General features: G+C 37.7%; 1 protein-coding gene across 11 annotated transcripts; it reads left to right on the plus strand.

Annotated features, from left to right (window-relative positions):
• Positions 1-16422: 16422 nt before the first annotated feature.
• ETV1 (ETS variant transcription factor 1) lies at positions 16423-103948 on the plus strand. 11 transcript variants are annotated; one of them, XM_045578235.1, is made up of 13 exons: positions 16423-16560; positions 18167-18298; positions 19086-19173; positions 20531-20578; positions 29790-29843; positions 61159-61288; positions 63879-64067; positions 68674-68921; positions 85753-85821; positions 87412-87480; positions 90483-90652; positions 96489-96590; positions 101214-103948. In XM_045578235.1, the coding sequence occupies exons 2-13, from the start codon at positions 18254-18256 to the stop codon at positions 101433-101435; spliced, it is 1434 nt and encodes a 477-aa protein (XP_045434191.1). In that variant the 5' UTR covers positions 16423-16560; positions 18167-18253; the 3' UTR covers positions 101436-103948. The 11 variants fall into 11 exon arrangements, with proteins under 11 accessions (XP_045434191.1, XP_036285192.1, XP_036285191.1 ...); XM_036429290.2 differs by lacking the exon at positions 16423-16560 and adding an exon at positions 17413-17715 and having other exon boundaries at positions 18140-18298; XM_036429289.2 differs by lacking the exon at positions 16423-16560 and adding an exon at positions 17413-17715.
• Positions 103949-144179: the final 40231 nt, after the last annotated feature.

Raw genomic sequence — 144179 nt, forward strand, 5'->3', positions numbered from 1 at the left:
ATGGTATTCTTTAAAGGGTAATAAGTTCCTTGAGGACATAAGAGGATATACAGCAAGGTGTATTCATATGGAAAGAAAAGCAGAGAAATCAGTACCTACTGGTGCCCTGCATATATTGTAGTTTAGCATAGTGTCTGGGATGCAGTTCAGCTCTGAATAAACTTGAAATAAAAGCCACTTCATAACAGCCTAGAAAATAATAATTAAAGCTTTGAAAATTGGCTTTGACTATGAATTCTGAAATTAAAAGGAATTTTTTCTAACATTATCATCTTCCAGGAGCAAAGGAGAAAAGTTACTATGTGAAAGAATGTCACTGATTAAAAAAAGCAAATAAAATCTCTGCTATCAGTTTCAAGGGACAGCATAATACCATCACCTTTTGCTCTGTCTACATCTTCAAAAACAAATAACAATAAACAGAGTTTAAAACTAGAAACCTGCAACTGATGACATATGAATTGCTGCTCCAACTCTAGAAGTTTTTTGTTTGTTTTGCATTTGTCCTTAAGGAGAAAAAAACAACCTATTAATTGTTCCCTCCTTAGGCCTTTTTCTCAAAGTGGGGAGGATTAATGTCTGTGCTGGGATAATTGGACTTTGAATATGGCCCATAACATATTTAACTCGTTTCCTTTTCTTGATGCAACATAAGCTACCCTGTCACATTGTCATTGGAAATGTAAACAAGTGACTAGTCCTTCAATCTAAAAAATAAAGTAGCTTGAACTAAAAGATAGTTAAGAGGAGTAAAGTTAAATATGGTCTTCATGTTTGTTATTATAAACTGGTCCTTTAAACAATTAATGCTTAGCCTTTAAGATCATAATTTATTTTGAAATTTCAATTTAAGATAGGGAAAAATGTTCAAGGCATTGATACTGTCCCACTTTAAGGTTCTTGTAAGTCTACTTAAACAGTTATAATAACACATGCTGTAGAAATTTTCTATATTTATTTTAAAATTACTGCTATGTGCATATGTATTATTCTTGGTAGGATGGGCATCTTCATATCTAGGGCATCCCACTGTGATGACTGATTATGTTCCAGCTGGTCTTTCTCTACTTAGGAATGAAATTTTTTACTGGCATAAATTTAATCAGACAATCTTGTTAAATGTGGCACTGGTCCCAATTCAATGAAAGTTTTGAAAAGGGAAAGTAAAGGAATAAAGACAAAAGCAATAGCCTTTAATATCATAAACCTCTCCAATATGATTTCTAAAATAAGATGGTCTTTGATTTATATTCTGAATTCATCACGCACTGGCTCTATGATTTTCAAAGTGCTGTGGAACCCCTCTGATACTTAGCTTTCTGTAAGTTGGAGAATAATAATAATAGTAATATTTTAGGCTTACGATGAGTGTGAAGCCCCTCATTTTAACCCCGGTATGCATGCATTTAGCCAAGTGTCTCACCTAGGGAAATGGGCAATAAATATTTCCTTCTATTGTTGCTGTTTTTCAACCCTAATCCTAATGATAACCTCAACCCCGTCCCTAAAACTAAAGCTCACCCTAACTCTTATCCTAAACTAAAACTAACAATAATTCCAATTAAAAACTATTTTCCAACCAGTGTCAAAGAATGATTTGCAAGCACCCATATCAAGATCACTGAAGCACTTACTGAAACACAAATTCTGGGTCTCTCTCAGCACCCACTGTTTCAAGTTCTATAGGATTAAAGCCGAGAAACCTGTGTGTTTCACAAGAACTTTAGGTGATGTTTATACACTTTGAAAATTTCAAAACATTCCTTAAATATTTAAATTTCATTTTTTTAAAAAAGGCTACTTTCTTATCATCCAGCAGCAAGTTCAGTCAGTCTTCACTGGATCATTTTTTCCTATCAGTATGCTCAAAATGAATGCACACTGCTGGGTTTGTATTTAAAACGCCATACCCTCTCCCACCCAACTTAGCTCAGGCCCCTTCAACACTGCCTCCAGCTTCCTTGGAATCTTCTTTAACTCTTTTCTCCCTTGAGCATTACCAGTGGGTTCTTTCTAAAGCTCATTAGACACTCTGTTTTCAATTTTTTTATTTTATTTTTTAATCATTCTCTACAAAATAATACATTCTAAGTTCCTGAACATAGAAACCAAAATCTCCAAAAATAGGCCCCTAATTCTTTTTAGCCTTGTCTCCGTTCTGTCCCTGACACAGTCAACTCCATAGAAAGAGCAAAATTCACCATTTCAAATGCCTAGTTCTGCCCTGCTTCTGTGTCCTTCCTTTAGTCAACAAATGACTTTAAGTTTCTTCCATGATCCAGTTTGAAGGCCACTTCCTCCCAAGAGCTTTTCCTAATCTCTCCAGCTGGAAGAGATTACCATCTTAAAGCCCTTGGTCACACTTTTACATCACTTAGATTTTTCTTTTTGTATTATGACCCCTACTAGGTTTCTCATTTCCTACAAAATACCATCTCATCTTCATCCCTTATAGGGCTTGGCATAAAATCTGGACTCAAGATTATTATTTTATAGTAACCCCTACATGAGTAAATGATAGTAACATGTAAGTTGTAATAATGGTTTTTAGAGACACTCGGCATATGGACTATTTCTCTTTTGGCCCTTGTAATTGCTCTTGGAATGCAAACGAGTTCTTAGTTTATGGAATGTATTTGGATCTTAGAAATCATCCCATCCAACATTAGCACTATAGTTGGCTAATCTGAGAATCACAATGACTTGCCCAACTCATACTGTTAAGGATGACATAGGTCCAGAAGTATGCTGGACTAATTCTCTGTCCAAATGATTACTACATTTATTTCATTATAAATTAAGTGTGTTTATTTCTCACATTTGGATAAGCATACTATAAAATAAAAAGGTAATATGGAAATAGACCAAACAGCAGAACAACTGAACAACCAATCAAATTGTAATATGCTAATGATATGCTAAAGTTGTTCAAATACTCGCTATGACACGCACTGACACCAGGGAGCAGATGTGCCACCCAGTAGGTTAACTTGCTGCTAGGGTCTAGCTGATCAGGTCTGAGCAAGATGGGCCGGGAATGACCTGGTGCCCTCCTGGGTTCATCCCCAGCTCGGTGGTGCACCAGTGGGGTCCCTAGGCCTGGCCTGCGCTCTCTCAAAATCCAGGACCCCTCGGGAGGGTGCCAGAAGCAGGGCTCATGGATGTTTCTCATCATTGATGTTTTGTTTTTCTCTCCCTCTTCCTTCTTCTCTGAAATTTAAAAAAAAAAAAAAAAGTTCACTATTCACCATGATTCTTAATAAAATCTATAACTATACATTTATCTCTACTTGTTAATAACACTAGAAGGGTCAAATCCTTAAATTCCTTTCAATCCCTTCATATACAAGATGGAACAATCTTAGGAAGTTCAAAGTAAAAAGCAAAATTTAGAGCTTAACTCTTTCTTTGCTTTTCTTTCTTTCTTGAAAGTGAATATGCAACTAGTCACTGTTGTAAAAAGGTTATACAAGAGCTCATGTCTGAAAATTCAAAATAAAGAGTATGTTAAAGTGTATTATTGCAGTAAATTGCATTCAATTTACTCTTGAATTATCTCTGTTATTGTACATCTATTTGTATTAGCTATCAAAATCTTTAGCCCACTTTGTGACTTTGTTTTTCTTTTGTCTGATAACCGCTGGTTCTCTCTTTATTCCAGAAGTTCTGAAACTGGTGACCCATGAAGTATGTTATTTGCCTGTAGTTGCCATGGGTAGAGCATAGGTAAGAGAGAGATCCAATAGGGAAATGGGCTGCCAAAACTGTCATTATATCATTCAAGAAGAAATACAAATGGTCATTTCTTCCTGTTTTAACATTTTTATTTTTTGCTGTCTCTATTAAGTGAGGTGGAAAGGTGAGAATAATATTCTAATTTAAAATAATTTGCAATGAAAATAAGTGGTTTATATACTTACTCAATGTTTTATTGATTGATTTTAACTAGGATTCAGGTCTATATCATACAAGAGTTGCGTGCAAATTACTCTGAAACCGTTGTCAACTTTGGTGATATTAATACTTTAAAAAAATCATTGGCTTTCCTTAGAATTATTCATTCCTATTTACAAGGAAAAGTATTTGAATTTAACATCCTACAGAAGGAGGAATGGTACTGCATTGGTTTCCAGGTCCCCTTTGGTAATAGGATATCATAGTAATAAAGGATTGTACTTAGTCATTATTTTTATATACCAGTATTCAGAATGATGAAAATACAGAGTAAATTCATGACAGTCTTAAGTATAGAGCAGGGGTCAGGATGTTTATTGAGATGTTAATTTATGTTTTGTTTTCATTGCAATGAAAGAATTAGAAAAATAAGAGCTACTTACTTTGCCATCTCTATCTCACTGCCTTCCTCAGTCCAAAAAGTAGTCAGGATTTGTATTCCTTTGGTTACCTCAAGCTAAAATCTCTTCCTAGATTTTGTTTTTATAAAAGCCTCAGTTTATTGAGGGGTTTTGCTGGAGGCTGGAGAGAAAGGCAGAGGAATGCAGAAAATTCAGGGTGCAGAAGCCTTGAAGTAAAGAGAGATTGTCTTAAGTAGGAGGGGATGAAGGGCTGGCTGAACCCATGATTAACAGGAATCCATGCCTCAGTCCTCACTGAACCCCCAAGAGTAGGGAAAAACCTGGAGGAGGATGGTTGAGTCCATGGCTCTTCTAGGAAGGCTGATCTAGCAGGACTTGACAAAGATCACTTTGACTGGCACTACCTATATTCAAGATTGACTTAGGGCTATTGAGCATATCATCAGGGTCATACTTGGCTGAAGAACTGAGGCTTTCCACCATTTTGCAGGCATCCTGCAAAACTTCTGGCTTCCTGTGTGGTCCTAGAGAGGCAGATGAATGTTGCCAAAATGACCAAAGTTGAATTTCTTAATCAGCCAAGCAAGAAGAAGCTTGGAGTTAGATTCAGTTGAATTTGATGACAGGAAAGATAATGTGACATTTCTTGCTTGTGTGTTTAGGAACAGGCAATTATAATGGCAGCACATATTGAGCAATAAAAATTCTTCTGCAAATGAACTATGAACAGAATTTTGAACAATTTAGTTAGAATTATTTTCTTCTATAAACATCTTTGGATGTGTAGTTCAAATTATGTGTGTCAAATGTACGTATATGTTGCAATACAGTGAAAATAGTGTGATAGCGTGCTAGAATGCATAATGGTAGATAAAAATTCTCAGAATTTTTCAATGCACAAAAAAAAAAAAAAATAAAGCTCTCAAATTTGCTTTGATAAACAAAAAAGTGTAAAACCTAAATCCAAAAAAAAGTACAGCATTCTTTGCCTCTCATTTCTGTATATCACTACACATTCCAGAGACATGCCTCTATAAAGCTTCCTTATTTCAAGAGACAGCCCAGTGAACGTGCCACCATTTATGACATAGTGGTGGGAAAACATTGTATTGTGTGTTAAGTATCCTGACTGGAGTCCCGATTTCTGACCTTCTCCATTCTGTGCACTGGGTTAAATTGATTAACTTCTTAGTTTCTCAATGCCATCGTTTATAAACTTTAAAGGTTGTAAGAAGAGAGTCTAAAGTTTCAGCCAACTTGAATTCTCTATTATAATAATAACAAGAGGCCTGGTGCACAAAAGTCATGCACCCGGGAGAGCGGGGAGAGGTCCCTCAGCACAGCCTGTGTCGTCTTGCAATCCAGGACACCTAGGGGGATGTCGGGCCTAAATGGCAGTCAGACATCCCTCTCAAAATCCAGGCTGCTGCATGTACTCGTGAACATACTTTCTCATACAGGTGAAAGGAATCTTGCTGCTGTTGTATGGGCAGCTACATTTTTTTTTGTCCTGACTATAAAAAGCAGTATGTAACATGATCCTTTTCTCCATCTTATGGGTGGAAAAACTGAAGCAGAGAGAAGTTAAGTAATTGGCTTTGTCACACAGTTATAAGTGTCAGAATCAGGGCTGACCACAAAATGTGCAAGCCAGAATCCACGCATGTCATCGCTGCATCATCCTGTTTTTCCAGTGTTAGAGTAGCCTTGCCAGGCTTTAATTTTTAAATCTAAGAGACTCTTCCCAATATATAGGGCAGGGTCCCTAGGCATAGCTGGCGATCAGGGCCATCTATGGGTTAACCATAGGGCGGGCGATGGAGTGGCCCCCACTGGCACCCCCCTTGGCTAGCGACCTGGCGCCACCCACTGGCCAGCCCTGCCACACTCCCTCTGCGGCCCCCCCCCCCCTGCTTCCTGCCGCTACCCACCGTCAGTCACCTCCCTCTCAGGGGCAGGGGGCAGATGCTCAATGCAGAAGCTGCCCCCAACCAAGGTAAGCTCCTGCATTGAGTGTCTGCCCCCTGGTGGTCAGTGTGCATTATAGCAATTAGTTGTTCCACCTTTTAGTGGATTTGCATATTAGGATTTTATTATATAGGATTTTCCAAATACTTTATTTCCCTGGGCTTTAGCCAAATAGCCTATGAAACTGCCATCTTTATTGTCATTCATGTACTTAGATGACAGAGGAGTCAGTATAATGATTTCCTGTTTTTATTGTCTTCAGAGTCTATTTGAATTACACAACAAAGTAAGTTCAATACTACTACATTAAACTTACACCAGTATTTGAACAAAGACAACATTAACTATCTTGTTTTATTCACAAGATGCTCTCCAAATGGTTTGTTTCAAAGAAAATCCACAAAGACACCCTTATATTAAAATTATTCAATAAAAATATGCTGCCAGCATTGATGCCAACTACAAAGGATGAGATTAGAAAGTGTTTCACACAATGGCAATGTCTTTGAAATAAGCATCATCCTTTAGTCTATATATTGTATTCAATTCACTAAACACAGGGAATGTATGTTTGTCTTATTTGTGATTTTCTTAAAGAAGATTCCTTTTTTAGAGACATCTGTTAGACATGTGCTCACTGCTAACCAGAGACCCAGAATATCAAAGTGCCAGCATGCTTTTGAATTTAAAGATCTGGAATGTTTGTTGGAAATCAGTTCAATAACTGTACAATTATAGCGTGCATAGAAATGTTTTGTACAATAGCCTTCATCAATAGGAATTATTTGCAATATTTTAATGGGACTAAAACAGGCATTCATTTGGTGTTGGAATACTTGGACTTTTTTTCAGGATTTGAGGACAGGAATGAAAGAGAAAGGTAGTAATTTCACTTTATATTTAAGAAAACTGAAGCAGGAATATCATTAACTGACTTCCACAAAGTCATGAGTAGTAATGTTAAGTCTAGAACATAAAGAATCTGAAGCCAATTATCTTTCATTCCATGAAAATAGGTAAAATCAGATAAATTAATTATCTCAGTAAAATGTCTCTTGGTGTTTTGTACTTAAGGGCAAGAATATTTAACCAATAAAGCAAGTTCATGCACAACTTCTAAAGAAATAATACAAAATAACAGACACAAATAGATAATATCATGGGGGTGGGAATGTAGCCTGTCTTATGAAATATCTATGAAGTTTTTGTATCTAATCATCAAAGAAATCATGTATTTGGTTTTCTTAACCATATAAAATAAGCTAAGCAGTCAAACTGTAGGAAAATATTATATGAGCAAATATGTCAAACATATTTTTCTCTCGCACTCTATATTTAATTTTTTTCATATTTATATGTATGCACACACCCTAAAGTAATCATGTTTTTAAATTCTCAACTCTTTCCTTTATAGACCCCCAAATTAAGACCATTTATAGAACTTCAGTTGGAAAGCAAATATTTTGTAATATATAACCCACCTGCTGATAATATTAGCGGCCACTTACTAAATTCCATACGTTGTATTCACTTTACCAACCAGAACATGCAAGCCCCCTTCTTTGTTGTTCTTCCATTAGAGATAAGCTGCTGCATTCAACTAGGAATTTTTTTGTGAACAAAACCACCCATTAGAATAGGTATAGATTCATGTCCTTTATTCTCAAAAGTGTGGGTGAATAGAAGGGAATAAGTGAGGGTGAAAAGCTTTTGGGTGGGCTAAGAAATTTCCCCCTATGCCTCTAGTTCTTAGGGTTGACTTATTCAAACAACATACAAGCACATTTACAATAGAAAGTCAAATTTTACTTGGTAAGCACAGGGAATTCACATAAGCATGAACATTCCAAAGACAGTGAGGCAAAATGAGGTACATTTGTCATCCTGAATTAAGAAGGGGGCGGTAGGCAATTCATAAGCAGATGACTCCTCTATATGTGGCGTTCCCATTATATCCCTCTGATATAATGGGAACAACCTCGCCTACTGCCCCCCCCACTTTTTGTTGTTTTGTGTTCTTATTTGGCAAAATAAAGAGCTATTAGCTTTATGGTGAGCCTTAAATAGGTGTTTTTGGTTTTGTTTTGTTTTTATCATTTCAAAATCTGAGGAGCTACTCAAGAACTATCCAATCTTGGCGGCAAGGGCAGCGGGGAGCAGTTGATTACAGTGTTGTCCTGATACACCAAGGTTGTGTGTGGGTCAATATCTGGTCAGGAACAAGCAAGAGTCAACCAATGAATGAATAAATAAGTGTAACAATCAATATTTCTCTCTCTCTCCTCTCCTTTCCTTCACTTCCTCTCCAAAAATCAATAAATTAAACACACACACACATCAATCTCTATAAAGGACATTCCCCCATATTTTAACACATTGTGGACCAGTAGTTTTATTGCTAGCTTTACCCAGTGGCCAGAGGAGTTTCTATTGAATGAGTACAAAAAACATTTTACATAAATGTTAAAGGCATACCTGCAAATTAAAAACCCATTGCATTTTGAAGTTATTTATTACATGTTCTTACAAGGTAATATCTTTTTAAAGTATGATACCTTGTAAAGCACTGTAATATTTAAACAGGGGAATTCTCGAGATCCATCCACCATGTTTAAGTGAGAAACAATGAAACAATTTCCCTTGGTGGGCTCAACAAGGCTATAGATAGATGCCTGTTAGACTTAGGGCAGCACAGAAGAAAAACAAAAATGGAGATGGGGAAAAGGGAGGGGGTGGGGCCCTCCAACTATGACTTTAGATAATAATAATTGATACCATTTTCTACTGTCCTTATTACAACATTTTCTTAGGGAAGAACATCTTTTATGTCCACAGTAGAGGCCCAATGCACAAAAATTCATGCACTGGGGGTGAGGGGAGGAGTCTCTCAGTCCAGCCTGCCCCCTCTCACAGTCTGGGGGCCCTCAGAGATGTCCTACTGACAGCTTAGGTCCCCTCCCCATGGGGAGGGGGCCTAAGCCAAAGTCTGGCCTCCCTCTGCGGGAGGCGATCAGGCTGATCAGGGGATGGCGCCACCCCCATCACCCCACTGCTGCTGCCACTGCTGGCTGCCACAGTTGCCAAGTTGTTTTCATCAACATGGAGTCCAGTCCTTTAAAAAAAAATGACAATTTTCATTAGGCATTTTCAAGATGTCTCTTTCATAGGGTATGGCATTTCTTTTTTTATTTCTTTTTTATTTTTTATCCTCACCTGAGAATATTTTTCCATTGATTTTTGAGAGAGCATAGAAGAGAGGGAAAGACAGAAACATCAATGTGAGAGGGACAATTTGGTTGGTTGCCTCCTGCATGAGCCCTGACCTGGGTCCCAGCCAGGGAGGAACCTGCAACCTAGGTACATGCCCTTGACCAGAATCGAATCCTGGACCCTGCAGTTGGCAGGCTGAGGCTCTACCTACTGAGCCAAACTGGCTAGGGCAGGATATGACATTTCTTAGCCCTTCCAACAGCAGACCTTCATTTTCTCCTCCAGGAGTGAGGTGGAAAAACCCTAGCTCACCTTCTTGGATTCTTATTACCCAAATTACCAAGAACACTGCAAGTGGCATACCAGGAACTTAGCCAATGAGCAGTCAGAAAAGGTGTTTCCTCTGCAGCTCACACACAGAGGTGGGACTGCTGGCACACCACGGCTGGCAGGACCTGTTCTCTCTGGGCTTCCCTGCAGCTGCTATGGATGGCAGGCCCTTTCTGAGCCTGTGCCATCCGTGGTTTGCCTCACCGTGCACGCAGTCCCCTCCTGCCCATCTGTGCATGCAGCCTCCTCCTGGGTGGTCATGATGTTATGGCATCCCGGACAATTTGCATATTACCCGGGTAATATTGAGTAAGAATTATTAACAGCCCTAGTAATAAACTGCTTCAAATTGCTATTTTGATTTTGCTCTAATAATTTTCAAATATATTTCACAACCTATAATCCATAGAGTTTTACTATTACAAAATGCTCTACCTGCAAGGGGGTGGGGGAAGTTAGATGATCACATATTATTGGAAAGTTTAGTATATTCTCTCAGCAACCCTCTCATTATCCCCATTCTAGGAGGCACTACACCACCTCCACCTAGACTAAACTGTTAGGGAACATCAGCACACGAAAGCCTCTGATAACAGCCAACAGTTATTCTTTTTGTTTTGTTTTGAATTGATTTGATTGGGTTCAGTTCAACTCGGCATTTCTCAAACTTTCAAGCCTGCCCTGGTAACTTTTTCTATTTCTTTTCCAGGATAACACCTCTTAGTATTCCAACACATGTCCTTCCACCAAGACTAACTTTGGGAAACTGTTTTTGCTGTTTGTTTTTTTTTATTGTTATGCAACCACCATTGTTCAGACTACACATCAGAATGTGCTTAAAATCAGACTTGAGCGATTAGCAATTGCTCATGGTAGTGGAGTCAAATGCAGTGAGGTTTTTGGCTGTCCCTCCGCTCACTGGCTCTCTGACTTTGGGTGAAGGTGAATCCTTCCTATTTCTTGGGTATCTGTTTCCCCCATGCTAGCATTGCTGTTGCAGTGCTGTTTCAAGGATCCAAATGAGAGCACCCAGGCTGCTTAAGGGCCTGGGGCACAGCTTAGCACAGAACACTCAATAAATGTTTTTTTTGTTTGTTTGTTTGTTTGTTTTTTCTCAGCTGTTCCTCCCCTCCACGTTATAAGTAAACAGTTAAATATTTTTTAAAATCTAATTAAATTTTTTTCCATTCAAATTTTTATAAATCTGGAGGAAATTATCTATTTTACTCGTCTTGGGATTGTGGGATACCTGTGATGTCCGTGGCTACTGAAAGATAACTTTCCGTGAGTCTAATTGCAAAGCAGATCAATTTTTAGAGTAAATGTCCTTGACAATGTCTCTTTAATTCCCATTTAATTTGAACAGATGCGCTTGCAGTCCTTATTCATGCATAACTCCCATTTTTATTAAAATGTTTGTTACATACTATGTCTTACATATTGACTGGGCCGCAAGTTTGACATGCTTGCTCTAGAACTAGATCCTGAACTAAAAACACCTAAGTTACTCTTAGGTTCTCTCACTCTGTCTTTTTTAATCCTTACTTTTCCATTGATTTTTAGAAAGAGAGAGTGGAAGGGAGGAAAGAGAGGGAGAGAGGGAAAAAGAAACATGAACAAATGAGAGTCACATCACTTGGTTGTCTCCTGCATGAACCCCAACTGGAGGGGGATCAAACCCCCAACTGAGGTATATGCCCTTGACCAGGAATCTAACCCACGTTCCTTTGGTCTGTAGGCCAACATACTAACCACTGAGAAAAAAAGGCCAGGGTGCTCCCAGATTCTTGATTGACTGAAACTGTGAGATAATAAAAGTGGAATGATTTAAGCTGTTCCATTACATTGTTCACTGCAGATAGTTTGAGAAACAGTGATCAAGAGTAGTCTTGACCTATGGTCAGATATTTGAAGGCTTAATTAAGAATTGACAAGCTCTTATTAAGTATGGCTCCATGTGGTAGAAAATAAGAAGAGTAGTTAAGGCATTGATAACAGAGTAGATGAGCTATTGATGCCTCTTCCTGCTGTCAGATGAAGTTATCCGGAATCTAAGCACTGATATCTCCCATGACATCATGAATGATTCAAATAACAAGCTATTTATAATGAATGCCATGGCCTTTTCCTCTATTTTAACTGATAATGCTTATTATTTTAGGAATTCTGAGGAGATTTCAGTAGGAGTGGGTGTGAGAATATGGGTGCACAAACAGGAAAGGATATCTTTGTTTTAACTCTAAATGCTAAGATTATTTTAGGTCTCAGTCCTACACATATCTGAAGCAATGGAGTTGTTCCTGAATGCCTTCCTTGTCAGGAGTGTGAGACACAATGCTTTCATAACAGGTCAAAACGCATTCATAAATAATTTATTTTCTGGTCAGACTGTGTTGCTCCCAAATATATTTGACAAACCAATGATCATCAATATTATTTGATGCAATAGAAACAGGGAGAGATTTTTAATTTAGAATACAAAAGGGGACCAAAGATGAAAACCTGAGTTTTATTTAGGATGTGTCATGCAGACACAAAGATTTGTAGCTTTCTTTGATGTGCTCACATGAAATGCTTGTAGTCAAATGGTTATTTTTAAAGTTAAGAAGAAATTCTGGACAAAAGGGACATTTTAAATATAAAAGGAACCTCAGGAAGATCACAAAGAAGTGAAATCACTATCACAAAGTTCAAAGACATATTTTTCTTCAAATACCAAGAAACTGACTTAAGTAGCTTTGGTGACCCTCATTCAGGGGAGACTCTCTAGCTCTTATGGAAGTGATGGATGTGAGGGCATTTCCCCCCCACCCCCTTTTCAGAAACTGCTGTTTTGGACCATTATTCTATTTTACTTTCTTGAGACTAATTCATTGTTGGGCATTCTCATCAAACACCGTTTTGTCTTCTCCTTGAATTGCTAAGTTCAACTTTTTTTTGTTTCTTTTTAGCTTTATTAACTTATTTTTTAAAAATAAATTTATTGGGGTGACATTGATTAATAAGATTATATGAGTTTATGTAGATTTATATGATGCATGGTCGGTCTGTCACATTGTGTGCCTGCTACCTAAAGTAAAATCATCTTCTGTCACCATACATTTGGCTCTCTTTTTACTGCCTCCCACCCCATTCCCTCTGGTAACTTTTTGAAATCAGTAGGGAGATGTTAACTGCAAGATAAATTGGCTGGTTATGTCAGGCATCAAGCCAGTTGACCACCAGTGTCAGTCCCCTGCCTGAGGAGGGGAGGTCTTGGAGACCAGGAATTGACTCCCATCTAGTTGGAAAGCTAGGGAATTTGTTTTAATTATGGACAAGAAATCAAGCTGATATTGTAAACTTACTTTAACAGGTAGCAGAAAGTCACATTCTAACCAGCAGTTTATGAGTGTCCTTAACACAGCACTGACAATCCTGGGTATTAAAAATGCTTTTCCAACTTGATGCTATAAAAATGTGTTTTTTTTTAATGTATATCTTGACTTCTAGTGCAGTTAAGAATTATATATATATTTTTTTAATCACATGTTTGCATTTTCTCTTCTTGGGAATTTGTGGGTATTCTCCAGCTGACAATGGCAGGCTTGCAAGTGGGACCCACATTATGTCATTTCCTTGTTATCCTTACCTTTTTCTTAAGCTCTATCCTCCTTTCAAATCTCTGCTTCCCTCCCCGAAGGGAACTAAGGAAACCATTAATTATTCCTTACCATTCTGGCAGGCCTCTAACGTCTCCTTTGGAATTATAGGCACCTGTTCATTTTCTTTTCCCATTTGGCTATTTCATAGTCTACCTTTTCCCTATCTATTTGATGTAGTTTAGTGCAAACTAGGCCATTTGCAATTTGCTTTATATAGTATTTGTTAAAAATATAGTCTATAAAAGTTACTTCTTTATTTAATAATCCAATTTGAATGAATTTTAAATTTTAATCATATTAACTATTTAAACAAATAATGCTATTTTAACTTTAGGTTTCTTCCTTTTTTTGCAGCTTTTAGAAATTTGATCTGTTTAACACATGCATTTTTAATGTTTCAATATAAGTTAACTGCAGAAAACTCACTAATGAATTTGATTTGATTTGATTACATAACAGCAAAGGAACTATAAAGAGTTAAATAACTTTGCCCTAGTTGGTTTGGCTCAGTGGACAGAGTGTAGGCCTGTGGACCAAAGGGTCTTAGGTTTGATTCTTGTCAAGGGCACATGCCTGGGGTTGCCAACTCGATCCCCAATAGGGGGCCTACAGGAGGCAGCCAATCAATGATTCTCTCTCCTCATTGATGTTCCTATCTCTCTCCTTTTCCTTTCCTCTCTGAAATCAACAACAACAACAAAATATATTTTAAAAGAGGAGTTAAATAGTTTTATATGCAAGGTTAAAACTTTCCCAACTCAGAAATGATATATATATATTTTTTTATGGAGGGTGGGGGGAGGCTTTCTCTTGAGTTTTATTTCAAAACCCAAATGGGATTTCAAAATACAAGTAAATAAATGTCAAAGCCTCTTGGCCTTTGCTCTGCCATTCTATGCCTGAACACCTGCCAACACGAAATTTTCCACTCAAGATGGCATTTGCTAAGCTGCTTTTTCAGGGACTCACTTTCTAAAGTAGTGGAAACTTTGTACAACTTCTGATGTCCCGCTGAGTGGACAGACTCTTCTGTAGACTCCCCCCCCCCCCCCCCCCCCCCCCACACACACACATTGGCAACATTTTCTGGAAAATGAACTTTCAGCCCATCCAGTGTCTTCAGCCTCTAGATCTCTTGGCTTTCCCAGTGCCAAGCCTAGAAGATAACCAACAACTAAACTAAAAGTTGGTGTCTCATTAAGTATCACGGTACAAACAGGACAAAAAGAGGACAGACAGAAGAGAAAGGGAGAAGAGAGAGGAGGGCTTGGTCCAACCGGTTCCCTTGCGGGAAGGGCGCATTCGTCTCACAATTTCACGCTGTTTGAACAAACCTGAGCTGTAGTGAGGCTGGCTGGCTGGTAATTCATATAACATACTTTTCTGTTACTGTTAAGATCAATTAGTTAAAGGCTGAGTGGGTCCAAGGGGGAACAGGGAGCCCCTGCAATACGTACCTAGTAAATGGGGGTTTGGTGCACTGCTGCAGGCTGCCAGTGGGTGGGGAGGAGGAGTGCTCTGAGAGGCCTGTGTGCGCGTGGGTTTGGGAAATGGAAACTAAAACTGTCAGCCAGCAAACCTGCAGGATTCCTCAAAGCTTTGAAAAGTTAACAGTAAATCGAAGGCAGAACTGAAAACTACACAACATTAAACGAGGAAAATAGAAACCCATCTCCTATTGGCACTTCCCAAAGCATGAATCAGAAGTTAACTGGTTTGTGCTTAAGGCTTTCACCCTGCTCTCCTCAATGCTCTCCCTGTCTCCTTTCGCAGCTTTTCTCGTAGTATGCAGTGCACCCTGGAATTATCCCCCTTTTGTGAGCTTTCCTTTCGTTTCGATGTTTCTTCCCCTTCTTGCTGCTCCCAGACTTAAGGCTCCTTTTTTTCCTCCTCTTCTAGCGTTTGTTTTGGGACAGGACGGAGAAAAGGTTGCAAATCAGAAAAAGAAAAAAAAAAAGTTTTGTGGTTGGGGAAACTTGGGCCTTTGTTGTGTCATTTCCCCCCCAGCCAGCCACTCCCCCCGACCACGTGACCAGGCGAGGCCGGAATTTTGTGAATGGAGCTGAGAGAGGGGCCGTGGGGGCGGGGGAGGCCCCGCCTCCTTCCTTAAAGTGGCCAATCCCTGAGCGGAGCGCTGCGGGGTCAGCAACAAACAACAATGGGCTGGGAACCGCGGCGTGCCATTGGCTGGGGCGAGGGCCCCAGGGGGGGAGCGCTGGCTGAAGCCTAAGCTCCGCCCCCTCCCCGTTACCCTGGATACCTGTGAGGCTCCAGCTGCAGAGAAGGTCTTTGGAAACTGTTGCTCAGATTACAGAGGCTGGGTTCTCCCCGGGAGTGCTGGGCGGCGGGACACCCCTTGCTATGGGCCCTCTGCCTGATTGCACCCTCAGACAGTACCCAGGAGCCCCCCTATCCCAGCCTCCAGGTCTGGCTGCACCCCGAAGCCCTCCCTGGCTGGGGTTCAAGTGCAGTTCCCGCTCAAAATGCTTGTAGGTGGTGCGCCTTAGCCCCGGCTGCTCTGACGGACTCCTTTCAGACTGCACTTATGTCCTTGCTGCCCCCATTTATTTCTCTAGCAATACGTCTTTCTAAAACTTAGTAAGAAAAAAAAAATTAAGCAGGAACCTCTCTCCTTCTGGTTGCTGTGGAGCCTTGAGGGCTCACACTCCATTTTCAATGCGTCCCCATACCGTTCCATGTAAGGAAGGAAACTTTCCAATAGAAAATTGAGAACTGAAGTAACAGCTGCAGGAGGCGTCCTTGGGTTTCTAGCTCTCTGGTCCCCAGTAAGGATCACAAGTGAGTTTCAGCGCTCCTGAGTGCCTGGTCCCATCCCCACGGCCTCCCCCCTGTCCTGTGGGGCCGCGGCTTCTTAAGCGATTCTGCAGCTCCCAGCCCTACACGAGGGTCAGGGCAAGTGGTTTCCGAGCTTTTTTTTTTTTTTTTTAGCCCTCACTTTTTTTTTTTTTTTTTTTTTTTTTAAAGCCTTAGTCATTGCCCTTGAAACTCGAGCATCCTCCCGGCTCGCTCCCCAACTCTCCAGGCTGTGTGGCTGGGTAAAAGCAGAAGAGGAAGTGGAAGCACCAAGTACAGTAAGTGACACCCTCTGTCTCCGTGTACACATAACAAAAGCGCAGGAAACGTGTGCGGGTCCCTGGGACATCCGAGCCAGCACGCCCCTCCCTCCCGGCGCCTCCCCACCTGCCAGGTGGACTGGAAGCTCCCTGTCCCGTGGGTACACGTGGGTGTGTTTGACTTGGAGACTTCTTCTCACCTGGATGGCTCCGTGGTCTCCCCAGTTCCCCTCCCAACGCAACCCCTCCCAACAAGCAACGTCTCTGCTTTCCCCAGGCACGGACCCCATCGATTCCTTCTTGTGCTGTCCCGTGAAGGACTTGGATCTTGCCTTCCTTGAGCAAGGCCGTTAAAAAATGTCTTTAATCAACCATAATGATGGTGGTGGGTGTTATAAGACCAACACAACAACACACATACACAACAACAGGGCAAACGATCTCGGGCCAAAAACTTAGCGGGAACGCAGCTCTAGAGCTAGTGGGCTCCCCATCAGGTTAAAGGGGGGAGGGGGGGGGCCCCCCGGGAAGGGTTAGGGGGCAGGAGACTGGCGATCTGGGGAGAGCGGAGGGAGGGGGAAGCGCGAGTTGAAGGAGGCAAGGGGTGAGTGGATCCCGCTTCCAGGTATGCACCTGGACCGAAAAAAACAAACAAACACGTGCATTAGCAAATCAGCCCAAGAATGGACCAGGCTCGCTAGGAAGGGGAGCTGGCGGCCGGGCACACATGGATTCCGGGTCCCCGGGCGCCTTCACCCTGCGAGGCGGGCTGGGGCTGGGAAGGCGGCCGGTTTCCTGCGTGGCGTTTGCAGGCGGGGGACCCTGCGCCCGCCCTCCGAGCGCCGCCGACCGCCGACCGCCCGACCGCCCCACCGCCCGCTCGGGCCGAGGGGCGCGGGGGAGCCGGGAGGAGCGGGGGCGCCAGCCGCCTGATTGACAGCCCGAAACCCGATCTTGGGAAAGAGACGCGGAGCCAATGGGAGGCAGCGATCCATCAGTTTGGCTTGGAGGCCCCTGGAGGAGAAGTAGAGGAAAAACCACCGAATTGAGCTCTTGTCAGAGGCGCTTTCGGCTTCCAAGGGGGGAAGTAGCGGGGCCATAATTAATGTGTGTTTTTTTTAAATTAAATTTGGAGGGGACTGTGTGCAGCGGTTCGCCCAGCGTGGCCTTCAGGTGGGTCTTTCCGGCAACTTTTTATGTCTCTCCCGGCGATTGCATGGCTGGTGGGTTGCAAAAACTGTCCTGATGGAAAGAGGTGTCTCCGTCTCTCTCTGGTCCCGTTAGGTGCAAAGCCAGTCTCTCTCGTGGATCGCCATTGCTAGTTTTGCACACGTTTGCGAATCAGAGCAACCGACCGCGGAGGGAAACACCGAGAGTGTAAATAAATACATCTCCTCTAGTTCGGATGTTTGCTACAGCCGAAAATATGTAAATTGTGAACTCTCTAGCCTTTCTCTCTCTCTCTCTTTTTTATCCAGGTGAAGGAGGCTGGTGTACTGAGGGTTATTTTTTTGTGAATGGGACAGTCGGAGGGTAATTAGCTATGCAAATTCAAGAGCTTCATTCATGGTTTTGTGTCCCCCCCCCTTCCTTTCAGCCTAAAAGCCATTTTGTTCCCCTCTAGGTTGATAGAAGTCCAGATCCCGAGGAAATCTGCAGCTAAATGCTCCAAATATAAAACACTGGGCTGAGATCTGCGAAGAGCAGCAGGATGGATGGATTTTATGACCAGCAAGTGCCTTACATGGTCACCAATGTGAGTGATCAGTTCCAGAGTTGCTGTTTATAAACTTGATGGGGGGGGGGAGGAAAAGGAGGGGGCAAGGAGGTTGGGATTGCAGATACTTTATCTGCTTTGTTGCCACTGTAGGGCGACTCTGCTTCTAGAAGCCCAGTCTTCACAATGAGCTTACCTTTCAGTGATTTGGATAAGGCATAGTTTTGTTTTTAAGACCTTCCCTTTTCTGATTAAAGGGCCCAAGATGAGTGGAAGAGGAGATGGAGGGCAGCAGCAGCTGCTGCACTCAAAGTTTTTGGCTGGGTTTGTCTGCCACATTGAAAAGAATGAAGTTGAGACAAATGCTGACACTTTCTGTTTACATGGGCTGTTTTTGTTTCTCTCTCTCCCCCTCTCTCATTTTCTCTTATATATATATATATTTTATTTCATCACTCTTCTTTTGTTTCCGATGGGGAGTATCAGAATAAAATCCATTGTATTTTAATCTAGTTTTGATCCGGTCTAAAATCATCGACTTTATCATTGCTTAATGCTGTTTTAATGCTGAGATACCATGGATATATGACTAGCAAATAGTACGTTAGGATCGACACTGGGAAGCTACTAACCTGGCTGTGAATTTTCAGTATAAGCTTTCCCTGTGAAATGAACATAGAAAATGAATACTAGAATCGATACCATAGACTTTGATTTTTATTTAGAGAGAGGATCCTCTAGACAAGTGTATGCATGCATGTGTATTTTTGTGTGTGACTTCTGAGGTTTACGTTCTTTTAAAGGATTTTTATCTTTCCCTTTGTAGAGTCAGCGTGGGAGAAATTGTCACGAGAAACCAACCAATGTCAGGAAAAGAAAATTCATTAACAGAGATCTGGCTCATGATTCAGAAGGTGAGGTTTGATTGGGGGGCAAATCCCTTCCCGTCTTTACAGATTATTGAGATCTGTAAGTCATAAAGAACAGCAGCAGTTCAACCTTAGCTTAGAAATAATAAAAGTTCAAATGACTGAATTTAACTAAGACTTTTACTTCGAGCAATTAACATCGAGTGACAGTTTGCACTGGGGGATCTCTTAAGGCCCTGTCACAAACTAGTGAAAGAAGAAAATAAAAAGTTAACAGAGGCATCCTTCTTTTATATGTAAAAACTCTTGTGCATATGGCATATAAGTAACCCCACACACTAAAGCAACAATTTTAAAAATCCAACCCAGTGGGAGCAATTAAGCAACTATGCAAAGTGCTTAATTGCTACTTTCTTCATTAGAAGTTAAACAATATAGATGATTATTTAATTTTTCCATCTCCTTTACACGAAAACCATATAAAGTTATAAAACTTTTCATGGATGATTTTGAAGACTCCATGGTGAGGTCCTATATCTTGTTTTATAGGTCTTCAAGTGTTCACTGCATTATAATTAAGGCCTAATTAATAATTGTAATACTTATTTGGAAAATTAGGTTCCAGATTCTTTTTATGAACTGTTCATAGGAAGTCAATCTATTATAAATTATTCCAGCCATATGGAAGCATTATTAATAAACTTAGATTTTAGTATAAAAATTCAGTTGGCTATTTAGATAAAGTAGTATATTGAATTCTGAAACTTCCTCAAATCCTCATAATTATAGGATACCTCTCTCCCTACTATGACAGAATGCAAAATTTTAGACTTGAAATACATAGGTGCAGGGAATTATCTTTCTTTGACTTTTGTAATCCTATTAATAGAGAAATTTTCCTCTAAACACTTGCATTTAAAAGTTGTTCCTTTTTTTCTTTGAGGCATTGAACCTGAAAAACATAGTACTTTGAGATTTATACCATGTATTATTATATCTCTGATATAAATACAATACCTTTCAGTCTTTCTAAACTTATCTCTATTTTACAAGAGTTGAATATATTTAGAAAAAGTTTTCCATGAACATACCTAAGCTTTTTTTGGAATCCTATTGTATATATGCTATTTGGTTTCCTGAGCTTTTTATTAAAAAAAAAAGGGGGGGGGGAGGGGGAGATATTGACTTTATTATGTAGTTGACCAGAAGAATTTCTTAAAGAAGTATTGCCTCATAACCACCAAAATGAGCAGGATTATTGAGATCTGTAAGTCATGAATTATGTTTTCTTATTGGACCCCCCCAAATTAAGTTGATATATGCAAGTTTTATGACAAACATTTCCATGTAATGAAACCTAAAGATTTGCAAATCTTTTATTCCTTTGACTTGTTTTTTTTAGAACTCTTTCAAGACCTAAGTCAATTACAGGAAACATGGCTTGCAGAAGGTAAGTTTTTTGTTTTGTTTTTAAATGCTTTAAAAGGAGGGGGAAAGCAACTCTAGAAGGGGGGGGGGGGAGTCCTGAACTTGCTGTCTTAATGTTCAGCCCAATTAATTGAGCTCTAAAAGAGCCACCTCATGTGTCATGCATACATTAGAGCCTCTGATGAGTTTGTCTTTGGGGAATCTGGGGCTGCACTACCCAGTGTCATCACAAATTACCAGGAGAAATTGCTTCCAGCTCACAATCACATCTGCTTTTGGCAAGAACTAATGCACCAAGACTTCAAGTTCTCAGCCTCTGTTCAGATTTTAATTGCAATTGATCAGGTTTATATTATTGTACCTCCAGAGACCTCCTAGAGCCAGAACCCGGCTAGCTGTTTCCTTTAGAGCAGCGCATATCATTATTTGGTGTTCTGGTGGAGGAGTTTTCTGATGGCAGAAATTAGTTTCTCTGGGCTCATCGGGACGGGATGCTTCAGGATTTAAGTGCCAGCGTCTTCTTCCCACCTTGCTCACAGCACAGAACCATAGGTGTGTATCCAATGCTTAGGAAATCTATGGCTTGAGGAGAAATCTTTGTGGCTCTGAGGAATTTTAAGCTGTTTTCTGTTTGTTACTGTTATGTGATGTTTGTTGAAACTGACCTTGGTTATGATGTTACTTTTATGAGGGATTTATTTAAGATAGCAAGGAGACGTTTAAAGGCATGGCTTTTATCTTTTTATTACTTTTCTAAAAAAAAAAAAATCTGTGTTGCAATCTATTGTACCTTGCATTGTGGAAACTTTACAGGCACAGTGAGATAGTGCTTCAGTACAGCTTGATACAACTTGGGAAATGCCTAATGGTGAGGGATTTTTGTCGGAATTCATAATTTGAAATTTTTCTTTTGGCTTTGTGAAATACGAAGTTTATCCTATGATGTATTTGGTGGAAAACAAAGACAATTATAGGTACTTAAGTACTGTGTATAATTGCTTTTTTCTCTTTTTTTTTTTTCTTTTTTCTGTCTTTACATTATATGGGATACATGCACTTTTTGGAACATATTTTTAAGATGGTTAAAAGAGGAGAGAGGATCTCTTTAAATGGAAGCTGAGTCTTTCTGTTGCTATTTGGGGCTGACTGCTGTGTTTTATCAGTGGTCTTGCTTTCAGTTGATCAAGTTGCTGTTAGCATGTAAAATAAGTTTCTTTGTTTTGCTGATATTCTAGTTCTCCAAAAAGCTTTTGCAATATTTTTTAACCTTTTAAGTTAAATAGCTTTCCTGGTAGCCCTTCCAAAAGGGTGATTGTGTTTGTATATTAATGAACGGTAAGTATTAATAAAAGTTTTAGTTATATTTAAAGGTCATTCTGCTTGTCTCTGTAAATGAAACTTTTTGCAATAGACTACTTATTATTACAACATAAGCCATATATTTTAACGTAACTTTTTCAAGGAAAAATTGCACAGAGGTTCTTGTATTAACTTTTTATTGTTAGTTTGCAAAATTGAAGCTTTTGAGACCATTATATTTATGAAGGAATTTATTCACTTTATCCAAAATAATTAAAAATATCCATTTAAATTGTCCTGGAAGCTGGGTTTGTTCTTTAAGATGTTTTAAGTCTCCTTGATTCCAAGTCAGTGAACTTGTTGGCTGATATTGAATGTGCATAGCAACTCTGTTCCTGGAATTTTAAAATGTGGAATCTGTGACAGACTCTTACCATTTTATAATCAGTTTTAGTACTTTTTTTTTTTTTTTTTTTTACTTTCAACTTGTTTGTTTGTCGCTCGGATAAGTAATTTGCATAATGTATCTGAGTTTACCTTTTTAAACTCCGCACTGACTATTCTCAGTTATTCACATACCTGTAAATCAAATCTGAAGAGTTAGCTTTATATAAAATAAACCCAGAAAATGACTCAGATATTTGAAGGAACATGGACTTTCACTTAGAAAAGAATTCATAAGGTTAAGTAAGTTTGAGAATTAGTCCTCAGACTGTTGTATTGAATACCAAGGTGGGCTTCTATGAACACATTATGGATACAGTTTTTTCAAAGTAGTTTACATTCATTTCTCCTATCATGCTATAAGCAAAAAAGTGGTTAACCTGATTTATTGAATACAATAGTGAGGAGAGATATTTGTTAGTAGACTGCATATTTTTATTTTTAGCAAATACATATATAAAATTATATTTGTGTTAGCTATTTAACTTGATTTATTGGTATCTTGAACAATATTAGCTAAGAAGAGATTCTCAAAATTACACTAGTTTTTTTTCATAGCTGGATTTGTCCATTTATGTCCCTCTGGACATCCAGAAATGAAACCATTGCCAAATTGGCTGACATGAACCGTTTACATATTTCTTTTTATAATGCTTTGTAGCCAAGAAACTGACCATGGAATTTTAAAGTATCTTGACCCTTTTAAAAAAGATCATTGGCAATTAACCAGTTTCTTCCATGAGTTAGAATCCCACTGAGAAGTTAAACAGGTCCAAAAATCTTATTGGACCTGAGAGTCAAGTTAGTTGTCATGTGTCCTATGAAAATAGTGTTAAGAAATTATCAAAGCCCTTATGTACTTGAAAGATGATATATCCTAGCATGTTTGTTTTTCTCTATAGGAAAATTTTAAGTTAGACCCAAAGTGCCACATATGGGTTAATCTTAGGTAAATTATTATGGAGTAAGAAATGTGTTTTATGTCTAAGGAGAAATTGGGATAAGGCAGGACTATTAGAGGGTGGGGTTGGAACTAGTTGTTTCTCAATTCACTAAAGTTATCTCTAAAAATAGAATTCCATTCTGAAAGAAATTCATTTCCTGAGATCAAAAATATGTTTGTGAATACTATAACCTTATATTAGTATAACTTTCAAAGTACTGACACCGCAGTTAACACTATAGTTGAAAGATTTTTAACATAGATCCCACAATTTAAAATAATCACATTTCATTCCGAAAAAAACTGAAAAGGCAGTGTTTCCAGTGACACAGTAACAAAAAAAGAATGTGCCTATTTTTAAATTTTGCTATAGCTGCTTTATATTGTAATTGTAACTATGTACAATTCTTTATTGATTCTTTGTCTTTTGAATTAGATTGCTACTGACAGAAAGGCAATTTCAATTATTTGATCCCATGAAATAATGAGTTCAAATATCAATCCTGTCAACATCATAGTCATGTCTTATTCTTAACAACCTGTTTTAAGTGGTGCTTCAGCGAATGGTGTCCTAGAAATTCACAGTTAAATGGACCTTTTGTGTGTATGGGGCGAGGAGGGGTGGGGAGAAGTGGAGGGTTGACAGAAAGAGAAGGATGTATCACTGAGTTTTAAAAGGATTGCATTCTTCTAAAGTTTGTTATTAAAGCTTACCTACTAACACACTGGAAAAGACAAGTCATACATTTCATGCAGATTAAATGTAAATACGTAGCAACTTTTGAATGTTGTTTTTGCTGGGGCTCTAGATGTTCTTGCGATTCCCTTTCATGAGTAACCTTAGGGAAAAAAGTCAACAGCGACTCGCTGCCATCAGGGCACAGTTTTCCAGTGGTATTGTCCTAAGTCAGGACTCATCCTACCACCACACTTGAGGCAGAGTTTCATCTTCAAGAACCTCCTTTCCACACCAGAGGCCCTTACAGCAGGCAGATAAGGCTGTTTTTCTTTTTCTTTCCATCTCTTTTCTTTTGATTCCCACTTGACCTTCAAATAATTAGGTTGACGTAAAAGTAGAGACATTTATAATGATGAAGTTTCTTAAATAGTATCTTATACATACTGCCACCCAACAGTAGTCCATCACAATGTACTCATTTTAATTTTTTAAAAAGTATGCTGTAACTTTTTAAAAAGGAACAAATTGGATGTGCTCTTGAATGCTTTTTTTGTTTGTTTTCAGGTGAGGCAGTAGGAAATAAAAGCTTTAAAATGGCATTATTTTTATGAGGTTTACAAAAAAAAGGAATTGAGAATTTAAGCATGGAAGTCTATGTTATTTATTAGAATTGAACAAGAGTGTTTTTTGTTGTTGTTGTTGTTGTTTTTTTGAGGGCTACCACTCCTCTGCATTGTACCAGGAAATTCTCTGAAATGTGGTCTATCTTTTGTACTTGATTAAAAGAGAGCAGATAGAGCAGGTAGATAATAATGGATTATATTTTAAAGTATTCTTTGAAATCGTATAAATACCTTTCATCTAAGGTCTACTTGCAAAATAATGTTTTTCAAGAGTAGAATTTGGATAGGTTGTAGCTTATAATATAGTTTTCCCAGAGGGCCATAATAAATGTTTATGAAATATAGCTAAGCTTTTCCAGTTCCATTTCTGAAAATGTGTAATTTCTTAGAGTTTATAATATAACTTGATTCCATTTGACCTGTGTATAAACTTGCAGTTAAGAAAATCATCACCATCATCATCATCATCATCTTCACCACCATCAAACCTCTGTAGAGAAAATAGTTGGCAAGAAACAGCTCTGAGCGATCCTTATGAGTTTTTCAGTCACTACAGGTCAATTTGGAGTTAGAAATTGAAGCCAGTTTTAGACTAAAAGACAACTAAAACTTACTGTTTTCTTTCTTTTAGAACATACAGGATATCTTGAGCGAGTCTGAATGATGTTTCTATGATGGGGAAGTAACCCCTTTATCTGCTTGGATATGTTTATACTTCTGCATTAATTAATGCTTACACACTGGAGCAATCATTTTAATGTTAAAAGCGGATGTGGTGTAAGCCCAGGCTTAGTGGCCTCATGATTATTTTATTCCATGGCCTGAAGCTTCATTTTAGCATTAAACAGAATACCACTGTGCAAAGGTTGATTTTCTTGTTTTAATTTTACTTAGAATTTTTCCTTTCTTCGGAGAAAGTTGTTTTTAACCCTCCGTTCAGAGTGAAATGCTACCAAGTTAGCAGCACTCTTAAAATCTTGGGATAGAGAAACTTTGAATAACAGGCAAAAAAAAAAAAGGCATTTTTCAAAATGCTTTTTCTCTCCCCTTCCCTCCTTCCTTCTTTTTTCTTTACCTCTTTCCTTCCTTGCTTTTTAGTTTTGTACATTTATGGATCTGTGGCACGTTCCCTACGAAGTAGGGAGAATAAATCTATGGAATTCATTTTTTTAAGCCTGTCACTTCTTTAAACGTGCACCTTCCTGGATCTGAACTGTATCGGAGATAGAGCGAGAAAGCAGTGTTTATACTGTAAGTTCAAGTTGACTAGCTTTCGCTCCGCAGAAGGGTGTGACATGAAAAGATTGTGGTTGGGCCGCATGGCTCATGCTGGACTGTGTTTTTGTGAATGGAGGCAGAACTCCAGCTCTGCCTGCTCGTCTGGAGGAATTGCTGAGGAGATCAGCTGTCTCATTCACGGGCAGAAAGAATGACTCATACATCTTCCGCCTTGTTTGGCTCCGGGTCATTGTTACAGTGGATAGAACTGGTTTTAATTAAAGATTAACCCCTTTGATACGTGAGGTTTGTTTCATTTGTAATTTTTCCACTTTTCTCTCTGGCTTTCAGAGAAACCCAACAGGCTCCTAGTTTGTAAGAAAAAGGTGTGGCTTTTTTTTTTCTTTTTTCTTTCTTTTTTTTTTTCTTCTGGTTTGTTTTTCCCTTGCCTGCAGCCAACCTTGGAAAATATGTAAATGCTCACCTTTTCTTAAGTAATGATTATTATTCCATTTGCAAGGTTAAACTATGCATAAAATAAAAGCAAACTAAAAACTGCCCTGCCCCCATCCTCCCTGGGGAAATGTTAAGAAAATATATTAAAATGAAGCATGAGGGTTAGTAATTCTGTGGCATCATGACTGTTTTCATCAGTTTCTTTATCATGATATATGTTGCTGTGTAGTAGAAGGAGAAAGAGAGAAGAGAGAAGAGAGACAGACAGACAAGACATATGCAACTTTGGATAATAATCTAGGTGAAGCCAATAGCAGGATGCAGATACCCTCCTTTGAAAGCAGAAGTCCTGAGACTTGATGGCAACTTATCTATTAACGTGCAATGATCCCATAGAGCCGCTCCAGCTATTACCAATAACATCCACATGCTTCATCTTCTTGAAAGCCTTTTATTGGTCTTTGGGCATATACTTCCCCCTTCTTTCCTCCTCTGCCCCTTCCTCTTTAATTATGGAGCCTGTGCAAACATTTTCATTCCTCGAAGGTGATTATTCCAAGCGTAGTTATCATCGATAGTTGGGAAAAAATACCCCTTCTTAAGATCTTTTTTCCTTTAGGTTGGCCTCTATTGTTAACTTTCCACTTTGGCATTAGTATGACATGTCACGAATTTTCAGGCAGCTCTATAGTGTGCTGCTTCACAGAATTCCCATGCATTGAGGGGAAGAAAGGAAATGTATTCTATGAGTGTGGCAATACTTTGTCATATTTTCCTTGTCCGGATCCAACTTGTGCTTTTCGTTAGCTGCTTTCCTTTTACTCTAACTTTATATGAGAGGTAGAGGTAAGTAAGCCTCTGTCTATTTAAGTGGCCTGCTGTTTCACTGGGCCCATTCAGTTTCCGAAGATCAGCTTCTGTGAAATATGTGAGTCATGTGTTTTTTGTTAAAATTCTGTAATATGTTCAAGCACAAGTGTGAAGTGTTTATTCAGCATGTTAAAGAGTTAGAGCAGAAATAGCAAGTTTCATTCTTTTTACAAATTACTAGTCTGCAGCTCTTTTCTGTAGACTACTAGTTTTCTTCTGCTCCTCAAGTTGTGCCATTTCTTTGCATACATTTCCCATCACACAGCTCACATTCATCAGAGATTTGTGCACCCTTTCTGGAAGTGATCCTTATCATGGAATTTCGACTTTCTCTTCTCATAGTAAAACAATAAATAAATAAAAAGTCTGGCCTTTAGGACATTCATGCCAGCATATTCAGTTACCAATATACTTTCGTTACTCAGGGGCTGTTTTTAACTAGTATTCCTGTAAAGCGATATTACATTTTTATTAGGTTCTTGTAAGTATTTGGCTTTTTTAACAGCATAATAATTGTTGTGGTTGATATTAATAATTTTTGTGTCTCAATAGTTATGTCTATTTAGCTGTTAATTGAAAAGGATAACCAAAACATGTGGATATGATTGGAAAAATATGTAGGATTTGATCCTGTCTACCTGCTGTTAGTTATTAAATAGATATTAAAAACATTCTTGTAATTTTTTTGGTGTGGAGGCTTATTTTAAAGGGCACTCTTGTCATTATAATTTGTGCATCTATAAGAAAACCCATGCTCCCTGCAACGCAAGAGAGATGTTTGTAGCTAAGAGCATGCCAAGGTACAAATTTCAGCTGTTAATTTTTTCCATGCCTAATGTAATTCATTAGAAGTCAAGATATTAAACCTGCCTTGTAATGATTGAAGCAGTTTTGTTGTTGAGGGGGGGGAAAATGAGTGGATGGTGGCAAGTTGAAAACAACATTTCTTGAGTAGCTGGCATTGTCTGGCATTTTATTCAGACTATTTCATTTAATCCTCACCAGAAATCTCTATTACCGATATGGAGCTGGTGAGTAAAAGGGAGTTCACTGAGGTTAAATGTTACACAGTTTACGTAGCCAGCAAGTCACAAAACCGTGATTTCAAGTTTGCATGACTTTTGTTAGTTAGATATCAGATAGTAATGGACTATGAATAGAATACCCTTCTTCAAACATAGACTGAAGAAACAGGCTTCCGTTCCTATCTGGAAAACGCCCTTACTTGGTTTGGTTTCGTTTTGTGGCCAAGAATGAGATTTGTCTTTAATAGGTTTAAATATTAGTGGCCAGAAGAATATTTTTATAAAATGGGTGTCAGACTCCGTATATTTTGATAATAGGCAAGATTACCATTGGTTCTGTTCTTAATATCATAAATTTTACTTAACCAAATAATCCTGTTTCTAAAAATACTATTAAATAAGCTGGTAAACAGAGCCTTTAATTATATGTATGTGGTAAACCTCTCTTATTAGGCTTTTTAAATATAGAATTTATTTTTCATGTTCAATTTTTTCTTAATTGAATTACCAAAACAAAACATTTCTCAACAGAATGATTACGTTAGTACTCATCCCCCATACAGAATAGGCTCTTAAAAAAAATCAGTTGACATTTGTTTAAATATGACTTGATTGAATAAAAAGGTTCACTATCACATACTATCAGTAAAGTAATACTAGCTAATACAACTGACATTAATTAGGATGATAGTTCATTAGATTTTTACCAAATTAAAAGTAACCTCACTTCTATTTTATGTGGTTATATATGTGTGAGTGTGCACATTAGTGTCATGTGAAAACTTGTTTTTGTAATATTCTGTCAATTTGGAGCAGGCTTTTTTGATGTCTCAGTCAACCATGATGAAAATATTATAGAAGTGAAAAGGTTTACTTGTGTTTTAATTGCTGCAAGTCCTTGCTATTCGGTAATTCTTCCCCTGCTAAAAATAGGGAAGTTGTTTGACATTAAAGACTGATGAAATAATGATGTTTCTTTGTGTTAATTCTAACTAGTAACAGGAAAATATTTTGCATGAAAAGATGGAGTTTGTTTGCATTGTTATAACCATAGTCATTGAATTATAACACTGTATAATGTAGGACCAAAATAGATGACAATAATTTAAGAAACTTGGTTGCATATTTTGGCCAAATTTGGGGCAAACATTTTTAATTGTGGTAGTCTAATTTGCAATAGATAGAACTTGCCAAAATCAGACAATTTCTAGAAAGCAGAATCCCTGAGAGATGTAATAACTGCACATTATTTGAAAGAATTATATGGTTACTTCAAATGGCTGCTTAAGCCCTGGCAGTGGGTAAATTGAAATACTCTTTATTCCAAAAGCATATATTTTATTCGCATAAAGAAACACTGCAGCTGATAGAAATGCTATGGCTTCTTTTACTTTATATATCTCTCTTATTTCCGTCTGGCAGGTGAGATTCAGAGGGACTGCCACCATTGTATTTCTGATAGACATGTTTTCTAGTTGACAACAATGTTGCTGCTGAAATTTCCCCTCTTCAGTATTGCTGCCAATCCCACTTTAAATAGAGGCTAATTGGCAAATAACCATAAATTTTATCCCAGCCTAAAAATATCTGGCATGGAAGATCTTACTTGACATTCCTTAAGTCTTGGCAGTTTTTCTCTTAATTATTATTTTTTTAATTTTCTTTTTTCCCTTCAGCTCAGGTACCTGACAATGATGAGCAGTTTGTGCCAGACTATCAGGCTGAAAGTTGTAAGTATAGTTTGACTCATCTCTTACATTTTTTCTCTGTCTTCCTTCCTTCTCCCATTCTTTCTCTTTGGTTTGTTTCCACTTCCAGTGTCTGTTCTTGCAGTGTGTCAATGCCTTTTTATCTCGCAGTCACAAGGTGATGTGATTTGTCACACTGTGGCATCAAGCAGAATCCCCCTGTGATTTGAGCAAAGCTCCAGATAGTAGCTCAGGAGAACTGATTGGATTTAAAGATAGCCCTATTCTCTGTGTTTGGTCGGTATCCTTGGAGAAGAAATGGGGAGATCCAGAACATACAAGTGTTTACTTCCAGTCTTTCAATATCTTCACAAAGACAAGTCTGGATGCTGATGGAAGACAGTCCATCATTAACATCCATGAGATTATTGTTATATAACTTATAGAAATGCCAGGCCCAGCATTCATTGGCTTACTGTAGTTTTTGCATTCATGAACGTTTACCTGCTTTGGTTGAATTTTAGCCTGACTGTCTGTTCCTGGTTGCAGCAACAGAAATGGGAGCGCCCAGTAGCCCCTCTTAGGGTCCCTTCAGTGTTTCTCTCGGGGAGTCTTGCTGGTCAGAGGCTGTGTGGGGAGGGATTCTTGGTTCCTCTCCCTCCTGTGACTGCAGAGTGAGCTTTTCACCTGTGCAAACATGGTTGCCTTGGGATTTACCTCTGATATTTATGCTTTGCCTTGACCTGAGGTGCAAACAGTAAAGAAAGGGGTATAAATGCCATCTTGCTTATGAACCTGACCTAATACATTGTTATTTTGTTAGCACCATGGAAAGCCCCAACCTCCTTCTTCCAGACCATTGACCTTTTCACAGTCAGGAGGCTGCATCATCCACAGGAACAACGTGTGCTTAATACCTTACAACCTATAAACCCATGTTTCCCCCACCGAATATCATAAATCTAACAGCAATACCCACGCTACTTCAAGTAACAGGTGTTTGCGAGCAATTGTTTTCAGCTTTTATGTTTGGTATCTTCACTGTCCCATGTGCCAAGATTCGTAAGAGGTTTCTTTCAGGTTCTCTCCCAGATTACGTTTTAGTTTAGCTTCACTGAAAATATTTTTCCTGTTGTGGTAAAGTCTATGTAACAGACAGTTTGCCATTTTAACCATTGTGCAGTGTGCTGTTCAGTGGCACTCCCATTGCGGTGCAAACATCATCACTATCCGTCTCCAGAACTTTCTCACCATCCCTTATAGAAACTCCATACTCACTAAAAAATAACTTCATAGAGAAAAGTCTGCCCTCAGCCCCTGGTAACTGCTGCTTTATCAGCTTGGTTTTTGATAGGAAAAGAGAATAGAGTTGCTTGATGTCTGAGTATAATTATTAGATATTCTATTTCAAGAAACCTATACAGCAATGTTGTAGACCTTAATTAGAGACTTTTAGAAACTCCCAGAAGGATGATAGCTGGATGATGGCTAAGCAAGGAAAGCCTCCCCTTCATTAAAGTGTGGGAAGAGAATGGTCATATTTCCAACATTTCCCTTCCTCTGGGGTTCTGTGTTTTTTTTTTTTGTTTGTTTGTTTGTTTTTGCTAAAAGATAAACGTGTCATCTGAGTGGGAGAATTCCTCTCATTGAGTCATTTTACATCTGAAAAATTGGTAATGATTCCAACACTATGCCAAATGCCAGGGTAAAATAACTACCCTAAAGTAAATTTTTTTTACTCCTTTTCTTAATTGATCTCTTTTTAGTTTTTCTTATTCTTCACCATTTGTCTCCTTGACATATCTTCTCTTGGTCACAGTGGCATGATTTTCCTTTGTCTTTATACGCCTTTGATTCCTCCCTCTCACTCCTCTCATCTTCTCGCTTTCTCTTTCCTGAGGTCTTGTCCCCAAACCTTTCCTCTTATCTTCCACAATCCCATAGAACGTTCCGTGATGAAGGGAAAAATCTGTATGTACCATTTGATATAGTAGTGGCTGATCACATTGGTTACTGAGCACATAACTGTGGCTACTGAAATGGATTTTTAAATTTAATTATTGTGACTTTATATAGACATGTAGCTATTGGCTACTGTGGTGGCTAGCACAGTTCTGTATAGCTAGGTCTCCAACATTCTGATCTCTAGCCGGGGTCTCCCCTCTACCTTGTCTACCAGACATCTTCCCTAAAACACCACTGGGCCCTTTTGCAATTAGAAAAATGCAGCCCCTCTGGACTCACCCCCTCAGCCCTCAGCTGATTGTCCTCTTTAAATGGCATTTACACGGCAACCCCAGTCTTCACTGTGATGGCCCACAGACAGTTGACGTTCTATAAGACCAGTGTTGACACCATTGTTTTTCTCTTTCACTCCTCTTGCCTTTCTAAGTTGATGGCATCATCACCCGAGTGGAAAAATGTTTGATTTATCCTCAGTCCTCCCAGTTCTTTACCATTAACTTCAAATTGCTTACCAAGTTGCCAGTTCTATCTTTTAAAATTACCTTGATTTCGTGGCTTTGTTCATCTCTCTTTACTTCCTTAGTTCACACCCAGTTTCTCAAAGGAACTGGTGAACCAGCCCTTTGATGGGCATCCTTGCCTTCAGTTTCCCCTCCGTTCAGTCCACTCCCTGCAGAGGCATCAACACACAGCCATCTGACCTTGCTACTTTCCCCCTGCAACTTCCTTCAGTACAAAGTCCTAATCCTTTAGCTGTCATGAACATCCTTCTTTAATCTAAACCCTGGACTACGGACTATTTTAGTTTAACTCCTGCCACCCCAGCACCTTGTCGCTCCCCATTCTCTGAGCTTGAGCCCTTTCAATCTTTCAGTTCTCCAGAGTGAGCTCTTGTATGTCTTTTTGCCTTTGTACATGCTCATTTTGCTTTAGCCATTTTTACTTTTGCTTTGCAGTCTACTTCCGACTTGGTTTAGACTTCATCTCATTGAAATCTTTCTTGACCACTTCTTTGCCATCTTTACCCTGCTGAGTTAGACTCTAACATCTTGTCTCTTGTGTTTGTTATATTATATTTTAGATACTTGTCTTTCTTCAATACGATTGTGAACTCTTCAGATCAGTAGTGTGTCGTAGTCATGCCTTTCTTTTTCTAAAAGCACAATAAGTAAAATTGTCATCATAATCACAATCAGCCTCTCCAAGGTATTTTCAAAATCCTAATTCCCTTCTTAAGGTAGAAACATATGACCATTCTTTAAAGCATTATATATATCGTTCTGGAAAAAACATGCTAAAACCATGAATGTTTAGCCAAACATTTTCAGAGTGCTGAAATTTTATTTTATTTCAATTAGTGGATATTTACAGTTTAACAAATATAGCTCTGGGACTGTGAATAAAACATCTCAATTTAATGGCAACTTATAAACAAAGGTAAAAAGAAATCTCAAATAGTTTAATAAAAAGAAAGTGGAGGTGTGTTTTATTTCAAGTTTTTGCTGACATAAAGGACTATTGTTCTGATGATGGTGAGCAGCAGTTTCAACCTTCATTCTGCACGGAACAAGAGGGAAATGGTTTAAAAAGAGGAATAGGGTATATGGATTAGATTCTAAGGAGGATTTCTGGATAGAGAAGGTTATCAAATATTGGAACTGAAAGCTTATATTGTCTCCTAAATGCCCTTCACAAATGTTTGATTCTTGTCTGGGAATGCTTAGTGGGGCAGAGGGATCCTGTCTCTAGGAATAGAAAGAAACTTCATCCCCGCTGTGCGGCCTGTCTATAAATTCTATGGGGCTATCTTTGCAAACCCGAATAATCAGATTTCCTTACATACCTCAATCAAATAAAATGCTTCTGTTTAGGCTTTTATTGCTTTAGCCCTTTGGTAAAATGTAGGTTAGGAGAATGAACTGCAAAATTCTGTTCAATACTGGATTAGAGAGCACCCATTTGACTTGAACATGGATAAATATGTGTAGCAAAGGAGAGAAGAGAGCATTTAGAAATTGTGAAAGTGAGATTAAGCCACAAGCGTTGAATACCCTCTAAAAACATTCCCAAGCATTCTTCATTTTCTATTGAAAAAAAAAATCAATTGGAAATCTAGAATTTAAGGATGTATGCTATAGCTTGCTAACCTTTGAAAGATGTGGACTTTTAAAGCACATACCGAGGCTTGAAAACAAGCAAACAAAAAACTCCCTATAAGTGTATCCTAGGATATGAGTGAAGGTTAAGAGAGACAGTAACGTGGCTGTGGCAAATAGTTCTTGACAAACAAAGCTTTTCAGAACTCAGACACGCTGCTGAAAAATAAAGAATTACTTCAGGATATGCTTTAGTCCAGAGGAAGTAAAGTTAAGTATTTGAACCTACAGGAGCATTGTTTTTCCTAAGTCGATACAGATTTATACACAAACTGATTTTTTTTTTTGTAAATCTTGTTTTAAATTTAATACATGAATAAGCTTACCTATTAAATGATATACTTCAAATTTAGTTATATCACTACTGTTTTTCAATTTCCCACCTCTCATTTCCTCATTACAAAGTTATGTGTTATGATTTTTCTAACTAGTTTGTGCCCATTTGTACTTTTCGATGTTGACGGTGCATCTCTCCAGAGCAGTCCCAGAGGTAGAACCAGGGTTTTGCAAAATACCCAGCAGGATAGATCCTTGTCACTTCTCTACTTTCTCTTAAAATCAAGATAGAACACGGGAAATGCAAGTCAATGAGAATGTCATTCAAGGAATCATAACCTTGACTCTGATATATTTATGAAATTAAATATTTAAAAAGTTGACAAATTTCTGTCCTTGAACTGAACTTTGTAATAAAATCCTAGTGACCCATCTGAAAATAATCGATACAAATCGGGGTGTGGGGGCTCACATGTTTAAAGCCACTATTACTCGGTGACACTTTGTCTAAGCAACTGTGTGTTATTTCTATGCCTTATTTTATTAGGCATTAAGTTGTACAAAAGAATAGTGTTTTGGGTCTTTTTTTTTGCAGTGAAGTGGGGGAAAATATGTCAGGTTATTGTTGCAAAAGCTGAAAATGAGACCAGGTCTGTGCGGACCTTGACTGAATGATTTCTGTTACAGTAACATGTACTTGCCCGAGAGAGAAAAGTGCCATTTCTGATGTGTTCTTAGTTCTCTGCCTGTCTACTAACCCACCTTCCCGCACTCTGCTCCTTTCTGCCCATCTGAGTACTTTATACAAGTTTACTTTTCAATACTAATTTGGAAACCTTTCTGGCCTGATTACATTTTTAGGTAGGACTGGCTAGAAAGACACTGTCTTTTATTCCTCTGATTGTGTTTACCAGAAGTTAAGCACACATTTGAAAGAAGAATTCCATTTCTGGGATCTGAGAACATAAATTTGTTACTGTGTTTTGATTCCTTTATTTTAAAAAAAATTGCGTATTTCAATGTCAATGTGGTCAGATTCAAATTTATTCAAGGATGAATTGTCTGCCGCCTTCATCATTTGAGATAGTACACCTGAGATTCAAGCAATAGTTAGCTCTTGAAGGTACTGTGTAAGTTTATATGCTTTTTTTTTTTTATGGCTTTGGCGGTTTTTGGTTTATTTGATGCTTTGTGTATTTTTTTGTTTTTGCATTTTCAGTAATTTATTAAAGCAATATATTCATAGAATCAGAAAACACACAGATAAGAGATAAGATCACTCTCAGTCTATACAGTCCTGTTCTCTAGACACACCCACTTTTTCTCCTTTTTATCTCTTAAACTAAATAATACGTTTGTGCTACAACTTCTTGGTTTATCGGTTTGAGATGTTACCGGTTGCTCTATTCAGAGAGGGTTGCATTTTGGAAAAGTTTTAATTATTTTTCTGAAAGTAATCAGCTGTGTCATTGTCCTCTTACTCACACTTAGGTATGAATGAAAAGCATTAGGGAGGCTTGTTCAAATGCAGCTTCATGTTCCTGATCCTGGGAGAGCTGGACTCTCTGGTCTGGAGTTGGGCCTCGGAATGTCTAAGGCGCTGTTAGGTGGCTGTGCTGCTGGCCCTCTGTGGAGCTCAAGGCTAGACATTTTGCCTCCTAGCCTGTTATTTATTCATTTGAAGAATAAAGATGGCACAGTTACTCTTTTGCGATGAATTGGTATGATGGATGCTGTTCTTTACAATTCATTAGGCTAAAGACTTTCTGAAATTTTTATAGAAGTAATATGTTGTCATTTTGTTATTTAAATATACCAGAGAATTAAAAATGAAGTACATATAAAAATAGTTTATTTTTGGCACCTCTGCTAGAATTTTTTGTATTTTCCACTTCCACAGACTGTAGTCCTGCTTGTGTTCTCTGTCAAGTAGCTACGAGAAGTACTTCAGCCTGTTGAGTCTGTCTAGCTAGAGTCCATTCTGGTTCAGACTGACACCTAGGACATTGTGACTTTTGTCAATGTTGGTTAGACTCAAGCCCTGGGTGCCCCACCCTGTTCCAGGTGCTTCCAGCAGGGATTGTTTGCTCTGCTGTGGTGGGTTTACACCTGCTTTGGGCCTGTCACTGAGTCCAGTGGCCACCTTTTCAACAAAACAGAGATTTTAGGTTGTGCTTGCTTGTTTCACGAGCACCATATTTTTCAAATCAAAATAGAAGCTCCGTGGGAGGAAGAGCTACATCGGGCAGGAAATGTAGTTGTAGGTCACCTCTCTGAAATCGATCTCGGATAAATAGAAGAAACAAAGTCTAACTCCCACACCTTGGGCATGCCAGTTATTCCTCATTTATTTATGACAAAGAAATCATCTCTTAGGCCCAAGACACATTATCATTTCCCAGGACACTTTTTCAACACTCTGGAAAGAAAAAAAGGATAACCTCTAATTATGGTGAATTTTTTTTTCACTCGAATTTAAAAGTGGACTTTAGAAAGAAAAAAAAAACATAATGGGGAACTAGAAATGATTATAAATGACAAGATACAGCGAGAAAATTACATCAGTTTTAAGGTAGTCTGCTTTTGTAGATCTTGTCAAATTTTTTGGTTTTACTAGTTCGTTCTTCCTCAGATAGATAGTTCAGACTTAATTGCCCAGTGAAAACCAAAACAAATACACAAACAACAAAACAGCAAAGCTAAACAAAACCTTCCTGCAAAACTGGGCTTTGTTGTTCCATTTAAAGATGAAAGCTAAAATGATATATAGCTCACCTAAGTTTTTAGCTTATCCTTTCCTATTTTGTTTTACCCTCTTTAATGCTGCCTTTAGCAAAACAAATAATCCCACAAATTGACTCCAGAAACATGCTCAACGGAAGTAAGTCAACAAATACTTTCCACTCACCCTGCCTATAATTAGTAACAAATTATTTTGAGAAAAGTGATCTGTGCCATCTTTGGTTGAACTTTACTCAATAATAAATAAGCATGCTGTTATTCAGTAACTGGACTTATTAGTCTAATAGCCAAACATGTTTGTTGGAAAATTTGCTAAGGGATGAAGGTGGAACATTATTTGCAGAACCAAGTATTCTTCTATAATAGTATTTTGAATATATACACATACACTTACGTATAGTGATGAATAAAAGAAGCAAACAACATCTGTTAGTTTTTGTAAATAAAGCCAAAGCAGTTATGAAAATAAGTACCTTTTGGGGCCACCATTTCATAGAATATGTAAATTTCATGAAATCACATGTAAAGAAGAAAAAAAAATTCGAGCTAAACTGAATCTTTATGTCATGATTGTATGTTCAGTGTTTTTAGGAGTTTTTATATCAGTCTTTTCCCATTTTTCCTTTTATAACATCGAACATGTACTGAATATGGACAGGACATATTTGCTTCTGTCTGTTATTGAATTTTCTCCTAATGAGAGCTTATGCTGTGTCTTACTAAATAAAAATAGTTGGTTTAATGTGGTTCTTTTTTAAATCTAATAAATTATTCCTCAACAATTACTAGCATTTGACAATAGCCGAGGGCGATGTTACCTTAAGAACTCAATTATTAACAATTTACCTTGGAATAAATTGTCAATAATTGAGTTTAATGTCTCACTAAAACTTAAAAATAAGTTTGTGTAATCATTTTGTATACAATCTTCTTTGAATGTTATTTAAATCTAAGGCTTAGCAAAGAAATCCATTTTGGTATAAATGCCACATTGTTAAACCATTGAGAAATTTATTTCACAATTACTCCTAGTTTTTGGCTTTATAGTCCTCTTGGGAGTGATTTTTAGATCCAGGAAGAAAGGCTTATCTTATGTTTGTTCTTTTATTTATGTCTTATTGTAGGGAAACCTTATATTTACTAGTATATTTCTGTTTGCAAAATGGCTAGGTAGCTCAGCTGGTTAGAGTGTTATCCAAACAAAAGGTTGCAGGTTCAATCTCTGTTCAGGGCAGGTAGGGGAGGCAACTGATCATGTTTCTCACATTGATCTCTCACCCCCCCCCCCCCCCCCCCATCTACCCTCCTTTCCCCCTTCTCTTTTCCTTCCTTCCCCTCACTCCCCCACTTTTGTTTTCTCTCTCTAATCAATAAACCTATCCTCAGGTGAGGATTAAAACAAACAAACACAAAAAAACCCTGAAATGCTTGTGAGCTGTGTCATTACTCCTTGATTATTTTGGTCAGAATTAATTTTACGTAATTCTTAGTGCACCCATAAGTGCTTTATACACATCTCAAATTTATTTCTATTTCAATTGGCTTAGAGAGGATGGATCATGTCCTACTGATGCTTGTATAATTGACATGTTGTAGGTATTCAGTGAATATTGAGTTAAATGAATAGTTTATTGGGTTTTTAGAATATTTAAAAAAAAATAACACTATTCTTGCACACGTGGTTTAAATTGTTTGAAATCTAACTCACATATCTGCTTTTATTTTCCCATGTTTCATTTTTTTTTAAGGGTAATGGAAAACTGTTTGCATTTATGTAACATTAGAGCTTCGTATCAGTTATCAGATTAGGGCTCTCCAATAAATATTGAGATTCACAGTACATTTCTTGGCAATCTCTATTTAATACAAGTACTCTGAGATAACTTGGTATTGTTCCTATTTACATAGAGAGAAATCTGGGACATAAAATAATCAGATAACTAAGGGTTTGACTGAAAAGAGATGTTCTGTGGACTTGTTCAAGCCTAGTAGTTGTAGAAAAGCAAAAGGGGAAAACTTGGGAACTATGCCAATTCTCATCTAGGCTACATCATCTCAAATCTTTTATCTTATCTGGAATTTGAGAGATTTATGACAACACTGATATTTGCATGTTGTTTATGTGCAGATTTTGACTTCAGAAATGTTTCAGGCATGGCACATTTTCCTCACTGGGGGGGAAAGATCTGTTTGGGTGGTAAAGACAGCAATAGTTGTAGCAGCAGGAGTTAGTAGAATAGTAGCTGCTCTTTAAAGCAGTAGTGCCATGGAATTCCTCAGTAGTAATAAGTATTCGTGGAAATCCCAAAGCTGCAGTTGGAAGAGACATTGTAGATTAATACACCAAAACTTATTTTAAAGATGAAAAAGTTAAATTCATAATGGTTATTGGGCTCTGATTTTCAAAGAAAGATTGTTATGTTCTTACTTGTGTGCTGGGAAAATAGCAAATAAGAACGATATGAACCTACATAATTGCACTTCCTAGTGACCTTTTATCTAATCTCTATGTGTAACACTAGAATAAGAAATATTTTCAACCATTTTCTCATTAAAGAGGTGCTTTTAAACTTTGCTGCCTCACTAGCACACATGCATATTTGTTGAGTTCAGTTCGATACATCTTTATGCCAGGCTTTTGTTTATCTACTTTACTAATTTTAGTGTAGCTCTGCATAATTCTTAGCGTACTGTTATTTCAGTTTTTCAGATTAAATATGATCCAGTTTTATAAGTCAGTACAAAGTTCTGTAGACATTTTGATCAGAGAGAAATGTTTGGCTATGTCTCCCCCTGAACTTTTCAACACTGACATTAGTCTTTAACCATACGATGCTCTGAGATTTTCTTCCAGCCACAGAGTTGTCAGCAAAAGTTCTGTCAGATGCAATCAAGGCCACCGGCCGTGGTTAAAAGTGACTCATTCCTATCAAGATGTATGGATAATATTGACGTAAACCCTTAAGTAGTGTTAGCTTTTCCTTTGAAATGACAGTCATGCTGTGAAATGAACTTCTACTGCTGTTGCAGGTTGTTTTTCTTCGTCTTCCTGGATACAACAGCCTTATTATGCTGATTTGATTTGACTCTCTAGTCCTTGGCACTGGGGCCAGAATGTCAGGTGACAGTTATCTCAACTCGCGGGGCTGCAGGGAAAGCCAAGTAACTGGATGTCACTGCTCAGGTTTTCTGGATGTTTTTGCTTTCCTGAGTCTCTCTCTGTGTTCTTATTTTCTTCTAGGATAATCAAGCCCCTTTTGCCTTTCTGAAAGCTCTGCTTTCACTCACCGTCCTATTGTAGATTAAAGGCTGGTGCATTAGAAGGTTATCAGCTAATCAATAAACTTCAGTCATCCCATCTTGTGATAAAGCTGTTGCATTGATCAAAGTGGAAATTTAGGCCCTTAGCTTTCAAATGGCAGTTTCTGAAGGTCTGGATGATGTGCTTATGGAATGTATAGACCTACCCTCTAATGTACATTTCGAGGTAGTCATATGAATTTATGTGTGTGATGTATACAGAAGCAGATTCCTATTTACAAATGGCTTCATCTCTATTTTATATAAAATAATGTTTTCTCATTTAACATTTTGCCAGTTTCTAATCATCAGCAAACCCCCCTCTCTCTAAATACCTGAACCTTTTTTGTTAGGACTTGTATTAAAATGACTCCTAAATGGCTAATATAAAATTTCAATAATTGTACACATAGTGAGAAATAAGCACAAATGCTGTGATTATGAAATCAGAAAAAAAACTGCTCTTATTTTCATATTAACTTTAAAGTAAAATACATAATAGTTTTAGACTCGGAAAATTGGCATTTTTATTTTGAAAAAACATTGTTTGCTCTTTTGGCTAGATGCTTACAATGAATTTTTTCCCCATAATGAAAAATAAGTTTAGTTAACAAACATGCATAGTGCCAGGCATTATGCTAGATACCATGGAATGAAAGATAAAAATGATATTTATGATAATACTAATCTCTTATATTTGTTTAGCAATTTAGGATTCTGAGTTCATTTTCAAGTCCCACATCTCATTTACTTCTCATAGTGGCCCTGGCATGAAGGTAGGACAAACAAGGCTCCTAGAGGTTTATTGAGATTCTCAAAGTTTCACAGATAGGTAGTGAATGGCAGAATCAAGATTCAGCTCATAGCATTTCCTCTTATTTGCACCCCAGCAAAATGTGCTCATTAGTCAAATTAAGACTAACATTTAAGTATTTTGGCCACCTGCCTGTACACATACAAAAGTTTGTGTGTTTATAGAATACTAGAGGCCCAGTGCATGAGTTCATGCACTGTTGAGATCCAGCCAGCATGCCCCAAAGGGCGTCCATCGGGCTGGGCTGGCAGGGGGTAGGGGCCACAGGTGGTTGGCTGACTGGCCCCTCCCCCAATCAGTGTGTGGGGGTATCAGTTGGAGGCTGGGTCTGCCAGGGGGTCAATCAGGGCCCAGATCAGGCTGGTTGGCTGCTGCAGTGCACATCATAGCCACCTATCATTTTGGTTGTTCTGGTCATTCTGGTCATTCTGCCGTTCCAGTTGCTGGGTTTTTATATAGATAGATAATAAATCAAGGAAAAATGGAAAACTTCAAGATATTTATTATTTAATAATACTTATTATTAAGGTTCTTCTAATTTATAATATGTTATACAAAATAACACATATGTAAGCAAGGGTGGAATAGACAGCCCTATATGTTCCCTATTAGTCTCTGAAAATCTTCATGCTTTGAATTGTAGAAGTGTGGTTAAATCCTGTGTATACAGGAACCTTCAGCTTCAGGTATCCTGAATGTTTAGGTAATAATAATAATAATAATAATAATGCTCTCAAGAGAAGATTTTTAAATTTTGGTTTGGGACACTTTAGTTTTGGGCATTGTATAATTTGACCAGAAACATTTGCTAATATTATACTGAGATTAATTGAACATCATCTTTGGCATTTTGTCTGAAGCTACCATTCTTTATATCTATTTATCTTATTTTGTAGTATTAGTGCTGCAGAAACTAAAGCCATAGAATGTAAATATGATGTGATTGTTTTAGGGGACTGAATATGGTCACCATACTACATAAGAGCAAGGCATTGGACAAAGACAGCTGAATTCAAATTTCTTTTGTTTGCTAGGTGTGTGACCATGTATAAGCAAGTTAAGGTCGTTGTGCCTCAGTTTCCTTCTGCTTAAACAGGAATAATAATGTTGCCTTCCTCTAGGGCAGTGATTTTCAACTGGAGTTTATTTAGTCAGGGGCACTGACTTCTTTTCTCTTAGATTGTCAAATTAAAAAGAAAATGACAACAGCCAACATAATAATAGCTGTCTGGAATGAATGCCCTATCTTAAACCATAAATATATGGGCCATATAATAGAGTTGTATCTTATTGGTCATGTCACATAATGAGGTTATGTCTGATTGGTTAACTCTTGGTACCAGAAATTCTTATATACAAATATAAGCACCTGATTTTTTAAAAAGTTATATTGGAGCTAAAAGGGTAGGTAAATTACTATTATTATTATTATTATTGTAAGTCAATCAAATCATGCCTATTTTTTGTCAGATTGGCAAAATATATAGTATTTCTTGTGTGCCACAGAATTTTAGTAATCCTATATAATAAAGAGGTAAAATGCAAATTGACTATCACACCCTCACAAGATGGCTGCTTATGACCAGGTCAGCAGGGGGGTTAGTGAGGGAATGACCAAACAACTGAACAAGCAGGCTGTGTGGGATGACCAGGCCAACAGGGGTTTAATGAGGTATGACCAAATGACTGAACAAGCAGGCTGTTTGGGGTGACCAGGCTGGTGGGGGGCAGTTAGGGGCGACCAGGCCAGCAGGGGGGCAGTTGGGGGCAACCAGATTGGTGCGGGGGAGGGGGAAGTTAGGGGCGACCAGGCCGGCAGAGGGGCGCAGTTGGGGGTGACCTGGCCAGCAGTGGGGGGCAGCTAAGGGTGACCAGGTTGGCAGGGAAGGCAGTCAGATGAAATCAGGCAGGCACTCAGAGGCAGTGAGGGGCGATCAGGCCAGTGGAGTGGTGGGCCAGTTAGGGGCTACCAAGCAGGTTGGCAGGTGAGTCATTAGGAGTCAGTGGTCCAGGATTCTGAGAGGGATGTCTGACTGCCGGTTTAGGCCCGTTCCTGGGAATTCCAGTCAGACATTCCTCGAGGAGTTCCAGGTTGGAGAGGATGCAGGCTGGGCTGAGGAAACCCTCCCCCACCCCCCACATACACACGAATTTCATGCAACAGGCCTCTAGTTAGTTTATATGTGCCATGAGATGAAAAAAGTTGAAAATCGCTGCTCTAGAGCAATTTAAGTATTAAGGAAACTTGTGTATATTTATATGAAATATATATGTCTGGCACATAGAAAGCACTATATATAAACTTTTATTCTGTGTGTACACAAATATGCATGAAATGTATAAGATACATAATTTATATAATGTATCATAAATGCATTCATTTTGATCACTGTACCTTTCTGTGGTGTATTATTTTTCCATGCTTAGAAATTATGTCTATTGGTATCAATTTATAGGCTGTTTCTACACATACTGTAAAATCATTATAAGACTAATTTGACCTTTCACTGTTGACAACACTAAGCAGTTTGGAGCATGTCCTTAGTGATACTGTCAGAGGACACTCAGAAGTGTTGTTAGTTCAAACCAACTGTCATTTTTGACAAGAAGGATTCATACACAGAAAGTTGAGCTGAAAATATTTGGTATTTGAAGTACAGGCCTGGTTATAGAATCAGTTAACATCTTACATTTAAGATAATGGGTTATGAATTCTGGTTGATCAAAGACACCTGAATTTGTGTTTCTAGCAAAACTGCCAGCATCTTCAATGTTTTTTTTATATTTTTTTTATTTTGAAGCTGATGTACTTATTGAAAAGTGAAACGTTGATTTTTTAACTAAGATGGAACCTTTACAATGAAAAGCAATAATGATTACAGTGTTCACTCAGCCTGAAGAAAAAATTTCACTAAATAGTAATAATCAAGATGAGAACTATAGTAGAAGGGTGCTAATTTTATGTTCATCTCTTATTTAAATAATAAAAATTAATCGACGGGACCTTTGCTGGAACACTACTTGCAAAGATGATTTTGAGATGGACTCTGGGAGCTCATTTAAAAGTAATTGGCTACTTAAATTGTGAATGACCTAAGATCATTCTTATAAAATAGCCACTACTCCAATGAAAGAATTATTAGACACTGCCTGAGCTTCTACCACACCAGAAATATTTGACCCAACTATTGGACTCTGCATGCTACATTTAAGAAAAGTAGATTCTAACTGCTTTGTTGTTGTCATCCCTAAAACAACAACAACATAAAACTAGAATTACTAATATCAGAAGCTTGTTCAGCATGGAAGTAAAGATCTTAACGTAGCTTTAACCTTATAAGGCAAAATATCAGCTTCAGAGCCCAATATTTGTAAGTTCAAACCTTAGCTCCCCCATTGCCATATTTGTGATCTTGATCTGATTCTCTAATGTCTTTAATACTTGTAAGTAAAGGGAGAGAGTAAATGGGTTGATGTATTGATTAAATAAGGTATTTTATGTCAAGATTTTGTCATACAGTTTAGTATTTAATAACTCAGTAGCTCCATGGAAGTAAGAAATTGTCAGTATCTAACACTAGAGGCCTAGTGCATGAATTCGTGCATGGTGGGGGTCCCTCAGCCTGGCCAACAATCAAGGCCTAACAGGGGCAGGGGCTGCTGGCTGCTGAAAAAACTCTGGCTTAGAGTCATTTTATTTTAGGAATTGCATTACTTGCATACTTATAATGTCAAGATAAATATAGACAAATATTTAAGTATTTATATAGGATAAAGTTTGCATGCATAAAATATGATTTAAAAAAACAGACCCACAAACCCTGTCTTCAAAAAGCACACTGGGAAGTTTGGAAGAGAAGGGGAAACCATGCTGAGGACAGTGAAGCTACAGTAGAGTGAGGAGTTAGCATAGCAGCCCTGAGAACAGGTTCTCTGAGTTAGGCACCATGCCCCTGTCCACTGCTTTTTAGCTGGGTGACCTTGGTAAGTCACTTACTCCTCCAATACTTCCATTTTTTCAGCTTACAAGAGGCTCCTAATAATGAGGATGTCACAGGTGTGGAACAAGGATAAAATAAGCCAGGGCAGTCATAATTATGAACACCATTACTTTTATAATATTGACAATAAAAATATATGACTACAACTTAGATGAATGTAACAGACAGTAAATTTTATAGTTTTTATTTATTTATTTTGCTTTTTCGTTTTTTTAATTAAGAGGTCAATATAGATTGGAATAGTTGAGAATGGCCTTATGAAGAAAATGAAATCTAACCTGAAACTAGAAATCCAGGCTCATGAAATAACTAGAAATGAAATGAACCTAGAGATGATGTACCCCTAATGGACAGTGATAACTGATACGTGTGTAGTGTTTCCTGGGTGCTAAGCGCTCCTTTAAGCACTTTATACCTTTATGAATGCAGTCTTTGCCGCAAACTGTGTAGTGGGTACTGTGGCCTCCCGTTGTCAGAGGAGAAAATTGAGATACAGAGAGGCTAACTGGATTGTTTCTGGTCATGCAGTGACCAAGTTGCAGATCTGAATCTGGATTTTACACTTTAACCAGGATCTTACCTTGTCTTCGGTAGAGCTATGTGCTAAGAAAAGGTGGTTGGGGCTAAACAGGTTTGCCAAAGTGACAAGAATTTAATGCCCAAGTAATGACAGACATGGAACCTAATCTTTCTTGGTACCTACTGCTCAATACCTCTGTGTTAACTACATTTGGTTGTCTCTTTAAGATTAGTATGGTTGGAGATGAAAGACCAGGTGTTAATTGCTCTGAAGTGAGCATGAGGATTACCTGACCACTGGTAGAGGCAGTGTTTGGAGACAGAGGTGTGCATTGGATAGTGCTTGAGAGGAAGATTAAAAGGTTAAAATCAGTCAAATTTTGTGACTCTGCAAAAGTCTAACATATATATTTGGGGTTTATTCCTAAAAATAAATGCCCCAGCCTAGAAATTTTTCATTGTGAAAAATTAGATCTCATGTTATTAAAGAAGAGAAAGTAGAGAGAAAAAAATAAAAGGGCATAGCATATTTTTTGTAAAAGGTATTTTAGCATATAGGCAAACTGTGATAAACCATATTTAAAACAGATATTAATCGATACATAATACATCAGACATAATTATGTCAGTGGAATCTAATGTGGTAATTCAAAGAAATGTACACTGGCTAAGAACTTGGACATGCAATAGAAGGGAAGGAGACTCACGCTTTATCTGACTTAATGTTGATCCCTGTGCACACCCTCAATTTACAGAGCTCCCATTAACTTCAAAGGGGCGAGGAGGATCATCACACCAGGCCTATGATGTTTGTGTTCATGCAGTTGTTTTGCAGGTGGGATCCATGTGTTTCTACAAAGCTCATCTTTTCTATTTGCACACATGGAGGGCGAGCAAAGTACACTTTTATCTTCATATTTTTCTAGTTTCTTGGAACTGTCAGTTACAAAGGAGGTCTGTATAAATCCTCGCTATCTGTCTAAGTGCTAATATAAAGCTGCTGAACATATAAGCTAGCTACAGTATTTGACACACCTGGAGTTACAGGTAATGCATTGGCAGAGCTCTGTGTTCTAAAGCACTAGATTATATTGTGGACTATAAAATAAAATGGAAATAGAAAAATGAAATCCATCTTACAGCCGCATCTTCTACCATGTGTTGTGTTGGTAAACCACTTGGGTTTGAAACAGTGCTGTTGGCCATCATTGTGTATCATCCTCTTTGATCACAGAGTTGCAGATAAATGATTATTCCTGTATAACTTGTAATATTTATTTATTTATTTATTTATTTATTAAAAATAGATTTTATTAATTTTTTACAGAGCGGAAGGGAGAGGGATAGAAACATTGATTAGCTGCCTTCTGCATACTCCGCACTGGGTATGTGCCCGCAACCAAGGTACATGCCCTTGACAGGAATGGAACCTGGGACCCTTGAGTCTGTAGGCCGATGCTCTATCCACAGAGCCAAACTGGTTAGGGCCATAACCTGTAATTTATAACAGCCATTGTAATATATGTGCATTGATATGGACATGCTGTTAACATCCAAGAGTCTCAAGAGATTAAATTTAAATATGTACTTTAGATTGACATAGAAGTAAATGTGTCACATGATCTCACTTATCTGTGCATCTAATGAACAAAAATAACAAAAATCCAGAGACATTGAAACATGCAACAGAGGAAAGGAGGTGGGGGGTGTACAGGAAGAGATTAATCAGTGGACTTGTATGCATAAATGCATAGCCCATGGAAAGACAGTAGTGCTGGGAAGGCCTAGGGAGGGGGAGGAAATAATTTACTAAACACTTTTATTAGTTAGTTATGATGAGTTAGTATGATTTGATTTGTATTTTGATGTTACCACAAAATGCTCTCTGCCTAAGATAGATGTAAAAAAAAATTTATAACTTCAAATATTATTGCCTCCGTGCTGCGACTTTCTATTTCCAATAACACCTGTACAACACTGCTGTCTAGTTATGCGCTACACTTTATGTTTAATGGGGTAATCTAATTTCTTCTTATTTGCAGTTAGCAAGTTGAAGTAAAAAAGTATACCTTGGAACATTGCCATGGCACGATTGCTATGGAGCCAAATTTAGAAACTGGTGAGTGTCTTGGTTCCTATCAGGCAGGGCCTGCCTGGTTCTGGAGGAGCAGGATGATCCTATGGTGGAGCTTTCCCCTAAATGTAGTTTCAAGGATGCCCTTGTGGGACAGCAGTAGGAAGGCTCTGGAGTAGAAAAAAAAAAAGAAGAAGAAACAGACGTCCTTTGAACTAGCAGCTAGGTTGTTTCATCAAAACTGTAATGCATAATTGAAATTTAAGGATAATATTCTACACATTTAAGAAACCCTTCTGGAATATTGTAAGTAGGAGGAAAATGGAGAACATGTCTGAGTTTACAAGTGTATATAACTAATGCAAAATTGCATTGTACTTGATTTTTTTTTTCAGCTATTCTGACAGTTTATAGAATTTCTACATCATATCAACTAGGTCAGATATAATTGTCACTCCATTTGAATGTCTTACTACAATTTTGGCTGCAGTGTCTAGAAGTCAGATTTAACAGGTTGTATCTCCATGATTAAAGTCCTTCTCAATAGCTGCTCATTGTAAAAGATTGTGACGGTAGACAATAATCTCTTATACTCCTTATGAAACACTGCGGAGTCTGACTTGGTTCATTTGCTATTCATAACTCCCTCTGTTATGCCAATGAAAAATGGAAGATGTGTTCCTGTAGGAAACAAGTACATTTCAATCTAACAGATTACATGTTCTTTAAAAAAAATTTATAAAGGAAATAATTTATTAAACATGAGTATGTTAAGAAATCATAAAATTACTTTAAACATGCTAATATGATCCTAGAACTCTTAGTTCTAAGTTTCCTTGGGATTGTGTCTTTTAGCTATGGAAATGTGATATGTACACACTGATCATTTACATTGGCTTCCTAGAACACACACAGGAAAATCAGTTCCTTATGTAATGTATCTGACATGGTATCTCTTGACTGTTTATTTCATGGCCTGAGTTAATCCTCTCCAAGGCTTTCTTGGCTGGATTTCTTTGTCAGTGTTCAGCTAGCTTGTTTGCTTCTTGTTTTATTGGTGAAGGCTGGGCTTGTGTCAGAAGAGACTTTTTATACTTGATCATTCTGATATTCTTGTGCTGTCAATGTTTTTTGGTCAGTGTTTATTGTTAAGCAATGACAGAATGGTTGGCTTGTATCTGACAGTGTGTTGGTGGTATTGTAACAGTTTTAGGAAGCAAACACGGCTACTTAGCTATGAGTCTTACTTTTTAAGAAAGTCTCATGGATTTTTATAAGAAATTTTGGCCAACATCAATAGTGTCTGCTGCATGAAGAATAGTGCACTTTTAAAAATGTTTCCACATAATAATGATGACTTTTTCCCCCCCTCTCCACAAAGGCTATTTTGGGATTTAAAATGTGGCTCTCAAGTCATAGTGTTTTGTTTTACTTTTATGTCTCATGCATGTCCCTTTTCCATTGAGGGGATTTTTAATCTAATAGAGCTAAATGACTACTTTTCAAGACTAGCAAAATACTTTGTCTAAAAGTTTTTCTGTTAGAGCAGTGATTCCTTGTGAAAACTGCTCTAAAGTACATTAAATTAAAGATTACAAGCCATTTTTTAAAATTTCTTTATTGACATAGGTATCACATATTTGTTTTTATCCCCCCATTCCCATCTTAAACCCCTCCCCACATATGCTCCCATCCCCCTGGTGTCTGGGACCACTGACAACAAGTCCTTTATATGCATGCATACAAGTCCTTTGATTGATCTCTCCCCTTTACCCCTCTCCTCCCCTATCTTTCCTCTAAGGTTTGATAGTCTGATCCCTGTTTCCTTGTCTCTGAATCTGTTTTTGTTCATCAGTTTATGTTGTTCATTCTTTCCCCTAGATGAGTGAGATCATGTGATCCTAGAAATACACTTATAAGAACCGAAAATGAGACAAGCAATAATGGTTATGCTGAGAGGAAAATGAATCAGTCTGTAGTGAGTTTCTTTCTGGGCCAACAGTTCTTTTGAGACCCAATTTCAATGTCAAACAGTTCCTTATGTGTACATGTCAGCCATGATATTCCAGATCTGGTTGGTGGACAAATGGTGGTGATGCAGTACTGACCCTCTCTGGTTTGGTCCTGGGTTACAAGCCATTTTTAAGGAAAAATCTACACATTTATTTTGGGGAAGAAATTATAAAAATGTTATGCCAGATAGGTAGTTGGTTTCAATAAAATGTGTGTGCAGGATTTACCCTACCTAGTTTTAACAGCTATAACAATTGAGGCCAGGTGACAAATAATTTCTTTTTAAGAAGGTGTTTATTGTCAGGAAAATTTCAAAATTTCCTTTGTAATTACTCTGTCTTTGTTATTTTGGCAGCATGTAAAGTTTTATTGGCATTTGCTGAAAGGCACTATTTTATTTTATTTTTTTTGCCTAGCCAGCTGGCTTTCTTTTTTTGGGCAAACTTTTCTAGCTCGGGTATTAAGAACATATTTTCAACTTTGATTGTCTACCAATGGCATCTTTTTGAACAAGGAGCCAAGAGGCTATAATGTCTGAGTTGGCTCAATCCTGTCTTGGGTGGAGTGACCTGGAATGCTACAGGTGCACTTCAGCCATGCAGATGTTGCTTCCTATTGATCCTAAGTGTCATTTTGGTGCTAAAGGGGTCAATTTAAGACCATGCAAATTATAGGCTCTTTTTTATACAGGCTAGAAAAAAAGGTATGTTGACATATTGAATCAAAAGTCAGGATTTACTAATTTGAATAAAATAGAATTTTTCAAGCAGTACAGAATCGCTAAATCAACCCTGAACGATCCTATTTAGGGGTAAATATTAAAACAAGTAAAGCACAAATATTTGAAGAAATGGAACAATAGGGTTTTGTTAAACTTGTGTGGTATGTAGGTTTGGAGTGTTAGTTGTCCTGAAAGTGGTATTGACTCTGTAGGCCATATATCAATCATTTCTCTATTTCTGGGCTCACTTAAAGACTTCAAAACCATGCTAATGCATTGAGCTGCAGTCTGAATTTCAAATTATACTGCTCTAATTCTGAAGACCACAGGAACAAGTAAACTCAAGTATCTACATTACTTATTTTAAAGCAATGAGCTTTAAACATTACTGGAGACAATGGTTATACTTTATTTCACGAAATCTTATTTATTTGCCCACTTGCTCTTGGTAACTAAACTTATACATCATAGGAACTGCTGGTCCTTCAGGTAATTATTTTTCCAAAGCGATGACAGAATTGGCGTTCTTGTTTGGCAAGGAGATATTATCTCGGTTTCATTTTTTGCTTTTTATCTTACTATGGCCTATCGAGTAATTAATGTAAAACTTTAGGTGGGAGCTCCTGTGTTTGAGATTCAGGAAAGAACAAAAATAAAAGGTCACATTTATCCTTTACCACTTCTAACTTAGATCTCTTTAGATGCTACCATCTGCATTAACTCTTCTCTGTGGTCTATTATCTGCCTTTTTTATGTGTGTGTGTGTGTGTGTCAGGGGATTTCAAATAATATTTTTACCACTTATTTTTCTGAACCGTTCGTTAGAGATCCATACAGATGTGTATAGAGGATAGAACTCTGGGGTTTGTACTAGACAGTTGGAGGCAGCAGGGAAAGCCCACCTTCAGCACGTTCTAACTGTGGAAAGGACTGCCTACATGGTGACAAGGTAGCGTGGACTGAGCACCTTGGTGTCTGGGTATTCGGCGCACTGTTCCCCCCCCTTCCCCCCCGCTTCCCCACCCGCCATCATAGCATTCCTCAGAACTTCGAGTTAGACTGAGAAACACCAGATAGTGATGGGATCTTCCCAGCTGGGAATAATAATAGTTACTTTGAAGTCCTTCCCAAAGAGTGTTGTCCATTATTTGAAAGAAATTACAGAATCACCAGGCAGAGAGGTAATGTTTATTTTTATCATTTTATAGAGCTACAAAGTCTATTTATATTAAAGCGAAGTGAAATGACTTCTGCGGGCGAAGGTGTTTTCCATATTCATAAAAGTCACAATTAGGTGATTTATGGAGGAGAGCCGTTTTTGAGAGGCGTAGCTTTGGGTGGGCATCTTGACTCAGAACTTCATTTCAGTCCCCTCGGTCTGTTTCCCACATCGCCGCAGCTTGTTCAGGGTTCATTCCTGCCAGCTGGATATGAAGAATTGTATGTTTGGGCTCACTGTACAGGATTCCTTTCCAAAAAAACAGTGTCGTGCTGCTTTCCATCTACTGGACCAGTAGGGGTAGGAAGATCTGATTTGAAGCCAATGCAAAAAATACAAAACTGATTAGATTTGGATTGTTCGTACATTAAGCCTTTCTTTCCCAGTTCTTAACCTTTTCCAGATGGAAGAACCAGTTTCCCCCCAGAGCACTTTCTCCTAGCAATTAGACAGCGAAGAGGAGGATCGTTTAGTACCACAAATGCTGACGTCCTATGAGAGGAGAATTGGGCTTTAAAATGGAGAGGAATGAATCAACACATTCTGGACTTGGTTTCGGGTATTTTTCAATTAATGGTTCGTGTGATGCTTTTAAAATTAGGAAATAACTCTTTCTCGTTCTGCTTTGTTTTGTTGATAATCACATTCCTGTCTGCCATCAGCTGGGAAGTAGGTGGTCCCTGGAACACCTTTTATTGCAGCAAATGTTTTTAAATGTTAACCATATTGCATGTGCACCTTTCTAATGCGCATTAGGTGCCTTCCCTTCTTGAAAACAGTAGCTTAGACCCAATTCTGCTTTTTCATGATGACTAAAGGCTCGTTATTGTAAATCTCAGCGACCACTGTTTGCTAAAGTGCAATAATGCCCTGAGCTGCTAATGAGAGTTGTGGAGCTCAGCGTGGCCTCAGAATGCTATGCCCTCTAAATTCTTATATCAGAACCTCCCGTTTTTCTCTTCTCTGGCATACGTTGGCTAGTGCTTAGATGCAGACATTCCATTTTAGAGCTACTAGGAAAGATGGCTTAGTCGAATGCCTTCATTTTGTAGATTAGGGATGGGAGCCCAGAGAGGTTGTACTGCTTGCCATGGTCACACAGCTGGTTAGGGCTGAGGTAGGAACTTGGTAAAGGTTAATGTACTCCCAACCCAGTGGTCATTCTACCAGACAGTACTGTTTGCCTACATACTATTCTCCTTGTGTAATTTTCTTTTAAATCCTCACCCGATGAGATGATATTTTTCTATTGATTTTTAGAAAAAGTGGAAGAGAGAGTGAAAGACAGAAATATTGATGTGAGAGAAATACATCTATTGCTTGCCTCCTGCACCAGCTCTGGCCAGGGTCTGGGCCAGGAAGGAGTATGTAACCAACATACGTGCCCTTGACCAGTGCTGAACCCAGGACTCAGGTCTGCAAACTGATGCTCTATCCACTGAGCCAAACAGGCTAGGGAAAAGTTTTTGCTCTTAATGTGTAGTTGACATAAAGATACATTGGGAGCAAGATGAAATAAACACAGAAGTGAACTAACAGTCTGATGGCCAGAAGTCATGCTACTGTCATAAGTTACTCTACCTTGAGTCTCAGTTTACCTTTTGTGAAAGGAAGTGGTTGGATGAAACATAGTAATAACTAACATTTACTGAGTCCTTACCATGTGCCAGGAACTATTCTAAGTTCTGATGTGAATTATCTTGTTTAATTCTCACACAAACCTCATGAGGAAGATCTGGGTGATTACATGGGAAAAAGCTAAATCACAGCAGTGACCTAGTTTACCAGAAGGCCTTTAGCTAGCAAGTAGATAAGTCAAGATTCGGTCTCCATGCTCTTGTCTACTTTCTTTTCTGGATGATCTACCTGCTCTCTTTAGCTGTAAAGGCTAAAGATTCTGGATTTGAGTGGTGACCAAGAGATAAATTTTTGAGCACTTACTACAAACCACACAGCAGTGTCTCATTTAATCCTCTCAGGAGGCAGGGGCTTTATCAGCCTCAGTTTATAGACGAAACTGAAGCACAGAGAGAGGTTGAGGGGCTTGCCCAGTCTCACAGCTGGTGAGTGGCAGTCGGAAGATTAGAAACCAGGCTGATTTAAGTGCCAGCCAGCTTTGCCACTATGGATGCTTTGTTGCCCAAGAATGAGGACTCAAGTATCTGAGCCACACTGTAATGCGTGTTTGGTAACATTTATTTTTGTTGACTAGAGATTGTGTGTGTGTGTGTGTATGTGTGTGTGTGTGTATGTGTACGTACATACCCCCTGCTGCAAACATGCATGTTCACATGTGGAAACACACTCCTAATGATTTCTTAGCTGTGTTAGGTGAGGGGTAGAAAACACTCATTCCAAGCACATACAGGAGAGAAGTGGATTTATTGCAGGAAATGATGAGGCATGAACTGGGAATGGTGGGGACGAAGGCAAACAGGAAAACATAGGCCCTAACCAAAGGGGTAGCTGATCATGGACTGGGTAGCTGATACATATAAAAGTGGTATCCTCTTCTGAGAAATGCATGGTTTCTTTGACACGCAGTTTTGGTTTCCACACTGCCCAGGAAGGTCCTTACAGCAGCTGAGGATTTAGTTTCGGGAGCAAGGTTCAGGGGTGGGCTGATGACTCCCTTCTTATAAAAGTAGCTTTTCCCTTTCTATCTTTTTAGCCCTCAGGCTATCGCTTTGGATTCCTTTAGTACAAAGTTTTCTGAGTACCTGACTCAGCAGCCCTAAAACGTGTTCATTTCTAATGGCCTCTTCAACCCAAAAGTCAGAGATTCACTACCTGAGAAGAGTCTCCCTTCCCTTGCCTTGGCCATGACTGCCTATTATGTGTTGCCAGCATAACATCAAAGGGCAATCGAGGCGTGGTACTTATCCCAACTGATAACAGTCCTTTAAAGACATTATTATATTATAAATGCCCTCCCTGCAAAATATTTTTAAGAAAAATAAATAAATATCCACGTGCGGGGCCAGGGCTTACATTTGTGTGGGAAATAGATAGGCGGGTGCATTTCCAGATGCTTCAAATGATGGGAAATCATGAAAAACTCGAATCAGGGTCTCTGGCCTTTAATGTGTGTTTCAGTTTGCATTTTGATAGCAGCTTAGAAATGTTATCGCCTGTTTTGTCACAGACATAATTCACATCTTTCTTCAGGCACTGTAAACAAGAGAAATGGTTTAATGGCCCCATAAAGGCACTCTGCTGATGGCTGAGATTAGGCCCGCTAGTAATGGATGCTGGGTGTGTGCATGGGTGAGTGGTGTGTGTGCGGTGGGGGAGGGGAGGCTTGGGAGAGGTAAATGTACCGGAAGAGGACCTGTGAGAGGCCCTGGTGTCTGCAGCAGCAGTGCATGCTGCTTTTTCGTGTCTTGGAAGAGGCTATGACACTCTCGTCCTTGTTTGTAAACAAGCCTTCCCCTTTGCTTCTGGAGTCTAACCTAGCGGCACTAATTGAGGTCATGGCTCTCCATTTGCACCTGAAATTGAAGTGATATTAACTTAAAGTGAATGCCTTTCATCTAGTGTCTATTCCTAACAACATATATTTACATAGAAGGCTGCATGCATTTTTCATGCCATGCTTGTATCTGGTCTCAAATAATCTAATTTATGTATACCATTTACTTTAAAAAAAATCTTTTTACAGAGATTTAAAAAAAAAAAATTCGCTGCTATAGCCAAGTGAAAAATTTTTTATAAGCACTTCAGTGTCCACAGAATGATTTGTTTTGACTTTCTTAGTTATAGTTGGTAGATAAGTGCAAAAAATTCTCCACATTATACATAACCATGTTCTAAGTACATGCCTAGAAAATTCCTCAAAGCACATACATTTGTAACGTTTTAGAGCCATAATATTGTGTATGTTTCTCATCATCTTTTTTTGTGTATATCTTTGTAAATTGGTTGGCTACACAAGTCCACACACTAGCTCTTGAGAGAGTAAAGAGTTAATAAAGCACAATTAAATGTCATTTGTTGGTGAATGTAGCTGTACCCTGTCATTAGCAGATGTCACTGTGCTGTTCCTCCACTTCAGTGTTTTCATCCTCCTTTTTCATTCTAGACCACAACCTACAAGGATCAGCAGAGTTCCCTCTGCGAAGGGGTCAACTAATAAGTATTTTAGACATTGCTGTCACATATACTCCCTTGATAACCAAAGAGCCCCAAGACCATCCTTAAACAAGTGGTTGGGCAGTGTTCCAACAAAACTTCATTTAGCCAGAGAGGTGGGAAGCCAATTTGGCACCGAGCTGTAATTTGCCAACCTCCGTTCTATTGATAGAACGCTGTACATTAGCCTATTCTAACAGAATGGTTATGCATCCCGAACATCAAAATCAGGAGACTGCCAGCAAGGTTCTGTATTCCTAGCTAGATTTGCTTTAAAAAACAAACAAGCAAAACCTACAGATTTGATTCAGAGACCTGATTCTGTTTAGAGAAGCAATTAAAAATGTGGTATGTTTTTCATCCCTGCATAATTGTTTTATACTCACAGAAATGGCTACTCTATTTCAATTTTATGATGAGTTGAAAGCAGAGCGAAAGGTCAACCCCGAGACAACTTATCATTGTATTTACATTCCCCATCCCCATCTAGAAGGGGACCATCACTGGTGACATTTAGGTATCAGAGTCCATGGGGAAACTGGGTGCTGGTGAGCCACAAATTTCCTTCCGTGGAATCTGACTGGGGTGAATTTGCAAATGCCTTTGGTCACAGTGACAAATTGAAAGAAGGCAGAATGCCTAAAAGCAGGAACAATTGCTCTGAGAAGTTGTTTTCACTTAGATACAGGTGCCAAGGATGTATTATTAAGGCCGTGTATACAGAAATAGGCATTGCTTACATACAAACTAATCAAACGTAAAGTAGACTTGCCTCTTTTTATTAGAAAAAACCTCTTAAAAAAAAAAGTAAAACTCTGAACTTCTATGAGCTCTTGATGGTAAGACTGCATTGTTACATCTTCTCTCTCTAGTTCCATTTTTACTCCCAGCCCCCTGTAGCACCTGCCATAGTATGTGGGCCATAGCAAATGCATGGATTAATGAAGAAAAGGATGGATGAAGACACATCTGATATAATGTTATAGTGGTGTTCATGCAAGAAATACATCATGTTTATTTGAATTATATGCTAAGGGTTTGAGAGTTGCAGCCAAAAGCTCAGAGCTCTTAATTTTTAACCTATTGTAAGTTCTAGGTCTTTGGTTTGACATGAAGCTTAGATCCTTAATGCTTTCTCAGGATATTTGCAAAATGGGGAGATGAAAATAAATATCCTTCTTATTTTAAATGAGAATAAAATACAACAGGTAAAGGTTATTGAAAATGTCATAATACTATGTAAATTTGAGGTGTTTTTTTTAAAGCGTCATAGCCACTGCTTTCTATCACAATTCCAAACTCAACCACAATTCATTAAGTTGACACCCATATTTAGACCTATTATCTTTCTTAAATTTATAAGACATCATCATATAGACAGACAAACCGAGCCTAGCCCATGTGGCTTAGTGGTTGAGCATAGACCCAGGAACCAAGAGGTTATGGGTTTGATTCCAGGTCAGAGCACATGGCCAGATTGCAGGTTTGATTCCCAGTAGGGGGGCATGTAGGAGGCAGCCAATCAATGATATTTCTATATCATCGATATTTCTATCTCTCTGTCCCTCTTCCTTCTTCTCTCTCTTAAAAAAAAATCAGTAAGAAATAGTAACCAAAATTTGATTCATAGATTTCATCGTTTAGTCTTTGGGCTAACCATGAACCAGTCAGCGATAACAAACATGGCCTGTTTTCATTCTAATGGTACGAAAAAAATACTCTTGTGCCACCTTTGTTTAGGAAATTACTTTGCTCTGTGCAAATTTAAAAAGACATGATCTTCATCTGTCTTTTTAGGGGTTTAAATGTGATTTAATATATGTCTACCTTCAGCCAAAGATGTGGTCCAGTCCCAGCATTGTTGCGCTTGGAGAGCACAGGGTGTGTCTCTGCTCTGGTGGAATGAGGGCAGGACTGTGCCTCCGTCCCAAAATATCAGCGGAAATAAATGAGAGCAGGATGATGCCTCATAGTTCATAAATCCATAACCCTAACAGTTACTGATGTAACAAACAGTTTGCGATGAATATCCTGACCCCACGTAAACGTTTCGAATTAAGCAGTGGTTAGGTCTATTTTGGAAGTGCATTTTTGAAAGCCCTGGTATTTTGGAGCTCTCAGGCTTAACCATTAGAAGAACACAGCACCGGCCGGCCTTAAGATGTGGTTGGAAAGGTCAAGCAGCCATCCCTGAGAAATGCAGAATGCAGCTCTCCTGTGTTCTTTCTGTCTCTTTCTCCTCGGACAGACGAGGTAGGGGACATTCCAGTGTGCCTGGAAACATGTTTGAGGAATGCCGGAGGAAGACTGCAGACTTCCTAGATCAATGACCGGGACAGCCTGAAGTCAGGGCCCCAGACACAAGGGCACATCCTTTTGAACCGTCCCTTCCCTGCACGTGACATGAAGGAGTTAACTCGGTGGATGTGATGCACTTGAAGAAGGAAAGGTTCTCTTTAATTAAGACGACCAGCAATGCAGATGCCGGGAGCTCTGTGTTCCAGACCCGGCACGGCCGGTACAGTAAAGCGGAATGAAATGTCTAGCAGCCTCGGCAGCAGGCTGGAGCCGTGTTCAGCGCAAGCTAATTTAATTAGTGTTGATCAGGACTCCAGATGATGGTGATTTGATAAGGAATAATTTAGTACTTAACAGCCTTTTACATGCACCAACTCCATGTGGGAAGGTAAAGCAAATTGCACAAAATGAATGTGCTGCTTTGCCTTGTGCCCGTGCCAGTGAGCTGGAAAACTGCCTGTGAGCAGACGCTCCTTCTCTCGGGCCCGGGCTGAAACACCCAACACGGCCTCAGCCCAGCCCAATCTCTCCTGGGAATCTCCATCCTCCCCTCATTGGAGAAGAAATAAGTCATATTTTCTTGTGATATAGGATCTCCAGGCAGCAGGAAAAGTAACGTGAGGACAGGGAAGTAGCGTGTGTTCCTATGTAAAGTGTTCCAGTTCTTTAGGGTGGCTTCTCTTTGTTCGCCTCCCATGCAGCAATTAAAAAAAAAAAAAAAAAAAAGATCCTAGCCAACTCACATTCATTGGATTACTTCTTTGGCTTCTGATTAGAAAACATAGAATCACAGTTCCAAGAGCCCATGATGATGAAGAGGCCCACACACGTTGACTGTGTTAACCAGAGGGTAGGGAAACCCTCACGTTTCGGAAGTAGAGGACCTGGGAGAATTCTTAAGGGTTGGCATCTCATGAAAAGGAAGACGTTGTTTTTGTTTGTGTTTAAGTCTCTTCAAGCACTGGCCCCACTTCAATGCAGCTCACACTGGATCCAGGTGGTGCCAAGTAGCACAGCGGATTTGAAATGAATCCAGTTATGACAATCACCTAGAAATTTTGTCACATACAGAAGCCTGATATACAATATATCCCAGCCTCAGTGAATCAGAACTTCTGGAAATGGTATATTCGTTTGCTAGGGCTGCCATAACAAACTGCCATAAATCGGGTGGCTTACACAACACAAATGTCTTGTTTCAGAGTTCCAGAGGCCAGAAGTCTGAGGTGAAGGTGTGGGCAGGGCTCTGGGTGCTGTGAGTGTCTGTGCTGTACCTTTCTCCCATCTTGTTTACCAGCCGTCTTTTGGCATTGGGTCTGATCTCTGCCTGCATCTTCACATGGTGTTCTCCTGTGAGTGTCTATACACTCTAATCCCCCCTTTTTGTGAGAACATGAATCATATTGGATTAGATCCCACCCTGATGACCTCACCTTCATTTATCTACTGAAGAAGGGCAGAGGTGAAGACTGAACTAGGGTTAGGACTTCAGTATTTGAATTTTATAATATGGAGTCTGGAAATCTTTGTTTTGCGTTGTTTTCTTTTTTCTTTTTTCTTTTTTCTTTTTTTTAAGTTATCTGGGTAATTAGATTGTTGGCCAGTTTTGGGATTATGAGTTTATGTATCAACTTGCCTCTGAAAACACTTAAGTGGGGTGGGATCCTTATATCCTTTCTTCTAAAGTCAATCCAGGAGATGTCTGAAAGCTTCTGAAAGCCCTAGAGCTCAAGACAGACATGGGATGATCACCACCAGGATGCTTCTAGTTTGATACTGTTGGGCATTTTGATAGGAGGCTCCTGGCAGGCTAGCAGCCACTTCTGATGGTGCCCAAACTCGTCATTCCTCCCCTTCCTCATCAGGGATTATGTCTCCTGTGCAGTTAAAGCACATTCTCAAATGTCTGCTGAAACAGGAAGCCAGATCATTGAAATAGCTTCATTTGTATAGCATTGCTTGGTGCCTCTCACATTTTTAAGCTTTTTGTTGAGCTCTGCATTTATTGTAATTTTGCAGATGTATATTATCAAATAAGCACCGTGCAGAGCAAGATCTGAAATATTTCCAGCACTGTAACAGGTTACCAGTGCCCTTTCCATTCTCATGGCTATTTTTTCTTTATTTTTTTATTTTTCTTTCTTTCTTTCTTTCTTTCTTTCTTTCTTTCTTTCTTTCTTTCTTTCTTTCTTTCTTTTATTTATTTATACCAATTTTCCATGTATACTAAAACTTTAGTTGTCTGATAGGATCTCTAATAGATAAATTTAATATTTCATATAAAAAATAAAAAATATGTAGTGTTAAGAGTTGCTTTTAAAGCTATGATTTCCTTCAAATACGCACGTCTTCTAGCCTTCAAATTTTATGTGATCTTTGTATTTGTATAAAACGTTAATGAATATAAGCATCACCATATATTGTCATAGGAAGAAGGAGAAAACATGTGATAGAGAATAATTGTTTTATGGTTGATTACAAATGACAACTGTCACATATTTTTTATATTTCACCCTCACAATTCTGATAAGTAGATAGGCAGATACTTTATCTCTGTTTTACAGATGAGCATTGCCTTCAAAGATGTGGAGATTTTTGTCCACATTATCATGGGTTTCCAGTGTACTTGCGCCTAAATTTCCATTCTCATTTTGCCATTCTATTAAGCCATTTACTATTGAGATAGTTTCCTCTCAGTAATGCTTAAAATTATGTTTCAGTCTTCAGTTAATTCTTTTGCATTTTTTTTTAATGCTCCAGTCTTCAGTTAATTCCTTTCTATTTTTTTTCTGTTTTAATCATTGGAAACCTTCCTGAAATGTTTTCAAAACATACTTTCTGAAAGCAGAGCTTTTAAAACTAATATCAGCTAAGCAAATTACAAGTGATTCCCTTAAAGTAAGGAGAGTTCAAGCATGGATTTTGTTAGACAATAAACAGAAAAGCAGGTTACAGAGATTCTCCAGAATCTTCTTTGGTGAAATTAATGAAATGTGATTTTTCTTTTCTGTGGCAGTTAATATGTAATGTTTGTGATATTTTAACCAAGAGAAGTAGATCAGGTTAATACACTTAATTCTTAACTGCATTTCATTTTTGTGGGTATTTTTCTTTGTTTTGTTTTCTAGTGGCTTTTCATGGCCTACCACTGAAAATCAAGAAAGAACCCCACAGTCCATGTTCAGAACTCGGCTCTGCCTGCAGTCAAGAACACCCCTTTAAATTCAGCTATGGAGAAAAGTGCCTGTACAATGTCAGGTAAAGCCATCAGGTGTATATAGGATGGTGGTTCTTATCAAGATAAAAAAGTCCATAATCGAATATCAAATCTTAAGTCAACTTTTATGAGTCATATCTTCAGCATATAATTAGGTAATGTGCTTAGGAGAACTCCAAAAAGCCATTTACCATCCAGTCACACACTTTCAGAATAACTTTAAAGCAATAATTTTCACGCACATTATTGGTTGCTTTTCCTATCCAGTGATATATCCTGGGTGGGAAAAGAGGGTCTTACTTGGCCTAAGTAGATATTGAAAGTTCTTATGAGAATGAATGCATTATGCACTTTAGATAGAGTTTGTAGGAAAAAAAAAAAAAAGAAACATTTGGCATGTCTCAGCAGTACATTAGTTATCTGACAGGCTTTGCAGATGATCTATAAGATGTGTTTATGGACAATTGTAATAAACTTAGGACTTTATAAGGCTTAGCAGAGGCTATTATCTATTAAAAAGCCAGTTTTTTCTTCTGATGATAATAAAGGGTGGAGCAATAAAAGTACATTGTTCATTTGTTAGAAAATTTGATAACATACATGTTCATTAAAAACCCTTCACAGTAAATTGCATTCTGCTACTTTTCATATCGGCCTCTAATTGCATAAGGAAGAAGTTGGCTCTGTGTATTGAGTATTATCACTCTCAATTATAGTGGAAACTTGGTTCTTAAAAGGAGTTAGGCTGGAAACTTTAAAAATGATTATAAATACTTGCCGTTTTATAAGTTAGGTGGATTCAAGTTCATAATACATTATGATCTAAATGGATCTTACATTTTTCTTATGTGTTTACTACTTGTACTCTATACCATGACATATAAGATTCAAGAAACTTAGATTTGTGTAATCTCTCAGCAGCTGACCAATGCTTACATATTCTATTACTGTTCACTCTTGCACACTCAAACTTGTCTTTGATATCTGCTTTTCTTAGGAGGGTTACCAGAGGCTGAAATTATGAGCCAGTTCAATTAAAACTACAAAGCTGTTATAAAAAAGATGTCCTGTGGATACTAACTATTAAAGCATACTCAGTTTAGATAAAACAATATTGATCTGAGTTTCATTTTATAGTGTTTCTAGTGTTTCTATTTTCTCAAGAGTGTTATGTATTCACAAAATAATTAACATATTGGAGAATGTTTAATTAATGAGCCAAAGAGATACAGAATTGTTATTGAGTTTCAGCATTGATTAGAAGTGTGTATGAAATAACCACTGCTTTATATGCTATATCTAATATCCATAAATCAACAGTAGAGGAATTGCCTGAATTTTTTGAGGTTCTTCCTGGGACCAGTAATTCCCACAGGGATCTATGGAATAAATGCTGGTACTTCCTTCTACATACAAACTGCAAATATAACATTTCATGGAGGGGGGGGGCGTGTAATATCCTAGAACAAACGATATTTCATCTTTTCTTTTTACCTGGGAAAGAGTTAGGTGAACCATTTTATAGAAGTAGATTCTCATGTAGAAATATTGGTAAAGAAAACAAGTAGAACCGAACATAATGAGTATCATTAGTTGTACTTAAAAGCAAGAACAGACTTAAACACCATATACTACTTCACTCCTATAAAGTATTCTTACATTCAGATCTCATTCTATTGTATAGATGGAGCAACAGAACAAATTATTACATTAGTCAAAGCAAAAAGAAATGTTTTTGTTTTAAAATAAAAATATGTATTGATGAATTCTTTATACCTTACAAGGGAATACAATATTTTAACCTGGTAATATCACCTTAATTTGGAAATATAAGTAAAATTTGTTTTTAGTAAAATATTTTTTAGATAACAAAAATTAATTAGATCACATCCTTGAAAGGCATACATAGGAAAATCAACTGAAATTTATAAACAAGCTCACTCATTTTATTCCTTTGCAAATGTTTAGAAGTTAGATTATAACAATAGGATGTTATCCTTAAGAACATCATTTTGTTCTTATACTCCAAGAAAGTTTAAATATATCAGAGAGGTTTTAATTTGCTTCATTAATCTTTATTATCCCATATGAGGAAGTTAATAGCAAGCATCATTTATTTTATATAAAAAATGAAAATAAGGCCAAAGCATTGCTTTCTTAAAATTTTACCACAAATAAAGTCAAGCCAGGTATGATCTCCATCTTATTAAACTGATGTTCTTGTTCTGAAATCTAATGTAATATAGAATAATTATAATATCAGGGTAATTTAATGAAGTAGAAAAGATCTATGAAACTTGCTCCAGGAGACAGATCAAGAAGAGATGGAAATTATGCCAGTGCTTTCATAGACAGTGCTTTTCCTCCTACTAAATTGTTTATCTACATGTTAAAAACATACACTTTATATGTATATGCTGTTACTAATTTATTACTTATTCTGTTTTCTGTTAAAGTGCGTGCCAGTTTTGAAGATTACATGTTCTAGAATTACAAACACCAAAAGACATGAAATTCTAATTTCTTTATGACTTAAGCCTAAAATGTTTTGTTGTTTCCTTAGGTTAATATATATTTTTTTAATTCTCCAAAGAAACAAATACTCTCTTTTTTTCCTTATGCCGTGGCTAGTGCCTATGATCAGAAGCCACAAGTGGGAATGAGGCCCTCCAACCCCCCAACACCATCCAGCACTCCAGTGTCCCCACTACATCATGCATCTCCAAACTCAGCTCACACTCCGAAACCTGACCACGCCTTCCCAGCTCACCTCCCTCCGTCACAGTCCATGCAAGACAGCAGATACCCCATGGATCACAGGTATATTGAAAATACTGTTTTTGTCGAAAATTGTTTTTAGTATTCGTGGAAGAGCTTCTGTTGCCAGTTCCTAAGACCTACAGTAGATTGAGGGTGAGCATATTAATTTTGCGCATCTTGGCAAAAATATTTTTAGGAAGAGTTTGCCCTCTCTATAATTATAAATAATCGGTGAAGAAGGTCACATATAAAGAGTTCTTTTATAAACATTTAACTTTGTTGCTAAAATGGAGAATTAATCTATGTACTGACATTTGAAAACCTCCCCTTTGCTTTGCCTGAATTAAATTGCTTCACTCACACTTTAAATCAGATCATGGCATTTTTTTTTTATGAGCATATGTGTGTACTTGTTCTATAAAGTTAGGAGACTAATTTTAGTAGGTGGCTTATGGAATTAGGTTCTTTACCTTAGTTTGAATAGCATAGCTGTACACAGTTTTGCAGAGCAGAACGTATTTGATTAAAATCATTTTCCATACTTTCCATGTTATGAATATTTAATGCTATTAGACATACGACCCTGGACTCTGAGAATATAAAGTTAAAGAGATAGAGGTCAAATTAGTATTACTTAGAAAGGAGCAAAGCAAGGACTAGAGCATGGAACTAGGAAGAATGCCATGGTAGATTATTCCTGATTCCTAGAGATGAGTAAATTTACATTTGAATAACATGTTAGGAGACTTTTAGAGGTCTTAATATAGCTTAAAACACCTGTTGATTATGTACCTCATTTTTCTTTCCCCTTCTACCTTGTACTTGTATAGAACCAGTGGTGTGCTGGTAAATATTTAACAATAGGCTCTATGAGAGGAAACCCAAAAGACCTGATCTGTAGGCGTTTGATATAAATATTCCCCTATGGCTGACTGCAAGCTACCAAGGTGACAACCTTGAATGTAGAATTGGAAAGAGAGGTGCAGTAGCACTCCACTTTATACTGTTTCTACCATGTAGATGCTATAGTCATAATCTCGAATATAAAATTAATAGTAACTCTAATAATAAGGTAGTGATAGGGTTTGAATATTAATAGCCTCTGTTTGTAATATAATTTTTTAAAATATATATAAATTTACATAATTTACTTCATCATGGCTGTCTTTAACAATTGACTTACAGAATTTCTGAAAATCTAATAATAAGCCAGGGCAAACTGGCTCTGACACTATTAGGAAAAGAACTCAGCCAAAGTCATCCACTGTATCAGCAGATGTGCACCTGGAAAAGAAGGGAATACTCAGCTCTGCTTTTTCTGGGTTTTTTACACCAACTCAGACTCACATTCAGTCCAACTCTGTTGGTGTGAAAAGCTAAGATGAAAGCATTCTTTCCAATGTGAAACTAAGCTGCATCACGTCTACCTTTGCTTCCACCAAGTCCTCTCTTGCTTTAGTTACTAAATGCTCCCAGGGATCTTTGCCTTCACACCCAATAGACTTGAGACCTCGTCAGTGCACAATGGTATGCGCATCTGTGTAAACAGTTTGGTAAATGCTGATGAAAGAAATCCCAGGGCAGGGTGGGCCACTAAACAGAGGCACATTGTGCAGGGCTAAGAGAGGAAAAGAGTGAACAAAAGAAGAAGCCAGTGTATTTTGTCCACTTCTAATGACTTCCCAGAGTTCTTGCTACCTGAGGCTCTCACTCTTCAAAGGAGTGCCAGGGTGCTGGGTTGTAGAGTTGGCTCTTGGTGCGGAAAAGCTATTTCTATGGGAAGGTGGCTGGTGAACAAGCAGTGTGCCTGTTTTCAGGTGACCTAACTTGAAATGCTTTAGTCAGATCCATTTGAGTTTCTCTACTTGAAGTCAAATAGCTGAGACTGAGAACAGCCGGTCCGGAACTACCAGAGGGAAGCTCAGGGTCTTTTCCCACTGCCCCCCATGGTGTGCTGAGGACAGTACCAGCTGGCCCATCCCAGGAAAATCTCTGAAGCCGTATGTTTCTGAGGAGGATTTCTTGGAGGGCTCGAGCCAACAAATGACAGTCCCTCAGTTATAAATGGCAACTTTTCTCTGGGAACAGATCCTTTCCCCAAATAGCCCCCTCCAGCCTGGGCACCTCGCCTCATCGGGGCTGCCCCCTGCCTTCTTTCCACGGCTCATTGGGCTCTTCAGGTCAGCCCTTTGGCTCTTTCTTCTGAACCCGCTGCGAAGGAGCCTGGTCTCTCCTCTCACTTCTTCTCACCCGTTAGAGACTGTGCTCCTTTACCCAAGAGGTCATTGCCAGGCTGCCCGTACCTGTTAACCCTCTTCCAGAAGCTTCTTGAGTCACCTTCTCTTTAGGGGGTAGGTCAGTGGCTCCTAAGAGTGACATGTCAACGTAAGAAGCATTCGAACCTATGAAGCATTTTTTTTTTGGTAGTGGAGGGGGAGTGTGAGCCAAACTGTCCACAATTGCCAAGAAGTGAAATATCTGAGATAATGTTTGGAGAGTGGCAGTTTTACACCTTATTTTATACATTGCAGTCAAAGGAGATGATGCAAGTGGTTTTCGTGAAATCCACGGGTGATAGACTAGGGAGGTGGGAGAAAGCAAAGCAGGGGTGGAGGTGGAGGAGACCTCCGGGATTGGATGAAAAGACAAATGATAGACAGTACAGCTTTTGCACAGATGGCTACAGGATAGCTAAGTCAGCAATGAACATGTTAAAACAAGGATGATTTATGGTCTCTGCCCTGTGAGGTCTGGAAAAGGGGAGTTACCCTGACATTCCCAAGGCATGTTATCATAGATGCAAAAGACAATAGACAGGCTTAGTTAAGGTAAAGGTGGACCTTTGTCAGGGAAGATACCGACTGATGACATGACTACCCACCATAACTGCTTTTAGTTAAAAAAAAAAGTTTTAATTTCAAGCCACCCTTTGTGGTTACTTTAGGTCTCTGGGTTTGCAAGTCCTCCATGCAGACCTTCCTGGGATAGTCAGTTAGTACGTAGACCTTTTACAAGCGCAGGCGCCACTAACTGGTAACTCCCTATGAAGCAGCTGTGTGATAGGTGATGTGGTCCTCAGAATGTGCTAACTGGAATCAGGTTCATTCCTAACAATAAAGGGCTGATTCCTTACAAAGCTTTTAGTACACGTGTTATTCACTTCCTTTCAAGGCTCCCTGGGTGAGCTGGGTTCTTAGTTTAACTTCAAGTTAAAATTTTCTGATTCACTCCTTAACAGTTCTCAATGATAATTTCTGCGTTGTGTGTTTTATTTTTTATTTTATTAATGAAATAAGCAAGGGAAGGGAAATGGGTGCCCTGCCAGTCAGTCTCACTGTTTTTGCAATATCGGAGCTTCTAAGTTTATTTTCTGCGGGTGTAGGTGGGATTCTGGTACTTACCAGGGCAGCTGAGGAGACTCGAGTGAAATCACAGGGTTCAAGCTTCTTAGATATGCTAAAGCAACTGCTTTGCAGTTCTTCAGCTTTTACCTTATTTTCATTTAAGGTTACCAAAATTAAATGTTAACTTTCCAAATTAAAGTCTCTAAAATGCTTTTAGTGGAGTGAGGGGGAAAGAAGGGAGCTATTTAATAGGCTTCTGTTTGCTCATCGTAATGTCGGATAGGTTATTTTTAAGCACTCCTGGGCATTTTTAGAGCACGTTTAAATCTTTAATTAATCCACATCTTTGTGGTGGGTCAATGATATTACGGATGAGAAACACGGAACAGACTGAGCACAAGACTAGCCAATCCTTATAGAGTTTACCAAGCAGGAAGGAGCAGAGACTCACTCTCAGCCTCCTGCTAAGACCTCCAAACTTCTTCAGGGCCTTAATAGCACAGCCAGTCCTATGTCTATGCAATGCACCATGCTATTTTCGTCTTTGGAGCTCTGCTGTTTATTGTATGCTTATTTTGATCAACTTGAGATTTCATTAGAAGCTATTAGAAGCCAATGTGTTGTGTTACTGTTTGGTAGTAAAGAAGTGGTCTTTTAAAAATAAGCTTGGTTTAGTCTCTACATAATCTAGCTTCATTTATCAGTAGAATGTAGCATTCTTTAGGACATTGTTTAAGATTTAAGAGCCCTGCCCACTTGAGAAGATAGTTATTTCTCTTTTGCTTCCTCAGTAACTGATGGAGGAGGAAGGAAAACCAGTAGGTAGCTTTTTATTTGGTTGATTTTGTTTGTTTTTGGATTAGTTAGGTAACAGAATTAAAAGGTAAAGGATATAGTTTGAGATCAGATTCTTTCAAATTTTCCCATTTCCCCCCCCTAGTATATAATTATTTGAGGCCCTCTTAATATGAAAATTTGTTAAATGATCCAGTTGATTTAGGATTGGGTGTTTTTAGTCAAAGGGTATGTATTTTCTCAAAGTAATGAACTGTTCTCCTAGGCTTACTCAAAGCACACCTTTTACGAATAGTATTGTACCAAACTGCTGCTGCTAGTGACTAATTAGAAGGGGAACACCTGTCTTATTAAGATTAAAAAGCCCAGTGCTACTGACACGGGAAAGCGAAATGAAGAAATTATTAAACATTTATGCCTTAGATCAGTTGGTATCATGTTCATGATACAGTTAAAACATTGTGCCAGTATTTTAAAGAGTATTCCTTGTTATTGTTTTATTTGAAACATGCTCTCTTATTTCCCAGGTTTCGCCGCCAGCTTTCTGAACCCTGTAATTCCTTTCCTCCTTTGCCAACAATGCCAAGGGAAGGACGTCCTATGTACCAACGGCAGATGTCTGAGCCCAACATCCCCTTCCCACCTCAAGGCTTTAAGCAGGAGTACCACGACCCAGTGTATGAACACAACACCATGGTTGGTGGCGCACCCGGCCAAAGCTTCCCCCCACCTCTGATGATTAAACAGGAACCCAGAGATTTTGCATATGATTCAGGTAGGCCCACGTTTTAAGTTACATTTAAGACATATTTTCACTGGCTGGCTCCTTTGAGTAGTGTTGGCATCAGACTGGATGGCTCCTGACTACTTTTTTTGTGTGAGATCTTTCTGATTTTACCACTTCTTTGAACCTTTCTACATAAAGGATGGGGGCTGTCAAGCCATTTTGTCATGAACTGATGGTTGAAGTAGTGTCTAGATATGAAACCAGTACAAAGCAGAGTATGATTTGTAAAATTAGACACACTCTCAGCCCAAGAGAGTAAGTAGCCTTGTAATTCTTTTCTGGATTCTCGGCTTTTTTTCTATTTGCTACTAAAGGACTATCTAATTAACAGTGTTTACAGAGAGTAATGTTCTGCACTGGGTCACTTATTGCATGTAGCTATTTGTGTTTTTTTGTTTTTGTTTTTGTTTGTTTGTTTGTTTGTTTCCTTGTAGCAAGATTCCAAGGCTCCAGAATGAAAGGTTCTTACATGCTAGGAGAAGAATACAGAAATACAAATTTTTGGTTTATTCATAGAGCTTAGCTTTAGTCTTCCTGAAGCAGAAAGGCCTTACCAAGTAGTATATCAAGACGGAGAAGGGGTTTTCCTAAAAATAAGGGGCTTTTAAATATTTTGCAGATGTTACCACTAAATTTAACATTGAGACTTTAAAAGAATTAATTCAATTGTGTGAATTTTCTCCTCAAATTCAGGACATCTGTTTTTCAGACATCTCAAGAACTTCTTTAAAAATAAAATAAAATAAAATAAAGGCTAATGTTTATATGAAGGGTACCCTGAATTTTCAAGGTATTATTAACATTGAAACTGTGGTCATTAGAGGGTTGTGGACTAGAAAATATTTGGAAACAAAATAATTTCCTTTTGTCAGGATGCTAAATTATGAAAGGAACTAATGCTTCTGTAGGAATAATTGCTGAGTTTTTCTATCAGTTCTATTCAAGGAAAGAATATTGTGTCTGAGTCTTGAGTTTCCAACTTGCATAAAACCACTTGCTTTGTTATAAACTACCTTAAAAGCTTGGCAATAAGGAGCCCTATAACTGAGAATCTCCCTCTGACTTTTGGCCACCCTTCCTCATTGGGCAAGAAATTCCAAAGAAACCTAAAAAGAGGAACTGCCCACTCAGAGGCCCTGCCTTCATTTCTACCCAAGACCCATGAATTCTCTGCCCATCCAGCCCTCCCAGGCCTCGTTTTCTGAAGGCAGAGCACACTGCTCCTATGTGTACCCCTAAATCTAGGGAGATGCCAAAAGGCAGCTGCTTGTAGGAGGATGAGGATGGAGCTTGGGTTAGCCCTTGTGCTTACATGCAAGGCCCCATGGTGTTTGTTGCAAAATGTGGGCTTAAGGAATAGGAAGAGAAGCAAAAAGTAGGTTGAGTTGGGGGTCTGAAGACTGAAAGCTAGCTCCAAATCATCCTATTCTAGAGCTAATCTTAGAAATTTCCCCAGGTTTAACCTAGCTTTCCAGGTTGTAATGGTGGTATATTTTCAAGGAATGAGAGTAGAAAAATCTGCTTAATTACTTATCAGTTTATTTGGTTAAGTTATAATTTTAAAAAATTAAACATATGGTGGAAAGCCTTTTATTTGAATTCTTGCCCAGACCCCATAATTTGGAGACTAATCCTGAAATGTACAATAATGTGTTCAGTTTAGAACCTTTCTTATTTGTCTGTGCTTTATGTCCATAATTAAGAACTCTGCAATACAATTACAGATAGGATTCATTTTTCTCTGTAAATTTCAAATCCCTTTAACTGGTGTTATCTTTATTCCAAATGACATTTTAATTTGCTGCATAGTATTTGAATTCACCATGGTTTCAAGAAAATTTACATGGAAATTATATAAAATAGCTCAAATAATTGGTTCAAAAGCACTTGTAAAGCATAACATTGAAAAAGATTCTTTGTGTGTTGTAGAAATGTGTTGGTTTGTTGTTATTGTTGTTGTTATTGTATAATCCCAGCAAGGTTAACACTGAAACAATTTTCTTGATTTTTGTGGAGATTATACTAGTATATAGTATATGTAACATGGTGTTAAAAAGCAATTTAAATAATCCAAGGAGGGCAAAAATAGGAGCTGGTGCTATAAGATTTAATTGCATTACTTATGGGCCATGTATAATAAGAACCTTAGAGTTAGTCACTGTCTGACTCACAGCACAGATTTAGTCACTTATAATCTAAAAAGCATAGTCCATGCCTTAGCTCAGATTGTTATACTAAACAAAATACCATCAGTTGGGAAGCTTAAACAGCAGACATCTATTTATCACAGTTCTGCAGGCTGGGAAGTGCAAGGTCAAGGTGCCAGCAGGTTTGGTTCCTGGTGAGGGCCCTCTTCCTGTCTTGCAGCTGGCCACTTTCTCACTGTGTCCTCAATGGCTAAGAGAGACAGTGAGGGAGCTCTGGTCCCTCTTCTTGTAAGAACACCAGTCCCACTCTGGGCACCAACCCTGAAGAGCCACTGTAACTAATCACCTTCCAATGGCCACACCTCAAAATACTATCCATGGGGCAATACATCTTCAACAGTGGGTTTTGGAGCACATAATGATTCAGTCCATAACAGTATCCAATTTTAAAGACACCTAGGGTATCTCTTGTAAGTAGACCATATACCTTGTAAATGACAGGTACAATATTTGCTTAATATTCGAGAAGCAGTTAATTTATGTTACTTTCTCCCCTCGAAATTACATTTCAAATCGCTAAACCACAGCATCTTTGCATTCTAATTTTAACATTGCCAATAGGATATAGTTGCTAGCTTGAAGCATTGACTAGCAAGGTTTTATCTTCTGGATATGCTCTAAAAAGAACTGTAGCAGCGGTGTAACCGGAGCCTATGAAAAATTTGTGGGTATCAAAAGTATTCTACTGGCTATGAAATTGCTGCAAGTTGACACATCTGTATATATATCATACATATGATCTCCAGGTATTTGTTTTGTTGTCAGTAGTTCTTTCATCCTTGCAGAGAACACATTCAGTGACCTTTATAGAAAATCTAACGTATTTATCACTGAACCACTGATTTCCTGGTTCACTTATTGATGGTGAACACGTACACATTAGGAAATATTTTATGTGATTTATAAACAATGTAAAAAATGTTTCATAGTCAATTTACTCAGGATCTGTAGTCAAAGGATATCTTTTCAGAAGGCCTCTAGAACTCTTTATTGCTTAATTCAATTTTACATCAATGTTGTGAATATAAAGTAAGCTTTCCAAGTGGAAAGGCTGCATGATTATACTTCTAATAAAGCCTGACATTAATTATGACATGGGAAATGGAAGGTCTATTAGTTATAATTGTAATTACAGGAATGCAATTTCAACTGCAGAGGATTTAAGCTAAAAAAATGCACAATAGTAGAGTAGAAATTTTTATTCAGGAGAAAATAGAAAAGCTTGGAGCAGAAGACACTAAGGGGATAAGCAATTGATAGGGCCAATTTCGTGAACCAGTACAATGGGGTCATGATTATATTGTATTAAAATCTAAATAGTCTGATTACATCTATTACTGTTTTCCTTCTCTTAATCTCTATTTTGAATGGTGCTGCCTAAAGCAATATACAAGCTTATGGTCAGTTGGTTGTTTTTTTCTGAATTGTACATGATTTTCTCTCTCTTCCTCTATGACCAATAGTGGAATATATATTGAGAGCCTCCTTTTGCGTGCCTTACACAGTACCCACTTTCATAGAATCAGTTATTTTCCCATTTTCATGCTTATCTATGAGACTTTGCTGGTTTGAATACCCACTGAGACAGATATTTTAGATATTCCATCACAACATTTTGTTAGAGTTGTTTTAGTTGATTTTTTTTGTTTCATTTTTTATTCTTTTGTTAGCTTAGGGTAGTACTTTTAAGGGGTGATAGGCAGATGAAGCTAAATTTTCATGACTGGGAGGCCTCTTCCTCTTCCTAACTAATTAGAATTATAACCTAAGAACTGGGGTTGAAGACTGGGAAGAAGAACTCTCAGGGACATGCAGAAGGTTGCTGAAATGAGAAAATACAGGAAAGTACTTGGCTTGAGTTCAGGGGAGGAGGATGAAGTAGAGGGTGGGTAAAAAGCTGACATGTCTCCAGAAGAAAATGCTTTTCGTATTTTTTTTTTTTAAGTGTGCTTTCTAAGCCACTCCTGCTGGTACTGATGAAGTCTTCTTTCAATTTGAAGGCATGTAACATTTCTGTGATGGCAAATGTTGTCAGCACTATTTTAAACTGGGAAATAGGCACAAGTAGTCGTTTCATAGAATTATAAATATTTACACACATGAGCTTTTGGCGATCACCTCATTCATATTCCTTCTCCATGTCCCAGTTGTCCAAGGCTCATCCGAGGTCACTGTCATCGGTTACTCAGATGATTTCTGAAACAGCCAAAATGAGAACCAAGGCTTTCTTATTCTTAGTTTAGTGCAAGTATATCTTTCTATGTAATTGTCGAAAATAAACACTTTAATCCATAATTAGCTACATATATCATTCTTTTTTTCTTATTTTTGGACTAAATATGTTTCTATGAGGTTTAAAAGCTCTGTATTATCCTGGGAAATAGAAGTGTTTGTGTTATGATCAGAGGTATGTTTTTTTCTAATCTGGGGGTGTATATTTCACATTAGCAGTCCAAATTTATCCTGTTAGGTGTTCCCTGATGTGAGATAAGAAAATATAAGACTTCAAATGATATTTAGGCTAAGAATACATTCTATTTCTTCCTTTTTTTCCTTTCTTCCTTCCTTCCTTCCTTCCTTCCTTCCTTTCTTTCTTCTTTTTTTTTTTTTTTTTTTAACTCTGCACAAGAGTTGAGATTGTTAAGGAAATGACTTTTCCTAGTAGTTCTTCTGGAAAAGTCTGAATTAATTATTAGAAGGAAAGTGGCAAATTGATGGCATGCAGATCTAAAATTCTGTGATGAAATGAACTTTGAGTTTGTCTGAGCCTTCTATTGGACTTCAGTCTTAAGTTTGATGGTTTAAAATTTAAACTAGAGCAGTCATTTTCAAACATTTGTCAGCAAATTCATTTTTTTTCCACCAGAAAGCATAACAGGGGCTGCAGTATATTAAAACAAAAGTAAGGAGCTCTTTACATTTGGAAAAATAAGATGGGCCTTTTCTATTCTCCAATTTTAAATTAATTTATTCTTCACCACTGTATCTGGTACTCACATAGGCCCATGCTGGCACTTTAGTCAAGAGAGTTAAATAGCCATGGCTTTCTAGAATGGCAAGAGAGGAAATTTTTGTCAATGCCATTCTGTGTTTTGCTGTGCTGGCGAGTACTCATCTTAGGCAAATATATAGTAGGGAGAGTGGAGAAGTAATGTTTAATGTTGCTTCTAGTAAGCATTGCCTGGGATTCTCCTTATAAGGTTTATAATATGGTTTTAAAGTGAAGGTTTTAGGATGTGATCAGTGGATGACAGAGCAAGAAGAACATGACTATTTCCTGCAGCCACATAGGAATAGGAATAAGTAGTGCTTTATGTGTTTGGGGATGATTTATTAGGGCCTCACTCAGCTGACTCAGCTTGCCCGAAATTAAAGCATACAACAACATTCAGAAGGCTGAATTCACCCAGTAGTTAATCTCTAAACTATTATGATAGTTACTACTATTACTATGTAATAACTCAGAAATTCTGTCATCAGGGTATATTATGTTTAAAAATGATTTCTACTTATTTATGCAGAGATAGAGTGTAGGTAAATTATATATTTTTTCTAATATATATTCTTACATCCTTTCTGAACAATGGAGTTATATGTGCATAACCAACCAAAAATATTGTTCAAGTAGCACAAGGAATGTCGTGATTACAAAAGGCAACTGTTAAAAAATGCTAATTAAAGCCAGATGGAACAAAGGGAGTAGAAGTAAAGGCTACCAATGTTAATTTTGAATGTCCAGGTCAGCAATAATTAACAGCTTGTCCATATCAAGAGGGAAGGCCTCAATAATTGATAATTATAATTTTAAAAGTATGAAATATTATATTTGAAAACATCTGTCTTGTCATTCTTTACCACATATCTTTGAACTGCCTTATAAAGTAATCCCTAAAAGAATACTGAAGTTTTTCTTAAACCATGAGAAAAGAATGGCATCTGGGAATCACTAATTCAATATATGTTCACTCTTGAGTGGCCTTGCTCAGTTCCATACCTTCTCTGGACACCAGAGTCTGGGACTCCTTACCATCTCTCCACCTGGCTGGGTCAAGCATTTTAATTTTGAACAAAAGCAAAATGTGATGGTAACTTTGTGCTCTGCCATTTTATTTACCAGATATTAGAAATTGGAAGATGAAGGTTAAATTGTCATAACACCATTGTAGACAGTCCTTCATAGGTTTAAAACCAAAAACCCAGGCATTTTTCATGCTTCTCTTCATTCCTTATGCTGTGGGCATGGTAAAGATCCCATGAGAAACCGTGTAGAAAGAGATACACACTGGGATTTTTACTGCATCTGTTTTCCCATAAGGCTTCAGGTCACTGGAAGAGAAGCAGTTTCTTTCCTTTATCGTCAAGGATCAAGTTACAGGTGGCTGATAAAACTTACTACATGTTTAACAGTGTTCAGTATAGGACTCACTCTTCACAAATCATTCCCATAATTGCTCAGAACTAGCATTTTTCCCTCCTCAAAACTCTAGGGATTAGTAATTTTGAGGACAGTAATGGTTATATTTCTGTGAACTGTGGCTTTTTGTACCTGGTATGTAGCATTCCCAAATGCTGAGCCCCGGCCCTGTTTCATTAAATCATTAAGCGTCATTTGCTTATGGACACATTTTCTCCTGAAACCTGGCAGCTCATTTTTCTCTCTCCTAACTTCAAAACTATTGCTTCAAGAAAGCCTAGGGGAGGATCATGTGGGAATTTAAAGGAATTGATCCCTCAGAAAATGTTAACATCTTATCTATTTCTCTAACCTCTAAAGATATTTTTCTTTTACTCAGCCAATGATTTGTGGACTAGCAGATTACTTAATCTCTGATTTTTAGGAGCTTCAATTGTAAAAAAGTGATAGTGATGTCTTTCTAATTGATTTTATTATGATAATAGAGGGTATGGGTTGGTCTTACAATTTAACTTTCATTTTTAGCCTATCTCATACAGGTTTTCCTTATTCTTTTCTATTTTATTTTATTTTTTTTGAGTTAAAATAGCAGATATCCCCAAACAGTTCTCTGGTCTACTATATTAGTTTTTTTCTAAGAAATATTTAAATATGGTCTAAATCTACAGTTACAGTAAGTGGCATTGGCTAGTGATTTGATTTGAGATTTGAGACTACGGTCTGGATTTACTCTTTATGCATTAACACAGGTCAAATGGACAGGGACTGCATTTAAGTCAGTAATGGAAGGCTGAGGGCTGTCTTAAACCAATCACATCAGTTTTACCCATGACGGATTGATCCCTAGGGGCAGAGCCCTGTAAGCATTTCCCTAACATGAATGGACTCTATAGAGCCTGGAGTTTCATTCATAAAATGGAGACTGAAAGGAAACACACACACACTCGCTCTCTTTCTCTGGAATGTTCATTTATACAGAGCTGAAGGGTGTAGTGTTCCATCAGCTGCTGCTTTTGCCAGTTGACTGGAAGTAATGATTAATGCTCATTGGCCCTGCCTGCATGTAACCTGACACTATTTATGGCCTTGCAGGGTTCCTAATGTATAGTGAATGAGAAGACAACATTCTCAAATCAGAAACATAAACAGGAACTGGTGGGTCTGAATTCCATTCAAATATGTCATTTCAGCCGCTCAGTGTTTGTCTAACTTGGATTTTACAGGCAGGAAAGGGGGAAGGGGGGCTAATCTGCTTGTGAGTTGTACTGGCTTGAAAAAAGGAGAATTAGAATGGGGAAGGGAGTGTATTTTATAGTGTGAGAATTTTAGTTTCTTTTTAGAGAAAACAACCAGGATGCTTAGACCCTGAACTATTTATTGCTCATGGATCAAATGAGCATACAGCTGTTTTTATATGTGCAAATAAGATTTGAAATTAAAACAGTTTAAGTGTACATATTTGGATCTTTTCCTGTGATTATGTGTGTGTGTGTGTGTGTGTGTGTGTGTGTGTGTGTGTGTGTGTGTGTATTGAATGTGAACAGGAGCGGAGAGATAAATATTATTTATTTTTTAAAAGGATATATTTCAGATTTAGAAAAACGTTTCAGAGTTTCTACACTTAAAATGATTTCTCTAGTTGAGTTAACTACTTAATAGTTTAGAGAAAAAGGGAGACTTTAATAATATACTTTAACCTTACATATGGAAAACTTTAACCATTTTCAAGAAATTTTTGTTAGAGTAAATAGATATTGTTTTTGTCATGTGTTGTTTGCTTGTATGTGAATTTTCCAGTTAATTGTTTCTAATTCTGGAAAACTTTATATATACATATAAAGACACATGTGAAAAACAAACAAAACAAAACCTGAAGACTGACAAACATGTGTTATTGTGATTTATTTACTATTCTCTCATCCTCTCAAATTTGGAAAAGTCTCTCTGAATGCTCCATTCAGTGGGCCAGCACCATTATACTGCCTTAGCCACATGTTTTTGTTATTCTTAGCATTAAAAAAATAAAACCACCCACTTTGAATGACACTGGCAATATTATACTGAACCCTGGGCGTGCCGTCTGTTTACTGGGTCATAGTGAGCATGTTTTGTTACCTCTTTTGTCCCCAGTGTCCTTATTTATGAAAAGGACCAAATAATTCTCCTACTTTTCTGTTTCTGTAAAGATGAAATATGATTATTTTTGTAAAGTTACTAATATAGTGTTACGGAGAGAGGCAATAATAAAGGATTTCTGTTATGATTTATTTCAATTTCTAGAGATATCCTCAGACTGCTAGTCCTTGAATAAGATGCCATCCTTACGTCTAATATTTACAAACACATTTGGGGGTGGGGGCTACAGGAGATAAGGCAAAAGAGGAGACATATTCTTAAAGTAAAAATAATCATTGTGCAAGGCAAACAAGATCTTGTACTACTTCGCTATTTCCTACTGAACTTGTAGGAAGCAAGTGGAATAAATCTTCTGAATAATGTGATGTTCCAAGGAGAGATAAGAGTGAGAAGACAGAACAATCCATGATGTAGTTGCTTCAAATCATGTAGATTCTAGAATAGTGGTTCTCAACTTTTCTAATGCCAAAATCCTTTAATACAATTCCTCGTGTTGTGGTGACCTCCAACCACAAAATTATTTTTGTTGCTACTTCATAACTGTAATTTTGCTATGTTATGAAATGTAATGTGACTGTGTTTTCTGATGGTCTTAGGTGACCCTGCTAGCGGCTCTCAACCTGTGGGTCGAGACAGGTATTAAGCTGTAGAGTTTAATACCATCCGAAAACACAGATATTTACAGTTATAAAGTAGCAACAAAAATCATTTTATGGTTGGAGGTTACCACATCGTAATGAACTGTATTAAAGGGACGCAGCATTAGAAAAGTTGAGAACCACTGTTCTAGAAGGTGAACAATTTAGTATTGAACTCAACTTTAAAACTTCCTTCTCTTTAATTTTTTTGTGTGGCCTGTTTTGGCAGCTCATGGGATCTCTCCTCATATTTTATTTGAAACTCTAGTTAATTCTCAGAGTACACCGATATCTAATAAATAGTCAGAGTTACAGTTGTGCTTATGTTTCCTAGCACTTCAACTTTATTTTTAACTCTAACTTAATAAAACCTTCACAAGCATGTCAAACTTATAAAACTGTGAGCCTATTAGATCATATAAACTATTCTTATTTGAATCTGGTCATTATTTGGATAGGAACCCAGATGCTTACAAAAACTTTGTAAGTAAAATTCTACACTTATTTCACGGTAGGTGATCTTGAAGTTTTTAAAAGCATCTGAATTCCAGATAACTGAATTCTTTTTTCTTCTTTCTTTTTCTTTCTTTTTTTTTTTTTTAAAGATTTTGCAAAAGCTATGCTAGGCATACAAAGACTATTGTAGTTCTCTTATTGACCTCTGGTCTATCAGTGATAGAGTCAGTACATGTGAATTGTGGTGGAAGCGATATCTCTGCAGATTTTACATATCTGTATACACAGTTTACTGAAAATCCTAAGAAGAACCAGCCCATCTAAGTGTGAATGAGGTAATACTATATTCATCACTCTCTTGAGATTTCAGCCCACTCCAACTTTTTGGCTTCTGCCCATGAGATAAACTATTATATTCACATAATGCATTTGTGACTGACAATACTTAGCTTCTTAAAATTTAACTTTTTTGGTGTCACACTTGTTTTATTTCTCAAGAAAATCCAAACATATAATTCTGGGCCTTATTTGTAGGGTTATTTTTATTTAAGTTGGATTTTTATAATAGAGAGATCATATGGTATATCAAATTACCTCCCATAGCATCCTTTTCAGGAAACATTATAAAATAAAGTCCTCTCAGTTAGCTACATGAAATCTATTCATGTGGCAATAGAAGTGCAGAGTAAAAGGATGCTTGCTATACCAGAATGTTTATGAATGCATTGAAACTTAACTTCATAAAGCTCATGTTATTTATGTACTCTGGAAAACCTTTGCATTTTGAACATTAAACGGTGAGATTACCAGGAAATGAGAAAAACAAAACTGTGAAGTATAAAGTTTAACAATAAAACTTCGGCAAATTATGCCATAATGCTCATCTTGAATGAGATTAGTATCATTAATTAGTTCTAGGTGCAACTTAATATTTCTTTAGATAATAGATAATATGTTTTTTAAAAACTTGGTAAAGCTCCTATATATACATCAAAATACACACACACACACACACACACACACACACACACGTACACATACACATGCACATACACTCATTTTTCACCAAGTACTGGATAATTTAGGTATATGTCAACACACACATTTTGGCTCTGGGCATTTAATGTGCAAAATCAATATCTAAACACAAGTTTAGGTATTGATTTTGTCACCTCCTCAAAGAGTTACTAGTCAAGTGTATACTGCATCTATCTTTACTGTTCACACACATATGAAAGAAAGCAAAATCTCATTAAAATACATTACACTTATTCCTGTTTTGCTGGGGTTTCTCATTTACTTTCACAGACTTACTCTTAAGTTAGCACACTAATTATTGCTACAGGAATGCAAGTAGAAATATCAAATGAAAGAGAGGTGTTTTCCCCTTGTTCTAGGTTTACAATCGGGAGAATTTCCAGGTTTGTATAATAAGAAATTTCAACAGATTATAGGCATATCTCAGGTTGTTGTGACAAATATTTTCTCTCTGATCTGGCCTGCCTTACTCCTAGAAACTTGAAGCAAATCATGCCCTGAAGGGAATCCTTCATTTCAAACTCCTGGATGGCAAATCAGAACAGTACCTAACAATGATACGTGTGCAAATTCAAAACTACGCAATGTGGTCAAACACTTGGGACAGCTTCCCAAGTCAGTATTGCGTTCCCCAATATAGCTCTAAAATGCAAGTCAAGAAACAGAGAAAACACTTTTTCGTTTCATACCTGCACATCTGAATTTAAAGAGGATTTTAACAAAGTCATTGCAGATGAAGAATAATGAAAACTGGCCATTTGGAGTGTTGTTTTACTATTCTTGATTTCCCCTCCACTGAAGAGTATATTCAGATGATGGCAGTGTATTTCTGCTTTGAATTTTTGCAGAATGTTAGATCAGCTTTCATCACCATGAACTCACCAGTGACAAATTATAGACAATTTCATTTCTGCAAGCTGATTTGGCCCAGTACTAATGCCATGTTGTAGAGCTTTTTGATACATAAGTTTCAAAGTGATAAAAAAAAAAACAACACCCTTTGTCTTAAGTTAAATTTGCATAATTCAGTTTACAGATTGAATTGAAAACTTTAAAACCAAAGTTATTTAGTACCCAATATCAAGAGGTATTACTATAAATAGAAGTTCAAAAGAGGTTCCTCTGAATAGTTTTCAAATGTAATGGGAATTATCACTCAAACCTTATAAATAATAAAGTTATAGTGAATTTATAATCAACCTATTTTAAATATCATAGATTTCAAGATACATTTATGAAGATTATTACAGAATAAGTACACTAATAAACAACAAACCAACTATTCAATAGGTAGATGATTTAAGCATAGCAAATTAAGATATTAAAATAATGTTGATACTAATTTTAGTTTCAGGTACTGTAGCTCACTCAGTTTACATACTTGTGAGGTTCACTTAAAAATTGATTCTTTCATTAGTAATAAGTAGTACATATTGAATCATCACCATTTGCAGATTTTGGGTGAAATGTTCCCCAAAAACTTTCCCCATATGATCTTCCCAACAACCCTTTGGTGACATCACTATTGTTCCCATTTCACAGATGTAGAGGTTGAGAGTTAGGCATCCTAAAGAACTAACAAAATGTGCTACTACCCTGAAAAGATTCAAAACCGTTTCTATTAGATGACAAAGGTACATGTTTGTAATCACTCTGCTGTACTAATCTTAAAAGTATAATCTATGGACAAGGACAGTGTAAACTCGCTGTCATCTTAATGTTTGTTCACAGCTTAAATGACAGCTCATTATTAATGCTGGATTTTGTAACTTTTATTTCATAGAAAAACATACGTGACTACGTCTGCAATGCCTATTTTCCCTGCCATGAAACATTTGCCTTTGAAGTCACCGCTTAGCTAGTTGAGATCTTAGATGAGCATTTAGCAGAAGTTAAAATGTAATGCCAAACTTCATTGGCTGGATTTTTTATTAGATAAGGTAGAAATGAAAGCAGCAGGCAATTTAATTAGCAGTAATTTTTCTGGGCAAGTCATTACTTTGATGAACTTCAGAGCAATGTTTATGGCTCCTAATTAACCATGTTAGTCATTTGATTGAATAATCACTTTGGAAATGTTTCTACAATTTGATTAGAGTCTGACCTACTCTGACAGTCATAAATTAACTGGTATCACTTTAGGATAACATGACTTTAGTTACTTTAGAGGAATAAACTCCTCTTAGCTTTTTTAGGCTTCCCTGGATCATATAAAGAACATCAATTTCAAAGATAGATTGGATTTAAACAATGCTAGCCAAGTGTCCAAATTTTAAGAGCTAGATCCTAATTTTATTCACTGTATGGTATAATAAATAGTTTTAAGAAATGACAAAAACACAATTATATTCTCATATGAAATTTTTTTCTAACTTGTGATTCAGTGTTGTTTTTTCCCCAACCTCCCTTAGAAATTAGATTACAAGTTGGGTCTTTTGAAATGTAATGGAGGGTCTGGCATTAGCTTTATTAGGTCATTAATTTATTATATTTTAAATCAGAATACTTTAAATATCAAAGATTAGCTGAAACCGGTTTGGCTCAGTGGATAGAGCGTCAGCCTGCAGACTGAAAAGTCCTGGGATCGATTCCCAACAAGGGCATTTATTATACTACCTTGGTTGCAAGCACATCCCCAGTAGGGGGTGTGCAAGAGGCAGCTGATCAATGATTCCCTTTCACCTGTGTTTCTAACGCTCTATCCCTCTCTCTTCCTCTCTGTAAAAAAATCAATAAAATATATTTTAAAAAATAAAAAAGTATCAAATATTAATAAATATTACAGATTAAGAGCAACAGAATCAAGAAAGAAGCATCAGACCGTCCAACCTCAGTGGGAAGGCAGGGAGGAGGGAGTAAGAGATCAACCAAAGGACAATAAAGAATTTTTAAAAAGCAGCCAATTCAGTAGATACATGAGTATTAGTGGAATTTTCTACCCAATACTATCTTAGATGTTAAGTGTCTAGTTTTCAAGGATTTTGCTTATTTTGTATTGTTTTAGAGGACTTGCATAAAATGTTCCTTCAACATTGAATAGTAGTTTTCTTAGAAATGTTTGTGTTTTTTTCTCTCTCCCTCTCTTTTCCTCTGCTGGGGAGTAAAGACTGCTTTAGTCACACACTTACATGTAATAGAGTTTGCCTATATGTTTTCCTCCAGCCGCCTCCAGAGCCAGCCAGCTGTTTCAGAGTCACACTCCAGCTGGGCAGCGTCAGTAAAAGTATTTTGTGGCAGGGTGTCAACATTGGTAGGGCAAAATGCTTGCTTCTAAGCAGCTGCTGAGCTGACGGCCTCGTCTCTAACACCATCCCCTCTAGGCCCAGCTGCTCGGAGGGACTTTATACCTGGCGATAAATCAAAATAACATTAAAAATTACATGCAGGCACCACCGTTGGTTAAAAAGTTGGGATCAAATGTGTTGCTAAATTTGGCAACCCAGAAGATCAACTACATCGCCACCCTATTGTAAATCTGATAGCAGGGAACAAGGTTAACTCCCTTTTGTAGGATCAGAATTGTATACCATGTAATACTTTATATAAAGAAGGCAAGGTGTAATAAGCTGTTTGATAAGGAATTTCTGGCTGTTTTCAACTTGTAAGCTATTGATTCCTACGTACATGTATATGTTACTAGAGGCCCGATGCACGAAATTCATACAAGGGGCTCTACCCCCACTGCCATGGTGGCCCCTCTGCCTCCGTCCCTGCTGCCATGGCTTCTTCCAGAAGGGTGTCCAGTCTAATTGGCATATTATGCATTTATTATTATAGATTGCTATGATGGGTTGCCATTAAAATATATTTTATTGAGACCATATACCACATGTGTCAAACACAAGGCCCGCGGGCCAAATCCGTCCCGCCAGGCCTTGCAATGTGGCCCGCACCGCGCTGTCATCACTGCACTCCGCTGCGTTTCCATCACAATGACAGTTTATGACTGTTCAGTAAACCATTCGGCCCGCGATTTAGGCTGGATTTTAGATTTTGGCTCCTTCTCTGATTGAGTTCGACACCCCTGCCATATACAATAAACTTTTTTTCGGTGGGGAAAAAAAAAGTCTTCTGTTTTGGTCCATTCATCACCACAACGGTTTAAAAATGAATCAGGCTTTAACAATGGAACATTCCAGGCCAATGATGACATTTGGGCCACGCAGTGCTACTTATCTATCACATGGAAAGTCTATAGATGGGTAGTTAAAAGGAGATATAGTACTTAGATTGCAATTCATTTAAATGTTCTTTATTACTTGTTAGGTGATTTGCTTACTGCAAGTGGTAGAAAAGAGGACCTATTATTATATTAAACTAGAGGCCCAGTGCACAAAATTTGTGCATGGGAGAGGTGGGGGTCCCTCAGTCTAGCCTGCACCCTCTCACAATCCAGGACCACTGACTCCTAACTGCCCACCTGCCTGCCCACCTGCCTGATTGCTCCTAACCACTCTGCCTGCCTGCCTGATCACTTCTATACTCTCTGCCTGTCTCCCTGATTGCCCCTAAGCCCTCCCCTGCTGGCCTAATCACCCCTAAATGCCCTCCTCTGCAGGCCCGATTATCCCTAACTGCCTCTGCCTCAGCCCTGCCAACGTGGCTTTGTCCGAAGGAGGACCGGATAACCAGAGGATCTCAATCGACCCAGTCTAATTAGCATATTACCCTTTCATTAGTATAGATAGCATACTTTTTGTGTACATTTTCTAAATTTACTTTTATATATGTTGTTTTAAAAAACTTTAGTAATGCATACAGATGATAGAATTAATTTGATCACATATATTTATACCTTCTTATAAAAACTACATATATAATGCAGCATTGGGCTCAGGTTTGTGAAAACTAAAACTTAAAAAATTTGGAGAATCTACTTGGAAAAGGAAAAGGAAAAGAAAATGACATTGCATATATTAATACAAGCATTAGGTTCAGGGCTCAGAAGACAATTGGAAGTACAGGGTCCTACAGTTTAAACTGCACTAGTTTCACCCGAATCCCCCCTGGTTATGTAAGTGATCTTCCATATTCAGAATCAAAGAACGTGGGACTGTAGTAGAGTTTAGATAACATCTGACTCAACCTTTTATTTTATAGAAATACAAGCACAAATTGGTGTGTCTTAAGTGTGTAGCTTAATTAGTAGTAAATGAAGGACCTGGAATTTTAATCTGCCTCATAATCCACATTTCTTTCCTTTTCTCCCTATCTAAGCTACTTAACATATGAAATACATAGTATGATTTAAGTTTAACCATTAATCAAGTTTGGTAATGAGCTAACTTGGTCACATAAGGAAAGCTTCAGTCCTTGGGTAATAATAGTGTTTGCTATAAATTTTTGGATTTCTGTTTTATAGCCTCATTGGTTTTGAATATGATTTGTGCGCTTAACAAAATGAAAAGCCAGTCATGCTTTTTTTTTTTTTTTTTAATCTGGGGAGAAAAAATAGCAGTCACCTTAAAGGGATGGAGTAATTTTAAGAGATGTAGCTATTTCATCTGGTCATAGTAATTTCTACCCAGTGTTCATGAAATAAGCTATGAATTAGTTTTGTTGAATTTTGCTCTGACCGCCATGGGATATATGTATATATTTATTCCATAAAAAGCCTGAAACTTATTTTAATTCACAACACTGTTTCAAGGACACCATTACAATCATGTAGGGACTTGCAGGTAGAGCCAGCCTTTAGCAAGATTAATGTTGATAAAACTCTGAATTCCAATATGTGTTCTAGGGAATTGGTTCAACAAGCTTCTCCCATTTCTTGAGTGTGGCCTGCCTGAACTGTTAACTGTGTTGACAAGTTCCCTTCATGGTGGCTCGTGTCAATTCCTGTTCCTTTCTTATCTGCACTGTGTCTATTGATAGCTGCAGGTTTCAGCTCCAGACTTCTCCCTGACCCATGCTGTTTCCTCTTTCAGAAGTGCCTAGCTGCCACTCCATCTATATGAGGCAAGAAGGCTACCTGGCTCATCCCAGCAGAACAGAAGTTAAGTTTTTCATTATTGACATTCCTGGCAAGTACCTGTCAACATCATCAGACGTCCCAAGGATGCAGTCACTTAATTAGTCGTCATGTTTTACAGGGAAAATAGCTTACGTTCCCTAAACCATTACTTTTCAACTATAGCTTTTTAAAGTAGAAGAATGATTTTTTTTTTCAGGTCATGATATCCTGCATTTGGTTGTGAACATGAGTCATGTGCATATAAACAGCTGAAATGTGGATTTCTATGTTCCTTTTTTTTGTGTGTGCCAATAACCACATCCTTTTTAAACAGAACATGTGCTTTATAGATTACCCCGCCTTACTGCTCTGTACTGAAATGTATCTTCGAGGAATTTTCAGTGTTGCTTTACAGACCTACATCAATCTTTTAAAAATAAAATACAGTATTTACTTTTTAAAATCCGGGATTTTACATTTTTTGGACAAGTTATTAAGAACAGAAATTCACACAAGAGGACTAGAGATGGAGTTTTCATTGTGGATGTGTTTTGGTAACCATGGTGGGAAAAGCTTTGAGCCAAGAACTTTGATGTTGGCAACAGAAAGAATAAATATGATTTTATCTGGATGTTATTCACGTTAAAATATTTATGGAAATAGGTGTATGGTTCTTAATAGAAATGATATATGTATTTTCAGTGACATGATGCAGGTGTATCCTGCTAGGTTTGGTCTAATATTGATTGTTTAATATAAATTATATTAGTAGAAGTAAATTCCTATGTTTAAAATATAGTTTAATGAGCTAGTAAATCCAAAATATTGAGAACAAAAGTCTGCACAAATGCAATGAAATTGTTGTTGCTACTATTGTTAATCTTATGTATCCACAATAGAGACTAATACATTTTAGAAATAAAACTGTGACTATGTGACATTTCCTCCTGGTGATTAAATATAACAATTAAGTAAAGGTCCACAGTTAAGAATATTTGGAAGACAAAATGATTGTGAAAAGCTGTCACTTTATTTTGCCCTTTTTTTGTGTGTGTGTGGACTTATAGCACAAAAGAAAAGTCTAAAAAATTTTATTTAACTACCTTGGCTATTAAAGATGAAAACTCGAAGAGACTAGCCTAGATATTTCACCAAGGAAGGAAATATCTAGACTCTTGGACTAGTTCATTAGTGTAATCATGCAAAGCAAATATCGGTCATTTATTTCAACTTCCCTGTCGTTTCATTGAATAACAAAACTTGGAAGAATATGGGAAAGATGATATGTTATAAACCCTAGGTTTCCAGTTTTCATGTGAACTTTATGATTGGCTTAGCAATAACATCAATAGCTAATTCTCATATATCACCATGTGTTATACACTAGTCTAAACTTGTATATTTTAAATCATTTAATCCTCCCAACATACCTAAAATGTATATGGCTTATTATTCTCATTTTATAGATGAGGAAACTAAGGTACGGGAGTTAAATAATGTGCCCAAGGTCACAGAGCTGAAAAATAGCAGTTATTTTCTACCTCACTTACGGTGTTCATGGTTTTATTTTACTATAAGTTTTTTGTGAGCTTCATTTCTATCGTGACTAAATGTATGTCATTTTCTCCCACAGGCTGTATGTTTGAAAAGGGCCCCAGGCAGTTCTATGATGACACCTGTGTTGTCCCCGAGAAATTCGATGGTAGGTTTCTCATTGTGCTTCAAGTTTTGCTTTCAGTAGTGCAGGTCTACAGATCACTCTAGCTTCTCTTGAAAACAGTCAGCATCCCTGTGTCTGTGCGCATCATTTATGATGCACTCAATTCTTGCTCAACTTCTACCTTTTATAAATTCTCTTTCCTGTCTCCATTAAGAGGCTTTTTTCTTTTGTCCCATAAGAGATCTCATCCTTAGAGATATAGCCAGACTGCCCTTTTTGCTAGACTCTGTGTAGAGTAAGAGGAGGCTTTCCATTGGCCCACTGAGCGCATGCAGCTTGTTGTTGGAGATTTATTGAAAGCTGCTCCCATAATTAACAAAGCAGAACAGAAAGCATGCTACTGTGGATGCACTGATGACTAATGCGGCCTCTTTCCTTTCATTGTTCATGGAAAGATGCAGTATGGAACAACATAGCTGCCCATTGGGTTAGTGATTGCTAGTCCTTCCTTTTGTTTTTTTCTTTTCTGGGAAGATGTTCATTCCTAGTGGCATTACTTTGTGATTGCTTGAAAGGGAGTTGGGAAAGCATTACCTTTTTAACATCATTCACTACTTCCAGAAGATTCCAGATGTTAGAAAGGAGTGCTAGTGAGATAGAATCTTCTTTTCCTGACAAGGGTGGCAGAAGTCAAGCATCTCTAGAGGAAGCTTGGGTATAAGTTGAAGTTAATTGACTTAGTGGTTCTTCAGAGTGGTGTCCATGTTTCCTGCCTGGATTGTCTAACAGGAAACGAGCAGGGGGCAACCGATTAGCTGATTGCACAAACTTTGGGGATCATAGCCATAATGACTTGGTAGCTCTCAGAAGTTTCTAATTGCCATTATTTAAACAGCAAAGTCATGCTCAGATTGCTTCTCCATCTCTAATTAGTTGCTTGTTGACTCCTCTGTTCTCAAGGTTTCTGCTTCCCTTAACGCCTCTCAAAAGGGATAGGACGCCAAGTTTTGGGAAGGTCTGTTTCCTTCGCCTTCCTTTAAATTGTTAAGTTCATTCAAGGTCATGGGGTGAAAACTCTAATAGGGGTCACTTTTTTGGGGCTTTATTTTATAATAGATGTTAGTTTTAAACTTTGAGTCTCAGAGGCATGATCCATGTTATTTTTAACCATTCGTAGAGCATCACCATTCTTAAAATACAACTTTTTCCCTTGAGACAAAGCATCAATCTTTTACTTCTTGGAATGACCTTTTACAGTTCTGTTCAGTATTAGCAAGCTTAATATTTTAAGAAATGTTGGTAGGCAGTATGGGCATATAAGGAAGAAAAATAACTAAAACTATAGACAGGATTATATATAATCTAACAGGCCAATATATTAATGTTCAGGGAAGCTAACTATATTGATTATTCCCTTTGACTTTTAAATATTAGTCAATTTTATAGTAGAAAATATTTTTGAAAGATAGTAAGAGTCTTACATTTTATAGGAAGTAGGAAACAAGAAGAAAGAATAGCAAAAGGTTGTTTATTTTTCATTGTACCAGGCCAGTGCAATCGGTCACATTTATAGGCAGAAGCAATCTAGAGATTATAAAATTTGACAGTGTTTCACTCTGTCTGCATAATTGCTCAGTTGCCCTCATGAACAATTTGTAAATCTCAGAAGGAAAAGAAAAGACACAGATGAATAAAACTGCCATGGAATCAATATGAAGAGAGCAGCACTCCTGTTTTACCTAGCTTAGACCAAAACAACATAATGATTTTTAGCAGCTACTGACAATAATTTGTCTTTGGTTTAGGTTTTTAAAGTAGTGTTCTTTCTGTAATTATTTTAAGAGGTGTATCTTTGTTTACTGATCAAAGGAAAGTTGTTTTCTTTTTTTAAAAAAAGCTTGTGATTTGGTCTGTTTATAATTCACACTTAGTGTGAGTAGATCAGCTTGAATATATTCTTTCTAAAGTGTTTCTTAGTGGAGAGAAATTCATCCATTAACAGTGATATACTCATGGGGCACTAGACATTAAACTTTCAGTGTGACCTCTTCTATATATTTTAAAGACAGTTGGCTGGAGATCCAAGTAAATAATCAGTATTTTTTTGTTTATTTGTATTTATTTATTTATTTATTATTATTTTTGCTAAAACCAAGGCAACTGATCTTATCCCAGAAGTATTTCAACAGTAACAACATTATTGCTGTAATTTACTTCATTGGTTATTGTTCTTATGTAACAAACCTTTCTTGCTTAAAAATATAAATTTACTGAAAGCTCTGGTGTATACATTTTTAAGTTGGATTTTAGAAAAAGGGAAGCAAGCTAAATTTAAGTGAGTGAAACACAAGTAAAAAAGAAAAATGAGAATTTTCATTTGTTGCCAGTTGCAAAAAGTGTTAGAGCCTGTATGAAGATGTGGACGAAGTATGTTCTGATGGTAACCAGCATGCCCTTAATTGCCCCTGAGATTTGCCTAATTGTATGAAGTGCATATTACTTAACTCAGAGTTTAAGATGCTATTAAATTTGCTTTGACATGTTTGCATTAAAATATGCAAGTTTGTCATGCCCAGGTCAATGAGATATTTATAAATTGTAGTTTGCAGAATTTAATTTCTACAAATAAAAAGCCTAAAGCTTAAAATTGATTCCTCCATCTTCAGTGTTGCTTAGAGCAGTGAGTAATGATATTAACAATAAAAGCCAAGAAGTGTGTTAGATGCTATGGTTTTTAAAGAAATCAATGGGGGGAAAAATAGCAATACAAAATTTTTACAAGCAAATGACATCCATACGTTGATTCCACACCTACAGGCAGTTATTTTAACCCTTATATGTTATATACATCTGTCTATAAGTTTGGATAGATATGTGGTTTACATTCAATCCCCTAAGTATTTCAAAGCTCTATTATATGATGACGCATTTCATAGAAATCCATAAAGTTTCTGTGGTTTAACCATTTAACACTGGTTTAATGTAAATTTATGCAAATGCCGTGTTGCTAATACTAGAAATGTAATTTCTTTTTTTTAATTTAGGAGACATCAAGCAAGAGCCAGGAATGTACCGGGAAGGCCCCACCTACCAGCGGCGGGGATCCCTTCAGCTCTGGCAGTTTTTGGTAGCTCTTCTGGATGACCCCTCAAATTCCCATTTCATTGCCTGGACCGGGCGAGGCATGGAATTCAAACTGATTGAGCCCGAAGAGGTGGGTGTAGTAGGTCTTAAAATATAAAGAAACATATGTGATGAATATGCCAGATATGTGGTGGTTTTTTGGTTTTTTTTTTAACTTTTAAAATTTAGGGACTCCTTCCCCATTATAAAGTGTGGGGGTAAGCAGTATACATTTAAAATAAAACACATGGCGTGATTGTTCCAGTTGAACACCATCCTACAGTGTGGATGGTGCAGAAAATCAATCAGCATCACTAGCACAAGTGTTTATTCGAGAATGCGGGGCTGTAGGATGTCTTTAAAGGAGCATCTAAGTGGGGGTGTTGGATGGTCTTTAGGGCAGAAAGGGGATATCTGAGAGGCTCAGGTAGTTTTGAGTAGGAGGCATTGTTGTTGCTGATGGGCAGTTATTATTTGTATCATCCTGATTTTGTTAAGGGAGTTGGAGAGTAATATTTAGACACCCAAGTCTCTGCAATAGGGGGTGGAGGAAAGACAGCTGTGGGGGAGAGCAGCATGCAAGGGCCACAGTGGGACATTTCCACTCCTTACATGTTTCTTAGGAGACACAGGCCTGGTAGGAACATGGTTTCCCTTCGATTGTGGGTGATATTTGTTTCAAGTCAGCTGGGCCCAGGCTCATGCCACTGGAAGGTAGGAATGAAGTTTAAAACTCATCATAATGCATAGAAATTAACAAAATGAGAGGACTCTGGATAGAGATAATATGAATAAATGCAAAACACATTCAACTAACTGTTCAGCTGTCGCTGTTCCCCACCCTTATACAAATGGCGTATTTTCCTGAAGAACTTCTCAGTTAATTCTCCCTCCACTCTATCCAGCTCTAGATTTGGGCTTAAGGTTACTATTATTACTACAGTGTAACTCAGCAATAGCGTTTGGACCCGGTATGGAATGATTGTTCTATGATATTTTTTTTTTAATTAAAGTTGCTTGCTCTGCTACCATTAAAACTGACTTTGGGCCCTAACCAGTTTCAATAGAGCATTGTCCTGCGGACTGAAGGGTTCAAAATTCAATTCTGGTCAATTGCATGTGGCTGAGTTGCAGGCCCTATCACCAGTAGGGGGTGTGCAGGAGGCAGCTAATCAATGATACTCTCTCATCATTGATGTTTCCATCTCTCTCTCCCTTCTTCTCTGAAATAAATAAAAATATATATATTTTTAAAAAAACTGACTTTGGTTTACATTAGCCAAGAAAGCAATAGAAGACGTGTAGCTAACATACCTCTCTGTGATTGATCATTTGACTGTAGCATCTTAAACACTCAGAAGGGGGTAAAAAAATAAAGATATCCAGCTGGGTTTACAGCTAAAGTGATTAGTTTCATATAGACTGGGCATCTACAATCTAGGCTAATGCGTCCATATGTCTTACAATTTATACCGTAGGATATCATATATTCAGTTCTAATAAGATCACATGCTCTAACTTGTTAGTCAGGAGATAGGTTCACACATTAAGATTTAGGAGATGATCTGATTCAAATATGTATTAAGAGAAGTATGAAACAGAGGAGTTGGTTAGCACAGTGGAGTCTACTCCAAGTCATAAGTAGTGACACTACCGTGTTAGCTTGGCAACATTATCTTTGCTCCTCCCCCTCTCCCCCCACGCCACACACTCACACACACACACACACAGGGCTAACATCAGAATGTGAAAAGTGCCCATTATCTAGTATGGGCTAGATATTTGAATTTTGTAATGTGTCTAAAGTTAAATTTGTCAAAAAATAGTTTTTATGTAGATATACTTAAATGACACAAGAATTCTAAAAACTGAAACTGAGAACACTTAAAGTAATGTGTTCTTCACCTCAGGAACAATGTTAATAATGTAAGAGTTGGTTCATGCTACAAGTGAATACATTCAACAGGAATTTATATCAGTTATTCCCCTCCATGTGAGATTAAAACGAAGTTGAGGAGAAACAGATTATTAAATTTCTTTCTATATATTTATTAAGTTAGGAGAATTATTGAATTATGTGAGTAATTATTGATCCATTCAGGAAAGTACAAATTCATAGGCAAGTGATTACTTTCCTTATACAGAAGCTGTTGACTTTTATGATAATCAGCTTCAAATAAGTAGAAGACTTGACCAGAGGACCATTAAGTTCCATCAAATTCTGAATTTTTGTGTTGTTGTGGGTGTTTTTTTTATATAAGGAAGCCATACAGTTACATCTGTTCCTTACAGCAACCCAGCATGTAGGCTCCTTGTCTGTGGCAGATTCATAAAGTCAACAGGGGCTGGGTAATTCAAAGCTAGTGGGCCATTTCCAAATAGTAAGGGACTGAATGGCAATTGTGCAATAAGCCCTAAATGTGTCCTAAGGCCTTTGTTCAAAATGAAACATCCCATTTCTGATTGATGTATTGTTCACTTTTGCACTTGCTTCCACCATGCCATGGCTTTACTGTTTATGTTTAAATTTCTTTGGAAAGTGTTCGTGAAATTGGTTCAGCCTGCGAGGCCTGTGGTCACCCTCCTCCCTTTATTACACAGCAGATCTGGGGCAATCTGTGTCGGCACGCTTAGGAAAGATGGCTGTGAAGCCATCCGTGCTGGAAGTACTCAGGGGTTCCATTTCTCTGTGTATTTCTTCTTGCAGTTTAAAAGGATACCGGCCCTAGCTGGTGTGGCTCAGTGGATAGGGCGTTGGCCTGCGGACTAAAGAGTCCCAGGTTCGATTCTGGTCAAGGGCACATGCCCAGGTTGTGGGCTTGATTCCCAGTATGGGCTGAGCAGGAGGCAGCTAATGGATGATTCTCTCTCATCATCGATGGCTCTGTCTTTCTCTCCCTCTCCCTTCCTCTCTGAAGTCAATAAAAATATATATTTTTAAAATAGTATAAAATAAAAATAAAATGATACTGAGTGAGACTGCAGACCTGCACTGGTTATCTGCCCCGTGTGTCTGGGAAACTCTAGCAAGCACATAATCCTTATCATCTCCCTTTTTGAGGTGATGAGATATTAGTTTTCACTTCCATTGGACTGAGCACAGGAAAGCATCCGTAGGACTCAGAGTAGACATTTTGTTGAGGTGGAAGAGTCACCAAGAAGTCCGGGAGCCATGCCCTGTGGCTTCTATTTCTTAGTGTTGCATATCCAAGCATGATTTTTAAGAGAAATTGAATAACACTGGAACTTACACATCATTACATTACATTACATTTTCCTATTTATTTCTTTTGACAGTAAGTTCATGCTACCGTGCCATTGTTTTTTCACTCTCCCCACTACCAGCCAGTTTTCATTGGAAGATGAATAAGGAAGTTACTGCAATTATTGCTCCCCACATCCTGTTGAAAATAGTGCCTTGGCTTTTAGTGGTATTGGGGAGGGGTCATGTGTCAGTGCTGAATGGACTTTCTTAGTTGGTGGGTGGTCTAAGCCATCCTGGGGATGACTTATTGTGGTAAGAATACTTTAACATGGGATCTACCCTCTTAACCATATTTTTATATGCCAGTACAGTATTAACCTTAGGCACTATGTTGTACAGTAGGCTTCTAGAACTTGTTTGTATCTTAAGCATATTGATATGTCCTGTTTCCCTCAACTATATGACGAATGTGGCTTACTAATGCCACAGTGCTGAGACTTAATGGGTATCCTAAAAATTAAACTCTGTTTATAGCATTAAAAAAAAAAAGGTCATCTTTACCCTAGTTGGTTTAGCTCAGTGGTTAGAGTGTCTGTACTTGGACTGAAGGCTCTTGGGTTTGATTCCAGTCATAGACACATACCTCAGTTGCAGGCTGAATACCTGCCTGGATCCCCAGCCAGGCAGGCCTGTGCAGATGGCAACCAATTGATGGGTCTCTCTCTCACATCCATGTTTCTCTCTCTCTTTGTCTCTCTCCCTCCCTTCCACTCTCTGAAAATCAATGGGGATGGGGGAGGTGATATCTTCAGGTGAGGATTAATAAGAACAAAATAATCTTCCTTTCCCGGAGACTTCCATAATGTTGTCTTAGTTTGTTGCTACAACTATTTTACTTTCTGCTGAATTCTAGGAAGGAATCATTGATCAATAAATAAATATCCAGAAATTTTAGTTTAATTTAAGGAGATATTAGTACTTTATTTTCACATCTCGTCCAGATTCGCATGCAGTCGAGTTGCCTTGACCATTAAAAAATACAGATGCCCACTGTTACGTTCTTAAAACACATTCTGTTTAGAAAGTATTGCTTTAATTTCTTTTTTTAAATATATTTTATTGGTTTTTTACAGAGAAGAAGGGAGAGAGATAGAGAGCTAGAAATGTCGATGAGAGAGAAACATCGACCAGCTGCCTCTTGCACACCCCCTACCGGGGATGTGCCCGCAACCAGTGTACATGGCCTTGACCGGAATGGAACCTGGGACCCTTCAGTCCGCAGACCGACGCTCTACCACTGAGCCAAACCGGTTTCGGCTAGAAAGTATTGCTTTAATTTCTTATTGACACCTTCCCATTGGACTATTGCTCAGAACATTTACATCGATATAAAATTTCTCTTTGGAAAATTCAGCTGTACCTGCCACTGTGACTGTCTGCTTGGATATTTAATCCTGTCCCTGTAACACCACATTCCTGGGCCTTAAAAAATATACTGATGCGTGCGACTAGATTATATCCTGTCTTCCTCAGGGGATATAAATTGGTGGGAGAGAAATTAGCAAAGAACAGTATTTTTAAAAGAAAAGAAAGGAAGAAAAAACAAACCTGTAGAACGGTTAATCTAATACAGTGCAGAGACGGAACGATCTCTCTAGATTAGTGTTGTATTTTAGTACGTATATGTGACATGGCAACAATTTGGAATTTCATGGCCAGGAAAGAAAACTGTGTCCCCATTACATAACACTCCTTTGGGGTTGGTCAAGTAGGAATGGCAGCAGTAGCTTCTGCTCAGACTAGTAAACAGTGGAAATTAATGTGACTGTGACTTTGCCGGTGCTGTTCTGTATCAGGCTTCAGCTAGCCCCGGGTGGGGGTGCGCTGGGGGATGCATATACACTGAGGAAGGGGGTTTTCTTAAAGCTCCACTGCAGACTGTCTTTGCCGGATAAGTTGCTCCTCCAAAGCTACGGATTTTTCACTGAACAACACAGTGGACATTCTGCTTTAGAGATTTTCGTTTGTGAACCCATATACATGCTGACCTTTTCCACTTCCTTTTCATTTTGAGCATCCAATTACTGTTCTCTGAATGAATGTGTCATTCTCCATTTAGTACTGGCCACCATTTTATTGTGATGCTGCTTCAGGGAAATAAAAATGACTGCCCGTCCAGATTATTAATTTGTGTTCTGTTTCTCCTCTGCTATCCACACAGTGCCACTTGTTCATTCTTGTTTCTTTAAAAAGAGTAGGCTATCTTTTGATCCTAGGATATCTTTTTTCCTTTGGTGTATCATAACCTCAGAAGACACCCTCACAAAGAGATCCCTAAGCTGCTCCTAATCTATCGTGTTTATCTGAAAGCAAAGAAGGAAGAAAAAACCCCACACTGTCTCTCAGGTTGGGAAACTTGCCTCATTTTGGTGAATTGCGGCCTGTTCATTCCCGTTGTAAACACATTCCCATTTTTCCATTTAATTTTGTATCCAAAACAATGGTGACAAAGCATTCTATTGTGATGTCTCGGGATTACTGCACGCCTGGTTTAAAAAGCAAACCAGGACACAGGAAATGCAGCTGACGGTGGCTTTTGCCTCTTTCATTTGTATGTGTTTTGGAGGAGTTGGAAGTCATTAATGAATTATTTATGTTTTCAGTGAAATATTTTGATAATTTAATATCTAACACTACAATGCAATTCTGTCTTTGGTGGCAGGTGGCCCGGCGTTGGGGCATTCAGAAAAACAGGCCAGCTATGAACTATGATAAACTTAGCCGTTCGCTCCGCTATTATTATGAGAAAGGTATCATGCAAAAGGTGAGTCGTCAATACATTAGGATGCATTGAAACATTGCACATAAATGTGCGTGTCACACTTTAAAAGCCACATGTTATTGTGTTGCTAAAGCAGGGTTTACACTCACTTTACCATATGCATAGTTCTTGGTTTTGGTATTATAAGAATTTCTGTGTATAAATGTATGGGCATCATAGACAAATATGTAATATTATCATGTAGAAAATAGTACCGTGTTTTCCGGCGTATAAGACGACCCCCTAATTTTACAGCTAAAACATAGGTTTAGGCCTATATTCGCTGTATAAGACTACCCCCCACTTCCGAGGCAACACCAGTTCTTTTTTTAATAGACCGCCTCTCTGACTCTGGCCAATCTGAGCAGGCTTTTTACTAGAACACAGTGTAGCTTTGGGTATAGAACATGTATAGTGTTCTAGTAAAAAGCCTGCTCAGATTGGCCAGAGTCAGGGAGGCGGTCTATTAAAGAACTGGTGTTGCCTCGGAAGTGGGGGGTAGTCTTATACAGCGAATATAGGCCTAAACCTATGTTTTAGCTGTAAAATTAGGGGGTTGTCTTATACGCCGGAAAATACGGTAGGTTTTCTGGAAGTTTCTATTTCACTGTGTTTAGTAAAAAGGTTGTTTCCATACTAATATTGCATGTATACATCCCGAGAAGTTGATGATGTTCTACAGTCTCAAGAATTATATAAATTTGAATTCCCTTGCTTTTAGATTCTAACACTACCCAATTCTCACTTTTATTCCTTATTCTGATTCTTAAAGCATTCAGGATACTTCTTATTCTCGTTCTGAAAAACATTTTTTTCTTTCCTAAAACTTCGGCCTGCTTTCATTATCAGGCAGCTTAGCATTCTAAAACATTTATTAAAAATAAGTATTTGATCTTACTTTATTGGTAGAATTAAGTTAAATTTATTTTATTTCAAATGAGTTTCGAAAGTAGCTTTTTTAAAAAGAATGAGATAAAACAAAAAAATTACATTTAGAACATGATATACAATTTTTGAAGAAGGAAATGAGTACATGAGCAAATAAAGATAAAATATTTGGATATTTGCTGCTATTACATTTTCAGCCTCACATGTGTATTCAATTTAATTATCTTTACTGAACTAAGTTTTATAATTTATCCATTGTAAACATTGTAGTTTTATTATGCATGCTTTGGGAGGACAGGGATATAGTTATTTATTACAGACTAGAGGCCGGAGCATGAAAATTGATGCACTGGATGGGGGGTTCCTCTGCCTGTCTACCCCCTCTCATAGTCTGGGAGCCCTCAGGGGCAGGAGGCGACCTGGTGATCAGAGGATGCCAACACCCCCATCACAACTGCTGCTGCCACTGCTAGTAGTGCAAACCTCGGCTGGCCCTGGTTACCTGAACCTTGGGCTGGCCCTGGGGGCTGGGTAGCTCAGGGGACTTGGGGACCCTGGAGGCAGGCATGTGGAGCAGCTAGACTCGCCTGGGGGCAGGCTCAGCCGTACCACCCGCCTGCTGCCCCAGCAGGGCTGAGGGGACTGGGCACCGCCATCTTGTGGCTGTGGCACCACCATCTTTGAGGGTGTGGCAGTCAATTATCATATTCCCTCCTTATTGGCTGTGGGCACTGCCAGCTTTGTGAGGGTGTGGCAGTCAATTAGCATATTCTCTCTTTATTAGATAGGATTGTGGCATACGTTTATATCACCGTAGTTATGCCACGAAAAGCTAGACCAGTTGCTACAAGAAACGTACTAGAAGAGAGGGGAACAGCATCCTGGAGTTTCCCGGACTAAAGAAAGTCAGGGCTCCAGAGTGTGTCAGCTTAGAAGTTAAACTTCCAAGATTCTTAAAAGATAAGATTGAATTAGATTCTCAGTTGTTTCCTCTGTCCCTGACTCTCACCTTCAGAATGTATAACCATTTACTACCTGTTCCTTCTATTCTATCACAACCCTCAGTTCCTTTTTAATTCCTGCCTTTCACTCACCACTCTCATTTGCAGCCACATCCTTTCACATGCATCCCATTCCTTTCATTTTCATCACCATCTCCCAATTCCTGCACATGTGGGGGGCTGCACAGTAGGTGCTTAGCCTGGGCAGTAAAGGAAAATGCAGTCATGATCTAGGTTTGCTAGGTTCTCCTACCAAATGGTGCACTCTTACCTCAGAAACTCGGTGCAGTTTTTAAATGAAAATTAATGACCTGAGAGACTGGCATTGTTTCTGGCACAATAAAAGTTGTCAACAAATGGAGCTCTGAATGCATCTCACACCCGGAAGCTGGTGTGGCCCAGGGCATATCTGGGTTTTGTGTCTTGATCCCTATGCTGCTCCTTAAAGGGAGCATTCACAGAGAGCCAAACATATTGTTAAGATCTCGAATCACACCTCAGCTTTTAGACACAGTATTTGACAGGCTGTGACGCCTGGTCTTAAATATTCTCAAAGGTGTTTAAACATAACCTTATTGCTGTTATAACCACTTCCATGTTCATATTTATTCATCCAGGCAGTCTAATATCGATAGATATAGTACTAGCCCTAGAAATATTTATTAAAAAAACAAAACAAAACAAAAAAACTAGAAGGAGCAGTGAGTAAAGATTTTATAATCTTGATTGCATGTTATACAGGTTTAATTCCCCACATTGATTTATGTTATTTCTAATTATAACCAATAGCAACAGGTCGGATAGAAAAGCTCTAGTAGCCAAAAAGCAGAGAGCTTTTTCTCCACGGCCCCAAACGAAACAAAGCAGGTGATAAAACGTTCTAAGATATGAAAGCCATCTATTTTACAATATTTATTTATTTTTTTACTCAAAAGGCTTTGAAAAAGAAAAACAAAGAAAAAAAAGAAAAGAAAAGCTAGGACTTAGTATATTAGCTTTGTTTCTGATATTGCCCATTTTTGTTTTTATGGTAATTTTACAGTTTCACCTTTATGAGCCTAATTTCCATTTTATAAAGGACCAAAGTGAGTAAGTTTATGCCAGGCCCCTCGGTTTGCTTTGCAGGGTACCAGAGACCTCCATCTCAATCTTACTAACAACTGACTTCTCCACTTACACCCAGACAGGGGGAGCTGAGCGCCCGTTTAAGTAATGTATCCAAATTCATACAAATGGAGCACTGACCCTTTTCAAACCTAAGCATATTCAGGTTATTAGAATTCTCTAAATGGTTTGTCCTTACAGGGCAAAATAAAACAGGGCAAAAGTATTCTAAATCTGGGTCCAGAATAGTATGTCTCTTTGGTAGTTAGTTCTTTCTTTCCAAACATACAGATAGTTCATAAACCATGAACTCACCGTTCCCCAGCTCACAGGGCAACCAGCAGTGCCTTTTTGGAGCATAGGAACCCAGAGGTGATTACTTTTCACTTTTTGAAAATGACTGAACTCTGGATCCACCCACCGAAAGTTACTCCCAAAGTTCATATAATGAATTGTACTGATCTCTACACCACCCGTCACCCTGGTTTTGAGAACCCCAGCATTCTTGATTAACAGCGGCGGGAGGTGGAGGGCTGTATTTGTTTCCCTCAATTGTTTATAATTTCCCAGAGAAGCATCATTCTTCAGAATTTAAGTTTGGGACATTTCATTCTCTACAAATTATGCGGCTCCTTTATTTCAGGCAGCTGTCACATTTCTTGCTCTCATTTCCTCCGCATGCATTGTGTATTTGAAATTCCTTTCACTTTTTTGCACCTCCTACTTCAATCTGACACTTTACACACATCCTTAACTTCTGTTTAATGCATCTCGCCTTCATTTTTTAAAGTGATGCACCAGGATAATGCTGCCCTCCTGATCCATCTTTCATTTAAATAAGGCTATGTGTCTTTTTTTCTTTTTTCTTTTTTGTCTTTTTCAATGAGAATACACAGCAGGGGAAAAACAAACCAAAAAAACAAAAACAACAGCCCACAGTTCACCCTGTGAATGAGTGAATCACTAGTCTAGTCTTATTAGAAATACAACACATTTTTCTTAGGTTTGGAAGTTTACTTTCTCTGCAGTTTCACAAATGTAGTATTAAGAGGGAGACATTTCACCCTCAAGGTCCAGTGAAGTTACAAGTAGAGATATTACTCTTTAAAATAGAAAAACAAATCGTGAGATGCCTGCATGAAATCATTGATTTTTTTTTTAACCTCCAAATGACAATATAAGTTTACCTTTATATTACAACCAGCTCAGCTTTCTATGTATATATCTGGAATAAATGCAAATATTATTCAGGGTCAACACCTTGCATTTCTTCTGGTCAAACTATAATTTATTCCACAAAGTAAAAACTTCTTTTGGGACTTTAAGGTGTATCTACTAATGCTGGATGGCTTTTTCTTTTGTTATACATTCATTCTGATGGATGAAGCCATGTTTCTTTTCCTTCCCTGTCCGCCATCTGGGATAGTGAAGGTGTGTGTGTGTGTGTGTGTGTGTGTGTGTGTGTGTGTGTGTGTGTGTGTTTATTGAGGTATAATAGACATTGAACACTATATTAGTCCCAGGCATACAGCACAGAAATTCGTTATTTGTAAATATTGTGCAGTCACCACAGGAAATCTGGCTCCTATCTGGTACATAAGGATGGGTGTTCTCTCTTCCCTGCTGTCCCCAGGTGGCCGGCGAGAGATACGTCTACAAATTTGTGTGTGATCCAGAGGCCCTCTTCTCCATGGCCTTCCCAGACAACCAGCGCCCACTGCTCAAGACGGACATGGAGCGCCACATCAACGAGGAGGACACCGTGCCCCTGTCCCACTTCGACGAGAGCATGGCCTACATGCCCGAGGGGGGCTGCTGCAACCCCCACCCCTACAGCGAAGGCTACGTGTACTAGGAACACACGGGACAGTCGGCGGGGCCCTCTCCCACGGCCCCCTCTCTGGAAGAGGCTGAGAATCTCTGCATTCTCTCCAGTCTTGGTTGGATTTTCCTTGTTTGTATTTTATTTTTGAATAATAATAATACACACAGAGGGGCTTTTCCTGTTGCATTGTTCTACTATGGTCTGCCATGGACTGCGCACTTTATTTGTGGGTGGGTGGGAGTGATCTAAACACTTGTTGTGTGTAACAGGAAGATAGAGGGTGAAGGGGTGGGCGGGGGGAGTGGGGAATTCCTTTTTACTCCGGCTTGGGAGGGGGTCCTACAGGTTTTAAGTATGAGGAACCTATATCATGTCCATCTGATTTCATAACAACGTAAGGAAATGTTTGTGTTCTCTGGGTATCTATGGTACAGTTAATTCACACTGTGTAAATATCCACATGGAGACCATCTGCCTAGGGCATCCTCCCCTACCATTTCTGAGTCTCTGCAAGGTATACAAAAAAAATCTACTGTAAGTGGCCGTTTAATGTTAGCAATGACTGTATTTGCACCTCTTGTAGAAAGGTATTTAGAGATTGCATTTGCTGTTTATTGTTTTGTTTTTGCTTTATATTGGACACCCAGAGGGTGACCACAAAATGGGTAATCTCTCTGCAGTTGAGTCATCACCGTGACTGTCAATGAGAGACACAACTTTGGACTCTGGCTCCGAACTGAGTCACAGGCCAGTAGCATTACATGTATCTGGTGCCACCTTGCTATTTAGGTACGAGTCAGACTGTTGTTCCAATGTTTTGAAGCCCACTTCAGTTAAATAATGATCCATCATGGACCTTGGGACTTTCATTTAAATGTTAAATCTGGGATCACAATGAAGCAAAAAAAAAAAAAAAAAGGAAAAAAAAATCTGTCTTTTCATTTATTTTAGTACATGGAAACATTATTTAATCCGTAAGAATTAACTGTACTAAATCACATATTATGCTGTTCTAGGTACGGCAGGCACTCCTTAAGAAAAATATCCAGTACACTACATAGGTACTATAGTAATTTTTAGAGATGGTACCCATGGATATGCATTTAAACCTTTTACTGCTGTGTTATGTTGATAACATATATAAATATTAGATAATGCTAATGCTTCTGCTGCTGTCTTTTCTGTAATATTATCTTTCATGCTGAATTTACTATGACCATTTATAAGCAATGCAGTTAACTACAGATAGCATTTCAGGACAAAATAGATGACTCAAACCATTTATTGCTTAAAAAAAATGGCTTACACCATGCTATGCTATAAGCCACTTTTATGCACATTGACAAATGAAGAGTAAGCTTCAGCTTGCTAAGGGAAACTGTGGAAACTTTTGTAACTTTGGTGAAATGGAAAATGATTTGCAAACTGTCAAAAAGTATCTGAGGAAGTTGCTGTGTGACATAGTGCTGGCACTGATATCTGTCCCTCCTCTTGTTTTGGACACTTGTGTAAATGTGATTGGATTATTTGAAAGAAGATTTAAAGATTTAAAGTTCCAAAGATTTTTTGCTTTGTTTTTGTTTCTGCATTTGGAGAAAATATTTAAAGCAGGTTGTGTTGTACCATTCTCCTTGAAAAAACCATAAGTAAATGGTTTTATATCATCTCTGAATAGCTTGCTAAACAATTCAGGCAAGAAATGTAAATTTTGTTCAATCCACTCATATCCCAGAGGAACATTTTTAGAGTCTATATCAAAATGTTAAAAAAAAAAAAAAATTCTTACACACAAATCTGAAATCAACCTCTAAAAGCATTTTACCAAGCACAGGAAAGATTGGTAAAGATAAAATCTCCTGGCTACCCATTTTCCCACACATCTCTGAATCAATATTATTTACACGTATTCCTACAAAAACTTCTAATTTCAACATATGTATGTAACCTGTGATTATTCTACACATACATTCTATATCATTAGACCCAATTGTGGGCTAATAAGTATGCCTTAAAAATCAAAACCCTCTCTCCTCCCTGCCATGCTCATGTGGCCATTTAATAAAAAACAGATTTTAAAATATTCAGCTAAAGTTTTATTGGAAAGAGAATTGACATATTTGGAGAAATTGAAAGTGGATCTTTAAAATATGATGTAAATGAAAATGGTATTGAGGATTGTTTCTTTTATTTTCTCTATTTCTTTTTCTTTTTTTTTTTCTTCTTAAAATTCTATAGTTTGCCAGTAGGGAGGATTGGGCTATGAGTTATCTTAAGGAATCAATGGAAAAATTGGTTGTAATTATATACTATTTAAGGATAAACTATATATTTTGCTGTTTAAGGTAGTGACTCACTGAATGAAATAAGTAATTGGCCAACATTGAAGATATTTCTAATACAGAAGGATTTAAAACATTGCATTATGAACTTTTGGGGGAATGAATCTAAAAATTTTATTTTTAAGTTCTGTTCTTATTCTAATTTTGTTTGGTTGTATTTTTATTTTCAGATAGATTAATAAATCTGGCAGCTGATTTCTGTAAGATTTTGTGTTCTGAATTTCTAAGGGAATTGGCTACTCAAACATAAAAATCAGTAATATAACATTTTCCTCCAACTTAGTAAGAGTAAATAAAAAAGAAATATCTCCCCTAGTGTTTGCTGCCTCTTATTGATGACCTGCTAATATCCGACAGACTAATTATATCAAAGACCGTTACATCCCAAATAGTTAATGAAAAAATATTTTAATCTTGTTATGCCTATTAAAAAAGCTTAAGATAAAAAATTCATAAGGCTAACAGTGCAGAGCAGTTTTCTCAAATCATAGAGGACCTTGAGATGATTTAATTAAAGCTTTTACAGATTGTGTAGGCATGCCTCGTTTTATTGGGCTTCGCTTTGTTGTACTTCACAGGTGTTGCATTTCTTAACAAACGGAAGGCAGGACACTCCAACAGCAAAAAGATTACATCTGGCTTTATTGAGATACTGGCTTTATTACGGTGGTCTGGAATGGAACCTGCAATCTCTCTGAGGTATGCCAGTATTAGTTCCCTATAGATGCTGTAACATATCACCATAAATTCATTGGCTACAACACAAATTTATCCTATTATTCTGGAGATCAGAAGTCAAAAATAAGTCTAAAGGGATTAAAATCAAGATGTCCACCTGGCTTGTTTCTTCTGGAGGCTCCAGGGGAAACACCATCTTAGCGTATTCCACTTTTCTAGACTGCTGACTTTCCTGGCATCTGGCTTCATCATGTCAGTCTCGACTTCTGTGGGCACATTCCTTTCTCCTGACTACAGACAAATCTGGCTCTGCCCCCCTCTTATAAGGATGCTTATGATTACATTTAGGGTTCACCCAGATAAACCTGGGTCACCTCCCCTCTCAAAATTATTTAAGCTAATCACATGGTCAAAATCCCTTCTGTCAGATCAGTTATCAGTCCCAGGTTCCTGTGATTAGAACATGGATATGGAGGTGAGAGGAATTGTTGTCTACCACATAGATGAAGACACTGCATAGTAAAAATTCTGGTTGACTTAGCGATGGATAATTATGTTTTACCGAATGAGCTATGATTAGAAATTATTAAAGAACATATTTTATCACCGTTGAAATAGTCTCACTTTACTCTGCATAAATGGTATTGAAAACTTTTTTTTAAATTAAAATTCACCTGTTCTGTCAAATATCTGGTAATTGAAGCAAGCTTTTAAATTATTCCCTTCATGATAATTATAGCATAGTAGCACAATTAATTCTGTTGTCCAAGCCAGGTATTTTTTCTTTTGCTTCCAGGTTGAGTTGGTACTATACAATCTTAATATCTGCAACTGACTATAATGTCTGAATATATATATATATATATATATATATATATATATATATATATATATATGTATGTATGTATATATGCCTAAGCAAGCAAACCAATGAATTACACACACTGACCACCAGGGGGAAGATGCTCAATGCAGGAACTGCCCCTTGATGGTCAGTGTGATCCCACAGGAGCTCCACTCGGCTGACAATGGTCACCAGACAAAGGGCTCATGGCTGGGGAGAACCGCTGCTGTGGCACAAGCCTTTCCCAATCAGGACTGAGGGCATGAGCCTGTGTCAGGCACAGCGGGGTCCAGATGAGTTGGACCAGAGCCCGGATGAGGGGGACCAGCAGGCAGGAGTGGAAGGCCAGTGCTGGAATGCCAGTTTCGGCCCAATCCCCACAGGCCATGCCAAGGCACCCCACAGAGCATGAATCTGTGCACCAGGCCTCTAGTTTAGAATATCTCTGTTGCTAAGATAACAATTCTGAAATATGGGTCAACTTATCTTTATATGATAAGGAGGAACTATGTTACCCAATATTATACCATTTGGCTAGATCATAGTAGTTTTAAAAGTGAGTCATTGTCTCATTTTCAGAGCTTATTATCACAAAACATTAGAGAAGACCATTTGAATGTTTCTTTCTTGGTATCTTAAAAGAGAAAAACTAAAATTTAAAAATAAGAAGTGAGTGTGAGCTATTTTCCAATTGCAGTTTGATATAAAGGAGGGGGGAAATAGAAGTGTAAAAAAACAGAATTTGGATAAAAATAATAGAAGGAAGTTGAAGAAGGCAAATGGACATTCTGAGCAATTGTGATAAGAATTGCACAACAGCTAAGTTTCATTAAGTATCAGTGTGGGGCATGACACTGAAGAATGTGGCCCAGTTCACTCAATGCAACTGGAACATTTAGAACTTAGCTTTTTTTTTTTTTAAACAGTTTTTTAAAAATAGATTTATTTACAAAACAAACAAACAAAACAAAACAAAACACCACCACAGTTTATGGAAGAATATAGTTTAAGAAGAGAGAATTTGATGCGAGTAGTGGATGCCTTTATGGAAATATTTATAACTTTACAATGTTCAATTAAAAGGGTATCTACAATAGCTATGGTTTATGAATTCATATGTGAGATAAGTTTTTTTGGCATATAGACTCTAGTATTCTTATTTACTTCCATTCTAAAATTATATTTATGTTTTCATGGGAAAGATTTTTAATTCACTTGGATGGATGTATTAAAATTATACCTAAGGTTTGAGAAAATAAGCTGATATTTATGTAATTATAGCAAAATAAATATGCTCAAAATTTAAATACTATATAATAAAAGCCTAATATGCTAAGTGTCTAGTCGTCCTGTGGGCCATTCAACCAATCAAAATGTAATATGCTGATGATATGCTTAGGCCACTCAACCACTTGTTATGATGTGCACTGACCACCAGGAGGCAGATGCTCCAGCTTGTAGATTAGCTTGCTGTTGGGGTCCAGCCTATCAGGACTGAGCAAGATGGGCCAGACATGCTCTGGAACCCTTCTGTGGTCCCTCTCAGGCTGGCCAACCTGCTTCCCTTCCTATCCATGATTGTGCCCTGATGGGGTCCCTTGGCCTGGCCTGTACCCTCGCACCATCCAGGCTGAAGGACCCCCTACAAGTGCACAAATTTCATGCACTGGACCTCTAGTCTAAAATAAAAGCCCAGAAATGGAAAATATTGGACTATTGTGATCACTCTGAAATGTGGCACATTTTAAAACTGATAAATGTAGTCTTTGATTTGCTTCTAATTCTCTAAAAGATCTTAATCATGTAATTTATGATCAAGGCAGTTTAGTAATGTCTTTACTCCTATCCATTTCCAGGTATTATTCTCTTTCTGGTAACAGGTCCCAGGATACCTGATAAAACTATTTTTAGTTCTATGATCTAATCCCTTTAAACTTTTCTGAGAAAACTAATTTCTTTGGTAACTATGTCAGGAATAAATTTTGTTGAAGGAACTATCTAAATTATGTCCCTGACTCCCATGTGCCAGCCAACATACCATATGCTTCCACCCCCCATCACTTGAATTGGCTCAGTGTGAGAAGCTGATGCAAATGGCAGCACCAAAATGTCATTGTGTTGATGTCATGTGATCACTGGCAAACTCATAAACCTTACTCTTTTGTGTAACCTGGACCTTGCTACCTTCTTATTTAGGTTTTTAATGACTTAAAAATGTATGTCACAAAGACTCACATTTGACTTAAAGTCTTACTTAAAATTTATATCTTTGACCAATTTTGAATAGTCTATAGAAAAATCTGGAAAAAAAAAAATGAAATGCTACTTAACACCAAAATCAAACCATAGTATCTGTGTATTTAGTTACTTACTTGGAGCATTTCAGAATCTAGAGGTGAAAAGGATTGAAATCTACTTTGTTTTCCTCTTGAGGAGGGATATAACTTACTGGTTCCCCAAAAGACAGATTCTTTGGAAAGTTGTAATCACTACCCTCATGACATGCTGTTAAACATGAAGTCTAAACAGAATAGATTTCCAAGAAAACTTTTAAAGCAGAGTAGATTCAAAGTCACATGATTCAGAAGGAGTAACAAATAGATTTTCAAAGTAGAAAATAGAACTGAAAGCATAGGGACTATTTTATAATGAAATTTTAATTTTTAAAACTTGTCACATTGCTGCAAGGGGACTGTGACATCTTATACACCTTTTTCATTTCCTGTATAACCAGTCCAACTATTTTTCCCATAGAAAGTTTAATTTAAATTTAATTGGCAGAAGAAAAATGAGATGGAGAAAAATGATAAATGCATGTGGCGCTACTTTTGAAACTGAAAAATTCTATCTTTTGAACACTACTGAAATCTTTTACTTTATACTTAAAATACTCCTAATAAAATTCTTTACATGTTTTCTATTTGAAAAGATAGTAAAATATATATAACCTAAAATTTGCCATTTAAGTCATTTTAAGTGTATAGTTCATTGGCATTAATTATATTTACAAGGTTGTGTAACTATGGCCACTACTTCTAACACATTTAGATTCTTTTATTCTTAAAGTGCTATTAACAATACTACAGGAGATACTGAAGTATATTAGAGTTAGAAATGTAAAAAAAAATGTAACAATGCTTTCTAATAATTGACATTACTTGTGATTTCTTTATTAATGGTTAACCTTAATTTTATGGTGTAGTTTAATAGTTTTATTTAGAAAAGTAAACAATATGTATAAGCACTATTTCTACAAAGCCCCAATGATTGTTACAGGGGAAAAAGCTCATTTAGGTAACTACCTTATTGGATGTTTAAAAAATAATTCATTTAAATAAAAATGTATTAAAAAATAAAAACAGCCCTTTAAAACAACCTTCATGAAACAGAGAACTGATCATTTGCACTCCCATTTCTTTAGTTTGAATTGAGGAATTTGGATAATGTGTCATAAAGACACAAGCCTATTGAAGCTATGCTTAAATAATTCCTTAAGATGGTGGTAATTTCAGATATCGTTTATGGCAAAAATTCCCAAACAGAAACATGCTAGTTTTAATAGCAGTATTTAATTCATGTGAAATTAGGATATCAAGATAAATCTGGCAACTCTCCACCATCCCCTCACCATATGTTTAGTCTTAAGAACTTGCTAGATTAAAAGAAATCAAATACTTTTTGTGACTTTTCAAGTCTCTTATAGGTTCCTTTCAAAGTTTGTTCCTTGAAAGATGGTACTTAATCACATATAGATTAAGGTGTCTTTTTAAAGAATCATTTTACAGAGTAAATTATGAGTTATTATTGAAAAAGTAGCATATGAAGAAGTAAGTTTCTATTAATTTTTTTTTTCCAGAAAGAAATATCAGATCCAAATGTGAACATTCTAAATTTATTTGTTGGCTTTTTATGTGTTTGCCTCGGGAGGGGCTGGTTTTGCAGGTGTAAATAGGAAATGTTACAAATAACCCATAAAATTGTCATTTTAATTATTTCACACACTTAACTCTGAAATTCAGTATCAAGAATATTAGGAAATAGAATCAATTGGAAAAAAAAGACTTCACCAGAATTTACTGTTTAATTTCTCTCTCTTTCTCTCTCTCAGACACACACACAAATGATTATGTAGAAATCCTAAGTCAGTGTTTCTAAAACTAAAACAAAGAGAAAGATGAAAATAAATATTATGATAATTTAGATTCCCAAAGAAGAAATACACTCCACATTGATTTATTAAGTCACTCATAGTAGAATAGACTTTGCATTATTCATTTGTTTTACGTTGGGAAATCTATTTAATCCTTTAAAAATCCCCATATATGAGTCTTCTACAAATTGTTACTAAATTCTGCTTTAAAATCAGTTGGTTTTATATGTTCTGCATCTAAATTATTCTCTCTCCCAATAGGTAGACTAACCCATGTGAATTTAACAAATACTTAGAGAACTATATAATGTGGTACGTATATTAATTGAACTCCGATATTTTATTATATAGTGCATAGACTCTATGCAAAAGGAATATGGCAAGCATGTGGCCTTAAGAATGCGAGTGACAGTGGGAAGCAGGGATACTGTTATTCAAATATAATGATTGTTTCATTTCAACCATGTACTAGTAAGTGAAGCATATGTCTACATGGTCCATAATACAAGAGGATGTTAAAATTTAGCTAAAAATCAAGGCAGGGCAGACTACCCAGTCAGTAACTTCTAGACTGCCTTGATTCTGAGCATCTTGCATGAAAACATTTATCAAACACCCACTTGCTGTGTGTGTGGGTATACATGCTGGGATTACTCACTGTATTATGAAGGGAACATTGTATTAGTTAGTGTTAATGGTTCCATGCAAAAATAACCAACTGGTTAGAAGGCTTTCAAAGCCAAAGGGGCCCCATTTTGTAGATGCTATAGCTCTCCTTGGTACACACCCTAACAACTGCATCTCTGTTTCAAACCTCCTAATGGTGTTCAAAAAGGGCAATAGACATTAGTACAGCATAGTTCTGGGTTATTCCAGTTCTTGATCCATCCCACTCAACAGTCTGCTATTGTGACTCTTACAGCAGGAAGCTCAACCTATGTAATAAAGAGGTAATATGCAAATTGACCATCACACCAACACACAAGATGGCTGCCCCCATGTGGTCCAAGATGGCCCCCCATATGGACACAAGATGGCCACTACAAGATGGCTGGTAGGGAAGGGCAGTTGGCAATCAGGCCTGCAGGGGAGGGCAGTTAGTGGCAACCAGGCCAGCAGGGGAGGGCAGTTAGTGGCAACCAGGCCAGCAGGGGAGAGCAGTTGGGGCAATCAGGCAAGCAGGGGAGCAGTTAGGCATCAATTAGGCTGGCAGGGAAGTGGTTAGGAATCAGTCAGTCAGGCAGGCAGGTGAGCAGTTGGGAGCCAGCAGTCCTGGATTGAAAGAGGGATGTCCCAGATTGGAGAGGGTGCAGGCTGGGCTGAAGGACATCACCCCTCCAAATGCATGAATTTCATGCAACAGGCCTCTAGTATGTTTAAACTTGCCTAAGTATCTCAGTTTGCACGGGAAAGTCCCTGGTGGCCTTGGCCAATTCACCTATTTTGTCTCTGGGTATTATTAACTGTGCCCAATTTTACTTTCAATGTTTGGAAAATAAACTCATCCTTTACGTGCACCCTAGATAAGAAACCCTGGTTAAAATGCCTTCCTCGGTTAGCCTCGATAGATGGTTTTCCCAGATGGAAACATCAAAACTTTCTTTCGGGACAGATATCCTTGAGAGGAAAAATTTCCTAGACCTCGTAAAATTAGCCTCTCCTGCCTCCTCTACATCCGCATCATATTTTATCACTCAGAGAATGGTGGACACTTATAAGGGACATAGGCATCTACCTGGGTTTTTATGAGGCTGAAGTGTCTATACTTTAAGGTTTATAAACTTTGGGTATGTTCTCATGAAGTTGAACATGATGATTTAACAGCAGAATTTATTATCTCAAGTTCTGGAGACTAAAAGTCCCAAATCAAGGTTTTTGAAAGGGCTGGTTACCTCTGAGAGCTGCATTGATTCTAGCCTCTCTCCTTAGTTTATTGTTGGCCTTCTTTTCCTATTATTTCTTTGCATCCTCTTTGAACTGCATCTGCCTCTGTATCCAATTTCTCTTTTCAGGATAACACCAGTCTCATTGGATAAGGGCTCACTCTAATGACCTCATGTTAACTTACCTCAATAAAGATCCTTTCTCAAAAAAAAAAAAAAAATCTCATTCTGAGGTGCTGCAGTTAAGACTCTACATATATTTTTTGGGGTGAGGACACAATTCAACCCAAAATCAGAGTTTATATTATCATATGAAAGTGAAAGAATCTATTAAAATGAGATGTCTCATCCATTATACAAGAGATTCAGATGTAAGAGGTAAATTATAACTATTTCTTTATTATATTACTCTAGAGGCCCAGTGCATAAAATTTGTGCATGGGTATGGTCCCTAGAGACTGCCAGCTGGGGCCTTCTTTTGTTCCATGCCACCCCGTGGTGGTCAGCACATATCATAGCAAGCAATAGAACACCTGGTCAGTCGAACTTCCAAGGGGACACTTTGTTTATTTGGCTTTTATACATATAGATAACTAATGTGGAGAAGGAATTGCATAAATATAACCAAGGCATTGCCCTGTATTCTCAATGATGTTTGAAATAAATTTTATTCTCACAGTCTTCTTGTCCCTCCATCAATTAACTAGGAAAATAGGAATGAAGGGATTAAACTCATAATAAATTTAATGAAAATTTAAATTTAAAAATGTATGGGTAATTGGGGAAAATGAGTAATACAAAAGCAGAAAGAAAAAAATATTATTAAAAAAAAAATTAGCATGTTCTTTCTGTTCTCTGGTTTTTAGGACCAGAAGCTAGCTATGTGCCAGAAAAAAATCTATGAACAAAAACATAGACTTTTCTGAGCTTAAATGAGAAGTTAGATGAGGAAATTTGCATTGAGCACTACTTATCATTTAAGCACCATTGAGCAATAAGCAGCATGGGTTTACACAGAACAAATCATGCCAAACAAATACGATTGCTTTTTTTTATTGAATTACAAGATTAGTGGATGAATGCAATGTGGGAGATGTAATACATTTGGATTTTAGCAAAACATTTGATATAGCATCTCATGAACTCTAAAATGAATTCAAATCGTCAGGAATATTAACACCGGGGTGAGGAATGGAAATTAAATGAAGGGTTGCAAAGAAAAAAGAAGTAATAATCAACCGTGATATGGCAGCTTGGGAACACATCATTATAAGGTGCTACAGTGATCACAGGATTTATTCAGCACATATTAACATTCACACAGCTTTCTCAGACTCGATAAAAGAAATGGAATAAAGGATTCAGAATGCACCCCATGGTTTCAGACATTTTGTACAGCCCATTCAGATTTAGAGGAAAAAAAATAGATTTGGCCTCAAACATTTTTAATGATTTTTGCAAATACTCCTGTCACTGCATCATTTAATTCACTTCATGCTCTAAGATTCTGTCATGCTGCTGATATTTGATCTTTTTCTGTGTCAGATAACAAGCCAATTCTTGAAGTCCCCCAATCTACCTGGCTTTATACTACCGATCCATGAAGAAGGCAGCACAAGCTCTCTCGATGGCCTGAGTTTTTCATCTTCAGGAAACTTGAATTTCACCACAGTGTGTGGACTTCATGTTAGATACTGCCTTCAAGGTGCAAGTTAAATATACCTAATTCAATAAATAGGAAAGGGTAGAAGCATTCCAACAAATTTCGCAGTTAAAACTGAATTATGAGATTCTGCTAACAGTAGGGAGGCCAGTAAAATGATAGAACCCTGGCACAACTGAGAAATGCATATATCGAAGGAGAAGCACCAGAGTAACTGGGAAGGGAGAAAAAGCATTCAGCAGTCACACCAGAGGTTGCAACAAGGTGACAGTGGCAGAAAACTGCAACTTGAATGTGAGTTTACAATGTCAGCTATCACCCAGGACGTAACAGGATGTTTAATCTATTAGATGAGTTGAAAAAGATTTATTAATTTCAGAATATACTGCTTATGTCTCTTCTGAAAACCGAATTCATTCTCTTTGAAAATATCCTTTTCTAGAAAAATGAGAAAAATACAGAGATAAATCAGAGTATAGCAGCAAGGAATGATTATGAAGTGGCAGGTTCGGCTCATGATGAAAGATCAAAGTAGATATAGTATTAGTAAAAGGGAAAGAAACTATAAAGTTAGTCTGCAGGTGTGTAACATCTGTTAAGGTGAGAAGCATCAGATAATATTTTCTAAAGTGCAGGAAAAACACTTAACTGGAAAAACTGAGAATGAATGAATTTATACTCACAGTAAAAATTAACATCCTGGGAGGGGGAGAGTATACACCTGAGAATGAGTCTTCAAATTTCACTCTTTGATTAAAGAATTGATTCAAAAATATGCCAGAACATTAGAAATGTGATGGCTTTCTGAACAAGTATTTTCCAAGAACATAAGAATAATTTTGAAAAACTAACGGATTCAATAACCTATTTGAATAAAAATTCAACTCCCAATATATACTTTTCATATGTTCATTATAAATATAACTATTGAATCTGCAATGTTTTCTATCTCTTTTTATCTCTCTTCTTCCTTTTTTTTTTTTTTTTTTGGATACAATTAACCCATCTGTTTGCAAGTGGTTTGTGAGTCCAGAGCAGCGGGCATTTAGGCCAGATGATTCTTGCACAGGACTCTCTGTGCACGTATAGCATCTGTAGCCCCCAGACATTACATGCCAGCACATCTTCCAGGATGTAGAATACCATACACATCCTTTTCTAAGTGCTCCTAGCATCCCCTATCTCAGATAAGCTTGGGACGGGGGAGGAGGGGAGCGGTGCGGGGGCGGCGAAATTGTAAACATACTCACCCAAGTCAGCTCAACAGCTAAGTTTTCAGACTAATTGTCACCCCAGCTTGGGAATTCTAAGACACCTATGCTTTGTTCAACAGTCCAGTGTCAGGAGAACCTTGTATCAGGACACACAAGATTATACTAAGTGGCTTACAAAACAATCTCGTTATCGCTACATCTCTGCCAGGAGTCAGCCTCACTCCTGTTTCAGACTCTGTTCTGATGATTCTCAAGCCAGAATGCTGATGGTCATAATGACATAGGGGAAAAGGATGTACTATCTGTCTGCTGGTTCTCAGAGCTGCTCTGAAGTTACACCAGGACTTCTGTGCATTGTCATTGGCCCAGAATGCTTTCGGGCCGCTCAAGCTCCAGAGGGTGGGCATGTGTAACCTTTCTGCAGGGAGGGGCATTTAATATGAATAAACAAATTCACTTTGTCATTTTATAGTCTTTTTGAATTTCAAGGAACAGCATATTGAAATGAGTCACAAAGCTTCCCAAAGTGGAAATGGTACCTTAAATGGAAGTTATGATCACTACACTGGCATTCAGAATAAAAACATCAGGAAAACATGGAACAGAACTGCTTTGCACCTGGTCATTTAGAGTTGTCTAGAGAAGAGAGGGTCAAAATTACAGGATTAGAAAGCTCTAATCCTCAGATTTTTTAAAAAATTTCTAATTAAGTACAGTAATTAGAAAGCTCACTGACTTTACTATTACTGTTACTGAGATCTCTGTTTTGTTGTGTTTATAAAATGTGTGATTCTTAATGATTTCAATATTTATTGAACTAGTTCTGGAGATGACGAAAATAAGGAAGACACCACCCTGGCTCTTGAGGAGCTTAGACTAGTATGCGAGAAAGACACAGACCACTGACTATAATTCAGAGGGTGTAATTTTGTATTACAAATATCTGATACGTAGCTGAGTACAGTTAGAAGAGCAGTTAATCATGTTTGAATGTGAATATGGAGACATCTTTATGGATAAAATAATATATGACCCTGCATATAAATTTGGTAGACAATTTGAGGCCAATAATAAGGACTGGCAGGGAGAGGAAGAGAGAATATTGTCAGTCTTGACGCAGTGTCTTATATATGAAGACCCTTCCATAAATCTATACATTTTTAAGACTAGCTTCCTCAGGAACACTGGACTGTCAGATTCAGAGCTTCTCTAATTCAGCTTCTGTGTTTGCCACAGAGATTCCACTCAGGACCTTATCAAACTCAGTGGGGGGACCAGACTGTCTCAGTTGTGTATACAGTTTATATTCCTCTTCTTTAACCCATCACTTAAGCTCTAGCTATCCAACCAAAGTACAGTGGTAAAACAAACAACCTAAGGCAACACTTATTTTCCCAATTTAGACATTTAGTTGCTTCTAGTTTTTTGTTTGTTTGTTTTGCATTATTATAAATTTCAACTAGATTTATCTTTGCAGTTTTATCTTACAGGATTTGTTTTATTGTTGTGGTTAGGTGTTTAGAAGTGAAAGTGCTGGGTCGCAGGATATGCTTTTGTGCCATTATTTTAATTTTTGCTGGAGTTTAATCAGCCAGCAGAAAAATCATATCAAGGTCATTTTAGAGAAAATAGCAAAGCCATATTCCTGAACAGAAGGTAACCATGCAAAAACAAATCAATGACTTTTTTTTTTTTCAATTAAGGTAAGTGACTGGAAGTTCAGGGTGGTCTATTAAATATTAGCATAGTTGACTTCTTTCTAGCTATAGAAAGATGTGAATATACTCTGAACTTAGGGGGGACATTGATAAAAATTTGAGGGCAATGCCTTCTTTCTACTTGTAAAAAAAATAAATTCTTAGGATGAATATCTCATGTCCATAGAATCATAGATTTCCAAAGTACTTGCTGGGCATAACTGTTGGTATGAGAAGGGGATAAAAGCAGTGGTGGGGCTATTGTACAGCAGGAGAAAGGAGGGGACACCCTTCTGTGGGAATCATGGAGGCAACACAGGGAAGGAAGGAGAGAAGAAAAAAACAGAGGGCCACAAGACAAAGGAGACGGAAGGTAAAGAGTCTGTTATGGAACACAGGTACAGTAAGTAGAGGATCAAATGGGTATGGAAAGAAGAGAGGAACCTAAATATCCAAGTTTAGAAAACTGGTTAGAGACATTGAAACAACTGAGGAAGTTTTAAGTTACACAATGGGAGTATCTCTCCGGGATGAAAACAGCTTTCCTCTGGAGATGTAGATTAGGGATACTTCATAGCTCTGTCTAGTTTATTCCAGCTGAATGTTGGCAGCAGTAATCCATGTGGCTGTTAGAGCAAACATTCTCTCTTTTTTTTAAAAAAAAAAATGTATTTTATTGATTTTTTTAGAGAGAGGAAGAGAGAGGGATAGAGAGAAACATCAATGAGAGAGAACCATTAAGTAGCTGCCTCCTGCACACCCCCTACTGGGAATGTGCCCAAAACCAAGGTACATGCCCTTGACTGATATCAAACCTGGGACCCTTGAGTTCACAGGCCTAAGCTCTATCCACTGAGCCAAACCGGTCAAGGCAAGAGCAAGCACTCTCACAGGCCACTCCTGGCATTGAACGCCACAGCTCCCTGCTGTCTTTCAGTTTTGGCCTCACTTCCTAAGACTACCTGTCAAACTTCCAGGTCTTTACTTTGGATTCATAGACTGAGACCCACATTGTTTTCTGTCTGACCATGAACTTGACTTCTCAATGGCAAAACAGCCACCCAGAGAGAGAAACAAGAGATTAACCTGGTTAAACTCAAACTCATGAGGTTGGAAGTCTTAGTGTATGATAGTTATTAGCTGATATATGTTGAACAAAACTTACCCTCTATATAATGTGTAATTCCCAACACTAGCTAAATGACAACATTTCTATTTTAGGCTCAATCAATGCATATAATTTCCTATGAAAATATTAAATTATGTTGCTGATTTTATAAGATCAAGACCATTTAACATTTTTGACATTAAATTTCAAATCTGTTAACATATACACACTCTAAGTATTAAAAGTTCCTGACAGTCGTTCAATGGGTTTTGTCTGTGCTATTCAACTGTAGCATCCCTTTGAGAAAAAAAAGCACTTCATGTTCTCAGAGTAAAGTTCTTTGTTATTGTGAATATGCTTCCCCCATCTGAAAAGCCTGAGTTGAGTTTTATTTTGAGTTTTGTACCTGCTTCAAAGATTGTTGGCTTCCAGGTAAAGCTTTATGACAATACCTGGAGGTTAAAAATGCCATTTTCTACTCTTGATAAATGATATTTAATTTGTTGCTAGAAAAAATGCACAAAAGGTACCAAAACCTTACTGACACCTCAACTCATATATCTCTTACATTTAGCATGGGGGGAGAAAAAAATCACAAATGTGTCCTTTTTAAACTAGAGCTCTTAGCAATCGAATTGATAGTGTCACTGTTCCGTTTTTTCTCTCCATCTTTACTCTTGGGTTCGTCTCAGACTTGGGTATATCTCTTACTGACTCTGACGCTCTCCCAAATACTTTGTGTACTAAAAACAAGTAAAATGACATTTTAAAAAAAATGCATTACAAAGAAAGAAAAAATATCCCAAAACTGTCTTCTTACCAAGTTGGTCCACTGAAGAAAAACTGAATGCCACTTGCAGCATTTATCTGTCTGAGTCCATCGGGGAGATGAAAAACAGCTACCCTTTGTACCTTTCACCTAATCAAAAGCTTAAATCTGTGCACATTCTTACCGCCCAGCACCGCACTATCGTCTATCGATTGTGCGGACGGGCACCTCCTCTCGGAGAACAATTGATTTTTCTTTGTTAGCAAAGCGATTTTAATAGCCCTTCTCCGGGCTGTCATGTTTCAGGGCCCTAGAAGCAAGATGCACCTGTTACTAGAACTTAGGGATCAATGGCTCAACCCACAGAAAATGTGCCTGTGTGCCGCGTTAAAAGGCCTCCGCAGCAATTACTCAGAAGGTGACTTTAACTTGTTTTGATAAATAGGCTGCCTGAGGGTCTCAGGTGAGTTATCTTAAGTATGTTGACCGCTGAGCCTGATGTTAGGTGGTTTTTTTGTTGTTCTGTTTTGTTAAATGGCCATTAAGGAGCGTGGTTACAAGAATAGATTTCTGCTGTTTAAGGTTACTGTAGCCGCTCCATGCCAAACTTCCTTGCCAAAGAAACCGGCCCAAAGGAAAGGTCACTGCTTTGAAGAGTGAGTGATGATAATAACGTTGTTTGTGTTGCCCTTGATATTTGAAAATGGCTCTTCTGGCTGCGTGGTGTGAAGAAAAGCCAAAGGTAGGATCTATAGCTTTATCTGGCACAATTACTGTCTGTTCTCTGTGACCAGTCGTGACCACTGTTTCCTTAATGTTATACCAAGTGGCTTTTATTTTTATTTTTTCCTCTTCACGAATCTGGCTCAAGAAGCGTTTCTGTGAGTGTTAGGTGAACTATAGTGATACTACATTCTTTAAATTCTTTACAAACGGCTTGAAGTCTTTAAAATGTGTCAGCACTTGAAGCTTGCAGCCAGCCTATGCAGCAGCATTAATAGCTGCCATTATTTAGGAGGTTGCATATGTTATCTTGACTTTCAGTCAAATCTTTCAAGGTATGGAATACAGGCCATGTTTTCGAAATGTGGAGATCTGAGGGAAATTTTCAAAAGGTGAATACCATTAGACTACATACAAACACAGATGACAAAGTCGGTATTGGAACCCAGTCCATCCTCTTACCCACAATGCCTTGCTGCCTCAGCACTGGGGTCAATGAGTAGGAGAAGATGTAACACCTTTGCTTGGATCCCAACTCCAGAAACATTCCTGTTATTCTAAGGGTACAAGCCAGCTCCTCAGTTCAGCAAACATTTCGGGTGCAGATCTATTTTAGGTCACACAGTATGACAGATTTGGGGGATAAAGCAGCAAGTTGAGAAAAAAAAAAATCCCTGATTTCAAGAAATCAAGAAATTTGCCACAGGGTAAGGGGAGGGGATTGTCACTCAGGGGCTCAGCCCGCAGGTAGGAAAATGCTGAACAGATAGCTTTGCTTCAGGCCTGGAAACATAATGGAAGTAGTTAAGGGTTTAATTGTGTCTCCTCTTCAGATTCCTATGTTCAGGTCCCCAATTACCAGGATGTGACCTTATTTGGAAATAGAATTTTTGCAGAGGTAGCCAAGTTAAGATGAGGTCAGCTGGGTGGGCCCTGGTTTAATGTGATTGGTGACTTTATAAAAGGGAGACTGGGACACGGGAGACACTGGGAGAACGCCACATGAAAAATGACACTCATGCTGCCCCAGCCAAGGAAAGCTAACGATGGCCAGCAAAGCGCCAGCACCCAGGAGCGAGATGGTCGAACAGATTGTCCCTCGCAGCACCAGAAGGAAGCACACTGCCCAGCTACAGGCCTCCCTGGTTTCATTGCACTTTGCTTGCTTGCCCTTCACAGGTGTTGTGTTTCTTACAAATTAAGGGCAACCCCTCCCACATGATGACTTGCTTTATTGCAATACTCCCTGCTTTATAGCCATCTGGAACCCAACCCACAACGTCTATGAGGTCTGTCTGTAGACTTAGGAAAATGTGCTAACCTTGATTTTGGACTTCTGGCCTCCAGAATTGTGAGAAGATACTTAAGCCACCCAGTCTGTGGTACTTGGCTATGACAGTCCTGGCAAACCAATGCTAGGGTTTTGACAAGAATAGTGGTGATGAGACAACGAGATTGTTGTTTGGTTCGGTTTTAGGTGAAGAAAAAAGCAAAGCAAAACTCAAAGATTAAGACGTTACTGCAGGGTGAGGAAGCAGTGAGGAGCCTCTGAACACATGTTGAGTGAGCAGGACACCGGCCATTTCGGAATTGTGCTTTTATGAAACCTCACCTCACAGACAGGAATACTGATACTGACAAAGGACAGATTCCCCATGCCCTGGGATTTTTTGCAGGTGGAAGTCTTCAAGAAAGGAGAGACAGATGCTTGATTTGCAATGAGGATTTAAAACTGAATGTTCTTTAAAGATATAACCAACTCTGGTCTAGCAGGTCTGGCTCTGTAGACAGAGTGTTGATCAGCAGACAGAAAGGCCTCAGGTTCAATTTCAGGCAAGAGCATGAACCTCCTTTATAGATGATGCTGGTGCTGGTCAGGGTATTTGCAGGAGGGAGCCAATAGATGTTTCTCTTTCTGACTCTCCCTCTTCCTTCTACTATCTCTAAAAATCCATGGGAAAATAACCTCAAATGAGGATTGACTAAAAGAGAATAAATAGAAAGGAGCAAGTCTTAAGAAAGGAAGATATAGCTGAAACTGGTTTGGCTCAGTGGATAGAGCATCAGCCTGCTGACTGAAAGGACCCAGGTTCAATTCCTGCCAAGGGCACATACCTTGGTTGGCACATCCCCAGTGGGAGGTGTACAGGAGACTGCTGATCGATGTTTCTCTGTCATCTATGTTTCTAACCCTCTCCTCTCTCTCCCTTCCTCTCTGTAAAAAGATCAATGAAATATATATATATATATATATATATATATATATATATATATATATATATATATATATATATATATATTTTTTTTTCTTAAGAGGGTATAACCAAATTGGACCTTCATCTTTGTATGTGAGGGAAGAAGCCTCAGTCATTCTCCCTGAGGAACTGGAACCAGGACTAATGATGCAATATGTTTGATCAGTGCGAGGAAGAGCATTTCAGTGCTTTTTCTCTTCACCACTTCAGGTCTTCTGTAACTATAAGGAAGTCTAGATGGTGACTCAGAAGACTTGGGTTTAAGAGTCAGTTCCTCAGTAAACTCTGTAACCAGCTCAATACATTTCTCTAATTTCTTGATTTCAGTGTTTTTGTTTTAGAAAGTGGTGGACATATAGTCATGACCATTTCAGCTGTAGTAGAGTCTCTTTGAGGAAAGTGATGAGTTTACTTTCACTTTAGATTTTTTTGTTTGTTTTATTTTGTATTTCTTTATCAGCCTTTAGGCTATATTAACACAAACTTTGGAGTAACATTAAACTCTTAAACTGTCCCCACTCAATGCTAACTCTCTAATCATTTTGTCTTTATGGTATTTACATGGTGTCCACAGAGATGCTGATAATACACATATAAATAAAAGTTTTGCAATCACATCTGTACACACGGAGTAGAGACATAAGTGGAAAAATAAAGTCATGGATTTAAAGAAAGACTACAAAGTGCAGAAACATTAGGAGTTAGCATAGAAGAAAAGGGAAAAAGGAGATGGGCCCGTGCAGGTGGAGAAAGAGAGGAGGGGAAATGCAGGCCAGCAGCATACAGGCGATGAACAGGTGCAACCGAGGAGGTGCAAAAATTAACCATTTATTGTGGAAACTTCACATCAAGCATCTGATTCTAGCAAGAGGGACGAAGCTCACTAAGTGAAACACACCAGTGCTGATTAGTAACATCTAGCAGCTTTACAGGGGTTAAGAGTAAAGGAGGACAGGGAGGTGGTGTGGTTAAATGCCAGGTTTTCATGAACATGAACAAATCATTTGCCACAGCAGTTAAAGGAGTCAGGGGCCAATCAGCTACATCCTGTTGTCCAAATCTGGCTGGCTCCTGTTTTGGGAAGTAAGCTTTAACTCGCACGCAACCATGCCCCTGTGTATACCTGCCATTCCCGGCTTCTTTTGCATTGCAATGGCCAAGTTAGAGAGTTGTGATGGAGAACATTAAGCTCCTAAAGCTGAAAATACGTATTATCTGGTCTTTTACAGAAAAAAGATCCCCAAACTCTGCTCTAAAGGGTTTTTAAAAATATATATTTTATTGATTTTTTTTATTGTACAAAGAGGAAGGGAGAGGGATAGAGAGCCAGGAACATCGTTGAGAAAGAAACATTGATCAGCTGCCTCCTGCACACTCCCTACTGGGGGTGTGCCCACAACCAACGTACATGCCCTTGACCAGAATCAAACCTGGGACCCTTGAGTCCACAGGCTGGGCTCTATCCACTGAGCCAAATCAGTTAGGATGCTCTAGAGGGTTTTTAACATGCATTTTAGAGAATTCTCAGATCTGGAAATACAATGGCTTGGGTTAAAGTACTTTTTTTTTTTTGCAAGATAGCCCAGAGAACTCCTGTAGCTGTCCTTAGGAATTCAGCAAATGTTGCTGGAAGCTTTAGGTTACCTTGCAACCCTACTGGCCTCCCAGCCTCCGATTCTGTAGCTGAGAGTGATGGTTCCATAGCTCTGTGTGACAGGGGCCGGCAGCAGACCATACAAGTAGACCAGTGGGTAAGAATCCAGTGAAATGACAAGGTGGTGGGGTTTCCCAGTCTGTCAAGGAAGAGCTTAGCTCTTCAGCTTTAGAATGGCAGAACCCATTTTGGTTTTAATTTTCTAACTTGTGGTTCCAAATGCCTCAAGATTTAGTCAAGGATTAAGCCTGTGGTTTAACTTCCTTTTTCTTGGGGGTGTAAACTGTTTGAGTCTAGCCACCAACCCATGTCCCTGCAAATGAACATATTTGCATTTTTTTATGTGTTGTAAGCCCAGTCGATGTTGATTGCTTCCAGCTCACTGACGCAGCCCCAGTGAGTGTGCTTTCCCATTTTGTTACCAAATGATACAACCTCAAACAGAGGCACCGTCTGTGGGTTTAACAGGAAGCATGACTCACGGCTCTAACTGCAAATGGAGGGAAACAGCCTTAGCTAGTTTGAAATGCTGATTAGCATCCACCTTGTGCACACACTGGAAACGGTGGTCTCCCCAGCACAGCCTTTCCCCTGGAGCATGGTGAAGGGCTGCAGGGTGGTCTTGCCTCCATCCGTTGGGACTGTGTAAAATAACACACCCCGTTTTACCGGCCCCCAGCAGAACCCCAGCACAAGGAATTACCAATTGTACATGTACTAGTCTGCATCTCTACATAGACATCAAGATTATTTGCTGTTTTTGAAATGCAAAGAAATCCACTCGCGTTGGCTTGAACAATAAAGACAATGTTTTGGTCCCCATCCAGGTTAGTGAACTCTAGGCGGTGCTTTAAGACCAGGCTCAGACTCTGTTTCTTTAATTTTTCTAAGTGTGTCCTGTCCTGGTAGGGCAATGGCTGCAGAAGCGTCAGGATGCCCACCCTCTAACTTCAGAATCTGGAATAACTGTTTTATCTCTATCCAAGCATTGGATGCAAAAACTAGGCTTTGCTAGTATTAGGTCACATCCCTAAGTCCGACCCAACCATCAGTCACTGTGCACAATGCTGGGCTTAGGCCTGACCCCTGACTATCCTGAAGCTGTGTAAGAACCAAGGCGCCTCTCTGAATGCCACTAGGCTACTTGGTCCTCCCGCCTTGTCCCCCGGAGCTAAGAGAGGGTCACTGCCAAAGCCACTGACATTGCAGAGGACTGCAGCAGGGACCAGCAGGGTGCTCTGGGGGCAGTCCACAGAGCTCTCTGTACTATGGGACCAAGCTTTGGCCTGAGGTTTTACGTTGGGGATTTAGGTTTTGCCAAATTACCTTTCTGATTTTGCCAAATCCCTGATCTGATCCCTAAGTAGTATGTTAATTTCTTTTACAGAGGATGTTTTCTACAAAATTCCTGTGCTTTTGGGATTGTGTCCTCCTCCCCTCCCCCTTTCCTTTCTTTTTTTTTTTTTTTTTTTTTTGACATTCTAATCTAGTTCATGCAACCTCATTCCAACACCAAAACTAATTCAGTGACTTCAAATGCCATATGGAATAAATAAATGTTTCAAAACAAATCAAACTTAATTCCCTGTAAAAATCATCAGCATTGGTTGCTCTGATTAAGTGTGTGAGGCCAGCAGAGGCCAAGGCTCCTGGCAGCCCTATAAAGGAGAAACGAGAGGCATTAGAAAGCTGGGACTCAAGTCACTCTGTGAATTAGAAAGTGATGGCAGAATTGTTATTTTTATAACTTCCCAGAATTAAAAAAAAATGTGGTCTTGCAGCTGAAAATTGGCTGGTGATCACAGCCTGGCAGGCTGAGCAAGGGCACACGTACTGTGTATTTGATGGGATGGACCATCCAGACTCCAGAATATTATACATTAGCACACGTTGAAAATAACCAAAACGGGAGGAAAACCTTACCACCCAGCTCAGTTCAATTCAAGGAACAAATATTGATTCAGCAAGCTCTGTCCCAGGCTTAGCATTGAAAAATAATAAAGAGGAGGAAGAGATTGAGTCTGTCATCAAGGAGATCACTACATTAAAGAAATGAGGTAATCGTTGAACATTAAAAATAATTTAAAAGTTCAATTTTAGGAGAGAGTGATTGTATTTTAGTGATATCTGCAGTGTATAAGGAAACTAATCTATATTATTTCCCAAGTAGAAAATGGGGTGTGGTATATGTGATAAAGAAATCATGCATGCGTATTCATATTCTACAAACAAAAAGAATATGCCACACTAGTTCCAGGGTATTATTCTGGGTTCTAGACAAGTTTAGTTCTTCAGTTCAGGCCTCCTTCCACCTCCTACCTCTTCTACATCAGCGCTTTTTTTTTTTATATACATGGTAATTTAGTTTACTCTTTTCCATCTTTACATATGGCAATTAAGCTAGGTTTTATTTAAGAGTAATTTAGATAAGAGAACATTTCCAGTCTTTTGCAAGAAAATTTCTCACGATTTCCTTTGAAAACCAACATGTTTATGAGAGTGTTTTGCAGTTGATTCTTTTATTTTATGTCTTCTAAATTACAACTACAATACATTGTGTTTTGAAGTCTTTGAAAGTTATAAAAACAATTATTAGTCACTGATTCCATTGTACAAAGATGCCTGCCCACAAGAAAAGGAAACGAATTATGTAAATATTTAAGTGGAATGAAATGCATTAATGCTCTTATAAAATACGTAGAGCCCTAGTTCTAGGATTAGTATTGATAGAGAGACCACTAAGAATTCATAGGTCAAATAGATGTGAAACACATCTTTTAATATGTTTGTAAGATTACCACAAGTTTAGTTCTGGGGAGCCTGGAGTGTGGTATCTGGGAATAGAGTGAGGCCAGAGAAAGTCAGAGAAGGAAACTAGACTGTGGTGAGGTCACGTAAAGGGTGTAAGAATTTAAATATAGGTACCACCAGACAGTCCTGGGTTTAAATCCTGATTTATCATTTTACTAGGCTGTAGTTTCTGGGATAATAATTATAGATACCATGTATTGCCTAGAGTTACACAGCTAATAGATTGCATAGTCACATTCAAATCTCACTATTCTGGCAACTCCACCATCATAACTGTTCAAATCGGGGAGGGAGGACAGTGAGTGTAAAAGCATTGTCTGTAGAGTCCTTAGGGTGGTGGGGGTAATCCCTGAGATACTTTCAGGCAGTAGGTTACCTTAAATTTCCATCAGGGGTAAACGACAGCGAACTTTCTTTTCTTTCTCTCCTTCCTTCCCTCTCTCTAACCCTTTCTTTATCCTTACATTCTCCTTTCTTTCGAAAAATACATGTTTCCTTGAGAGTCACCTATATAATGGGTTTAATTTGTATGTCTGCATGTGTGTATGGACATGTGATTCCCATTGTGTTTATAGACCTGGCAAATACTCAAAGTTACATTACAAACATGTTCCTGAATCAAAGCATTGTCTGTAGAGTCCTTAGGGTGGTGGGGTAATCCCTGATATCCATAGGAAAGTAAAGATAGATGCTTTCAAGCAAGTAAAATGTATTCAAATGTTGGTAGCATTGATAGTAACATTCATATAAGTTGTTTGCACAGGAAAATACATTGAACAAAAGTATATTTTGAATCTATTGACTCAAAACAACCAGAGGAACTAATTTGTTAATATGATTTTAATTTCTTTCATCAGTGCTTACTTGAGGGATTAAAATATATGGAAAAGTCAAGCCTTTGGATAAGCATAATGATTGATTTTAATAGGAGAAAAATAGATATTTCCCATGTTCAACACTTATAAAAAATGGTTTCTCAATAAATAGATTTATAAGGAGCCTCAATGAGAATGGATAATCCTGGTAATTTTTTTTTAGATTGTATGTGAAGTTTACAGTAAATGATGCTAAAAGCATGTTAAAATAATACCTAGTCTCTCCCCTATTTTAAAATGATCGCAGCAGCTCTTCCTTACCATCAAAGCAGATGGCTGTAATGATTTTCCAACCCATCGTTAATTCATTTGCAAACAACAGAGATCGGTGGCAAATGTGTACTGAGAATAAGATGTCACTGTTCATAAGCACTTCCAGAGTTTGTTTTGTCCTATCATTACCTGAAAATGGTATTTACCTAAGTTAAATTATTTGTGTGAACCATCCCTGTGACAGTGCTGCAGTTATAATAAATTACCTATGAAGTGAAATGAACATCATCTGGTTACTGTGGTTGTGGTAGTGCAATTGACCACATGGAATAAGTGAGCTCATCTATGTTCTTTAAATTAAAATTTTATAAAAGAAACATTATGCCTTTTTCTATTTTGAGAATGTTACTTGGACATATTTAACACCTCCTCCACAAGATATAAAAATATTATATGTAATATTTAAAAATTTTTGAACTATACATTTTATAATATCATTGATAAAACTTACATGAGTAATTTAGATATCAAATAAGAGATTATTGAAAATTTCCAGCCCAGGACATTCAGGATAAAGCCAACTTATCAAGGCTTTTGTAACATAACTAAAACCTTTGCATATATTGATGGATCAATTTTTTCAAGTTGTACGTGAGCTCTAATTTTAATCAGATAATGAATCATAAACAAAATGCATATTCTCACTTGTTAGGTAACATAAGCAATCTTGTGAAATTTAGTTTTTGAAACTTTTATCTTTATAAAACTTTGAGTTGTTTTTATCAATATCTTTATGGCCTCCAGTTAGAAGGTGATTGGAGAGTCTTGTCCACATTGTGTATTACAGACAGATCTGAGGGGGAACTATTCTTCCTCAGAACAAGCATTTATCACTTATTGATGTGAGTAATGTTTCCAATTAGGCTGTACAAGCCTTGTTTTCTTTCTTAACTGATCTTCCTTGAGTTAAAATGTCTCATGAGTTGTGATTGATGGTTTGCCAGATAAGCCATTTAAAAGGTAACAAGGATAGTCAAAGGTGTTGGGATGCCTCTGACTATAATAAATAACATGAGATACGTGTTAAGAAAACTGTGAAATTAGATATTGAAGAGCATTGATGCTTGGGGTAGTAGATGCTTTGATTCAAGCTGGAATTAGAAGTAAAATAAAGTTGTATTATGAGAAGTAAAATAAAGTTGCATTGCTTACATCTAGGAAAGTTACAGGTGGTATTGCTGCTGGCCTGCCGTCTATTTTGTCATGTTGCTCTGGTCCAAATATTGTTCAACTAACTTTCATTACCCTGGAAAAAGATTTACTAGGTTTTAATAATGTCTTTGAGTTGAAACAGGTGTATGGCCCCAAATTTTAAATAATCTAATAATGTAATAGCTAATATTATTAGCTTTGATTTTAATTTCCCCATGTGTTTAAGAGTATGCCTAAAGTTTACAGAGTAAAATGTCCTCTCCCAGATGCATGACACAGCAAAAGTAATCTAAAGAACTTAATAACTGCATGGGTAAGCCTTGGACATTTCAGTGTTCATCTCTACTTTCAGAAATATGTTTTATTTTCATCACTGATGTCCCTTCTCTTAAGAAGATAGTCTATAAGAAGAAAAATATTATTTGAATGTCTAAGTTCACAAAAAGCTTTTCTTAACAATGTGGATTCCTTAAACAAAAAAATACTTAACTTTGTTTTAGGGAAAATTATAGAAAATAACTATTTCTACTGTGAAATTTGAAAAGTAGTATTAGTCACTAAATGATAATTTGGAAGTATCAGTTCAAATAGTGGAAATAGTTATTTGTTGTTTTTCTGGGATCTATATCTTCATCTTAGCTAAGATGTTGTATAAGAAAGCTCCCTGCATGTTAAGTATCTTAGCAGGAAAATATATTTTCTTTGAGCTTGTTTTCCAACCTTTGTGGTAGATTAATTCATTCAAAAGTATTTATCAAACCCTTTGTCCACTCCAAGCATTGTTCTAGGTGCTGGGAATAAAAATCTGAGTAAGAGCTGAAACCGGTTTGGCTCAGTGGATAGAGTGTCAGTCTGTGGACTGAAGGGTCCTAGGTTCGATTCCAGTCAAGGGCATGTATTAATATAGGGTCTAGTAATAATTAATGTCGTTTTAAAACATTCGTTTAAAATCTTGCTTGGTGTTGACTTGTATTGACATAACCTTCAAACACGTGGTATCTACAGAACGTGTGAAGTGCAATTAACAAGTTTTGCTTGAAAAAGTTTGTGTTTGGTTTGGTTTTTGTTGCAAAACTAGGGCTAAGAAGATGGCGGATGAAGAGCATATTTGGCGCTGCATGCTTTACGAGTTCCAATTAAGAAGAAAAGCAAGTGAGGCTGCAAAAAACACCTGTAGTGCTCTTGGTCAAGATGCAGTTAGCGCCAGAAAATGCCAGCGTTGGTTTGAGAAATTTCGCGAGGGAAATTTTTCGTTAGATGACAAGAGTGGTCAAGGCCGTGTGTCCAATTTTGATCAAAAAGCTCTTCAAGCTCTTTTGGTGCAAAATCCTCAAATTACCCAACAAGAGCTTGCGACAACTTTAAATTGTTCACAAAAAACAATTTCCAATCAATTGCGTGCACTTGGCAAAGTCCAAAAGTTTGGAAAATGGGTTCCTCATGAGTTGATCGACAACAACCGTAATCAAAGAGTCACAATTTGCAGTTCGCTCCTTTCTCGTCAAAACCGTTTGCCGTTTTTAGAGCAAATTGATACCGGAAATGAAGAATGGGTGCTGTATGTTAATTTGAAAAGGCGGCCTCAATGGTTGGACAAAAATGAGGCTCCACAGCCCACGCCAAAACCTGACTTGCATGCGAAAAAAGTGATGTTGTGTGTTTGGTGGAATTTTAAAGGAATTCTTCATTATGAACTTTTACCATCTAACCAAACCATTACAAGTGCAGTGTATAGTGCCCAACTGGAAAGGTTAGCCCAAGCTTTAAGAGAAAAAGAACCCGCGCTGATTAATTGGAAGGGCGTGATTCTTCACCACGATAACGCACGACCGCATACTGCAAGAATCACTGCTGAAAAACTGCGCCAGTTGGAATGGTAAGTTCTCCCTCAACCTGCATATTCTCCTGATATTGCCCCTTCCAATTACCATTTGTTTTGTTCTTTGCAAAACTTTCTTCTTGGAAAAAAATTTAATAATGAAGAATGCCTCAAAAATGCATTGACCGAATTTTTTGCATCAAAATCACAAGAATTTTACAACAGAGGGATTAAAATGCTTCCTGAGCATTGGGCACAAGTAGTAGAAAACAACAGCAACTATATTGTTGATTAAATTTTGTTGTATTGTTTAAATAAATTCGATTTAAAAAAAGTATTAGAAAACGACATTAATTATTACTAGACCTAATACATTAATTGTGAGCACATCCCCAGTGGGGGGTGTGCAGGAGGCAGCTGATCGATGTTTCTCTCTTGCCAATGTTTCTGGCTCTCTGTCCCTTTCCCTTCTTCTCTGTGGAAAATCAATTATATATATATATATATATATATATATATATATATATATATATAAAAATCTGAGTAAAACAGTGTTGTGGAGAAATGTAGTTTAAACCTTTTTAGCCCACAAAACTTTATGCCATCATTTAACTCATAAAGGTGTATAGATTTTTGCGATTTGTCATATCTCCATATGTAGCATAGCAAGCGAGGCAGTATTCAAATGCTTCATGTACCCACCCAATGCTGATTGTTTTAATGCCAGGACTGTCAGACACAGTATGATGCATGGAAATTCAAAAAACATTATCTACTTCATCTGAAGAGTAAACATGACCCCACAGAGAGAGAAAAAAACAGGAAAATGTTTAAAAGAGCAAAAAGAATTCAGTGTCAATATCATGTTGTGATACTGAACCAATATTTTAAGTCTTGACTTTAACACCCATAGCGAAAATTGTAGTGAGTACCTTGAAGGTAACAGCTAGATAACCTGAACTCTTGGAATTAAAGTTTCCCTCTGAGAATGAAATTAGACACAACAATCATGAAACAACTGAGATCAGTCAGCTATAGAAATAACTAATCTAAAATAATAATCCATGACCAAGAATCAAGAAACACCTAACAACAAATATCCATGACTCGGGTTATTGGGTGACTACCTTTGCATTGCTAAAGCTACCACATACTCAATTTTATTTGACCCTATCTGTTAAAAATAAAAATAAAAAGTCTGTCATTTTAAGAGCACTTAAAAAAGAATGACAGCAAAAATACCTGGTAGTTTTGAATTTTCTCATTTTGGCCTGAAACACTTCATCCTATTTCTTTTTTCTTGCTTACCAAGGTGTTGCCTGGTTATTAATCTAACTTTGAAACCCATGTTAAGACAGGCTGTGACCACATCTTGATCTCAACTCTAATGGATAAAAGCTAACATCTGTAGCAGCTGGATTAACAGTAAATTGTGAATTGGGCCAGGTGTAATGCAGGGAGTTGTGGCCTTTGGTCAAAGAAGAGAAAGGCTGGCTTGCCTAGATAGGCATTAAATGGGCCATTTCTGTGGGCCACATTCAGTTTATAATCTCTGATGGATATTTGCACTGAAACAATAATTTATTGAGAGTCACAATAGTTAAAGGAGACTTCTAAGATGTACTTCTTGTTTCTTTATAAATGCAGACAAATGTAGCTAATGATTAAAGTATATATATATATGCCTATATATATCTATATACACACATACGTGCATTTACATATGCATTTTCACACATATACTCATATCTGAATTTATCTATTTATACATACATATATGTATGTCTGAGTATATAAGTATGTGTCAGTGCATATATGTGTGTGTGTGTGTGTGTGTATATATATATATATATATATTTCTCTTTATGTATTCCTTGGCTCAAGATAGTTCCTCAAATAGGGAATTTTGTGCTTGTCAGCTTGCTTAGGAGATCTTGTGTACATTAAAGGTAACAAAATATTTAAAGATAATTTATGATTCCATTTTTAAAAAATGCCCTGAGTATGGAGCAGAAGCTTAGTTTCCTCAGTTCTGAGAGAGCTCACTGATAAAAGTAGGATTGCATGGTCTTTAGGTCAAACACATTCCCACAAAGCAGCCCCAGAAAGGAATTCTAGAGAACAAGATGTGCTGTTAGTAGCTGCCAGAAGCATCAAGCTTGTGATTGTCTAAAGTTTCCCTCCCATAATTCTCCATTGTAGAGGAGAAAAGAATTGGAGTGGAGTGGAGGCATCCTACCTATATCCATGCCTTTATTGTCCCCAATGAAAATGTCCTCCCTCCTGCCACGCTGATGGTTTCAGAGAGCTCTGTGTTAAGTTGAGCTTCCAGAGATATTCCTGTGTCAATGAAACTGGGTTAGGGATGGGTAATCTGGGCCAACAAAACATGATGGGTGTTGATTAGTGACTGAGGAGGGGATTGGCTGCAGCTACCTCTTTCTGTCTTTCTGGATGGTGTGATATGTGCCTATGGATCTGGGAACTGTGGCAGTGATTTAGATGGTCTTTGAAAAAGGACACTAAGAAAGTTGGGGGAGCAATAGGGAAAAGGAAGTGTCTTAAGAATAGCCTTGAGCTCTGTCCACTACCTAGGCCTCTTCCACATATATAAATCACCGGGTTATTTATTTATTTATTTATTTATTTGCTAAGTCAGTTTAATTTCGATTTTCTATCTCTTAAAATATAGAGTTTTTAGGGGAGGACTGGTTTTTAATGGATGGTCATCTTACTCTTTGCCATTACCTAACCAGGTGTAACAGTGGAGGGATTACATGTTTAAGTTGGGTAAAGAAGTAAACATTATTACAATATAATTTGTCAATTACACATCAATAAAGCTACAATTTAAAAAAGTGAACATGATGAAATTCTTCCACTCGTGGGAAATGGGTTATACAATACTCTCAAAACAGTTCAATTAACCAGTGTACCAGTAATTTACACTGAATACTCCTTCAAAATCATTCCTAGGGCTAGCCTTTGCAAATATAAGAGTCCCTACAACACAATGACTTTGATCTCACCTTGAATGGAAAGGATGAATTCCCTATTTCTCTGTGCTTCTTTGAACAATAGCATTCTCATTATGGGGGAAAGTCAGGAAGTAAAGGCAGCAAGTCTCTGCATGAAGAGCTGTGAAATGCTTTGGTGAGTAACAGCAATCAGAATGGCAATCAACATGTTTATCTAACCCGGTGCACACAAAAAGGATGCAAAATCCAGGGAAAACTAGAAAAAACCCAAACCAGGCCTGGAGGAGATGTGCCTTCCAACTCAGCCTGGTGGAGGCAGGTCGGAGCAGGGCGTCTGGCACCAGGACTCCGGCAGTCCTTTGAGTGGAATCGTTCAGCCCGAGTCTCCATGTCTGGTGCCAGAAAAGCAGCTGGCACCAGGGAGGAAATCTACTCTAATGGAGGAGGATGGGAGATGCGGTGCCATTTAGCACAGAAAGGTCTTGGTTTGCAGTGTCACTACGGAATGTGTGCTATGTGGCACCAGCATGCTGTCTGGCACCTGAATGTTGGCTTCCTATTTAAAACAGCTCTTTGTGTCCCTGTAAACAGGGAATTTCAGTGAGAAAAGCCAGAGCAAGTGGAGTGGAGTGGGCGCTTAAAGGAGGCAATGCGATCATACAGTTGATGTTTCATTGACTAAATACGTGAAAAATCATATATGTGATAAACAGATTAAGTTGAAAACATTATAAATAACATCCTGCCATCGGGAAACCGCAGTAGTCTCCTGTCTGACTGTACACCATAGTGGCTCTGTGGGAGCCAGGGTCTATGGCCCGCTGGAGGTTGTTCTTTTTCTGGACTGAGCTCTCCCTCCGCACCTTCTCACAATGACAACTGGGCTTTGATGCCCAAAAATGAAGTTTTAAAGCTCATTGTATATAGAATGTTTACAAGTCCAGGACGAATACTGAGACAATAAAGAAAAACCAAGGCCAGGGAAAGACATAATAGGTTTTAGAAGTACAAGTTAATCATTTCATGAACATGGCCTACTTTTAACTGGAAAAGATGTTTAAATTATCCTTGGAAGGGGTAATCTTCTTGGCATATTAGACTTTTCAAGCTTTTCTTTTTTTAAATGTGTTTTTATTGATATTAGAGAGAGGGGAAAGGGGAGGGATAGATAGAAACACTGATGAGAGAGAAAATCAGATCAGCTGCCTCATGCACTCCCCATGCTGAGGATCAAGCCCTCAACCCCGGCCTGTGCCCTGACCAGTGACCCCTTGGTTCATGGCTTGACGATGCTCAACCTTTGAGGCACACCAGCTAGTCTTTCCAGTTTTTTATTTTTATTTTTAAAAAAGCTATTCGCTGTACATGAATTTTTGTTCTTAGACATTTTGTTTCTTTTCTCACTATTGTTTTCAACAGGCTCATTCTACAAGTTAGTTTTGATGAGGAATGTCATCTTTTAGAAACGTTGGAGCTTCCTTCCAGTTACTAAGGAGAAGTCAATTCAAATTTGCTGATATATTTCTTTAAAAATAATCAGTATTGTTAATAACTCAAAAACAGCAATTTTTCTAAAACATATTGAAGAGCATGCTTTATCAGAGACAATGAAAGAGAAAGACTCGCCGAAGCCGGATTGGCTCAGTGGTAGAGAGTCGGTCTGCAGACTGAAAGGTCCCAGGTTCGATTCCGGTCAAGGGCATGTACCTTGGTTGTGGGCATATCCCCGGTGGGGGGTGTGCAGGAGGTGGCTGGTTGATGTTTCTCTCTCATCGACGTTTCTAGCTCTCTATCTCTCTCCCTTTCTCTCTGTTAAAAATCAATAAAATATATGTTAAAAAAAAAAAGAAAGAGAAAGAGTGGAGAGGAATAAACATGAGAATAAAAACAGCTGAACTTATGGAAATAATCAGCTGATGGAACAAAGTATAGTTGAAAATAATACTTTCCATTCACAAATCTCATATTTATAGAAAGTATAATGATAATAACTCTTTCAATTCTTAGATCTCATATTTTAAAAAGTATTATTTAGACCTCATGGTACAACTTTGGATTCAGCAATATTGATATTATTATAGATAGAAAAACTAAACAGTATTTGAACAAGATTAAATATATGCGTGGCTAGAATATATTTATGTGTTCTTATATGTAATACACTCTACAGAATTAAAATGTGTGATTGATCCTATTGGGTAAGCTTAAATAAGTAGCACTAATAAGAAATTTGAAAATAAGCAATTAAAGAGTTAAGAAGTTAAAGAGATTATATTGTAAAAATATTTCAAAACTGGCAAGCAAAGCATGTTGTTGCTCTGCTTTTTAAACAAAGGTAAATTGGATGTGGGCTGCTGGGATCCAACCTCCAGAAAGAAAATCTTTCTTCAATAAACAGCATATATTTAGTCTAGGAAAACCAAGGTGAGGGGAGATTTTACCAGGGAACAGAATTTTGAGAAACTCAATTAATTGAGCAACTTATTCATTGTCAGGACAGAGAATCATTGTTCTCCCATGCCCCAATTATAGCCTACACCTTGGATTTGTAATTATGGTTTCCTCATGTCCCCTTCCAACATGGTTGTTAACAAGGATACCCTATTTACCTTCCACCATGTTATAATGATTACGTTGAGGGTGGTTAAAATAATCATTTTCATGGTTTGTTCATAAGATATCAGGATATAATAACTGGACAATTTTGAGTTTTCTCCTGGTGGGATAGAGTGAGACTCTCTTGGTCATGTATGGAGTAGTTGTATCAACGAGGGCCAGGTAACTTTGAGTGTTTATTTTAGGGTAGTAACATAAATAGATGCTGACAACCAAGGAGCAGAACATAATGAAGACATATTTTTATTTTGGTCTGCTGCCCAGAATCTCTGTGAGGAAAATCCCTTTCCTCTTCCTAGTCCGTGGAGTTGATGTAGACTGCCCCCCCCCCGCCCCCGCCTCCAGTTCAAAGTGGGAGTAAAAGACCTAGGTTCCTCCAGGAAAGAGTGTCTCATCCTCCAATAGCAAATGGGTCACGAATGGATATGAACACTCAAAGTGATTCAAATTATATCTGGAAAATTAGAGGGGACACTTTGGAAAATACACTCATTCCTATAAAATTGCCAGCAGTAAGAACAACATAAGGCTAGAACTTTAGGGAACTTTTTATCACTTTCCTCCTAAATATTAAGCTTTCTGAAAGAAAAAAAGAAAGATGTTATGGTTCCTGTTCTATAAGTAATATGAAGAAATTAAATGTTAAGTAAAGCTGAAGTATAAAGATGGAAGGAATCTAAGGATTTCAAATATCCAAAGAATTACATCTCTACAAAAATATTGCCTATATTACAGTTTTTGCCTGATCTGTTATTTCCAACTAATCAAATAATTACTACAAAAGATCTTCTTCATGACAAATATACGATATAACAAATCAATAAATTCTGTAAATCAGTAGAGCGGTACTATATATGCTCATGGTGACTCTGGGACCTGCAAGTTTTAGAAGCTGTTCAACATAGCATCAGCATTAAATGCATTTTATTTCTTCCAGATACTTTGAGGTCACTTCCTCATTAGTGGAATGGATGCTCTCTCTCTTCTTGGTATTTGCATAACAAGAAGGTACTATACCCTATACTGGTACAGTGTCAGTATTTTTATACATTTTGAAATCTCACTAAGATTCATTATTAGAATCTTAATAAGTTTTGAGCAGAGACCCATTCTCAAAGAATAATTAATCTCTATGTAGCCTTCTTAGTTTGGGCTACTATAACAAAATACCATAGATTGTATGGCATAACCAACATTATATATGTATGTATATATATTCAGTTTTGGAGGCTGAGAAGTCCAATATCTTAGTGCCAAATGGTCACGTTCTGGAAAGAACCCTGGTCCCGGATTCTGTTGAATGCCTCTGGTTGTGTCCTCACATGGCTGAGAGAGAGTTCTGGTTTCATCCTCTTCTCAGAAAGCCACTGATCCCATCATGGGGGTTCCATCCTTATGACCTTGTCAAAACCTAATTACTTCCTAGTGACGCCCTCCAACTACCATCTCACCCTGGGGATTAGACTTCAATACATAAATTTGAGGATAACACAAACATCTCTGGCCATCTCTTGAAGCACACTGTCACCCTAATTTCCATATACTAAAAACCAAAGGCTGCAGATTAGATGCTGTTATAGGTATTACATGAAAAACATGTTAAAAGTAAAAATGTGAAACCAAACTACTGTCTCAACTACATGGGCAATATTTCTGTTACACAGCTATTTTCCTTTGTTATTTTTCAAGAAGGTGACAGCAAATCTCCACTCAACTCTAAGAGTAACAATTTTACATTAGAGTCATGATTTAACCTGAGATTTTAAGGTACAAGGGTCATCAGCGTTAGAAACGCAATATTAAAAAATTTCATTTTAATATTTTTTCAGGATAAATAGATGAATGGTATTAGCAAGCAGAAAAAAATTTCAATTATATGTTCATTGGTATTTTTTTTCTCTAAGCAACACACAATGATTGAAATCCAAAAAGTGAGCATGCTGCTTGTGAGAATTACTAGTATTTCCTTTTTTCATGTAAATGAATTGCATATAAACATTTAAGTCAAGAACATTGAACACCTCTCTGTATAAGCCATCCTCTAGTTCAGTCCCATTGTGACTAAGGATTGGGACTCAGTTTTCTTTGGTCTCTGCATTTTGCACGATTAGAAATGAAAGTGAAAAAGAGCAAATGGCCATCGTAAATAACAGGTTACCAGATTCTCAAATATCCCAAACAAAAATCCTTCTTATCCTCTGAATGTGCAAAAAATGTTTCTATAAAAAAAAAAAGACATGAGCCAAAACCGGTTTGGCTCAGTGGTAGAGCGTTGGTCTGCGGACTAAAAGGTCCTGGGTTCGATTCCAGTCAAGGGCATGTACCTTGGTTGCGGGCACATCCCCGGTGGGGAGTGTGCAAGAGGCAGCTGGTCGATGTTTCTCTCTCATCAACGTTTCTAGCTCTCTATCTCTCTCCCTTCCTCTCTGTAAAAAATCAATAAAATATATTTTTTATATATATAAAAAAGACATGAATGTTTTCATAAGACTGAATCAGGTTCTATAAATCCTGATCACACAGCCCAGAAAGACGGCACGGTGGGAGGAAAAAAGGAAAAGCAAGTGGAAGACAGAGATTTTCAATGGTTGGTTCCTTTACAAATGAATTATTTTCTTTCATTTTTTTTAAACGTGAAAAATCTATGTTCTTTTCTTTTTATTAAACCTATTGGGGTGACATTGGTTAATAGGATTATATAGGTTTCAATTGTACATCTCTTTGATACATGTTCTGTATATTACATTATGTGCCTACCACCCAAAGTCAAATCATCTTCTGTCACCATATATTTGACCCCCTTTACCCTTTACTACTCTCCTACCTGCTTCCCTCTAGTAACCACCATAGTGTTGTCTGTGTCTCTGATGTTTTCGTTTGTTTGTTTTTCTTGTTTGTTCATTTGCTGCCTTCAGTTTTACATATATTTCACATATGAATGAAAGCATAAGGTTCTTAATTTTTTTCTATTTACACACATACAGCTTTAGTTTCATACATTACCCCACAATATAAAATACTTTAATACAATCTTAAGAGGAGAAATAATATTTAAAAAATAAATTTTAATCTTTTTAGTAAAAGTAAATATTTTTTATTTAAATTTTATTTTAAACATCATAATTTGTTGAAATTAAATTAAACAGTTTAATAAAGTATCAATTTGATTTTGTGAATAACTATAAAAATATATTTAAAATGCATGTTATAATATGAAACAATTTAGTTGTGATCAGATATGTAGAATTCTTTACTTTAAAAGAATTGACTTTTAAAATACCTTTTAATTTTTGTTTCTGACTGGATTATAAGAGCAGAGGTTCAAGCTATTCTTTGAAATGTCTAAATAATATGTTGTATGCAGTGTAATATTTTACTTCCCATAATTGTAAGCCATATTTTAATATTATTAGATTAGTTTATGCTTTTACAATTGATTTTGAAGTACCAAACATGCACACAAATTTTGATCTGATGAAGAAAAAATTGAACCAAATTTGCAGAATTATATCATTATGCTCCTAGTTTCCTGTTGCATTTCTACACCAGTGTTCCTTGTGTTTCCTACCTTTAACAAATAGTCAATTATGGATATAAATTAAACAATATTTGAGAATTTTAAAAAGCAATATTCTATTTAAAACCAATGTACTTGCTAGGATTACCAACTGAGTAAGAAATTAAGTGACTGAATCATGAGCCAGCTCATTTGACCTCCACTGAGCACCAAATATGCTCACTAGAGGACACATGGAGGGTCTTAAACTACTTCTTTTTAAAGAAAACACTTCTCAAATAAGTATTGTATTTTTTATTAAAGTAATAGGAATTGCAATAGAGATCAATATCATATTTAATTATAGCAACCTGTTAGAGCTGTGAATCAATCAATGGTTGAGCCAAACTATTCTAATCCAAATTCTTCAGTTTCCCCATGAGAAAACTGAGGCACAAAGAGTGATATCTTTACCAACTGTTTAAAGGTAAATGTTTAGCATAAAAAACAACTCATAGATATTTGTTTTGTTTTGTTATTTTTTAATGACAAGTGGGTTTGAATCGTTATTTATTATTATTGATCTTAGTATTATACTTTTGTTGCATATTATTTCTATTATTGTTATTAAATTAGGATAATGGAGATAATTCAGTACCTCTTTTTAGGGTAATTTGGTGATTATTATTAATATCAAAGTTATAGCAAAATTTGAAATTAGCAGGTAAATTTTTAGCATTTTTTTTTATTAATGAAGACGAGACTGTTGTTTATTTCTGTAGTGATATTGTGCTAGGTTTTTTGCACATAGCCTATGAGTCTCATTTTTTTTACTGATTTGTGCCATCCATATTTTTAAAATATCTCAAAATTTCTGGCATTGATTTTTCACAAAATGCATTAGTAATTTGGTCTCAAAAGCTGATCCTAAAGTATATAAGGGTGAAATAAGATAATTATTAGTAACCTTTTTGACTATTCAATTCTTCGTACATAGAAGATCCCAGACTTGGAGAAAGAAGTACACATTTTCCATTCTGATATTGCTTTGTCTTGTATTATGTATACCAACCCAAATCCAACACTAAAGTAGAAATCACAAAGCATTTAATTGATTTTGTTGTTGAGAGAGAAGAAAGGGAGGGAGAGAGAAACATCGATATGAGTGCAGAAATAAGTAGAAATAAAAGTATTTTTAAAAAAGAAAATTAAATATACGTAGTAGTTTACATAGCTGATGGATGAGCTAAGAAGCCAACTATTTTCCTTCCCTAGAGAATAGCACCAGCAGGAGGACGAGGGGATGTGGAATTTAGAAAACATGGCAGAACGGCATGGCCTGTGTGGACTTATGGGAGAGACATAGTCACTACTGAGGAACTCATTCAAGTCGGTGAGAGAAGGACAGAGATAACAGGGCTTTTGTCTTCCTTCTGCTCTCCAGTCTCCCACTGTACACTATTCACTGACCAATCAGCTGGACCAAAACCAGACAGGAGCATCACCTGTTTACTCTGCCCAGTCCCTTCTCTCCCACATCGTGGAAGGTTGCCAGTGATACAGTGCAGAAATAAGGAATGTTCATGGAATTCTGACTTTTTTTTATATGCAGTAGAGATAACATCACTTCTTGTTCTGAGTTACAATATACTTTCTGCAAAATTTTTTTCACGTTTGGTCATAATTATTTATTTGAAGATACGCCTTCCTCAATAGATTGTGATCTTCTTGAGGGAAGCCATCTTTTCATTTGCAATGGCTACAATATCATCTTGTATATGCCACAGAGAAGTATGAAAAATTAATCCACCGGTTCCCATAATTAAATGATGCCTGAATGACAAAAGCTAGAAATAGAAGGGAAAATGTCCATGGTAGCAATTTCTTATGCTTCGTAGCTACACATCTTCAGATTTTCCTCCTCCTTGAAATGTTTTGCTAATGTCATCGCTTCCTTTACATGGAAGGAAGTCCACTGTATTCCTTAGTAAACTCAAACCTCTACATCTGAAGATTGATACTAAACAAAAAAAAAACTTCTATGGCCCATAATCAGACTACTTCTTCACACATACACACTGAAAACTTTCCCCTCTGTTGCTAACTTTAATAGCAACAATCTGGTTTAAGAAAGAAAAAGCAAATATTGACCACAACTCCATATTATTTGTTAGAGTCATGGTCGCTATAAGACATTCCTAGATTATAAGCCAAAGAATATTGATTTTTCTTCCCTGCCTCAGCCTCAGGAAACATTTGCAAATATTAGGAACAAAAGGGACTTCTGAGCTGCTCTTCTTTGCTGGCTTGCCTGGCTGGATATGACAGGTAGAATGCTAACATTGAGGTCATTGGCAGAGCATGTGTTCTGTTGATTCTGGCTCCTGATTTGGAAAAGCTACAATCACTTTCATATCCTACTTCTGACAAAAGGGTCCCACATAAGCTCTATAAATGAACACTGAACACTGCCATGTATTTGTGTTTATTTTTTCTGCAAATATTTATTCAGTGCCCGCCTTTACTCTATGTTATAAGTTAAGAATACAATGATGAAAAAATGACTTATATCTGATCCTCAAGAAGCAAATGGAATTCAGAGTATTGTGTGGAAAGTAAGACACTGAAGCATTTAAGTGGACAATATAAAAATCATTCTAACATAGATGTACATATAGGTATACTAGAGGGTTTGATGAAGAATTCACACAGGACTTTGTGTTTAAGCCAATGGGATCAGGAACATACTAGTGTTCTAGGCAAAGATGATTTCCAAATTTCCTCTTTGGAGACATAAGAGAGCATAAGGTTTTCAAAGAGCTACAATTGTTGCTTTTATTGGATAATGGGTAAAAGAGGAATTTGAGGAAATAAGACTGATGGGGTTAAATTCCTTATATGCCGCTAAGGTGTTTCGATTTTGATCTAGTAAACCATAAGAAGCCACTGAAAATTTTGGAGCATGGCAAAAGGATTTCAAAGATGTTTCTGTTAGCTGTGAAGGGAATGGGTTGAAGTGGAGAGTAAGCTTAAAAAACAGGAAATCTAATGAGAAATAAATTTTGAAAAAATCAATGAGGTATCCTTTACTTGAAACTCATTAAATATATTATTTTAAGAGAAAGCCAGCACACCATAGTCACTGTGCATCAATGGAGGAAAAACGTGGTCAGAGGCCCTGCCTTAAAGGAATCACAGTTCAATGAGGATGAAATACAATATGACAAGGGCAGGAGCAGAGCTAGAGAAAAAGGAGTTAATCTTCCCTGTGGAAGATTGAAGGTGGATGAACTGTACATTGAGACAATAATATGTGGAAGGATAGAGACATCGAGGATGTTGTTATGAGTGGAATTGTACTCCTCCCAAATTAATTTGTTGAAATCCTCACCTGCAGTAACCTAAGAATGTGTTCTTATTTGGAAATAGTTGAAATGAGGTCAGCCTGGAGTAAGGTGGACATCTAATCCGATGTGATTGGTGTCCTTATGAAAAGGACAAATTGGGACACATGCACATAGGGAGAACACCATGTGAACATGAAGGCAGAGAGCAAGGTGATTTGTCTACAAGCCAAGGGACAACCAAAGACTGGCAACAAACCACCTAAAGCTGGCACGGAGGCCTGTAATAGATTTTTCCACACCGCCTTCAGTAGGAGCCAGCCCTTCTGACACTTTGATTTTAGACTTCTAGCTCCAGAGCTGTGACAGGATAAATTTCTGGGTGGCTTACACAATCCCGTTTGTGGTACCATGTTACAGCAGCAGCAGGAAACTAATATAGATGCTTCTCAGGTTCCTAGTTGGAGCAATTTTATTTCATAGGAAGAAACATGAACTTGACTTTGTCCCATTATGTGTCTTGAAGAAAGAAGCTTCTGTTTCTTTTCTTCCTTGAGTTCTGACACTAGTGAACGTTTTATTAGTGAACATTCCTTATCCTTACCAATTTATTTGAAGTTGAAAAAGGACAGAATCATGATTTCTAGTATCAATATTGATTCCTGTTTCAGATATTATTGGTTTACCACAGTGCAGTGCTGAATCACTCGCACAGCTCTCTCAAGAATCTGGAGAAAAGTTTAAGAAAATCCCTGCAGATTGTTCTGTGGGCTGGGCCACAGGGTTCTGGAATGAATGACAATGAAGCGTATTTCCTGCTGATGTATGAACTATCTATGTGCATAATCTGCCAAGCAACTTGATGGTTTATTGCTTTCTCATACTTTAAATGCCACTTTTTTAAAAAACCCACCAGAGCCTGTTAGCACTTTCACTTGATCTTTGCAGAATACTATGAAAATAATAATAAACTTCTAGGTAGAATAAGCAATCTGCCTGTGACAATTGCCCAAGTGCCTTCTGGCAAGTCTAGTCCTTTCGGCTCACTTTAAAATTGCAAAGTGCAAATTGCTTTGCAGTGGTAATCTATTCTGGGCAAAGTGAGGGGGGAAGTATGAGTTTCACGTAAGCATTGAGTTGGCGATGGAATCATCTGAACTTTATCAGTGGCTTTGTGAAACTGGTTCTTTTAGAAGAAAGCCATTTTTGCCTATGAATTAGATCTGAAAGCATTGTCTTCTATTATTCTTTGATAAAAGATAGAAATGCGAGAATCTATGGTGACTCATAATTATGGTCACATTTTAGAGGACATTTTCGTTAAGAATATGAGGTGGCTTGATGCCTATTGCCCTTTTCATTCAGAATGCCACATGTCCCCAAAGCAAGCAGTGTGCTGGCCTTGACCTGGTGTAGAGGCAAGCAATTCCTGCAAATGTGAAAGATGAACAGAAATTGGCCTTGCGAGGAGTTCCTCATGGAGGAGTGTTTCCAAAGGACTCAATAATAATAACGTGGACATTAACCACTCTCCAAGCCCTGATCTACCTTGCTCAGTTTTCCTCTTTACTCCCATTGTCTTCGATGCCATTTCCTCTAAGTAGCAAGATTATTTCCCTCCTAATGTGGTTATCTCTCTGTCATTCAAAATTCCTTTCCTTGTACCCAATGATACATTAAGCAAAGAATCAGAGGTTTAGGAAAAGTACAACATAGTACCTGTTGGCGGAGGTATAACACAGACAAGCATCTTTGACAAAAATAACTAAAAATGCTGTTGGGGCTATTTTATTTATTTATTTATTTATTTTACTGATATTTGAGAATTTGCCCAATTATAATAGTGCTCCATGTTCACATCCTGTTTAATCATTGATCCACTATGAAATGACTTCCAATTATTCCTGCTTATTAACTGAGGCCTTTTCTACTGTTCATGTTTTGATCCTATGTGTTATTTTTGCTATTATGATCCTTCTATTGCCTATTTGTCTGGCTTTTGTGATTTGGCATTTTCCTGGGTCTTGTCTTTCTTTCTAACTGCTGCTTCCTTGTCTTCTTATAAATTTCCTCTTTCACCTCAGTTTCTCATGCTTGTAGGAGTATCTCATCTACTCACATAGTTTCATCTCCCAAAGTGAAGTTCAAACATCTCCCTAGACTTACATATCCCATAGCCTACTGGGCACCACTAAATGATTACAGCATAGAAAACTGACCTGTAATATGTCAAAAAGTAAATTTGCCTCCACTCTACCAAATTTCTCTCCTCATCCAATACTTTCTAGATCCACCAGGTAACTTGGATAGAAATTGGTAACTTACTCCTTCTCTTTACCATCATCCTATATAATAAAGTGGGAATATGCTAATTGACCATCACACCCACAGCCAATAAGGAGGGAATATGCTAATTGACTGTCATCCCTCAAA

Source organism: Pipistrellus kuhlii, unplaced genomic scaffold (assembly GCF_014108245.1).
Source record: "Pipistrellus kuhlii isolate mPipKuh1 unplaced genomic scaffold, mPipKuh1.p scaffold_m20_p_10, whole genome shotgun sequence".
Classification (NCBI taxonomy): Eukaryota; Metazoa; Chordata; class Mammalia; order Chiroptera; family Vespertilionidae; genus Pipistrellus; species Pipistrellus kuhlii.

Excerpts from the sequence above, each read along its gene's own strand:
- ETV1 (XM_036429288.2), top strand. The coding sequence starts at position 18,525 with ATGAGTGGAAGAGGAGATGGAGGGCAGCAGCAGCTGCTGCACTCAAAG. Across the intron at positions 19,174-20,530 it reads TCTGGCTCATGATTCAGAAG|AACTCTTTCAAGACCTAAGT; the intron begins GTGAGGTTTGAT and ends TGTTTTTTTTAG. Across the intron at positions 90,653-96,488 it reads AACTGATTGAGCCCGAAGAG|GTGGCCCGGCGTTGGGGCAT; the intron begins GTGGGTGTAGTA and ends CTTTGGTGGCAG.